We start from the raw sequence: 144179 nt of genomic DNA, 5'->3' as shown, positions 1-144179 counted from the left end.
GTAGATCAGCCGCGAAGTGTTTGTGCAAGTGTATCGCATATTATCCTGGCAGAAAGCTAAAACAGTTCAGGGAGGGAACTGCGTCTGTATAAAAAGGAGACATCACCGGTTTCGTAGAGAGGCTCGCCCATTCGTGATACGTGCTAAGGAACGGGATACGATGAGGAACCATAGTATAGAAGTGTCTGAAACGGAACCCAGCAGCAAAAAAGCACTCCAAGTTGTGCCAAAAAGGAACGTTTAGAAAGGATCGGTTAGCATTCGCTACGTAAGGCAATGGGCCCCTGGGACGTTTTCCTTCTTGAAGTAATCTCGATATCGGAAAGAGTTGCTTCCCTGGTAACAAGGAAGTTTTTAGTAGAAAGAAGAAAGCGGCCAAAGATAAACCAGGCCTCAGGAATAATAGATGTAAACTTGAGTCGGCTAGAACAACTTGGAAATTCTCAAGAAACTGCGTAATTGATGGACGGCGAATTCGGGATGAGGCTTGAGTTCCGACAAAATGCTATGTTCTGTTCAAACTCAATAGGTAACGATAGGCCGTTGCAGTCGATGCGTCACAAAAAAACACGACTAATCGGTTAGCGTTTGTGAGAGCAAGGTCGCTTATGGCTAATAACTGTTGTAATCAGGCGGCTAAGTTAAACCGTGAAAACGGGCCATATTTATGTGACGCCATGCTGTTCCTCTCATACGTTTTTAAAATGCATTGTTTAAAATACCATTAAGACACGGTCAAATCAATACGTAAGGGTTGTCACATTTTAAGATTCCACTTTTCGGGGTAAAAAAATAGTGTTGGGGAACGACACAAAATGATGTATATAGAAATGTCAAATGCTATGTATTTGTGACGAATTTTCCATGAAAGATAAATGTATCAATGTGTTTTACTTCAGCTTCAGTTGTTTCCCCTTTGTCGTTATCTTATTTCGACAATAGCACTATAGATTTTCAAACATTACTTTTATCTACTAGGCAGGTTTTCAAAACCTTTATTTAACGTGTTTTTATAAAACTGGAACTCATTTTGAATCGGAGTAAACTTCACGAGAACGAAATGTTCAAATTTGCATCGAAAGTTACTTGAAATAGAAACTCGACGTGACTCGATTCTTCCCCTATCATCGGCAGCTAACGGCCAAAGTAAGAATTTTAAGCTGCACTTACCTCTTACTTAAGGTTTTTCACTTCGATACGCTATGTATATAAGTGTTCCTAAGAGCAGACAATATCTGACGTGGTCTATGTATATATGCTAGTTTAAATAAACAAGTCGCATTTTAAAATTAAAGATAAAGTTCATAAGGGATACCTTTTATTGCTCCGAAATAAATATATATCGAAACATCTTCATATGAAGCCGCAATCCGAAGTAGTACTTTTGCCGGTTCAGCTCAATAACTCGACTTTCGCTCAAATAATATATATATACATATATATATATATATATATATATATATATATATATATACAGTGCCTCGACATGTAGAGTGAGGCTGCAGTGAAATTAATCGGTAGTTATAGTTAACTAATAGAAAAAACTGTATCTTAACGCCATCAACGTTTTGATGCTTGACGTTAAGAAAGCACTTTCGTTCACCGTATCTTTGCAACTGCGCGATAAAGTTCTTCGCTGGTTACTTGACAGCTGTACAGGACCTCCTTTGTTCGTCTGTACTTAGGCAATATTTGATATACTTAGCCATTTTGGCTTTTTACCGAAGCGAAACGGCGGCCTATTGGATTTTGAAGAAAAGGTTATACTCAGAATACCGCCAAATTGCGGACCCGGATTATTAACGAGTGGATACATATGGATAATACTTGTGAGCATTTCCCTGTTCTTGGGTTTTCTTCGGATTTATTTGCATTATTATGATCAAATAGCTGCTCGTCGTCTTACATCCAGGCAAAAAGAAGACTGCTCATTAGCTATCAGGACAAACCATTCAATATGCCTACAGGAAATGTGGATAAAACAGCTTATTACGTTTTAGTTAACCGCATTACAGCTTTAGGTTTATTAATAAAAATCTTACTGTGAGTAAAATAATTTATCCAATAGGAACTTAGAAGTAATCGATGTTAGTAAGTGTCGTAATGACGAGTTTCAATGTCAGCTATTGTTGAAATGTCTGAATAAAAGAAAAGCATAATTGCGACGAATGTAAACTGGATGTCATCTTTGGTAATCTTTTTTATACCTTTATATAACTTTTTAGTATACCCAGCGGGAAGTTTTCGACATCTGAAAGCGAAATATAGAACTATATAGGGACGTAAATGACTTCCTGGTGCTTGCCACCAACTTTGTTAAGGCCACATACAAAGTCTGTTCAACAAATAGTATTAGCCGTAAAAAGAGTAAGGATAAAGGATTTTTCTAAAGTTAAATATTTAATAAGAATATACACGGCAGCGCGAGACGCTTCTAAATCCAAACCTGCATAAGCTTCCGCGACCTGAAACACTTAGGTCGGCACTTCAGGCCGAAGACATGCGCGAACGACCAGAAAAGGATAAGGTACAGCTTGAAGACCTCACGATGGCTCATGACAATTTCGGAGCGCTAATCTACTTGTACCAAGTAATATGGTACAGTGACACCGAAAAGGATTATTAAAAAGACTCACAGGCTTATAAGACAAGCATATCGAACAACTACGGCATATGTACGTTGCCTCTCGTCAATGAAATCGGAATACATAAATATACGACTTTTCTATCCGATCGTTGTTGATGGTTATTGCCTCAGGTAGCATGGGGCTTCTTCCACTATAAAACAAAGCTTGTGTACGCATGATTTTGAACCTATGTCACTTTTCATGTCCTTAGATTTAGTGGGCGATAATTTGGTGGGGATGGATAAATCCAACCGCGATATCTATAATGATTCACGTTTTGAACAAACGGTACCGTTTCGTCCAATCAGAAAGTCTCCAGAGCTTTAAATAAACATAAGACTATACAGATAAACCAGAAGGCATCTTCGGCGTAAGGTACTGGAAGCATTCCTGTGCAGTAACTTTAGCGGTAAAAATGAGGAGTGATCCATGCAATCTTTGTTTTGGTCCTATGAAAACTAAAACGAATATTATGAATGCAAAAATCGATATGTTTACAACTGTGAATTAATATCGGCATTTTGTTAAGAAGTGTATTGTAATCTCAAACCACGTCCTTATCATTTCGAAGTGGCACGAGATAAATCGCGGATGTGCTTAAAGCAAAGATAAGTAAAAATTCTGCTGTGCTGAGATGTTTAACGCGCTGGCAAATTACAAAAAAAAAAAAAAAAAGAATATCTTCATATTTAGAAGAAAGTTAATTTTATGCAATCCGTTGTATCTAGCACCCTTTTGGACGAAGCTAAAAACAGAACCTATCAAATATATCATAAACCATCGAAGACATAGTCCGCTCAAAACCTACAAGTACCAATATCCCAGTCGATTACGTGTAGTAGCATAAAAAAAAAAACAAAATTTATTATATTATTGATTAATCTAAAATGATAGCAACTTTTAGTTTCTCGCCAGCAGTAGAATGGCAGAATAACAATCTGCCGTCAATTATCGGGACTGTCTCACGCTTAACTACGTATTAGATTTCCGCTTGTTACCGCTGGAATTTTTAGCAGAACACATCGTTACTTCTGTTTAATTAATAACACAATGCTTCTGGCTTCTTCAACTAGAAGTTTAACCGTTTGGACCACCGCGCCACCTAATCTTATCTGGCAATTGTTCAGCTACCTTAATCTCTCACTTCTATACAATTTTCCTCCATCGACACCTATTTATCTCCCTTTTGAGGTCAACGAACGTCATGTCAGGAAAGCTATAAGAAATCATTAAATGGCGACACTTATACGTGACACCATGTGCTTTTGATTGAAAAAGCCGCGTTGCGACAAATCTGTATCCCGTACGTATGATTTTTTTGTGGAACTGCCAAGGTCGATTGGGACTTCATCTTTAAATATCACCAATGTCCCATCGTCGCACGGCCAGAAATCGTTGCTTTTTTATTTGCTCTCAATAAAACAGTAAGAGTCATCCGAGTTTGTCAGACCCATCAACTACTGCTGCTTCCACTTTCGGCCTGGTGACATAATTGCCAAACGTCTAAACGTTTCGAAATGACTGACTATCAATTCTAACTGCGTCTTTTGAAGGCAATCTCCCATTTCTTTATAGACATGTTGTCGCTCTGCATTCAATTTCGATAGTTCCATCGCATCTCCCGAAACTTCCTGATACGACCCCACTATTGCGGCTAAAGGATTCATTTTTTCTTCGTTCTATGTGTTCTTTCGTTATGGGTTATTTCTCTCCCACTGTTTTCGTCTTCGGGACTATTTTGATCAATGACGGAAAAACCGGGGCAATCGCTGAAATTGTCCGGTGGCCAATCTCAAAGCAGTCGCCAGCGCTCAAAGTTTGCTGGTGTGTACCACGGAAATAACAATGACAACGCTCGGGAGGCCTTGAAAGCAAGATGAAGCAGATCTAATTTATGGGGAAACAGACCAGAGTGAGTAAGCAGGGCGCTGTAATATGTATGCAGTCGGTGATAGAGCCATGGCTAACGAAACGATTATAATTGATAATGATTTTTTGCGTTTTATGTAGGATTTTGACGGCCATCGAATAGTTCACTATTGCTGAAGTATAGACACATGATAAACTTCACGTCACGACATAGAGAATTGCAACTTCAAGCCCTTGCAGTGAAAATGGTCTAGTGATAGAGCGCTCACTACAAGTATTCATGAAAAATCTATCGACAAAGCAGAATAAATAACATAAAACACAATTAACAAGCGAGATTTAATTTAAATACTAACTAATAAAATCTAAATCAGATGTTAAATACGGAATTACATATGGCGTACTCGAAAATGCGAATGACCTTTGCAGCGGCTAGATTAGCATGAACCTGGGTGTGTCCCCAAGTTACCAACTGTACGAACAAAGTACAACTTAACGAAACCGTCCCCGTAGTGCGTGCTTACAGTTACAATATGATCTAGTCACGATAAGTTACATTTTTTCATAGGCCTAAATGAAGTGGTGCTTCCGATACAACACGAAACATATCCGATCATGACTGAATATATCTAAATGGATCTGACCATATATACATACGATCGACTAGATAAAAGTTAAGTCGTTTTTGTATAGCAATGAACTGACAAATATACCGCTCTCGGTCCAATGCTGTGTTCGGCGTGTGAGCGCTACCGCGGAAATTATGTTTAATGACCAAGCTGAACATGCACACCTTCGTATGTAAATTTCTACGTAAAGTTCCTGCACGACTACGTATCCTTCTTATTTTAACACATCAAGAGCCGATCGGATTTTCATCGATGCGAAATGCGGTCGTATAAATTCACCCTGATGGATGTAAGGTCGGGCGATAACTTCGACAAATGCGGGACCCAACGACTGGGGCTGATCGACTGACTACAGTAAGCTAACATTTGCGTCAAACGCGCTGAAGTTACATAAACATTTAGTAATACTAGCGAATGTCAGTATCCTGGTGCCTATTTTAATATGTGAATTTACGTTCACGGTATGAAAACTACTCTGTTTAATGATCAAATCGATAACCTATCTCCGAAGGTGATAATATTTACCTATACTTCTCCGACTAATCAAGTCAAAAAGCTAGTAGACAAATTACTTAACTGAAAGTACGCATCCTTATCGCTGTTGGCATTGAGCATACGATTGTCTATGATTCGATAGATGTTTAAAACAGAGCAAATTTCGGATTCGGCTAGTGTTATCGATCAGTAGTAAAAACAGCAGAGCGGTGCCAAAGTCACTTGACAACTTAGCAGTCTTTTGCATGAGCTGAAGTAGCAAAAAGGAACAAATGGTAAAGATAAAAGTAAGAAAAGAACTACAGCGGATATTCTAAAAGCTATGTCAAGAGATTTTTCGACTCATCCTGTATTGAGTTTTTCAAATCTCTCTGCCCCATTTTGCAAATAATCTGTCGAGTACACGGCTCGTGCTGCCTACAGATTCTGCCTACGTCCTGCTCGTACGCGCGCAAGGCAAAGAAAACGTTAATCGATCAAGGTCAACAACAGCCATTGTTACCAAAGCTTGTCGATAAGCAAACAGGCAAACGATTTTGACATTCATTTAGTTTATTCAGCTAACTCCTATTACATGTGTCAGTACTTACTGTCAGAATCCGCTTCAGGCGGTTCTTTGCAGCACAAAATGAACTGTATGCCTTTATAGGTTCTATTTTAAACTTAGGCTATATTAAGCATGTCTGAGTTTCGTAGACAAGCAAGTTAAAACTGCCGCATAACGGGAACGATGAACTTTTATTGCTGCAATATACACCTCCTTTGGTAAGTATAGCAAATAAGTGTGAACAAGCGTAGCAGAATCCTTTGTCTGTCACGCTGCTGTTTGAACGAGTTTATCCGACTGCCTTTAATATACATAGGAGTATCTCTCCGTGTGCAAACGTACTGGCAATTTAACTGCTCAGCGAACATTGACGGTTTTTTATGCATTGATCCTTTACCAAAACTTCGATGCATTGGTTGGTCACCAAATTTGTGATGCATGTAGATATCTTTTAGCCTGTATTCCGATACGCTTGTAATCGCTGTGGTTAAAGGTAGAATCACTTTGAGTGAGCGCGCGATAGCGATACGGCCATATGCTCGAAAGCTGTATTGATTTTTCTGGTCCATCTTCCATTTTTGAGGACATGTCATCTAATTCTATCATTATACAATCACCTTCAACTGCGGCGGCAGCACGAATAGTCCAATCAGTGCTACAACAACATCGATAGTACAGGTGGTCAGGACGAGATCAGCGCCCAGGACCGAGGAGTACCTGGTACTAGGTACAAAATATCTCGGTGCTTTAAACCGGCGCAGCCAGCCAGAGACGTGATTCAGTCTCATCTGTAATCTCGGCATGGGCGCTTCTGAGAGCTGCCTCTTTGTGCCGTCTCTCACATTCATCCATCCGTGTTAATGTTTTTATCTCTCATGAAAAAGCACTCACAACAAACAAACATCCACAGACATGAGTCAAGATGCGCAAGAAGCAGGGCACTGATCTGTAATTACAGTTGACTGCGGTAACCGGGGGTAGCGGGGAAGATTGAGTCTCGTTACTGCTGTCTCGTGAGCAACAGCAGCAGCAGTGTAACTAGAGGGACAGAAGGCTCTGACATTCAAAGCCACTTGAACCAGGATACCAACTCAGGATTCAACGTGCAAGTGAATATCTATCTAGGCGTGATAGCTTACTGGGTAATGTAATTGCCTGCTAATCCTAGGGACATGTTGTGGCGACGTCTAACAGCAATCCTGGATGTAAAACTCGAAACATAGAAGTGAATATCTACGCAGCTGAATCGACGCCCCTATAGCTATAGGCTGATTTACAAGCTTTGATTTTACATTTTACAATATTAGTGTAACATAACTCGTGTTGCAGGAAATTCGAAGTTAGGCTCATCTAAAACTCCTGTATCAACATAATGACTGAAAAGGCTGCTGACGATATGTGGAGCTATTTCAGAGTATGAGTTAAGCAGTTGGGCTTGCGTCTTCCACATGTCACTAACCCTAAATAGTATGCCCGTAAGCTCATCATGTGGCTCGTGTTCTTTATGTACCAAATTCCGGACCTTCCCCAGCCCCTTTGAGATCACCCAGAAAAACCGTAGCCGGCAGCCTATTGCAACACGAAAAATGCCGTACCTGCGTACATGGCATATCGAGTTGTAGAAACCTTTTGTCATTCCTATAATAATAACGTCGACGATAATGGCTGAAGCATCAAGTTGAGTGTTTGAATTTGAATAATTTGTAATGATTTTTGTTATTATGATTATTCTACTTCTGCATTCTTTCAGAAGATTCGGCAAGACGGTAAGCAACGGGTGGCTTCCAACGAGCACCGGCGTTGTGAACACAAATAGCGAACCTAGACATAGGTCATACTCAGAAATAGGCAAACACAATTGGATAATCGCTATAAGCTCTTTCGACAATTAAGACAAGAACGGAAAATTACAATAGGCACGATGAAGATTACGACCTTGGCTAGGCGGCAGTGTACCGTACGTGCACACGAAATACTGCCGTGCATAGGCTTGCCGCGAGCTGCATGCTTGAAACATGATGAAATGATCCAATTTTCAGTGAAGTCCCTTTGCCTTTACTGTTGTAGCATAAGCTTCATTTACTGGACGCGGCAATTATACATACTTCATCTATAGTTGTATATTTATTCCTACATACTTATCTTGAACTAACTGTTCTGAGTTGCAATGCCATTCAGCCCAACGATAATTATATTTTCGGCACATCGTAGACGGTAAACGTTCACAGCTACTGTCTCGGAGTTAACAAAGCGTTACTGCCTAGGCTAATAGATTTAGAGTTTTATTCGTATCTTTTGTTCTTAGAGAAGTTGACTTTATTTCTGGAAGACTCCTAGCTTATCCGCTACACAGATTAATTGATTTTCCCTATTACCATTATAATGATACGAGTTGCACTTTGTCGCCATTCAAATCCACGTCGAACAATCTTATTAGCCAACACGTTCCTCATGATGTCTACATTTGAGAGTATTTATTTAAGTTGAAACATGAAGTTCACCAGTCTAATGTACTTCAGAATCGGCTGAACAAGGCAGTCATTATCATGAAAAAAAATCAACTTCAAGTGAAACTTTTAAAGTAACTTTTTTCTAGGATTGCAAATTATGTGTTTTGTGCTGCCACTAGATATTGCTTCAGATCCAGAACGAGCTTCAGGTTACTGAAAATAGACAACAACCTTGCTGAAGCACAGCATATACATATGAACTGCCATTGAATTCTGGCAGATATTTAGCAGTTTTCTCTAGTTGTATATAGTCTGGCCTACTTACGCAGCATTTTCGTTGCGCTCCTTAGAGTCATCGATAGTGGAGTCCGTCGCCTCTCCGCAGCCGTCTTCACCTGTTAAACCTGTTATGACTTCCTTTGACGGGCCTATTTAAAGCGCTCGTTGCAGTCGATCGATATGTGCCACAGACCCAATGGAAAGACGATGCATTTCGTTCGAGCTTGGATTCCATTACTGGACCTGTCATAGCTTATACTAGTCTGTCCTGTAAAGGGCGACAGGCATTCCAGATTTAGCAAAGCGTTGCGGCTATTTCTCAATATTAGCATTAGACATTGTGTTGGCCTCTATTACAGCTGGAAAAATTGGAATGTGCATCGTATCTCTAGGAGAAATAGAATATGGGTCCGGGTACGCTAAGGTCGTGCCAGACCGTAACTCTCCGTAAAGAGAGAAGACGAACTGCTTGTGATTTCATAATGAAACATAGCTACTAATCGAAAGATTCACTAATAATGCGTGATACAACAAAGGAAAACGTGTAATTAGACGAATCGGTATCTGTAAAATATAGTTAGTTTAGACAAATTTACTTTCGAAGAAAAAAATGTATACACAAGTGGGGCAAAAGTACCTATTTTATACCGTTGCTTGTCTTCTACTGCCATCTGTACTACATCTTACTTTTTTTTTTCATCTTAACAGATAGAAAAATGTAGACAGACTCTCGACAAAGAAATATTTGCCCACCTTGTATATAGTATAATGAGCTGTAACTCCTGAAAAAAAAACACTAGATAACATAACATTGTCATTTGTATAACCCCAACTCACCACACAGACTTACGAAAATTCGCCGAAAAAGTGTACAGCTTGCTCGTATTACTGCACATCAATATCTATTTTTATACAAGCGGGACGAAAACGAAATAGCGACCACAAGCGTATCCTCCCACTCGCTAACGTCCATTCATAACTTCCTCTTGACGGTTACGCCACGCTAGTACCCTATATTAACCGGATCACGTACAAATGCACAACAGGCCTCGACCTTTTTTCGCACCAATCCAGTTGTTACCGTCGCTTTCGCTGTTATTTCCCGTTGACGTCAACAGTAGCCTCAACACAGGCAATCGCAACGGCACGTTATTTCTCTACCGTGACTGCCGTCGCGAACTGCATTAGTTTTGACAAACAAATACGAAGCGACGTTCTTTTCCGTCTTCTTTCGTTCATTTGTGAATGATGCGCGCCTTCTGCCTAGAATAGAACGGTCAGGAAGGTCAGAATTTCGTGCAAAATGACTATTAGCCAATCGTCAGTTCTGGTTCATTTAGCCGGTACACGGCTAGTTGCGACCGAGTTGCTGGAACAAACGCGATGGAAGCAGCCTGTGGATCCAGCCACTTGTTTCATTCACCGTGGCTAAGGGTTGGACGTACGCAAGCGAATTTAATGTGCTAGGTGCAAAGCTTGCGAAAACTGAAGTCGTTGCATGCTAACGAAACATAGTTTGCCTTTTTCACAAAGCTTCATCCTCTTCATAAAGTCGGACCCTATGTCCTATGTTGGCAAATGTTTGTCTTTGTGGTCTGCCTATGGGTGGGATGGTGGGTGGTCGACGAGGCTTGGTGCACATAGATGGGAAATGCTGCGCTGTGGGTGGCGCCATGCCCTGAAAAACGTTGTAGATTGGGTCGAACTGGACGAGAACTGACCCGACAAAGGACAGCCCAAGTGAGCGAACGAGTGATTGTAAGATCGCTATGGCAAAGTTCGATGTAGTTCACGTAGTTACGGTTTCCTTTTCTGCTGCTGTTGCTCCTGATGATGTGTGGGTATAGCAAACGAGCTTGGGAAAGTAGAAACTACTTTGTTATTATGGTCAGTGCCACTACTCGATTAGCGTAGGTTACCATTAGAGAGTCAACACGGAGCCACAGAAACCTTATATTATACATCACTGATATGTCATAGTTAGCTGAGAGAGCAGTCGCAATGACATACAGTATCGCTTATTTGTCAAGTATTTACGTTAGTAATTGTGACTACACTATGAGAAGTTTTAGAAGTGGCCTTTACCAATTGGGTAGGCGTTCAATATTGAAATTGCGTAGCGGTTGACGATTACGTCGCACATAATTCAGAATAGCTGGGTTACCAGTTTCCGAAAATGTTTACTATTATAAATGGACTAGCCACTTTTGATCTTGGCTATGTAGAGGTTGTTTGATTCATTACAGGTTTTGACATTTTTTGTAAATTTTCTAATATAAATAAAAAAATGTCTCAGTTATTTTATCGATGATTTAGCTAATTCTGATCGAACTAAAATATTATTCATATGTATAGCGTTTTATCATATATATATGTATATATGATCTATGCCCAGTACAATAAACACTGTTATAAGAAAATGTTTACCGCCTTGGGAAATTCTATTCCTAACCGGCGCCTAAGCCAAAGCATGGATCATCCAACTGTTGCAATATTTGGGTCGGCAAAGAGTCCTTCCAGGTCTCTTTCGATCGTCTTTTCTTGGCCAAATTTAATGGGGAAGTAATTGGTGTGGGACGTTTTAGACGGCAACGAAGAGACAGTACAAACTTAAAAAAGTTTCAGGACCATCATCTATATCCAATATAAGTTGACGGTGCTCGTTTGTAGGGATCTAAAGAGTTTTAAGGCTGGTGGGTTAGAGCTATTTTAGTGAGAGCTGGTATACTTCTACAATTTTTTTTTCGTTTTTATCCATCCCATTCTAAAGAAAACAGATAGATTTGCCCTGGACTGCTGGCGACGCTGCAGTCTAGAGGAAGGCTTTTCGCAGGCTGTCGACGGACGAAGCGAATCCCAAATGGCATTGTGGGCAGTGGGTAGTTTATCAATAAATCATTATCCAAAACTATGCGACAGGAGTTCAAAGCTCTTGTAGGTTAGGCTTCTGGCCTGTAACGGTTCGAGATACTTTCGAGTAGTAAAAATTAGCTGAGAGATGGGTTCGTTGACTAAGCTGCTGTTGGTCAGTATGCAGCTAACGTAGAGAAAGGCAGTCAGTCGTTGAAATTTATTCGGTAGTCAGGATGTCGACGATAGTACGTTAATCCTGTATTTGTTGTGTACGCATTCGAGAGACCCTGAAGTGTAATGGGCGAACTTCAAAGAAGATAATGATCACGAGGATTTTACACACTAGATGTACTTGAAACTTGGAAGGATTTTTCCAGAATAAAGCACTTTACTCTACAAAAATCCCTTCAACTAATAATAATGGATAATAAATAATACAAAAAAATCCAGCTAGACATTAATTTTTCAACTCACCTCGTTAAGCCTCCCAAGGAATGCCCCAATAGACCTCAACATGTTGTAATGTCTAAAAATTAAAACAATATCTTCCATTTAGGCTGGACGCTGAGCTGAGATAATCGCGAACAGGGTTCGACACACTGAACATGCCTGGAATCGAAAATTTGATAATAATATACAAAACAAATACTAAATCTACAGCATTTGTTTTATTTAATTCGTTGATCACACCCCTCTTTCAGCTACCTTTCTTTACTGTACCACCCCGCTCTCGCCGCACTTACATTCCATGCTCTTATACCCTTTTCTTTTCCTCCTATCCCGTCGTATCTTTTGCTTCGTTATCTTTCAACAACGCCCCGAAGACCTTTTCCAAAGGACTTCGTTGCTTTTTAAGATGGAGAATGCTCTGCAGTCGCATTGAATTGGACCCACTCATTGGGTATGTCCAACTCACTAGTATGAAATTATTAGAAAATAACCGATCGAATTTAATTTTCCGATTTTTCTTCATCCAGTGTTCGGTTTCTCCGTTTGCGTCTCTGCGGCCACTTCTGCGTAGGGCCCGCTTCTGCTGTAGCTATCGCTTCCTTCGTCAGCGTTGTTGTCGTCAACAACGCCGTCGTGGGCTCATTGAGGCGGTGGCGGACAGCCGAATATCGATATTGCTGAAAATGGCGCGCCATTCAACGCAATCTAGGGGCATCGGAAGTTGGGTTCCAGGTGCCTTTTTTTGGGTGGCTTACCTTCCCATTGTGTAACAGTGGCGGCGCAGCTGCACTCGAGCTGGTTAGGGCCTCGAATTTATTTCCATTTGGCCCCACTATCAACTGAAAAATCATAATCATCATCATCATGTGCATGATTTTTCGCCGCTCTCACAGTCCATATTCATGATCACGACTGATAACATCATTAGAATCACGGCTAGATTGGCTTATCAATACACGATGCGTGGCAACGACCGCTGGCACAGTTACTAGCGCGACCGTTGTCGATGTGATCATTGTTATTGCAATTCTCTACAGAACGCTATCTCTAACTGCTTGCCACGCGTTTCAAAGCGTTTGATTGTTACAGTTAAATGGGAAAAGCACAGCTGGCACAGTATGCCATCTTCAGACTTTAGTTTTCGTCCATTTTCAATGCAGCATGTGGCCTTTTAGGGTGTTGCGGTATTGTCCGATTTTGCTTACTGTGCCTGAGTCCCGTTGTAGGTGAAGCTACTAAAAGGGGAATAGAGCAAATTGGGCTTGCACGTCTACGCAGTCCAGCACAGAGCCTTCTAAGCTATTACAGTCACTACCTTCCTCGTCCCAGCCCCGTATATTTTCTCTTCATTTCTCGTAGGTACCCTAAGCGACGATGGGGCAACGGCGGCATTCAATAATGCGTGTTAGCCGGCTTCCAAACCGACGCTGCGACGGAACGGCTCAAAAAGACGGACCAAGCAGACAGTTAACAGAGGAGGACAAGAGACGACAACTGGCAGACGGTATCTCCAGGTTTGGTAGCACTCAACCTAGGGATGGCCTCTGGCTTATTCGCTTTGGCAACTGAGCGAAACCGCTGCGGGAGCACCCAAGAGAGAAGGCCATCCGGCATCACTTTGAATTTATTCGGAACAGTATCCGATGCTCTGTGATGACGAAGCGGCTTCGGTAGGGAATGAAAATGAAAAAGTCGATCGAGGCGAAGAACACTGGAGCCTTTACGTTGAAGAACACTTCTGGAAAACAGAAACAGAACAGAGTGAATGGGAAAAATGGCCGCGGTTGCTGGAAAGAAGGGCTCAGTTTTTCCATCACTGTCCACAGTTTTCATTTGTATTAGCTTCGCCTCACAGGGAAGCTTTCACGGATGAGTTGACATCATCTAGCAGCGTGTAAAAGTGCCTGACGCGTAAAAATACTGCGGTATTTCTCTTTGCTGCACTCGGTTGGCAAAACAGCGGAAGCACAGCTTGGCAATACATTTCGATCCGAAACGTACAAAAAGGCAAAAAACCAAGGATGAATAGTTCCGAAGCATGGCTAGAAGGGTGCAGAATAATGGGGGCTGAACTGAGGTTTCGTAAAATAAAAATCGCATACACGTATCATTAAAACGTATCAATTACACTCAGAACAGCTAAGGCTTTGCCCCAGACGCTTTTTTTTTTCAAGCTAGACAATAATCGAATAGTAGAATAGATACAAAAATATATTTTGCATATTTGGTTTATGCTACGGAGCGTGCTTTATGTCGTTAGCTTTTGTTTAGTTTACCGGGATTTCGCCATCGTATTGAAATACGACGTATCGAACAATGACACATTGATTACATAAGCAGTAGAGCTCGGTCGGCCCGCCAAAATTCGAAACAACAACGCTGCCACCAACAACAACATCTCAAAACTCTGTTGCTCACCAGATTGTCGTATCTATCGTCTGGTGTTTCTGCGCTTGACAGTTTCCGACTAACAATCGCTCTATTTTGAATTTTGAAAGGAACAATCAACATCTTGGCTGTTGATTAAAGTGTCGGGTCAAAAAACAAAATTTGTGCCGAGTAAATATACCCTATTTCTGTTTTTGTTTATACTTTGCTGGTATAGAGCGTTACAGGGTTGTCTGGCTGAAAAAAATGGGAATAGTTATGTATTTATACAGTTTAATGTTGTTTACTCTCTTACTGCGAAAATGTATGTAAAAAACGTTTTGTATATACATATATATAGTTTAACCTAATAATATGCTTTCTCTAATTCGGTTATACTTAGTAGTTCCATGAGTGAATAATGGTAGTGATTCTGCCGCACCGAATAGCATTCTTCTGTATTTTATTGAATCTCTTATAAAAAAAAATTCCTTTTAATATTTATTCATAATAATAATAATAATAATCGATACGTTAAAGGATAAACGAAAACAATCAGCTCCGTCAATTCCATCTCTAAGGTAATATGTGCTGGACCCCACAGCGAAACAATTGAGGTATTAGGAAAACGTTACTTCATCAAATAGCCGAAACAGACGCCACTAAAGATACACAGCGTAGACTTAATTTCAAACATTTAGCCTCTCGAAAGTATTCATACACTATATTACAATGTAGAGCAATATTAGTGACAAAAAGATGCACGGCCACAATACTCACTCAAGTGCTAAGTATATTTTTGGACGAAGCGTGTACCTTAAGCGTGCAGCAAGAGTCTGAAGCGAACTTTTCCGGTCGATAGTCTCGAAGCATGTCCTAATTGGCTTATAGCAAACCAATGTGAGCTACCTATCCATTCGCTTCCTAGTTATTGCTGATAAAATATGCTGAAATAAAGATCTATAGTCTTTGGTTAAAGGTGACTGGGACCCGACTTGTGGGAAACGCTCCCAGTATGTTATAGACAAAAACCCAAAAAAAAACGTGAAAGGGACCCCTATTCGTCGAGAAGAGAGAGTGCAGAGAGGTCTTTACGAGTAGTAATTGAATCCAATGATTGAGTGATAGATTACGCTTCTACTTATATACATATATGTCTTATCTCCGCCATACGTATATAATCGCTCGTGTAATATTAAAGACGCTTCGACAGAGCAGTGTAATGAAGTGAAAAGCACCACATGTGCTGTTTTCAAAAATAATTTCAACTAGCTCGTGTTCAAGTCATACGTTCACAATCGTATACCCAAGTCAGAGAATACTAAGAAAGACAGATTATTGATAAATTTACAATATTTCAAGAATTTTAAAATGTAGACATTATTTCGAATAATCATTTCTGTCAAATTCAAACGGCCGCCCACAAGTCCCTAAACGACAACCTAACAAACGTATATTACAAACCATCGCTTTACATTAGAGCCGTTACGAAGACAGTACAACAAATTGATCGTGCTCGTGAGATGGTAAAAACGGGCTAAAAAATCGACGGGGCCCAGAGTCCGTACATCATCTGGAGTATTATATGAACAGAGATACCCAAGGGACTGGTGGGTAATTATCGACAGCTGAGTTGCATATGAGATTGGCATCAGCGGGTCTTGAACTATAGAAGATCATGAAGCTGCAAGCGTTTCAGTAAAAACCTAATTGATGAAACAGCATAGCGATGTCTAAATTATATCTAATTGGACCTGCGACATTTTTTTTGACGTAACCTTTGGCGCGGTATTTACTTTCTAACAATAACACATTTGAATGCCTTGTAATTAAATTGAAATAAATAAGAAAAAAGTTGTGCCTCTAACAAATACAGGTTTTTAATATCGGTTAATTAGGCATCGCCATCTTGCTATACATCACAACGGTATTGTAATAATATAGTATAATGTTGGTGATCACTGTCAAGCTTACCATCTTGTATATAGTTTGCCCTTTAAAGGAAGTTAGCAATGACTTGAAAATCAACGGTTCCTGGCTTTGCCACTAAATCAAAAACTATCACTGAACGGCTGGTAACAAAATGCGTGCACATGGATTGTTTGGGACAAAAAGAATACACAAATAATCACGGAAGACCAGTAGATGAAATTTCCTGAAGTTTTCTACGAAACCTATTTGTAACTCCCAAAGTACTCGTAACATTGCTCTAACTAGACAACATCGAAGTTGTAACTTCAGGCCTTTCATTTTGAAGTAACGCAATCCGGTGAACTGGCCGAGATGTACATGTAGAGGTCATCAATTTTTCTTTTTTACTTTGTTATTGCTTAACTTTTAGTATACACAGTAAGCATATCTATATATATATATATACATGGAACGACATTTTTTATTTATCAGAGCTAGTGCTTCGTGAGGTGCGTTCTGTATTCTTAGGGCAAGGACTAGCTTTATTCTTCTAAAACCAATCGTATTCCACACCTTTAGAGGTTTGTGGGTCGCTGTCTATGAATCTCATTCTAAACCCGCAATTCTAGACATAGGCAATTTGGATGCCTTAATGACTACGTCTTCGATGCAGGTATATTATATAACTTTAATTGTGCCTAGCAGGACAGCAGATTCCTAACAAGGATAGACGTATCCTCAATTAAATGTTCATAAATAGAATGTTCTCCACTACAAAAAAGTTTATGAGTTTATAGTAGGTTTACAGTGGCTGCGTTAAGCAAATAGAATTCGATTTCCGCGAATCAAGCACAATATCCATATAAAACAAAAAAGTCCTATCAATCGCTATGCGATCAATCGTTTGCTTCTCCTTCTAGTTTCAACGTTAATTATTACTAATTGCTTTTCTCTGCAAAAAAATGATCACAATCCATTACAGGTATACGCTTGGCTTTTGGAGTTTTTCGAAGCGTAAGAGTTGCGAATGCATACTAGTCTGCTGGTATGATGGTTATTTTATGCTTATTTCTGTCACCTTCTTTTTCCAATTGATAATTAACATATAAAGTTTAATTTATCCTAGTAACATCGATATCGTTTAGACATATTATAGTTATGCTTTTCTTTCGCTTCAACCAATACTTCTAATAAACTGAAATAGTTTTTTTTTTTTATCTAATAAAATAATAAAATAACACACACATACACACACTAACAATAGACAAAAACAAATATAAAAACATTTATAGGACCAAGTGACACCATAACAGAAACTAACTGAACAAAGCTTTTAGCACAAGCTGTGACGACCTTCGCCGTAGAGCTCCGGGTACGTTCGAACATCGTGCTTCTCGTCAGAACACTGTATAAAATGGTTCGTCTGAGTATGTCTATGGAATATTAATAGGGATGATATCCCTTAGTGACACACTAATTTTTCTCTAAATTCACTAGGGATATAAAAAGATAACTTGGCCATAAAGGCTCACCACAATGACTTCGCTAGCGGGGCCTCTTCGTCCCTCAAACTCTTCGTCTCATCGGACTTGGGGGTAATCGAATGCTTTCGACATATCGATATACCAGTATCCTTCCACTCTTAGTAACATACCCACAGCCCCTGTTGCTACTGCAGTTATGACCCGCTGCTCTGTGATAGCTAGGCAACCTTTTTCCTAGACCTGGACTCAACTCCACCTATCGAACTGGTAGAGCAGTGTCCTCTTGAGGCTATCAAATAGAAACATTTCTGAAGATGCGTCTCTGGTTCGATTCGGTAGCCTCGAGACCTGTTAGGGTTTAGTAAGTATTTTGCAGGACTGGTAGCAGGTAGTGAGCTAATTTTGGCAGTAAAACATTTTAGCCATAGTACCGAACTCATCTTGCTTCTGAACCATTATTTCCACCCTGCAAGGGACAGTTCACTGGCTATAGATACATGTCTATGTAGGTATACGAGTATGCTTTGCGGATGGAGCAAATGTAGCCCTGCTCAAAGCTCTAGAGTGACATTATCTCTGATCTTTCAGTAAACCACGCCCAGTGGGTAGCACAGATGTATGCCATCGGGGGTGCATCGGTCTATCTATGTGGTTAAGACAGGCTACCGACCACCCCAAGCTGATGCGCAACCTTCCGCCAACGGATCGTGAAAACGAACTAGTAGGAAATTGCATAGTAAATATTGTTGTAAAGGATTTGAGAACATTTTGAAACTTTTGAAAAGGCTGGCAATATCCTTGACGTGCTCGCGCTTCCTAATCGAGGGGTCGCTTTTACAAACCGTGTGTAGCTGCAACGATTATTACTCTGATGCACAAATATTTCCTAACTTTAAACGTTTTCCGGGCTCAGCCAGTGTTAATAACTTCTTTCTTTCTATTGTTCGCTACCTGAACAATCTTCTCATGTATAAATTTCTCATAAGTTATCGTGAGATAGAATTATCATACAGTAAAATAAAATAAAATCAGTTATTTTCTTCTTACACAAACGATTTGTAAGCGTGGTTAAGCAGAGGATCGAAAAGCTTAAAGAGAACTCTAGTATTTATATATCGACTTAGGGTTAAGATGGAAACCGCAAAGTCAGCTCGATTTTACACAGAAGGCAGCTTTCCTGAATTGCCGCTTGTGTTCGAAACAGTAAGAAAACCACAATATAACTGATTTTCTCTATTTTTTTTCAAAGGCGAAAGAACACATTGAACTAATGCAGGGATGTATGCCAGAACAACGAAGATTTATTAATCTTCGTTGTTCTGGTTGGATTAGTTTAAACTCTACCTGCGTAAGAAAAAGGCAAGGCAAGAAGCAAATGAAGACTTATCAGTGATATCTGTAGAGAATTAGCCTAAACAAATCTTTCTCAGAGTTCTAAGAATAACTTTAGTAGAACAGATAGGTATGCTATACTGTGGCCCGTTTATGGCAAAAGATTGAATCACGCATCTTGCAGCTGGCCGCATTCGAAACACTCACAGAGGCAATAGACGATCTTTCGAGGTTTTCTAACAAAGGCGAAGCGTGATGTTGAGCCTATCATAAAGAAGTCAGCACAAAGTGAGGAAAAAACCTGGTTTATATTCTGATAATGGAACAATGTAACGATCCAACGAGAACAAGAAGTTGATATATTTATTCCATACGATAGCTGCTTCGCTATATGATACGAGATGTTATAATATCCCCTTGAACAAGTGTAGATCATGAAGTTGATCTATCAACTTCAAAGATATCTAACAAATCAACACTTTCGATTTAGACGAATAATTTCAAGTTTAACACCTTATACAGTCTTCGCTGTATTGTAGACCTGATGTAGTGTTAGGCATTACTGCATTCGTGTCCGGTGCTGTTTCCTTCGTCGAAATGGGCTGTTCTGTATTTTCACTTCAGTCTGTGGTATAGGACATACTCTCATTGTCATAATAAGGTATATTCGTTCGCACATAGTTTCAGTTACTAAAAGTTAATTGCCGCGTATCATTTTTTCATTAACATATTACCAACTAATTTAGCTAATATGCGCATGCACGTTTATACAATGGACCGCGTTAAGTAACTGTTATTACGATGAGCGCATATCACCTATTTCAAATAGTCATTTTAATCTATAGTAATTTTCCTTCTATTTTCTAATATGGCAGACAAACAAAATGCACCCACCTAGTTCACGTCTATCGGTGTATATTTTTTGCATGACGTTCAGGCTTGTCACTTATGAAACGCTACAGTATCAACTGGAACAGCAACAGCAGCAGCAAAAGCAACAACATTAACACCCCGCTACTTTACCTGATTCGCTTTCACATTAGGTTTCATTCGTCAACGCAACCTTGTCTATATTCAACCTTTTTCGTGTTAGGCGTGGAGCACACCTGACCGAATGCTGGGGCTTCAACCTTCAAGACAGAATCAGGTCCACCTTTCAATCTTGGATTACTTCTTCACGCCTACAGGCTATCGGTCTCGCTTTTCTTGTTTTGAGCTTCCGAATGGATCGAGTGCCCCACACATCTCGTCTTCTGCCTTCATTACTCCCATTGCGGGCTTTCCGTTCCCCTGAGTTGCGACGTCTCTAACTTTCTCCCCCGAATCTGGCGGACTAAGCCTCGCTTGTAATACTCTACATGTCCCCGTCTCATTCGCAGCAGCTTGTGCCAGAATTGAGCAAAAGTCGGGAGCTAAAGGAACGAACGAAAATGAAAAAGATATACTCGGGGGAGGGATTCTCATCAATGCTTTTCTCCCATTTCCTGCGAGAAACGATCCGTGTGCAGGAAAAAAGATATCGGCACCCAGAACAGCCGCGCGAGTCTGGGCAGTGACAGCCAGCGAAGGCACGACGGAGCCGAATAGAAGCAAAAGATTGCATGGTTTCCCTGAAGAAAAAAGGCCGAATCGGTTGGGACTGATCTGAGGGCGTCTGGTCGTCGCGTCACTGCCAGTTACAGCTAAGTTTTAGCGGCTGATGGCGATTTTAGCGGTAGTGGAGATGGGCTGAGAAGTGATCAGTATAAAGTAAAGAATAGGAGTACTCCTATCCTTGAAATTGGCTTTTTCTGTATTAGTCCACCATACACGTCGTCCTTGAAAAGGTCCCAAGAGAAGCCTTCGAATTGACGCATGCAGCTCGAGCAACGAATTTTTCCATTTGGTCCTCCAGCCAGCTTTGTTACCAGTGAGTTATTTGCGATAATATTCGAATGCAGCGACAGGCACCGAATACACACAATTTCAATCATGCATGAGCGCGCCTATGAGCTTAAATGTACGCGTCACTGAAAAACGCCAATGGGATTCTTTCGCTTTCCCTCTTTGAATTCATATTGCATAATGCCCAATCTCCGTCGATCGCGTCACAGTGAATGAACCGAAGTGCCGGCTTTTTCACTTCCTTTTTTTTTTTTTTTAGCTATTTCTGACTCTATTCTACATCTCAACTACGTACTGTTTTTGTAGTGCACCCATGAAATAAGTGTTATGCTATACACACAAAGATGATACAGGGTCTGTGGTACACCGACTAGATGGGCCTTCAACAGACGGGAGCACTGCTGTAGAGGGCGTTGTTGGCTCGACGCAAAACGAAATTCGCCTCGTTTCAAAAACAGGACCTACTACGCGGCAGCGTAGTAAGCATAGAATCCTTTACCTCATGCTTTTATCAACCTCGCTAAGTGTCCTGTACTACGAGAACTAAGAATAACAAAAGGATATGTGTGGCTCATTGTTTAACTAAAACCGTAAGAGCAGACTTAGAACTCGAAACATTTTCTACATTGCGTTGGAGACAAAAGCAATTTCCGATAATTTCTATTGTTTTTAGCAAAGTATAGGTGAGGGTTGCATACGTAGAATATCGCAGCCGTAAGCTAAGGCTAGAAGAAAAATGACAATTGGTTGAAGGGGTATAGGACGTTACAAAGAATGAACTAATGGCCACCTTAAAATGAAGCATAATCACAACTTACGAAGTTGTCCCTATTTAAGATCGAAATTATTAAGCTATTTTTTCTTAAGGTAACGTTGAAAATAGCCCAGTTGTGCTTTTTGTAGATAAACTGGCTATTAATCAACACGAGAATGGTATTTGAACTTATTCGAATCAACGACCCCTCGGCTTGCCACACAGACACTCAACAAACTGAGCTGCTAGCCTAATTAATTTGCTTCAATTTACGCAACTCACAAATAAATTGGGCATTGATAATTAGTCAATCAAGTTATAAACAGAAATTTATTATCTAATAGGTATTTGAACATTGAAGTATACACGTTTAATATCTTCGCATGCCTCTCAAGCAATGAGAAATCTTAAACCTACGAAGTAACTGCTTTCAGTTGCTTCTGATAATAAATAAATAAATAGCTTATTTTAGAACAGAGACAATGAACAAAACTGTATAAAATCTACGAAGTACAAGATCGAACTGGTTGTCATCAGTTCCATATTAATTAACTAATGTATTCGTCTATACAGAAAGTCATTGCATTTGAAACACTCTTGTTTTCTAATTGTTCTCACTGATTGTTTGCTTCTAACATACCGTTCTGGAGGGTAGTTCCTGCTCTGTCGATGCACCGTGATGGCGTTGTGTTATTAGTACAACTTTACCGCTGAAAGGTAAATGTTCCACGTCCAAAAAAATTCTATCGTCTTTATCGTCCGTTGTATGCATTTCGGCGAGGCCAAGATGACGCCGAAACAGCATTTTGCTTTGTACACGGCAGTGGTGCTATGGCTAAAAGCATTGTTCGAATATGATGTGGTAAGCGTAAAAGCGGCATTCAGTGCCCACGTGATGCCCTTACCTTTGACCGTCCGTTTGAGTTTGATAATAATGACACCTAGAAAAGCTTTTTCAAAGTAAACAGTTAACAAACGACTCGGGTCGAAAAGATGAGGTACAGCTATATGATTTCCGTTGACCACCACTGAGTTTACGCACTCGAAACTCGGAACATGGCTACCTCATGAACTCTCTCTGTCCAACAAACCATTACGATGCACCTCAACATTTCGCCCAGTATCGAGCATCACACGATCACAATAACCGATTTCTTGCATTCATTATCACTAATGATGAGAACCTATGTTTACGAATTAGAAATGAGAATGGGTAGCTCCGGAAGAAAAAGCAAAACTCACAATTTAACCAGATCATCATCGAAAAAAGGATTATGCTTTGCGTTTGGTGGGACTGCGGGGGCCTGGTTCACTGTAAATTGCTTTTTACGAGCCAGACGGTTGAGTAACACGTTTACCTAGCCCAATTGCAGCGAATCAATCTCGGTATTCAAAACGAAAAGTTCGACAAACAAGCTGAGGTCATTTTATTCCATGAGAATAAACGTGAGGCCATCAATACGACGGCAAACATCGATAGGGCGGCCTTCCTGCATTTCGAATCAAAGGTTTTGTTACAGCCTTCATATTCGCCAGATTTTAGGCCAACGGATTTTCGTCTTCTCCATTCATTGGCTGATCACTTTCGTAGCCTTACTCTCAGCACAGATCAACGAATTAGAATGTGAGTAGGAAACCGTTTCGAGACTAAACCCGCTACCTTCTGGCGCAACGGCATATACTATTTGGTGGAACGACGCAAAAAAGCTGTAAATAATGATATAATAATTTATTGTCGCAGGATTAAAAAATATCGGTGTAAGGCTCTTTTGAGTAAGACGACGCGGACATTTTTTCCAATCTGGTGTGTTAGTAACACAGTCAATTGGGATATTGATAATATTTAATATGCTATATATATATATATATATATATATATATATATATAACAGCTTGAAAAGAGTATATGCTTATGAAGCGCACAATGGTATTTAATGTTATGCTTTGTTGAGAACGATCGAGTTATTTGGGTCATGAACTGACCGGGTTTCATAAACTATAGTCAAGTGCTTGTCAGCCGCAGCTCACACATGTTTGCAACAGCCATATACGCTATATTGACCCAAACAAAAGCAGTTAACACCAAACATTGTATCATACATAAAAGCTAATAATTAAATAGAAATTTCTTGTATCACCTCACGTTAGCACGTGTTTTTGTTTTTTTTTTTCAGCTAAATAGAGTATTCTCTTTATTTTATAGAGTAGTCTTATTTTGATTTAGTCCTTGGCTACCAGCAGTAGTAGCTGACGTTGATTCAGTCGTGTCAGCTAAATACGGCCACCTGTATATCTATTCGGCGAATTAATTATAATCTCCGTAGTATTGAGGTTTCGCTTTTAGCATAGTTCCCAATGTTGTCTCTATCAATTTCTTGTTATCGGTATTTAAAAAGCTTCTCTGTTCCCTTTTCCCTATCGATATCGTTTCGTATTAGCCCCACGCTTCAGATCGTTCTCCAGTCGACACTGTCCCGTATTGCACCCCATCTGTACTCCCGGCTCCTTTATCATAATCCGTCACTTCGCCCCGTTTTCCTTTCACTTTAGACGCCTTTCTCCAACATGATCTTTTTCCCTTTCCGTTCAGACTACTTAAAATTGTTGTATGCCAAAGAATACTCGCATAGGTCGCGCGTAGAGATGGCAATGGCTGCAGTGCGGTCCACACGAGTCCTTGATTCCTCATTAAGAAGAGTCGTTGTTGGTTGCGACTGCGCTGTTGTCACTTGAGTAGGGAAAACTGTGCAATGTCCGTAAGCTTGTCCGAGCTGCTCCACCTTTTTACGTAATTGATATTTTTGCTGCAGATTCTCCGAAGGTCCTCCCCTCTCTCATGTTTTCACTGAAATGGATTCGAAGGCGTCGTCGTCATTTTCTCTCACAGCCTCACCATGATTCTCGAACGCTCAACTATTTGATAATGCTTGCCAATGCCACTAAACTCAGCATAGTGCTCTTCGGAAATCCAGTAATCGTGCCAAGTCACAAAATCTTAGTCCTGCTATTTAACCAGATTTGGCTGCCGACGAGGCCGAAACACCCAGTCATAATCGGTGTCGCGATGTTCCAATTGCCGTCTACACCGTGTCCGGACTACAGGAGCTGCTTTTTTGCTTTTCACGGTTGCAGTCGAAGCTGCAGCCTGGGAGAAAAGCGAACTTGTCCACGGTGTTGAACGCCGACTTCCTGCCAAACTGTTTTCCTAGTTCCCTCTCGGTTTATCTTTATTTACCTGCGTATCGCCCTCTCCTCCGGTGCGAACGGACGACAAAGACGAGGTCAACAGCCAGCGCCCATTTCTAGCTGTTATCTAACTTGCCCCTTTTGAGCCACAGCATTTACACACAATCGCTACAAAGAGACAGCGATATGGCACACAGGGTCAGCATCCTCTATAAGTTTAGTCAGCACCTCGTCCGCCAACCAATACATTGTGAGTACGCTATAATGCTCACTCCATTGGGGGGAAGGGGCTGCCTAGTCGTCGACCGAGTCCAAACGCCGTTACCGCTGTAGCTATCGAAAATGACGCAGCCATACACAGTCCTTCCACTTACAAGTTTAGATGTGCTCGACTGACTCGTCTTTTCCATCTTTTCCCCGTTTCACGATCGCTTTCCTTTTCCACCAGGAGCGAAAGGTAAATATATTTTATGACCAGCCTAACCATAGAAATCGTAGAGGCAGTATCAGCGGTGTGGAGCACCGAGGAACCCGAGGGTCTTGACCACAACTACTACTGCTGCACCGGCTTCTGTTACTCCAGCTACCTCCAACTACAACTACTCTGGAGAATGTTCACTGCCACCGGAAATCGGCTATGGCTGTGACAATATTGCAATAGTGGACGCAACCGTTACTGAAGTGGCAAAAACTACGAAAATTGCAATAGCAGCCAATAAGCGGCTCGAGGCCAGCGTATTACTCTCCCTGTCGTCAAGTTTCCAGAGTAAATTTGGTGGCTGGAATGATGGTAGAGGCGGTGATGATTGTGCCAGTTTTTGAAGGGTGGTTCTGATTTTGTCTGATGCTGGTCTTGTTAGCTGCGCGTGAATGTGTCCGGTATATAAGTGTCGTGTATGTAGGAAATGTCGGTGGCCTATACCGAGCAGGAAAATCTAGGTAATATCTTGAAAGGTACCTTCCGCTTCTTGCAATCGTCTGCAACCTCTCGAGCCCAAAAGCTGGCTGGCGCGGGCATATGGCGAATGCGAGATAGAGTTAGACCGCAATACCCCAAGCGACGTAATACCCGTAAGTTACGTAGCAGTACGTCTTTCGGAAGAGGAGGACAATCAGGGATATGGATAGCCCGAGGTTATCACTGAGTGCCTTAGTTTGCGCTTAGAAAGAGTCCGCCTTACAAACACAGATCAGACACGGGTCGTTCTAGTCAGTTTCGTAAAGGAGACAGGCTGATTAGTCGGTTGCAGTGGTCGGACCTTCCGCGATCGGGGATAGCAGACGAAACTTGCAATGCTGGTAGATTATTGGCCTCATGTTTTCCTCCTGGTTCTTAATCTGTTTTTTGTTCTTTCAGACAGTCGAGCAAGCTTCTTTCTTTTGTCTTCGCCATGAGTAGACTCTTTTGTAGTGACAGAAACAAACGATGAGGTCAGTTGGCTCCAACAAGAAAAATGTTGCAAAAATCACAATGATAAAAAAAATTCAGCGTCATTTTTGTCTCTAGACTGTCTGCCTAAGAGTTTTGCATAAAGTGGCCTATTGTGGCGTGCTACAGATAAATGGTATATGACTAACTCAGTATTTACCCAATGGTTTACATACAAATCACTTGGCCAACAAGGCAGCAATGATGAGCCGCACTGATAAAGACAAAGATTATCGCAGATGATACATATGAAGGCTTGTCATCATAACATCAACGACACAACTTAACATTTAAGTTTTATTTTATCAACGATAGGTGCCTCCCGATGCATGCCGCATATGTACTGCGTCAGATTCACCTTATCACTTCCATGATGGCGCAATAGTGTATCTATAAAGTTTAAGGGCCAGATTCGAAACTAGGCTTTGGCACACATTGCTTCCGTTCTGAGAGCAACGCTTAACGGCAATGTCGGGCATTTAGTTTAGTTGGCAATTATTGGATGTTTGGATATCCTGACTTTATTAGATTCAATCGGCTGATATTGCATGGTTTCTTGGTGTCATTAAATTTCTGGTGGAAGGACAGTTAGACGTGCCCATGAAGTGCTAGATAAAAGAAAAAAATCTAAACTTATTTGAAAAGACAGATTCGCGCGGTGGATGTCGAAGACGTTTCGGTGGATACTTCTAAGCAAACCTACGTTTCATTCTTTTCTAGATTATTAGGATACCATACTATGAATGCAGTATAAACAAAGGGCGTTCATCTTTATGCATAGCGTAGTCATACATGTAATCTATTCGGAGGAACAAACAACTTCACGAATTGTGTTTTGCTTTATGTAGTTCATATCGTATCTCCGTGACGGGCTGCGCATGATTCCTGAGCGCTATAGAACCACATGATATGTCGAACACCCTGTCGCTTTGTTTACTCTCACTAAATATATACCATGGGTCACAGAGGTATAACGCATATACGACTATTCCCTTCCGTTTTCATATAAAATTCGTTCGTAGTTACTCATTAGCGATTTAACGAGCTCAGGAGAAACCGCACGCCATAATGCAGCGCTTCGGAATTTTCGTGAGTTATGTGAAGACGATCACCAAACGAAACTGTGAGGAAATGCACCATTTTGTCTAACATTTGCCCCCTGCAAACGGCTGATGGGGGTCGGCATCGGTTGCTATTGCGCTTGCAAAGCTACTAGACTGTCACAGATCCCCACCGCATAGTGCTGTGCAGAGTGCTTCAGAGAGTTGATCTCCATCGCTACTGCTACTCAAGCATCCCCATCACTCTCTTGTTTCTTTTACTCTTATGTACTCTTTACGCTCTTTTGCGATACATGGATGCGACGCGTCTGCAAAGACTTTCGACAAATGCATCATGCAAATCCATCTGCTCCTTTCCGGGTGATTTGGCAGGCCTACTTCGATCGCACCTAAGGCTAAGGCCAAATGCCGTTGGTTTAGGTACAAGCAAACTTCGAAAGCGATGCTATGCGGCCCGATCGTTGATAGTCGCACGACTTGCGTTTCAGCACGGAGATCCTTTACAGGACGTCGTTCCGTTGACGATAGAAGAAGCAAATGTCTACAGGCGACCTGCATAGTAGCTACGGCAGTGGTAGCAAGGACAGACTTCTAGCTTTCTCCGTGTCGAAATAATCGGTGATTGTGGAGTTAAATAACGCTACATAATGACTGTAGCTAAAAGGCAGGCAGCGGTATAGGGCGATCATGAAAGGCACACCAAGCAAGGGAGTAGGTTGCTTTTGTCGGGCCCCGGATGGCTTTACAAGCCATAGGAGTGCAGGAAGGCAATCTGCACCCGGAGCATTGCAAGGTATGCAAACATAATGGCTTTTTCGTATAATCGAGGTTGTACATTTATGACACAATGTAAATAGATAAATACAAGAAAGATAAGTTACAAATTGCGTTAGGCTTGTGAACCAGCTACTTTATTCTAGATGGTGGAGTGGGCTTCAAGGTGCACATTTTTAATATACAGTTTTTATACAGTTACATAATGCTTGATCACGAACGCGACTCGCGACCTTGTGCCAAAATTATCTCACGAAAAGCCGTTGACGGAGGAAATAATGCAACATTTTGTGACGTTTGTATCCGCATAGCTGTGTGACTGTTTTTTATACCTCCATGAAAATACACAAAAAGTGGCAGCATAAACGGTTGTCGGCAGGCTATAAAGCGCAAATACTTGAATAGCTTGCGCTCTCATTCACCTTGCTTAAAATTTGAACCGCCTAAACAGATAGTTTTTTGTTGGGATCGTTGCGTCAACTGCTATTTAGTCAAAAATCAAAGAAAAAGTAAAATGTTTTCAATTATGTGTAGCACTTGTTTAATGATGATTTCATACATTCTTCGATCGGACGTGTTTAGCCGGAAGATTTCACTTATTGATAGCAGGCCTGAAGTATCCATGTTTTGCAATTCGCACGATAAAACAATAGACCCGTTTCGTCTCGATAGGGAAAAGGCGGTTAGACATAGATACGATTAATGTTCTCGTTCTAAGGGCCTTTACACCTTCCAACAACCCCATACGCTGCCTAGGATCGAGCTTCAGCGTGTGTCAGGCAGATTTACGTCTGTTCGCGTTGTTTTTTCGGACGTCATACATATGATAACTAAAATCGAAAATGGAAATTAAAAGGCAATGGAATATCCTGCCAGACGAGCCTTTTGGTCCTATTAAAATTCGCTAATTTCTTTTATAGTTCTAACAAACTTTGCGACGGTGTCATAATGTTTCCGGCATTACGCGAGAAAAATACGCAACCCTATTTATTATTATACGAACGTTTTTGTCCGCAGGAAGGCTGTTGTCAGTACATTTGCTCGTAAAACCGTAGAAGTTTTGTTTTTTACAGGTTCAGCCAAACAAAAAAATTCAATCAATAACTTCTCTGCTGCAGTTAAGCGTAAATTGTTTAACTTCATAGTAGCGATATCATATTTCTAGACGAGATACTCCTCTGCACCAGGATTGTGAATTTCCGTTTTAGAATTTCTGCTGTTGATCGCTATCGTTTATAATAGACAATATGGTAAACCTCGATTTTGATATGTGCTCAGTTTTTTCAATATACACACAAATACTTAAAGATGGGTATTTGAGCACGTATTATTCACCGGTTGGTTATAAAGTTCTTATTATTATTCCTTTCACAGTGGTAATTATTTTCCTGACATGTAAAATTAGCTAGAGATTCTTCTCAATGAAAAATGTGTCCATAACGTAATTACGTACACGCCGTCTCCACGCACTTTGCACAGAGTACAACATTATAGCCTCAGGTCATACCGAAACTGCCAATTTATCACAGTTTCACGAACTTGCATATAATTAACACATGATTATTTAACATGACGAGACTTTTATCCATTTACATTTGTATCAGTTCTCCGCGCTCAGAGCTTGAATCAACATGAGGCACGTCAATGAAGCGCTAGACTGAGCCACTGTTGCATAGGTCGCTATAAGGCATCAGACAAACGTACGAGATCACAAGGGGGTGCTGGACGCAACTTCTGCAAAAGGGAAATAGCCAGGAGAAACAGGAAAGCATTTCAGTATCACCTGATGCGTGAAGATTATACGGATTTTGGCAAAAGTCCCCTGACAGTTAAGAAAAAGTTACCTGCCCATTGTACAGTCTTTATTTAATGAATGTTTATTCGTTTAATAAACAACTAAATCTGCTCTGCATCGCAATAATTTGTATACCTTTTGCTAAATTCGAATGGATTTTCTTCATTTGTCAAGCGTCTTTTTCCACATTTTTAGGAGACTTTTGCGCTACCCTATATAATGCTTCAAGCGAGTGTGCGTTGCGTTGTGCTACATGTTGAACTACTTCTGAATAGCTATTGTGTATTTGCTCTATTGGTCGCCATTTGTATAGCGTCTAACAGTTATAAAATATTATAGGTAACCCGTACCGAGTCTATCGCAAACGTCTCGGAATTGTACATGCAGTACACTAAATGTGTAATACATACGACAAATATCAAACGCTAGCTAAAATGGCCTGAATACAGGTCGGCTTTGAGAATGAAGACATAAACAACTTCAAGGGCATACAACAATAAAAAAACGCACAAAAAAACGAATTTACCACTTTCTGACCAGCTGTTGGTTGAACGCCGCATGAGTTTTTATTTCATTTAGATAGTAAATATTCTTGTGTATAGAACCCCGTATAAACAATGCGGTGTTCGATCGGCTGGCTAGATCGGCCGCTAATCGCAGAACGGTCCGTGCCCTCGGACCCAGCAACCAGTGAATACGGTCTACAACTATGGCTAAAGCCAGCTTATTCAGCCAAGTGTTTAGAAATTCTAAAGTCAACCTTCGTCTCTATCTTTCCCTCTTAGCGACATGTTGCGGTCTAGGTTTGAATCCGAGCATAGACACATTTCGTTTCGTCCCGGGAGCCAGCCGTCCAATGAAATATCGAAACATAGAGAGGTTTACGTTCTTCTCGTCTACCCTTCTATTTATTATTATAGCACTCATGATACCTTTTTGCTGGAAGTCAGTTAATCTACTCCCAGCAAATGATTTTATTTCTAGATGGATACGCTGCCTGGAAAATTATAACTTTTAAATTTTTACTTATTCCTAAGTAATGGTGAATTGCAAATAACGAGTAGGCCAACACTAGTTTTTTAACAAAGGAAATTTATGTGAAAATGCTATTCGAAGAATTAAAATGTAGCAAAAGTACAAAGATCCACCTACACGATTTACAATTTATCCGATAGAAGAGTAGTTTTAAACGGATCGAACTGTTCATGGATAACGGGAAACACCAGTCACACCATCGAGTTCTATCAGTTAAAAATAGTACTGGAAAGTTAAAATAGAACATTTCAAAGATTTGTAGACCAAGCAAGCGGTGAGCTCACTTGAAGAACCCTCTGTAAATAGAAACGTTACATTCTAACAATATGAGGCACGCAATTCACAGTAGATAATTGTGTTAAACCAAGAAGTTACATTCATATTGAATAGCGCAATCCATCGACATAATTGCAGTTAGTACGTAACTCTTAATTCGCATGTTATCCAGAAAAAACTATAGAAGTTTACCCAGAAGTTTCAGTGTAGAGCGGCATTCGAACCAAAAAAAAAAAATTAATTAGATCATTTTTTAATGATTCAGCACAAGTGCCAATTTCTTGAATTAACTACAAAAATTTGTTGTAGTACCTTTTCAGGAAAGCTCCAACGGTACGAAGTATCTGCACACTCAGAACTAATGCCAATATACTCCTTCCTTTAACGATAAAGATTGAAGAAAGAGCTGCAATTGCCCCGGTATTAAATGAAAAATTTGTCAATAAATAATTTACTGTTATCAGCGGTTCAGAACTGAGGAGAAGAATTGGGAAGGACGGCAATAATTTTAAACATCTATGGAGAGCGTACAACTCGTTTTGCAGTTATTCATTATATGTAAATAAAACTTGACGTTATAGGTACTCAAATTGTGTGTAGGTTTAGTATGTATATATATATACGTTATATACTACAAGAAGGTCTATTTGCACTCTTGACTAACGCGTCACGAGTGAACCCATCGAGGAAAACCGCTTTTGTTCGCCCTGAATCTGTCAGTACTACAGGCTACCTATCGAATGACGCGGTTAAGTTTCCTTCTATATACAAAATAATTAAGCCTTTTGCAGATGTGAACCACAAAAAGTTCTCCTGTTTTTTTCATGCTTATATCTAGGACAACCTAGATATAAACAGTGAATTTTTAGGGGCCTGGGCGGCACTTGTGTCTAGCAGTACAATTGCAGAAATGTCGCTCGTCTTCGATACGCTATATTCTAAATCCGATTAGAAATGTTCTAACAATGTTGGCACATCTACCACTGCCAAATCTTTCAAATCATCGACTTTATAAACGACCTTAACGTCGACCTGCCACAATTTATATAATCTGAGACATGCAACCTTAAAGCTACCTAACTGTAAAAACGGCCAATATGTTTCGGCCGACTGAACATTCTATGTGGTAGCATGTGTTTCCAATGTAATGGCCATGCCCGGAATTTCATGTACTATCACATCGGCTTAGAGCTGGCAGCATCTGAAGGAGTTCGCCGCTGCGACGAGCGTATTCGGTAAACGTTCGATGGCACCATCATTTTCAAGTTCTAGGACCTCTGTAGCAGGCAAATATCATCCGTCTCATCGGCCATTGCTTCAACCTTGATACACTGTGACTCACAAATTTATAGAAACGTATTTTTTCTACAGCATCATAGCAAACGCATAATATGGAGCCAGATAACAAACCTTCAACCAGAGCGCTCACGGATATGAACAGAGAGAAGTCTGGATCTCGCTATCTGGCAGCATCGTAGCAAAATCCAGCGAGAAACAAAGGGCGCAATGCGTTCTTGTGGCAATATGTTCAAGTCCGTCTCGATATGCCGCTAAGCGGGGGCGGGGCAAAACAGCCTTTGCGCCGTTCCTTTTAGACCCCGGGTTTTTCAGGTTGGAATCGCATTTATGCCAAGTCCCACAATAGAATTCGTTCTACAGCTTCCGTTACGACATTTACACACAGTAACAGAACGAACGCGTATGAATCCTGACACCCGAGGTTCAGAAGAGACCTATGGAGAAAGAAACGGTCGAAATAGGAAGATGTAACCCTATAAGAGGGTGACCCGACTACATCGTTGCTTCATTCTACATAGGTCGCTATGAAGGTTCTAGGTTCAACGTTGTCTGGTAGCATTCACACATATGCGGCGTTCCATTGTGTCAAAGGGTGCATACGTAGATGTATGACTAACATGGTATCTTTCGGGTCCGTCTTGGAAGGTATGGATGCTGCATTAGTACACTTGCTGAACTGTACGCCACACTGTAGAGGGTGTTGCGCATGGCTAAGCTCGTTCGCGCGAAGGTCCCAGCCAAGCGTGGGAAAAGTGGAAAAGAAGGTTATGGTCAGAGAGAGAGAGAGAGAGAGAGAACGAGAAAGATGCAGGAAAGTTTTAGCTGGAGGACAGCTGGATCCTTAGAAGGTGAGACAGGTAAAGATGGGCAAGAACAACAGCAAAGTGCACACGGTATAGTTGTGGGTTTTTCTAGTGCGTTTCACTAAACAGAACCCTAGATGCAAGCCTTAGCTAAGGTCCTGCCGGTCTTCCTGTGTACACCGGAAACAGCTCTTTCTCTCTCTCTACTTTTTTTTTATTTTAGTGCCTAAGTCCTTCGCGAGAACCGCAGCGCGGGCTTTGATAGTAGTCTTCAGATGGAGGCAGTCTGGCTCAGTCTGTCGTGTCGGCGAACTCGTTGCCAGCCACGGACCGTAAATATCTACGCGGTACGCTCCAAGCATCAGCCAGTGAAAACAAGTGTCGACAGCGAGCGGCGCTTCGAGCTGGTTAAGTTCGTGAGAGCAAGCACAGGTTCCTAAACTAAGGTATTGCACAGGCGATGTTAGTTGGACATACGTGCGCCCAGGTGGATGTGTTTGGTTGTTTAGATGGACCCAGCACATACTACATAGCAGATAGAAGAAACAATAAAAAAGTAAGACGACGACGTTCTATTACTATGACTGACTTCCGTACGGAAGCGGCCATATTGACTGGCGCGGGCGGCTACGGTATGCGGGTAACTCGTGCGTGCTTGCTTGCTTTTTTACGTGGACGCCGGTAGGCAACCACGTTCAATGTCTGACGTTCGGATGTTTCTCTTCGGTGTTCCCGTACCATTAGTGGCGTCAGTCAGGGAAACGCAGAGACTTCACGTATCTACCACCACAGTTATTGCTTCGACCGCTGCCTACGAGTGGCAGCGGAACAAACAGAACCATTCAATATGGAGAACGTCTACAATTCCCGAGGTAGGGGAAAGCGTCTGGGAACTGGAAATAGGAGCGATTGTACAATATAAGTGAATACAACGAAGTGCACTGTATGAGGGTAACAATAATAACATTAGCACAGGAAAAGGATGGGTGGAGCTAAGCGAAAGGCAGAAAAGGCATACTGCATAGAGTTGCAGCAGTTGAAGATGATAATAGTGACAGCATTGTGGAGGCTGGTGGCCGGCAACACATTGGGAACTGGGACATTATCGTATCTTCTATTATAACAATTTAGAGACTCAATGTATCTTTATAGCATAGTAAAAGCTATAATTATAAAATCGAGTTTTTTTTTGTTATATTTGCTAGACAAACACGATGTGCTTTTACGGGAAAATGCAAGAACATAAAATTAGTTCGTTGTAAGGACGTAGCTTCCATCTTGGAGGATTATCATATGCACGAGATTTCGTTATTAGGCGTACAATTTGTTTGCCAAAAAGAAAATATAAAACCGTTTCTTTTGGATCGTCCTTTTATTTTTTCGATAAAAATGTTGTAACACTTTTTTGCTAAGTACATATTTTCAGGGCTTGTATGTATTTTGTTAGTATAATCCCAGTTTTACCTATATTCGCTAAGATCGTACCGTTAGCTTTTCGATGCTCGATGAGAGCTGCCCGGATAATAGAAATGTACTTGTCGAATTATCTACCATTGTTGCCTATTTTAAATGTAGTCGTCTTTTTTAGAAAAAAAAAATGTATTTAATCATTTTACCTATAAGTCATAATTTATATTATTAATGACTGGATGGTTGTTAGGTATTCTCATAGATCTGCTAGAAAAATCTCAGATGAGTCCAGCAATATTCACTCTGATTAAATTCCTAACGGGGGCAAGCCCCTGTCCTATAACTGGAAGTAGGCGGTCTGTAGATTTGTTTACATAAGTCAAATATCTAGTGGTGCAAAATTTAAAAAAATGATAACGATGACGAAATATCGTTTGCTGTACGCATCCTCTTCCTTAACTTAGTTTGTTGAATTTACAGTTTATTTACAATGAGCAATGTTTTCCTTGGTTCCCCTCGTGTAGCCAGAGCCTGTTCTACCATACTATAGGTCTACGTGCTCTCGTGGTATTCCGGGAGAGCGATGTAAATTACGACCTTCGTATTTTTCTCTATTTTCATGCAAGAGCTGGAATTTTTCGGCACCCCTACCCGTACAGCCCCAACCCTAGCAGTTTAATATAGGAATCGATCTGAGAATGAATCTGAAATTTTACTACTTGGGAATCGCGTTTCTCGACTATACCATCCCCCTCCGCCTCTTTCTCCCCTGTTTTATGTCGTGCATTTTCACTTAAAAAAATAAATAACATCGATCCCATTTTACATCGTACGCCCACAGCGCCTACAATAAAGGGCTTCAACCTAGTTTACGACGACAATCCAAAGAGGGGACGGGAGATTGGCAGAAGATTCTTACGCTGAGAAAGTGGTCCTGCCTTCAGAAGTAATATGTAATGGCGCGCACTATGATCTATGTCTTCTAGAAAAATGGGTGAAAAATTAGCGCGTTCGCAGTTCGGATGTTATTGACTGATTATTTATTAGCACTCGTTCCGTCTTATTTTAAATTAACAGAAGTCTATTGGTTTACCCTTTACGCTGAACCGCGTATAGGACAAGGTTCAGGGCATCTTTGAATTTTGTAGAAAAATGTTCGGATGCTTCTTCCTTATTATCAGTTCATGACTGTCAACTTATTAGTGGTCTAGAAATAATGGTAAATTTCCGTGTCTCCATTAAATCAACTTGATTGAGACTGAGATCTGATGACATCGCGATTTTAATGGATCATGATGGTGACTGTATAGGGTCCACCTGAAGACTAAATGTCTGGTTTACCCATTGGCGATGTAACGTTGCGGAGCAGATGACGTAAGCCTATTGTTGAAATCGATGTAAGTCTCATCTCATCATGCATTCTCATATATATATATATCACATTGATGACCAAGTTCAAGCGTTTGTTCAGAACCCTAGGCGGTACTTTTATCTCCGTGGTGAAAAGTTATTGCCTTCTACTACGTAACCAGGTTAGGTTACGGGTCGTTTATTTCAGAGTTAAACACCAAAATTTTGGAACAGGCGGAAGATACAAGCCACCAAAACATTGGTTAACGCACGAACGAAAGAACGGCTCTTACGATGCTGGAGTCGTCTTGAAGCACGCACTACTGATCGATTTATGTGTACTGAGTTCCAAACTTTTTTTCCAATTTTTGCTACGATCAGCTCATTCAACAACGATACTCCGAAAATAGTTGCTGGAAGGACATGTGAGAAGTGAAATTCACACTTTTATTTTATGAACACATGGCAACTGCGAAGCCATATTTTCTAAAATATCCAACGTCAACTTTCTCATCAAGGGATCAAGCAATCTATTATATTTCGAACAGTACATTTCAATAGGGTCAGCTTTTGCAGCAGATGAGATGTTCTCCGGGCGTACCCATTTGCAACTTCATTCTACTGTATGCAAACCAGTGTAAAGACCCGACTGAAACCGGCGTGGAAACGAATACCCAACCTAACTCACTCCCTATTAATTTTTAATTCTCCGTGTCTATAAGTATGCCTGTCGCTACGTTTAATAAGAATAAGTTCAAGTTCAAGGGTAAGGCAATATAAACGTTATTTCTCTATGTACCCCAGCTTCTTGCCATTAACAATTCGATTGCACAAGGATATTAGCGATAGGGGCTCTAGCAGTGGAATAAACTACTATTACCAGCTACCGAAACGAGATATGTTATTGCAGGTTAATATGTTGGTGGGCCGCGACAGGGGTCGACAGCTCGGTAGCAGTGGAACCGTTTTGTTTCGTCTGTAGACGAACGCGATGCAGTTTATTACCTTCGTCAATTGGTTGAAATGTCTATCGCGTCAGGCAACACCAGAGCAAAAAGGAAACACTGAAAAAGAGAAAAATCGGGCTAATTAGGGAAAGTGAAGAACATCGTGTGTACAGGTATTAGACAACAGTTAAAACACCTGGCCAGCGATAACATGGTAATGAGTATCTGGAGAAAAGTACACCTAGCAACGGAAACCGAGGCCCTATAAAAGCAATAGCAGTCGTGGCAAGTGATGATGGCGCTTTGGCAGTTATTAGAGCAAAGCTCAAGCAGCCTATTGAGAATACTCAGGTTTTTTTTTATATCATTTATGCGCTGTTCGATTGGGATGGCTCGCCTAAATAGGACTGATACTCGGAACTTATCCGCGAGAAAACTTCTTCGTATGAGCAGAGAGGGGTCGCCTTCCTAGAGGCAAATCGCCCTGGTTTCTTCGAGATACTACTAGAATTGGAAATTAATGAATTCAGGTTGTCCTGTTTAAGCAATGATTAATTGTTCTTAGACGAAGCGGGTCTATTTTATCTATTGGTAACCGTTGTACTCTATTACTATTACATGATCGAATAAAAATGATGTCTGTTTATAATAATGTACCTGGACGCAAAGTGTTGCCAACTCCTTTTATACTTCAAATAGGTACACAAATATTGACCGTTTCTCTAGCTAGATGTATACATATACAAGGTCATATGAATGCCGCGTAAGGTTGGTATTGATGTCCTTGTAAAGATTTGACAGTTTTAGCTAGGGTCATTTGAAAATGTCTGTCTATTAAAATAGCTAGGTATTTTAGCTTGAGATATAAAAAAACCTTCTTCAAAAAGCCAAAATAACTATTGGCAAACCAGCAAAAAAGCGGTATAATTAGGGGGTGACTATCGCTAGTTCAAACTTTAAACTCTGTTAAATGGTTTATAGATCTTTTGGAAGAATTCAAAGTAAGTTGAGCAAGACTTACTTCGGAGGAAGGGCAAGTTCTCGGTTCAAGGAAGGATACCGGAGAGGCGATTTCACGATCTTATTCACACAGTAAAAAAAAAAAAAAAGTCGGCGACGTTAAAAAAGTTCGTCCACCACACAAGTCATTCGCAGTTAAATCAAATGCTAGTAAATCTTCTCTGGATAAGCCACAACTGCAACACAGACGATGTTAGAGCAGTCTTTAGTTTCTTCGACACATCAAGCCTATTTTTTGAACGAACGAGAACGTAGTATTAATTTCTAAGTTATTCCATTAGGTAAGTATCGTCTCGACTAAATTTAACTTCACTGGTTTCACCATTGGCATTATTCGGCTGAGTTCAAACGGCCATTGGCGAGCTATCACTCGTTATGAGTTAGGCTTCAAAGCCTTTAGTCCTTGAACGGATCGATCTTTTTCGTCCACTTTGCCTGGTGTGCAGTGCCTACGATGAAAGGCAATGTAAGTTCGGGCTGATGCGAAGAAACCAGTCAAGGAGATATATGTCTCTCCTATGGAGGGCATATCCAAAGTTTGAACGGTTCATTCGAGCTTGATGATGGACAATCGCTAAAAGGATCCATCACTGATTTATCTTCCTCTGTTTTTTTTTTTCTTTCGCGCCCTGATATCAGTGACGAGCAGTAGATTCCACCATAATGCCTGCTTGCTTCGGAAAGCACTTAACGAGACAGCAAGCTTTTACCTAAAACAGCGTCTGTATGGAAAAAGTTAGAATTACTGATTGTCAGTTAAGTTTACCTGGTCTATTTAATTACTTGTGTCGACACGAATTATTGCCGTGAATTGAGAAGTATTATGGTTCTTAATAACGATTTTTATAGTTACTAGAGTTTTTACTAGAGTTATCTTGTAGCAGTTAAACCGACCGTATCATCTCGCTACAAGGAACTAGACTAACATTTCTTTTCATCTATCGCTTAGATTAAATTAATCTAATGTATTAATTCGATATAAGATGTATAGGAAAAAAAATAGTATATTTTCGTTATGTCGGCGTGGAAACAACGTACTATAGGGTGACATTCGTCACCCCACGTGAACAGATGCAGTGAAGGGGCAACCAAAGTTCTATACAATTTTATATAAAAAAAAAAAAAAAAAGTTCATCTACTGGGGCTTATAGGATTATATGCGACAAAGTGATATAAGTTCCTGTTTTTTTTTTAATCAAAAGGAAGATCGATTTAAAATGTTTAGATTTACAAATTTTAAAATGCTAGGCTATAGGGCAACTAGGTTTTTTCATTTCATTGAACCTTTGTTAAGCGGTAAATTAGTAAAGTTTCTACTCTATCTGTCCCTGGGCTACATTTTTGATAACAAAGTAAAGGCAAGCTACGTTATCTTAAGTAGAACTACATGATTTCTATGTAGGCCAGAATGAAGTGAAAGTACGTGGGTTATCGCATATATGAAAAATAGTCGCCATTGCTAATTTTTATGGAGAAGGCGAGTGAAACGTGCATATCTTATTTTTGCGCTTGCTGAGGCATATTCTGTTCTAGTGCGTATGCATCCACATGTGTCTAATGTAGCATATTGTAGACTTCAGTACGGTCAAGTCCGCTTTGAAGAATGCGTCCCTTACTTCATTGAAAAAAGCATATATCTTAGGCCATTTCAAACCCCATCATACATTGCGCAAAACCAGTTCATGTAATGGACGAACCATGATCACAGTTCTCTCCCGAAAAACAAATGGAAAAAAAATGGAAAAAAAAAAAACATTCTTTCTCTTGAATGACACGTTTGTTTGCACTAAGCCAGTAGTCGTATGTGTATATTAAGACATATATTAGGATATATGTGTAGTTTAAACAGTGTCACCATTGTCGTCAAACCGTATAAGCTAATGAGTCAACTTGCTCAAATGTTTTCCCATTGCCGTTCTGTTTGCTTCATTCTTTATCGTACGAGCTATGGCCACCGCGGTTGCTAAATCAGTTAGGTGGACTTCCCTCATCGCGGCCGAGTCGTTGTACAGCGAATTTGAAATGGGTCGAGTGACATCAAGTAATAGTGCTATTACAGCTGCTGCCCTCTGATATTCTCCCGTGAAGCTCTTGTCTGCAGCCCACGTGCCTTGTCTTTTCGCCTGCGTAAGTGCGAGCCTCGACTGCTCTCCTGATGTGTCGCCCTATACGGGTTATAAACACCAAACAAATGGTCGTATTTTTTCCCATCATTCTTCTCTCTTTTCCTGGCTTTGTGAACTCCACGACGTCTTACGGGACCGCGACTGGAAATATCGGCACCGTCTTCGCAGACGATGCATTGAAGCAGACGGCGCAGCATGGCGAACGTCGCCGGCAAACCACACCGAGCGAGTTCGCTATACACAAAGTGAACGCACACTTCAGCTGACCGACCTGGCAAAAATAGATGTTTGTTTGGCATTAGCGCTAGAATAGACGTTGATGACGATGAGAGATCTTTTGCATTGTATCTGCCTTAATTAAGCACTGCTACTTCAAACTTTCGAACATCATAAAACGAAGCGTTTACGTTCAGCCAACTTTGAAGCCAACATTTTAACTCGTGTTCGTTTCGTCATTAGCTACAGACGCACTAACTATCATTTAACAATGTAAAGTGGTCAGATTGACGAAACGAGATGTGAAGTAAGGGCAATACGTTGCACAGGCTCTACCGGGATATCGCTGCATCTGACAAGAAATTCGAGAATGATGTGTTTACTTTCGGTAAGGCGTGATGCCACGTCGCGAGGCAGTTCCGTCGCGAAAGGCTTCCGGTCGTGTTATATATTGTTATATAATATTTATATAGAATAGGTGGAACGTTCTAGAAAGCTGTATTCATGCTAGTGATTGTGATGTGCGGATCCACTAGGCTAGATAGGTCCAAGAGACAACAAGTTCGAATGAAACATACACCGACTATATAAATATAGGACAAAAAAATAATTGACTTTGTCTGTGATACGTAAACTGGTTCACCCACGGAGGTCGTTGGCATCATCGACTCGTTCGGGGCGCAGGCTCGTCGCAGATTTCTAATTGAAATCGCGTAGAAAGTGAGTAAGAAAAGAGAACGGGTTGTCGTTTTCAGAGCTATTGCTTAGGTTCGTGTTATTTGAAATAATAAAGGTAAGATCCGTTTTGCGTTTGGAAAGATCCAATATATTTTCTGGCTTAGTTAGTATATGACGCTGTTACCCGATTCCGTCAGTTAGTGATGCGACTTGTCAGAAGTCTCAGCTGAGGTGATTAGGTGAGACAACTGAAATTGACGGTAGATAATGGACCTCAGTTGTTTATAGTGAATGCAAAATAACAGCGTAGAAACAAATCCGATACAAATGCAAGTGTAGCATACGATTTAGTATATAGAGTAGTACCTATATGCTTTGCTCGCACATTTGGATTTAATTTTTTTGTGGTTATTATTGAAAACAAAGCAAATACGCTAGTTTATCGGTCAAATCGGTAACTGATAAAAGTTAAACTAGAGGGAAGAAGGTTATATTTTTTTTTATTCAAAGAACAATTAAATCTAAATATTTCTCTTGACAATACATGGATCAGAAGTGAAGTTGTTGACGGATAGCTCTGTTGCAGCCTGTAAAGCAAAGAATATATTAAACGATCTCTCCGGGTCGGCTTCTTGTTAGCGTATAGGGCAGACAATAAGTTGAGTGACCATGTGGCGCATATAAGAATGATGAAAACAAAACGTTTCGATCGATACCAGAGTAGTCGTTTTCTTGTTGCGTTATTTGAGAACTCTGAAGAGCTCTTCGTTTGCCTCACGAAGTGCATCACTTTTAATCTTCACTTGTTGTTAAATATTACTAATTGTAGTGGATATATATATATATATATGCATATATGGCGATGAAACTTAACGGCAGCGCAAGCACCACCTTAGTGCATCTTAGTGGATGTACTCCAAAATACGTTAGCAATGGTTGAGAGCTTGACATCTACGAGGTAGGCATTAAAACGTGGCAAGATTAAAAAGTGAATCAATGGGATCAAATGTTAATTGAATCAAAGGAAAAGGACGACACGAAACTAGTATGGGTAATGCAATAATAATGTGAATGACTGTGTAGGAAGAACTGCTCTTTTTTTACGTATACGGTATGTTGTCAAATACAATTCTGGCAACATTCTTCTCATCATGAACGCGCACTAGAAGGCTGACGATGTCTGCATTTTTTTTTTTAAATCTGGTACTCTTTAACAATCTGAATATACTCGATATTTTTTACACTATCGTTTCCCCTGAAATATCACCACAGACAGTCCCACTGTTATGAGCAGACAGCGATTGATTGGTTGGTACCACAGCTTTGGACGGCGGGATATTTGCTTCTTCTAATTAGAAAGCAACTCGTCATCTTAGCAGTCATAAGCGACCATGCTCGTGACAAGCGGGATTTCGAACCGTACGCGTACCAGAAAAACAGATCTTTCACAAATTTCTAGATACTCCTCCTTTATGAGATTCTCTTTTTCATCCACTGCACTGAACTAGCAATAAATAAGAATATCTGTCTATGTATGATTCTACGGGAAGCACATAAGGGACGAGGAATGTCGCTGACGACGTCTGCCTCGGAGTCAGCGTTGGTTGGGCCAGATCACAACAGCGATAAAGCGGATGCTTTGAGCGATGCTTCCGATTTGAAAACAACTCCGCCGGAGAAAATGACACCCGAGGGGTCACCCGAAACGGACCAGTTGACGCTTACTTTCAATGAAGCAGCTGATCTGCCCAAGACGATGCTCTTATTTCAGCCGGACGCGTACCTCGCGTTGTTTCCTTACTGCCAAGCTATTCTCAGCTCAAACAAAGTTCTGGTGAGAAGCAGGTTTAGTACAATCTATTGACTGGGAGTTTAGTCTGTACAATAAGGCAATGTATTTGTTCATTTAGACCAGCAAAATACCACAGTCGCGGAATGATTCCGAATTTGTATCATTAAATGTCCAATGGGTAAGTCCTTCGTACGTCCTAAAATTGAGTTTACTGTCTGAGATGCAGACTCATCCGAAGGGTATTATTGTTATTCTATTACATTTGTCCCTTTTGGTTTAATCATATTGCGTTCTAGGACAAAGACGACAAAATAGAGTCGATTGGAATGTGCGTGTCCGCTATGATCGTTGCGGAGCTTGATGCAATTGCCGCCTCGCCTGGTCAGGAGTACCGCCGACAAACTGCGAAAGCCACTCTTCAGCTGGTCTCCTCGGCAGCGCAGAAAAAAAATCCGTATCTGATTCGTGAGAGTTGCGCCTACGTCAAGGATCTTCGTCATCCTATGGGGACAAGTCTTAAAAATGAACGTATTTATGAAATAGCACAAGTTCTAGAATCCCGTGGTAAGTTAGACGGTTAAGATGTTCGAAATATTAGAATTAATGCATATATTAAATTATTAAAAGAATATGAGTGAGATAATTTAGGCTTAACTGAATCTCGGGGTACGTGCTTGGTCTAAACAAATGTGTAAATGTGTCAAGTTCTGTGTCTGGTGCCACTGAATTAATCAAGCTGCTACCATATTCCCAGCACGAATCTAACCATGGGCTTGTCTGCACCAAATCTAGGTTTCGAATCTAACTCGTCACATAAGTTCCTAAGTTTAGTCGTTAACAACTTGATTACCGCACCATCTCACGTGGACGGGTTATTGTCGATCTGTGAGAACCTGTTACACTACGAGATCTAATATGTGCGTGAGTGTTTATCAATAGAATTTTCTCTAATTTAGAATTAATTAAGTGCGCAAAGGCTCGTTGTGTGACTGAGAATTTTCAAAGAGCAAAAAAAATAGTTGAAAGTGATTTGCGAGTATAAAGGACGACGACACGTAAAAAAAGGAAACGTTTGACACATGTCAAACATGCTTAATTAATTAGGTGTGTGTAACTGAATTCTACCCAAGTATATATTTTATAATAAATTCTAGGTTTCAAATAATACAACGCCAAAATATTACAGGGGTCATTTTTTCAATTATATTCAATTATAACACACCCTTTTTGAACTTCCGCCCATTTTTCTTTGTTTTATTTGTATTTTGTTTTTGATAATTTTTTACCTTTCTAGGTCACATATTTATACACGCACGTGCCAAATTTGTTTTATTTGCCTACTTTTATACCACAACGCAAATAATTAGTTGGATTTGCTAATGGTTCTTGGTATCACTGTTATGCCTTGCAGGCTCAAAATTACTTGTCGTCACAAACGAGGTCTATCTTCAGTCAAAGTTATCCATGATAAAGCTTCCATGGGTTAATATAATAGATTTCCTCACGCAATATTACTGGCTCACGCCTACCGTGAACGAACATATCATCGAGAATCTGCACACGATCGGAGAAGAGGCCATGCTTCGGTCAGTACGAACAGTCTTTAAAAGCTAAAAGTAAATAGTCACTATGTAGACAATGTCAAATATTCCATCACCGACGGGCCGCATGATACACGTCAGTCTCGACACTATCCACACTAGAAATTTTTCTACAACAAAAAGACCTATTTTTTGACCCATATTAGTACATTTATTTACAAGACTAATTATTGTGTAGGTCTATTGAAAGGAAGATTAGAATCGATTTTGTAACATGAAGAACACTGGCAATGATGCACTTCATGACGTACCTGTGCTTATCAACCACCATGAGGACAGGGTACTCGCGACGCGTACATGAATGTGGTCGAATAATATTTACAGCCATTTTAAATGTGCCCTGGGTCGCGCAATTGTAAAAGGACTTCCGTTTGCAACTCTCATTTCAATATATTGTTGCCGCTTATATTGGAGACACAGGTTTGCCGAAACGATTGTCACATCTATCGTTTGGAAGGGAAGCATCGCGCTTATGGCGCCTTTGCCGATGAACATACGGCTCAGTATGTTTCCCCCAAAGCCACTAGACGGGGTCCTGCATGACATCGGTCTGCACCGAAAAAATTTACAGGATAGAAACGCAGTATTTGGTAAGAACACCCATTTGCCTAATACGATGTGTTTTTCATTAGCGCCTTGGGTTAGGTTTCACAGGTTCCACTATTGTTTTCATTAACTTCCTCCCATATGCAAGTAGTGCCGTTCCCTCAGATAAGCTGTGTGAAATGTTCATTTTTAACGTATTCGATGTTATTTACTAAAATCTGCACAGAACTATCTCAGCCTATAGACGAATATCATCAAAAACAAGCTCCTGAAGAGAATGAATCTGAGTAGATCGCTCAATAACAACATGTGGAAAGTAACATTAGCATCGTAACCTAACCCAATTCTTCAACTAAAAGGCCAATTTGCAAGACTCAAAATTGCACGAAATTTTACTTTATTTCGATATAATTTCGAGCCCAAAATTGATACGAGTTTCTGCTTCACGTTTGTTCTGCCTGTTTTAACGTTTTTTTTACAGCTGAAATAATCAATTTCCAACAGGTCGATAAGACAAAAGTTCTGCTAAATGTGTTCCACGCAACACCTACAAGTCTCGAACGCACTATAAATTTTTTGGCTTTTCTTAAAGAGGCCATCTCTCTCTGCCAGCCTATTGCAAACATGTTCGTTAATATGACCAGCCGCGTCTATCTGTTAGACATCGTCAGCGGTGCCCTTTACGATCTCGTATCTCCCAACCCCGCAAAGTCTTCGCTCGCAACAGTGTCTTCCGAATCAACGTTCCGCGACTCCACGTCCGCGCATTCAGCTGAATCCCATTCAAGATCGGGCTTGTCTCAGGAATTGTCAGATTTGCAAAGCAAACCTTCAGAGTGATGTACGATGTCGCCGTCTTCAATGTGGGTTTCACCTGGCGACGTACATGTATTGGCCGGTAGATAGTGCTACTGCCCGATGCCTTTCATTCTTTATGTCATTCTCGAAAAGTGCTGACAAATTGGAAACAGCAGAATCGGTGACGACTTCAATACGTATGATCATTTTAGTGGCAAAAAAATAGGATAAAATGGAGGTAAATGTTTGACAAAAAGAGTCGCCTATGCAGCGTTGAGGGTTGTTGAATAGGTAATAGTTTCTCGGTAAATACATACTGTATACCGGCATAAGCGTTGATTACTAGGTGGCACTCTCAGATTTCTTTGAGTGAACAAAGAAAGATAATCTATTTATATACAAAGTGGTAAATTTCTCACACAATGGCAATATATCTAAGTGGTTCATTGAAATATCATTTCTTATTAAGACATTTTTTCATTCTTTCGGCCCGGTTGAACGAATCCGAAAATCCTCTAAAGTAACTTGGTTCGCTTCCGTCACAGTGCTAGAATCCATTAGACGTGTACGTTCCAGACAGTACGAACACGTCCATATATATATATATATATATACACATACAAACATATAAGAAAACAGAGAAAGAACACCGATTTATGCATTGGTACTTTATTGCTTAAGAGTAAAAATGGCATTATAAGAGTAACATCTGTTCGATTACACTCAATAAAATTATCATCTGTAGACACAGGGCTATACCCTAGTGCTATAACGAAGCTTACAGACATATATGTATCCAAATAAAATCTATTTTCTAGTTGGATCTGTAAGGCAGCTAATGCGAGCAGGTAGAGCGACCAAAAAGATTAGTTGTTTAACCTAACCTCTTAAAGGACTTTTTGTATGCAAAAGTTACCTTATATATACCTCTCATGATGATTTTATGATTCTCTTGTGAACTGCGCCTGTGAACACGCTGCCTATGTAAATTATAAATAAAATTTGTTATTAAACGGGAAAATTTTATATTAGTAAAGAGTGAATTGTATTTGATCAATGAACGATATCATGATTTGATTACCGGTGCTTTGCTTGCTGAACCTAGTCAGTTTCGCCTTTTGTCCTTCGCATTTATCTAGTACTGACATAATAAATTGCGAGAGATACAATGTGATTTCGAGGATAAACCAAAACAATGCCCTCAGACGACGCCGTTAGCTTACTTTCCCGATAGAACTTAAACTACGGAAGATAGTTACGGAGGATCAAAAGTGATTCGTCTGGTCGAATCATTCAGATAAGGCCAATATGTAGTACGATTTTATCGGTAGAATTAAATGAAACCCTACTTCCAGTTACCGTCAAACGTTTATTTGGTCAGGGACCCTGTCATAATGTGTTGGACTGCTCGACCTGTCGTTTTTATCGATTGCGAGAAAAACGCCAAATAGGCGAATTAGCGTGGCGTTTTATTTAATGTGTTGTTATTGAACATTTATTTTTGTCCTTTTGCTGCTTGCGTAATAAGGAATAAGTTGATGCTGTAAATTCTATAAGGCTGTCCTAACTATGGGCCGTTACGTCAATCACAATTGCGTTCTTTTTGTTATTATTACTATTTCATTAATAGGTGCCGCTTGTTACATTACAAAGCGTTTATTATTTGTCGTAGGAGAAAACGAATGTGGTCGTTTACGTGAATCGATCGCACGATGACCCACTTTATTTCTCTGGGCCTTTGGTATTAGGCAAACGATATGGCTCTTCTATGAAATTTGCTGCGTTGAATACTCAGCATAGTATATATGCACCATTTACTAGACATACTTGCCACACAGCGAGATGTAAGTAGCTCTGTTTGTTTCGATAAGTAATCCTGCGGGCTGGCGCCGTTTTACGCAATAATCAAAAGTAACAATCTTTTTTCTGCTTGTTCCTTAACGACAACTAATGATATGATTTGTTTAACAGAATAACCAATGCTATGAGATTTTGAAGCCTACAACGCTGCTGCCACCTTTGCCAAATACAGTTATGGAAAAATTATATATTATGTAGTGTTAGAACTATATACTACCTGTTAATTACTACGGGCCGTCAGATCCAAGGTGCCAAAAGGCCATTAACGAACTTTGTCGCACCTTACCGATGCAGTCATATGTGCTACTTTGGTTTTAGCTAATCTGAAATCCTATCTAGATCGACGATACTGATACGCGGTTTTATTGCAGTCTGCTGCAGACCTCTGTTCAAAAATTTAGCCAAATTGTATGCAAAGTGTTCGCACGACTATCTATAATTCGACGCAACTGCGACTTGACCACCACCTTTATTTCATCGACGTCTCCCTATCAGTCTTTTTCGTCGCCGTTGGACATTCTCACGGCTATCTGGCTCCCAGTATGAAGCGGACTGTGTCCGCGCTGGGACCGAACCCAGATTACCATAAGTCGTTTCAGTTGACCACACGAACACGTTGCATTTACGCCATCACGCTATGACTGGGCTGTATTGTCGAAGCTACCAGGCGTATCCGACGAACGTAGAGGAAATCAAATTTGTTGACGAGCGTCAACGATTTAATTGTCACACGCTTGACGCTTTTAAAGGCCGCGAACTAATCAGGATCTGAGGCTGTTGATTGGTGCAATAAAAACAAACGGTGCATTGTACTGAATGGTCCCTTTGGAGAGGAGGCCGCAAATGCCAAGCGAATTTGTCTACATTATTAGCTGACAAGGGCCGCTTGTTTCTGGTTTACTTCGTTTACGAGGACATATTCATGGCCTGCTGTGTAATGACGTACACAGTAACAGCTACCAGTGGCCTATTGAAATCAGGAATGCAGACCACATTCTAATGGAGCCTATTTCACTTGATCGATGGAACCGCACTTAGTTTTCTGCGTATCAGAAGCATAACCTTCAGATTACAGGTGCCAGCAAATTATGCAAAAAAATTATAGCCATTTGCAATCGATCGGTAGTGAACAGAGGGGTTTCGAAAAATAGGTTTTTTTTTTGCGTTCTGTGGGGGATTCTGTGTACACTGAGGACGACGACTACTGTCGACTGCACGCGCCAATAAAAGAAACTATAACCCGTTTAACACTCATTGCCTAGGGAGGTTATTAGGAGCTTCTGGCTCCGTTCATTGGCATCTCTACAGAGGGTATGGCATTCAATTCTACGGCACAACTACAGCTTGTAAGAAAGGCGACGACATATTGCGGTTAACCCCAATGTTTATTTCCAGACTTACCCTGACCGTAAAGTGGTATTAAACTGTGATTTCGTCAAGGTAACTCGCGTTTCTTAGTTGCTTGAGATATGAGAACGCCCATTTTATAGCTTAAATACTGATATAGCTAATAATATGATGCGATACTGAATATAAGAGTTTCTTTTGAACGGCATCATAATCTCGTAATGACGCATATACGCAAGACAGGTCAGCAACTACTTTTCTCGAAACGATGCTAACTTATAGTAATATTTGTATATATATATATATGACATAAGGATGATGGTACTTGCTATCACTATCGACAATTTGTACCAAACTGTCGATAGCCAGAATCAGCCAGCGGTCATTGCCAGCCGAAGTGGGACACGTAAACTAATATAGATCAACTATCGGCATCCAATGTTCGGCTTTTTTAACTTTTGACTTACCATCATCATCATCATCACCGTCATAAATTATTTTCAAAATGATATTTATGTATATGTTGCGGAAAATAATGTTGTGACAAGCGAAGCTCATTTGAATGAAGCTACATAGTAAAGGGGCATCAGTTGTAACACAGTAAGGTCCTTTACTCGGTTCCACCACTTTTGCGTCAGCTATCATGGGAAATTTTCCTATAGGCATTAGTCTGCTCTTTGGGGCATTGTAAAGCAGCTTCGACTGGCTGATGCATCTCTCCTGCTACCTAGGAAATGTAGTCGACCCATTTCTACCTTCTCTACAAGCGTCGCGTAGATTTAATAGACCGTGTTCGCAATATATGTCGATTAGAAATCTTATGCAATGATCTATCTGACTTTATGTTCGAGAGCTAGCTCAACAACAGCCGTCTGAACATCAGAACTACGAGACTACAAAGACACGAAATTTTCTGGTGAGACCGCTTTTCAAGAGAGCGTTTCTCTACGAACGCCAACTCACAAAACGAATTTTAATTGAAGACATCTTCTATTGAAAAAAACATGTTCCTTTGTAAACACTTGTTCCAAAAACTGTGCAATACATTCTTGCGAAGAAAGCTGCTGAAGACTGCTAAGATTATGAAAGAGAAACGCTTCTCTCGCTCGTATCGATATTCCTGCTGAAGTTCTAATTACTCAAAATGAAAATAGTAATCCGTTAAAGTCGCCGGCGGTTCGGGACGGCATTAGGTATAAACGCGGTAACTTGCTGTACCATTCAACTATTTACGATACAAAGGAGAAAGGCTCGCCTGTTGAACACGTTGATAAAAGCTGACTTTTTAGCCACGTAACTTAAATTTTTAATTAAAAATAGTTAGAGAAATATTATATATGTATGTGATGTTGATTTATCTAATAATACCTGTGGATATTCTTCAGCTTCATCTGATCAGCTGATTTGAACTACCGATTAAACGAGTATAACAAAATGTTCATAATATTCGTCCAGATGAAAGATATCAACTGCCACTTGTCGCCTATACTAAAGCTACGGTTCCTGTTAGCCAAACCCTTTACGAACGAAAGCTAGATCTGCTCGTGTAGCAGAAAGTACTTCTAAACAGTTATAGACGAGGTGGCAACATCGGCCAATTGAACTTACAACTTAATACACTGATCTCCGCTAAACTTTCGTACCAAACAACAATTAAGCTGTTTATGGCGCATAAAAATACCCAGACACGAAAAGAAGATCGATGTGCCATAAATGATACAATCAACATCGCTTAGCTGCTGTTCTGATCGAACTAAAAAGCACTGCAGCCAAATTCAAATATATACCCCCAAAGATTCGTATACTATAGCGCGAATAAGGAGTAATCACGCGACTGGTGGCCTTGGCTCTCTGACGGTTTCCGCTTTCGCCGCGCTAGATAATGATACCCTATGCCCTCCCACCACTTTCGAACTTCACCGATAATAAGTATAATCATTATGTCATATCTAAATCGTTTAGCAAACTTCCAACTACCGAAGGCTGAAGCTCGAAGGCAATAGTAAAAGTACTCTCAGCAGGGGGCATAACACGCGAGCCTCTGTAAAGCATTGGTCTATATTTCATTGCGATTGAGATCCATTCATGTGATGTACTGTGATTTCTAAACGAGCTTACAAAAAGTCTACATCATAGAATAACACCTGCAGTGTTATTCTATCAGCAACCGACCGTCGTTGAATTGTATGCCCATCGTCCGTAAGCTTCCCCTTCGTGGCTGCTTTCCGGCGATATGTTTGATTGATTTTAGCTATATCTGCAAACAAAGTGAAATAATAGTACAAGTTAATGTGATTCGGTCACAAATACATAATGATAAAGTTTAGTTGTAGTTTGTTTCGTTAACACTTACAAGTTAATTACTGCAAACAAGCGTCCCTTTTGTCGGTGGACGTATCTAAACGCGTCGACAACTGCTCATCGTCCCAATCAGCGAGACGATCACAACTTAGTTTTAGAAATTACTTTTCTGAAAGGACAACGTACCTTTTTTATACTGATTACAGCGGTATATGGTCGTTAGCCATGGGCAGCTAAAGCACTGCGGAAAAATCGGCTAGGTATAAAACAGCCGTATGTACGTCGACAAGTCTGGCATATTATTTAATTTAATAATAACATGACGCACATATAAAAGACCGAGATATTCGTGTTCTCGGATGTTATACCGTCTACCATAGCACCGCAGTGACGTTATACCTTATACGCCTAACGAAAATTTAAAACTGAAAAAAGCAAACAAATGTCGCCAACGGGCCATTTCTGGGCCCGTTGGAGTGATGGAGTAATAATAGTAGTAATATCAGTAACTAAATGTTTAAGACAACGATGCAAGTCAAATCGCAGACTTATATATATAAACACGTACCCTTTGTCTTGGACTAAAAATATTTAATTGTTTGGAATCTAATTTACTGACTACTGCTAAAGGACACCGGGCCAAAGCCCCACGGCACCGTGCATCAAGTGATTCTAGGATAGAAGCGTTGCCTCTGTAAACGAGATTTGCCTACTAAAATCTATGAAAGTCATCATTGATAGTTTACTTAGGCAGAGGTCCTTAATAGTATTACAAACAAAGCCGCGTAATCGTTGGAGTAGGAGGGATGCAAGCCAGGGATTCTATCATGCCGAGCTAGATTTTGCTTCGGAATTCCATGACTGCTACGACCCGTAGCAGACGCCATTCATCTCTCACCATCTCAAAGTATAGCACTGTGACCGCAATTCACTTTCGGACATCGTTTAAAAACTAGGCGGAACTACCCACAAGGGTCCGCAAACATCTCTAAAAAAACAAACATATATATCAACGAATTGTTGCATTAGTTTAAAATACCGGAGCGGTGACAACCCTCACAATACAAGATAAATTAAGAAAGGTAAATCTTTTTTCACCAATAATGCCTTTTGCTTTCTTTCTTTCAATTGTAGCAGAGTGTTTACCTGCTAGCGTATTTAATTATACTGAGATATTCACGAAATTAAATAGCAACGTTATGACAATTAAGATAGGAGAACGAGTCGAGCCGGATAGTGTTCAATATGCTTTCTGTTATGAGCCCCGACATAACGTGTCACATTGAATTCTATCGACCTGAAGTTTACTCATAAACAATAAGAAACAAACTCGACATGACGGCCGTTAAACTGTAACGTTCTTTTCAAGAAAGAACCTAATTAGGATTATCTTAGTTTACACGGAAAGAAACTTGGAGACAACAAGAAAGCTAACTATACTTCGTAAACGAATCGCATCACGCATAAAAGACCTAGAGCTACAAACATCTAACGTATTTCAAAAGCGTCAATAAATTATCTCAAAGCATATTTCATCCTTTTTCCAAAAAATATAAACGTTTTTTTTTGAGGGCAATTGACAGCGTTAAACAACACTCGCTGTGTTACGACATGTTAGGCCAGCCAAAAGTACGACGACCAATTACAATTACGCATAGAGCATAATGATTAAAAAGTATTCTCATTAAAATTACGCCTGAGTGCTGTTCGTTGTGTGAAACACTTGTTAGGCCCGGGGGTTGCTGGCCTTCCCTGTGGCCAACGAACAGTTTGTGTTTCCTTTGGAAAAATCGTACTAGTAGTTTATTACTGTTCCTATATCCTACGGAGAGAAAACCACTGTTGGCTTTTCTAGATCTATCCGTTGTACATATAGTCAACTTGTATCTTAGATATCTGCATTTGCTATCTTCAACTTGTACAACACTGGAAATTGTTATAGCAGCTCTAATGCGTGCTAATAATTCATAGCACCAGAGTTATGTACTACTGATTAATCAATCCAGTCATCGCAATAGTGGACACGTACTTCCTATCACCTACCACCACGTTGCGTCTGATGGAAGATAGATAGACAATATTGAGAATCGGAGCTCAATCTTGAACGGTCAACCGGTGCTCCCTTCCATAATTGATCAGCTATATAATGTTAGCAATTCGTCCTCCTTTCTTTGTCAGCTACTATTCTTGCGACGTCAATAGCAAACGTCCTACCTTACCAGCACAGTAGGCACCAAGCCAAAGCGTTTTTCGATTGGAAGTGCGTCCATCAGTCAGCTAGTGCTTCTGCTTTGTGTTCCAGGACCACGCTTGTTACTTCTACCAGTCACTCTCTAGGCATTTCAACGTCTCTCTATCATTTGCCGAATACACTCTTCGTGCCTGAAACAGCTCGCAGCGACGCCTGTGCGCGTATGCGGCACAAGCAAAAAGACGCCTGAAACCCCCAGCGAGAGTAGCAGCAGGATAGCATTCTTCCTAGTTCGTCCTCGTGTGGTTAGGGGTGCTCGAACCTAACAAAAACCAAAAAAAGCCAAAGAAATCCGGACGTTCCCAGCTTTCGCTTCCTGTCGCAGTTTAGCTTTCTATCACAGACATAGCATGGACAAAATCATTTTTAAGCAAACACACGGATATATTGAAAGGCCGGCTATTTCTATACGGTCTTAGCTCTAGAAACTCATAGCTCTTCTTTTGGATTCTATGAAAAATACATGGTAATAGCGTGGAGTGTTTCGATTGGGCTAAGTCTGTCCAGTCGAGATAGAAAGGGGAAATATATAAAATGACGAGTTGGTTCACACTGCGGTAACAGTTACCACCATCGATTCGAGCTGCCGCTGTCATACCACTATTTCCCTCTGGGGGGTGAAAGAGTAGAGGAACCAGGGCGACAGTATTGCGTGACAGTCACTACCCAGACGAATTCTGCACGCGGCCGAGGAACGATAAAGGACGAAGATAGTTTTTCCGTTGCTATTTGATGTTACCACGTCTCATCGGCTTTTTGTAATGTTAATTTGGTGAAAGGAAAATAGCTCGTTTAATCGAACCCAATACGAAAAAGCTCACCGTGATCATCAAGCTTATAACGCAGTAAAACTGTTCGATGTTGAACGATGGCGTAGCATTTTTGCCAATTCGGGTTGAGAACATCTGTTACGGGTCAAGGGTAATGGAGAAAGTATTTCGTAATAGAGAATATTATCAAGTACTGTCTATTCCAAATTTGTCTATCATCATGAACTCCTAGTGTTTGTTTCGAAAGAAGGATGCAGCGTACCGAAGAAGAATGGATAGATGTGCGCTTTTGCTATTTCTAGACTTTGTTTTCAGTCTCTCTGGAAACGATCGAGTTATCTGCTGTTAACCCTTAAGTAAGTTAAATTGACAAATCCTCAAGGACAAGGCCTAATCGATCGATCGATCAGAACGAAATCGCGACTCATGGAAATTGGTGCTCCCTATCGATCACTTGGTCGAATAAGGCATGCTATGGGAGCGACAATTAAAGAAGAACCTTTCGAAATCTGTGTGCATATATGGATGTGCTCTTGCGGGGGGGACCGCTGCAGCAAGGCAATGCGTTACTGATTGTTGAATTTCGGCCGTCTCGACGGAGCTTATTTCTCCAAATCTGTAGAATAAATACCACTTATCCTATATTCGAGAATAATGGGTAATTTTAAACATCCTTTTCATACACACCTACATACAATCATATATTGCGGCAAGATTCTATAGTTTGAAGTCTATGTTGTAACGTCGTTATAGCACTGTTCCGCCCTAGTACGTCAATGTTGTAGCATTGGCCGTAGCTACTTCTTCTTGTTTTTATTGTTAATAATAGTATTTTTTTTGCTTTTTCCAGCACGAAACGAACGAAGTGTACCTGTCTCTGTCCGATTCGTACTATTGTTATCATGTTTATAACTTAAACATCGAGTTGCCGTTTAAAGTTAGGCTAACTAATGCGGCACGACAACACTTTCTCATTGTTAGCATTCTCTCGTAGCGCTATAACTAAAAAAGCTCAGCGATAAATGGGCATCTCAAGAGGATGCCGTTTTGTTTACGTTTTTGTGAGAATTAAAAGTTCTAAAAGCGTATATTGTATGACTCAAGTTAGCGGTTTGATGGTAAATTCCAGTTGGTGCAGGCTTTACCATGACAATATGTACGAGCTGCCACCCAATCGATATACTACGACACGATATGCAATAATTTATATTATCAACAAATTTACAAGTTAAACATTATATTCATTTGCACACGCCCAGCCGGAGTTGAACTCTTTGTTTCAAGTATACGACGCCATTGCTTCCTCTAACCAGTCGGCGAATCGCCTACGACGAAAAGCGGTGGATAATTTTTAATCGATGCTTGGAGACTGTCAAATTATGAAAACGAATTGATTTAGGTATCTGCCCGGCTCAGTTAAAACCTAAACGGGACTTTCATTTGTTTGATCGTATGAATCGCCGAGAAGTCGATGCTACATTCAGAAACGTATATGCTTTTCTGGATTCTGAAGTGTACCTACAGAATGTATCTGGAATATTTATGTTCCCACAGTAGAGGTGGACGGTTTAATTTCGTTATTAATTTCCTTCAGAAAACCTCGTTTTCCTAGTCTAAAATTTCTCAGTGCTGATGGCCCGCGGACACTTTTGCTCTCTCTGTTTTTGGCCATCGACTTTTGTTCGGTGGTTAGTTCATTCTTGAATTCGGACAATACAAACACTATAGCAAAACAAAAAAATACATAGTTTTTCCCGACCTACACATGTGTCTACGCCATCTTGGTTTGATCCCTTATGCCTAGACCCCTAGCGAGAACCCACACAGAGCAGCGCCCCTATGAAAAAATCGGCATCATTGCTGACTATAGTCGCAGCAAACGATGCGATGATAAAGGCTACAAAACAGTCTTCTTATAGTACGAGCCCGTCTGTCGGCCTATGTGGCTGTATTGATTGACCTGAAACTCAGTCAGACGACTAAACGGGCACGGCATGGATGCTGGTCCTTCGTGAAGAACAAAGTTCTTCAATCATAACAGTCAGCCAAACGGCTATGCATAATAAAGCGAAATCGCCGGTGAAAGACAAAAGGCCATCGGGTAAAATTTGGCCTGAGTTGAGTTGATTTTTCGCCATCGATAGTAGCAACTATGTTTTTTCGTTAGTTCCTACATGTATCACTATAAAGTCGTTGCTCAGTTCAATATCTAACCAGATTCGCAACCGTCACAGTCTACCAGAGATACTCTACCTTTAAAGAGCGAACGAATCCAAATCAGAAGTGCCGGTCGGAGGGAGGCGACTGGCGTGCGGAAACGCGTGCATTTTTTCATCCGAAGTCCATAATTAAGTAAAGTAATAATGAACATGAAATATGTCCAATTCTCGTGCTAACAAATACTTCTTCTCGCGTTTCGAATTTGCGTTCTGCCTCCGCAATCAGTGATCTTCTTTGCAATTCAAAATTAGTCCATGAGATCTCGACACTGCAGGGAGAATTGGAAAAACGTTAGGTATAAACAGCTAAAGGATGCGTACATGGAGGGAGTGAAGGGGGATAGCGAAAACTTTCCTCTAAAGATTATTTTCGCGTGAAATCTGTTTGAAGACTGAACACTGAAAACAGGAAGCGTAAAAATTGTTTATCTAACAAAATAATAACACATTTCTATGAAATGATGCGGTGGTGACGTGACTAGCTACTAAATTTAGGGGCAAACGAGGTGGTTTAGGTTCGAATCCAGGCGTACACATACGGTTTGTTTCGTACTGAAAGAGATCGACATCTGTATGAGGCAACGCTTCATGGAGGCAACGCGTTCGTAAAAAACGTGTTCTTTACTCTAACTAGGCATATTTTCATCCTTATTTCTAAAAAACAAATCCCACAATAGCGAACTAATAGTCGTACCCTTTGAGATGGGTCGGCGGCTATCGCAGCTCTCAACTCGTCGTTACTCACCGTCGAAAGGGTCTTCCACGAATCTCCTTTTCGAGTTTACAACAATCTTCCCGAATTTTTCCAGTATCTTATTATTTCTAGTATTATATGGCAAGTTCTTTCTACCGCCATCGTCTACGGATAGAATAAGCTTAATTTTCGTACTTCTCATGGCTCATGGTAACTCGCCTGCTAAGAGCTCAAATCACGATAAACACCTCCGATTTCAAAGAGTTCAAGTGCATCTGAAATAAATAAAGGTCATGCTTTTTACTGTATTCATTTTACTTGAGTATAGCCAACTGTGCAATAGTCGATACCTCTTAATACAGGCTATAATGTAAGTTCATTAGATATACACTCAAATTACAATCATTTATTGGCCAGCTGTTCTAGGCCGACTGTTTTTATAGCTTATTTATATTATTTCTATGTAGCTTTTTCGCAAGCATCGAAGCATGACCGAAAAATGACCGCGTAAATGATACCCGTTCATTTCCGTTAGCAAGTACCTTCGCTTAACAAGTTATCGTTCTTAATCGTTGCAATACCAAACACACGGTGAGTTCATTAACTTAAGTATAGGTTGACATTACGTCAATATTTGTGAAAAGTAATCACTGTTATTCAGAGAACTTTGTACAATTGATGATTTTTTTTTTTGGCGTTTCGTTTAGAACTGTTCTCTTCACCAAATGCTAATTCTCAATTTTTGGGGCGCCAGCTTGGTTAGTTTGAAATTGGCAGGCTAGTGAGTAAATGGCTAGTTTAACTTACAAATTTAAATTCTGGGATTGGGATAATTGTATTCTCATTCAACTTTAAAGGAGATATAGGGTTGGGCATGTGCGAGAAGCTGTATTTTATAGATTACGACCAAGTGACGGGCACATACAGCGTTTAGTATTGATGTAGAGTGAACTTGGACTTTACTTGAGAGCCATTATGTTTTCCGTTCAATCCACAAGCTCTAATAAAACAAAAAAATTAGTTACAATTTGCATAATAACATAATAATTTGCCGAATAACTGCATTTAAGAGAATTAAAAGAGCAATTAAAGCACCCAGCTGAGCTGAATCTCTCAGGAATGAAAGAATTACGTTTTAAAAAATCTACTTGACCTGCGCAGTGAACATACTAACATGCTTCCATTATTCCATTCCATATTCTTACTTACCCTATAAAATAGGTCAGTATTTCTAATTTCCAAAGCATCAAAAAGAACAATTATTACTAATTCCCTTCTACTCAACAACGTACTATTGTCTCCCAAATCATCTTCCCAAAATCACGCCTTTTTTTTCCTTATAATACTATAAAAATGCCCCCGCAAGCGCCTTCACCTCTTTCGTCGAGGAAGCGGCACAGCCGGGGAAACGACAAAGGCAGACACTTAAAATAAAGCAGAAACACACGATGTGGCTAGCAGCCGGTTTGAAGAAACGTTGGCAAACAGGCCCATTCCTCCCCCTTGGCTCTGTCTTGTCGGCTGGGCAGCAACACTTTAGTGGTAACGGTGACAAAGCCAATAGCAGGCATACCTTTACGATTTCTGCGCGCGTGCCCCTTACGCGCATGCACAAGTCAACATGCGCTCGCCACGCACATTGCCAACTGGAGCTTGGCAACAACGGCGACAGCGGTATAGAAATAGAGGTACTTATCCTAGCAGCATGGGTTGGGATTCTAGCTTTTTTATCGATAGTTTTCGATGTTAAAAAATTAATATTAGATTATTTAAAACATATCCATTTGACGTCTAGTAGAAAAATATTATCTGAAGCGAGACCTTCTTGATCTTCTTTCGAGCGTTTCATACAAAACACGACGGTCATTTCCATATTCCAGACGCTCATTTATGCACAGCTTGAACCAGTTGTTCGATGCCGCTTATAGATAGCTTCAAGTGACGACTTCAAAGGTGATACCCAATTTCTTATCGTCTTTATAGGCTTACTGTATTGCTGGGTAGTACGGGTCGGAAAACCACTCGCCGTTACATCTTCGACTTGCGCTTTAAATGCCATCCTTTGAAATGAGCTAGTTATATTGTAATAACAATAATCTTTTAATTAGATGCACCGCAACGCTTGCAAAATAAAGAAAAAAAAAAAATGTTTACGAAATATAGGAATCTGTCGATGAGTTGGCTTTCATTCTAATTTAATATAATGAATCTATAGAACAATTATTGAGCCGTTAACTACTATGCGTATAATCAGCATGAACGCAATAAACGGACACAGTGATTGACGGCCACGGATAATCATTTGTTTAAGGCTCGTTCGTCGGACTAGCAACAGTCCTTCTTCGAACTGTTCTATCAAGCGGAATAACGTTTCCTATGGGTCCGCCACGGCTCGCAGAAGCTCTTTTTACCCAATCATGGCGATCGATCCGAGGATAATTTCCGGAAGAATATCAGTTTCTCCGTTATGTCGTTCTAGCCCATGCAAGCTATCAACCACTTTATCATTCAATGCTTAGTAATCATCATAATACTAAAACAGCTCCATACAGCAACTCCGTCTTTGATTTTTTTTCTGCAAAATGACACGAATGGCTGAAAAACGTCATTTTCAAGAATGGAAGTAGCTACGTTGTACGATGAAGTGAAAATCGAACTTCACGAGCATATTTTATAAAGTACTTCGTTATTGCTTCAAATATTGATACGAGGTCTTATCATGGATTGCAACAAGTCAAAAAAATGAGAGAAAATTCAGCGATACGTCGTTTTATCCACTGGTAATATGATTCGATGCAAACTGGTAGCATTTGACCCTTTTCGTTAACGAAATACTTTATTATACCGCTATTTATATAAATGGGTAAGGTGTTTTCCGCCTCTCGGTGAAGGCATCTATGCGCACATATTCCATTACAGTGAGCGCATATTTCTTCGTGTATATATAGGAGTATGAGTCAATATGTTAGAAGTTGTTCTACGTTACACAATCATTGACGTCTTGATCTCTGTGTGTAGACCATTTACGGTACTATAAACGTCGGGCGCAATGCTGTATTTCTATGCGATATCCGTATTCGCTGTGGTAAGACGTTTCCCCGGTATTCGCTACGGTAGTGCTTCGGTGATTTCATCCCGTTCTCGACTCTGTTGGAGTCATGTTGTATTTCGTTCGAGAAATCCCTTTTTTAGCCTTTCAGTGAAGCGTATTGCTACGGGTCCTTACGTTGTCCTTTTACGTATTATAATCATCTGATTAGATAATAGATCTTGCTTTATGGAAAAGAGAATCGTACACGTGTATAGATCTCTAAGCGTATAGTCCTGTTCTATTTGAATGTGCACAAAAAAGACTGATTTGCTGAGCTGTTACTCTGGCGGAGTTCGTAAGTGGCCTTCGCAGGTAGATCCCTGTTAACGGTAGTATTTCTGTTGTACTTTTCAATAACGCTGTTGTGTGTCCCAGGTTTGCTACCGTAGTTTTTCATACGCACGTATTTTTATAGTTTTAGGACACCGAATAATGCTAGCCTATACGCGATAAAACATTGTCTTGAATGCGATTCAAATATGGGTTTGTATTGCCATATTTTTTTTTATACCGGCTATTAGAAAAGTCCCTCCATGCTCTTTTTTTAGCAGACATGCAATCGTCACCGGCGGTTTATGTTTTGGGATACCCACATGCTAGCGCATCGGATTGATTTGTTTCGTTTCGTGTAACTCTAATTTGTCTTATGAGCATTATTCATTATAGGGAAGTCGCACGTGTTTCTTGGTTTGTTGTCTTGTGGATCAATCCATATCGGAACCTATCTATAAGCACTGATCAACCCGTTCATGTAGTTCCATCTCTAGACATCGTGAGGGGTTTTCGTTTACCTAAATTTCAAATCTACGTAAATCAACATCGTATATCAACAGTATGGATATCTATTATAGCGAACTGTGTCCCAATGTATATGAGCAATGTGTGTCAGTCATTGCAGAGCACGAAAAGAGGAGATTTTAATCGAGATTCATTTACATTTAATGAGGCATGAGCATCTAAAGTTGTTGTAAAATATATATTTCGAAGCACTTCTAGCGGAAGCAGATTCTGCTTGTTGCAAGGAATGGCCAGGGTTCCCCTTTCCAGTGATGTTAAGCCAAATCAGAAGCCGACAGAGCCCTGTTCAGACATATCAACGTGGAACCCAATCTAACCTATCGCATAATAAATATTAACTTTTTAAGAAATTTGAAGTTAATTATTGTAAAATATTGTTCTTTGATATATTTACATACTAAATAACTGTATAATACGTATATTGATCGTTTCGTCCGAAAACAGAACCAGCCAATTTGGCTGTACGAATACGTTTGCCTCTAACTCTATCCCTAATCGACTCGTTATCTTCACATTTTATTGGTAAAAGGTTAAGTACCTTGTCAATAATATGGTCTTTAATTGCGGTTTGTTTACATACACGTTAGATACAGTAGTAAACTATAGTCAGTACTCTATTAATTTTACCTTAAAAAAAAACCTATCTAACGTCGGGTCGATGGCATGATAGTAACAGGGAGTTCCTATGGCAGCCTTATACATGTGCCTGGCAAATACCTGATATTAATTGACTATAGTAAGCTTCTTTCCACTGAGCGCGGTTTGACGAGTGCAACTTTGACGATGAAAACTACACCTTGAGAAATTTTCTTCGTAACTTTCTTTCTTCATAGAGAGGAAAAGGGCTAATTCATTTCGTAGGTATACATGTTACTGTGGGATTTTTACCCACTAACTTCTGGACTTGAGTTTAGAACTCATTTTATTAACTTCCTATGTAACCGCGATGATATAGGTTCGATTAGTGCAGCGCCCGTCAGTTATTACTGCCCAAGTGAATGGTCTTATATGAAATCTTTTATTAAAACCGGGCATCATCTCTTATGTTAAATAATTTCCAATAGGTAAATTCTCTTCTGTTTTATTTCCGAAGTTCAGGACACAGTTGCGCCAGCGATCACTTTACAACAATTCGTTTTGCATTCATTCTCATATTTAAGGTATAGGATTTTACCTATTACAGTTGATTAAGAAGATTATCTTAACGAACGCAATGTAGACGTCTACGTTGAATACCTTTCCGGCAGGTATTATTCGCTGAAGCTTCAGAATACGTCTTGGCTTGTCAGAGTTCTTAGTCTGAGATCAATGATCTTAGAGAACCTAGCTAAGTGGGCCCGGTCTTCTGAAAAACTGAACACACACCAACTAAATTACCCCAATGACGTCGACAGGGAAGAAGCTTTAATGGTAGCAAGCAGAAGAGCAAACATCAACGTGAGCCCTGCATGTAGCAAATGCCCACTAAGCAAATCGTGCTAAGTTTCTATTGGCTATTGGACGTATAAAGCTAACGAACTTATCTTGTCAATGCACTTCAATAGAAGTCACATTTGTTGGGGTCGTTGGATTGTGTGGGCATCAGACAAGTCTGTCTAATGTTACAAGCTATAATGTTCAGAATCAGTGATGAATATCATTTTACAAATTCATAAATTAGATAATTTTAACTCATTTCCAGTTCTGATTCATGTGTGTATATAATAGATGGTGCGGTAATTTACAGAAATACCATGTAGACGGCAGCCCCCCCTCAATGCTTCCATTCGGAAACTTGGCCATGACAGTCCGATTAGCTGTGCCGTGAACTTTTGATCTATTTTTAAACTTCCCAAACAATGAATATTGTTATACGTATCTGTTTCTTGACGTGTATATCTTATACGAACATGTTGTTAATCTTCATCAAAGGTAGATCAGCATTATTGTATTGTGTAATTGATCGTTGGAAGGCTCACATATACATAGGGTATATTGAAATAATGAAACGGATGACCTTAGTCTCGCAAAGGTCTATTGTATCTAGATTCCTACTTCGTGATATAAGCAAGTTGTTAGCATACACGTTTGTCCAGCCAGGCAATACGTAGCTTCTTTTTTTGCAGCATCACCATCAAAAGAAAATGTAGGCGAAGGGTAATAAACACCTCTGATTCTAATTCCAGCAATCAATCTCTAATTGCCATATTTCCTCTTCATCGAGGGTGACTATCTTTAATATTCCATAGCAATCACTCGTAATTACATTGCTACCAACGGCGTGGACAGCGCTGGGAAATGTTATGGAAGTCTTTACAACTTCAGAAAATAAAGCGACGGCCACTAATGGCCTTAAATGTTTTGTGCCGTGTACTGTGTATGTATCACCACAAAATAATAAAGAAGCAATGACGGACTTGCCAAAGAGATCATACTAAAAAAGAGCAGACATCTGCGTCATAGAATAACCATGTCAGTTGATAGATAATGAAAAACTCTGCAAAGACCGTAGCATGATTAATCAAGACTGGGCTGGTACGAGAAAATTTAAGAAAAATCGTGTAGATAAGTTGTCAGGGCCGACCAAAGGCATTAGGTTAGGTCTTGTCATTCGCGCATGTCTACAGCCTTCTCTTACAAAGATACCCAGCTTCACTTGCCTCGCTTTAGCTGACCGGTGATGTTGTGGCGTAGCTAAAATTGTAGCTGCAATTTCAATCATTACAGCGTCTCCACAATAGGGTCTTCTTGCCCATATGAGCGTATTTACCTTACTTTTACTAGTCTCGTTTTGTCACGGAAATTTTCAACAGACCTCTTAATAATAACTTGCCCTAGTAATAGTTGTTACATAATAGTTCTTATTTGTTCGGTGCACACTTAACGACAGCGGTAATGATTGATACGCCTTATACTGGTATCATACGCGCATAATCCTACTCAAGACTCTATTCATCCTTGCAGTTACATCACATGTCGACACCAACTGCCGAACCTGTTATTACCGCTTTTCGATATTTCGGGAGAAACAGTTATTATCCACTTATTCTATACTAAATAATTCAGTATCTAAGCGTATTGTTTGTCATGTGGACAATTTTACGCTTTGTAACAAATTATAATAAGAAGGAATTATCTTGCGTTTGTTGTGTTCGGCACGTTTCAGGCCAGCATACTTTTCATTTTGTTAGTTACTCTGAGTAAGGGTGTGTGCTTGGCCTGCTCGCGGTGAAGCCAGCGAAGCAATAAGAGCTGTACTGGACTGAGTACCTTCTTAGCGAGCCTATTTTCTAAACAGGGTAATGAGTAATGAAAAACAACAAACTTGTTGCTGAAGTGGACGAATGCTACTCAACTTTTTAGAACATAACGGACCAACGACCAACCTAGAAGAAAAATAAAATGTACACACGTTTGTTACGGAACGCTGCAGAGAACTGGTTTCGTCTAGGACCCTCTACGTGTCTCACATATTTTTTAGTCAGCGATAACCCATATACTGCGGCTGCTGGAGTATTATCGCCTGAGAGGTGACAATTTTCGTGCATCGTTCCACGACTAACTACAATCGAAATCGTCGTGCAGTGTCATATCATACACTAGACTAACTACATTCCGTTTCGAAACATACAGAAGCTGCGCTTATAGAAGGACTATGTCGGTTTGCGACATTTATAAAGAAGAAACAAATCTGGACTGCCCTTTAGACCGTAGGATAATGTTAATTTACGTAGAACAGTAGCAGTAACTGACAGAGGATGAGCAACATAGGAAAAAATGTAAATGGACATAAAGGATACGATGGCAGGAAGTGAAACATGGTAAGAGGCACACTAATAAAAAGAGTATGCGAGAAAGAGAGAAATGTAGGAAAAAGGATAAGGAAAGATAGATAACAGTAAAGAGCACAATGATGGTATAAAAAATAGGGATAACGCCAGATATTGACAAGGGTAGGGTAAAAAATCTAAACCCTTCTTATTCCATCGTAATACTGCGCAATTTAATTTTCAAGCTTTTTTTTTTTTGTTATTATTCTCATGTGAACACGTTCTTAAAATTACCGAGGATTTATCCTCATTACAAGTCTAACCGGAGTGGCTCTTACTGAATGTATATAGAATTTCTCTGGGCGAAAATTAATTTTTCAGTAGATTAGTAATATCTCGTTTTCCATTCATTTCTTCTTTGCCTGATTATTGATATCTGATAGTTATTTTTGCCAATTCCGAGATTTGAACCAAGGCGATAGCATACTTTTCAGTTAGCGTTACATGGGCAATGCATTCCAGAAGGTACGTATTGGCCGCCACTTTTGATCACGTCGCCCACTAACTAACTATCTGATCTGTTAACCTGGTCCGAGCGTCATAGGGATGCAGCTATTCAAACGACACAGCCGTTAACATTTGAAAACCCGATACAATGCCTTCATTTACGGAACAATAGGTATCAGTATTGTTCAGTGCTTACTAATCGATCAGGCAGCAGAGGTTCGTGCTGCTTAACATCATAGCTAGAACAGTTTATATTTGTAAATTACAAATATACGATGCCTTGAGGAGGAGCAAGCTAGGAGGATGAACTTTGCTATCCTCTGATGAACACGATCACACGTCTCAACAAAGATGTAGCGCGATAGAAAATTCCGACACCGGAAAGAATCGATGAGAAGTTACTGTGCAAAACCAAATGTCTTGTACACGAGGCATTGTTCGAATAGTTACATTGGACCCATCGGGCAAAGAACCCAACGCGCTCAAAAGTAGTAAGTTCTGCCGCAAACGATTTTCCAGTTAGACGGTCAACGTTATAAGATGGCAACAAATAATGATATTAACGAAACTGATGAATAAGCGATCTGTACAAGTAAAGATGGGGTGCACTAGAACACTCTATCATTACCTGCTTGTAATGATAAATTATTTCAGCCACTGTTAAAGATATTCCTACGGTATGCTTTATTGTGACTGTTGTGATTAACTTTAAATCGCATCAACGGCAAAAATATACGAACAATGTGTGATTTATACAATATATAATTGGATTAGGAATGGGATACAATATATAATTGAATTAGGACGTGATTGTCCGCTGCGTTTAGCTGATATAAACGGTACAAGCTGGATTGATCTCACTCATATATTAATCAAGTTTCATGTCTTCTGTCTGTTACGCATTGCTTCAGACGGCTGGCTCCTTGCAGCATGGAACAGGTGTCTACATCTGGTTCGAGACCCGTTACATAGCAAATCGTCTTCCACGTCCGCAGGCTTAGTGGGCAAACACGCTATCATCGCAGCATCACGAAGACGTTCAATCAATGATAACTCCGACGAACCAACCGGCCCGTATGCATCGTTCATACATTTAACAGTTGTAGTTCATCAATGTCCTAGTTCCCATTTTTTTTTAGTCCTCCAACAGGGTTTTATTCCAGCGCATACGCGATGGCAGACTTCGCCCTTAGTCGGCATGATGCTACCTGAGTGACAGCTAGATAAGCCCCGTTCAAGTCATAGCATGCTTCATAATATAAACAAAGTATGCAGATGTACAAACGTTAAGTCAACAGCTGTAGACTCGTGGCAAACGTGGCCTCGAAAGCTCGGGATCTCTGTAAGCCGTGCAGTACAAAAAACGTGACATATGTGGGTGAAAAAAAGCTACAAATAAATGCTCTGCCGCCCGAAAGTACGCGAAAAGAAGAGGGATGACGGCAAAAATTTATTTCGCGTAGACGTTAACAGTGAGCAGTTCGCCTTAAACTTTACCGCGTTACTCAGCATTTCTTCAAAACGCCAGAAATGTTTCGTTTTAGTAGAACTGGCTGTGTGGATGTTTTCACGAGCGTCTGTTGGGAAGTTGAACCCAACGTCGGTTTCTAGCTCCGCCTACTGCAGACGACGATCACTTGGTACTGGTTATAGTGAAGTCCGATTAAAGCTGATGGGCTTTTCATATCTTTGATGGACTTTTTTGCTACGGGTTCCTTTTATGTCGCAGACTTCTCCCCAAGGCAAGGGGGCCAAAAAATAAATAATTTAGTGTTTTTTTCCCCAGTTGGAATAGTTTCCCTGAAAATTGCACTCGGTACACGACATACACCGACTGCAACGTGGAGGTGTATCAGTCATTTGTCAGCAAAGTGAAACCAGAGTCGGAGGTCGTAAAACTTGCCTCTTTGCGGTGCCTGACCCCTCTTCGATTTCGCAACTTTAACGCTGGTTCGAGTAACCCTTTCACATGGAATTTGTTTTTCACGTCGCTGATATCTGTTAGGGGGATAGCATAGCATTTGCCTCCAAACTCCCCAAAGAATTTCCTACCTATTCCTATATGAGCTGACTTGAATTCACAGCTCGCGCAAAATTCTCATTGCGACCATTGATAACCTTATGATTTTCTGATCTCCAAGAGAACTATAATACCGACATTACATGGATTTCGTACGTTTTTTGAACAATGTGAGCCAGACCAAGGCTTTCCTTTCATGTGTTATTAAATGCTCGTATTTAAATGTGAACGTGGGTCACAGTGGAAGACGAGAATATATTTGCGAAACAAGAACATATACTCGGATCACGTTCTTTTTTAGGGATAGTGGCAAGATATTGTACTCGAAGGTATCTATACACACTCACAGTAAACAAATGTTGGACCGAGAGCTATTAGACCATAATCATTCATTTATCGCACAATGTAACTGCTGAGCCTTAATAAATAGGTCGCACACCTTTAGTCTCAGTATATCTTATTTTAACAGCATGAAACTATACCGTCAGCAATTATGACGAGACACGCAAAGCCCCGTGGGTTTGACAATAGCATTCGTTTCGGCGATATGGAAATTCAAAAATATGGCTTTTACACAGTACCGAAAATACACGTCCGCTTACCGTCGATTCTTCCAGGCATATAGCATGATATAATGACCCCACCCAATAACATATGACCACGAAGATGCTACACTCTAACAGGCTGTTAAAGTCAGTGCAATACACATTTTAAAAAGCCAGGCAGAAAGCTGTAATGCGAAGGCTTTTTAAATTTGCGAATTTTCGGGCTGACGAAGATGAGACTTTTGCCGGGACGTCTAGTTAGGTTTTCAGCAACCTTAAAAACAACGAGAAACTTGGAAATCCAGTGAAACAATAGATCACCACTGGCTTCGATGGCACAAACTTGTGGCCATAAAAGTTAGGTGAAAGTCTCGAATGATTCGAAATGTTCCATGGGTTTAGTTTACTTTATCAACATCTGCTTCTAGCAAACGTTGGTCATTGTTTGTAATTACTAACGAAAGCGCAATAACTGCTTTTATACGTTTAGTCCAGTCTAGTGAGAAGATGTAAAAAACCGAAAATAACGATAGCATTGCGAAAAATACGACATGTTAAAAAAATTGCATTGCAAAATCTCGCCATAAGCCTGGATTTCTGCAAACTCGAAAGCTGTCCTTGTTCCTATATTATTTTCACCAAATCCATTTCTCTAATAAACTACGGTGTCGACGCCATCAGCACTTATCTACATTTTTTGTGAACCACCTATACAAGTCCTAGATAGGACGATACAATAGCTGTGCAGCAAAATATATATAATTAGAAAGAAAATTGCCAAATTTCCTAGTGAAAAGAAAGCGTCATCACAATTTTGAATTCTACGAATGATATATACCATCTCGCCAGAAGGTAGCGCCTTTCGTTTTGGAAAAGAGTTGCTGATCCGTGTCAAAGGTAAGGCCTTAAAGATGATCGCCCATCGTCGTCGAAAATCGAAATTCGTTGGCGTAAGATCCGGAGAACATGCAACAGGACCTCCGACTCAAAGTTCAAGGAGGCAACTCTGACGATATTTGCCGCGTGTAAGCTCACATGGTTATAGAACAAGCCAATGACCTGACCCTATTTGTTGGGTTATTTCTTTTGAATAATCTGGTTGAGTCGATGCAATTGGGCCAAGTAAACGTGCTGATCAACTGTCTAGGTTATAAAAAGCAATTTCCACTAAATCTGGTTTCAGCAATCTTATAAATCTGATCTGGTTGAATCCTAAACCTTAGCTTTTCTCCTGGAGTCACCAGCATCTGGTTTATGTTGACATACAGGCATTACCTATCCCCAATGATAATGTATGCAAAAACTGCGGCAGTATGATGCCCAATATTGAGCGAGATATTCAGACGCTGCATTAAGCTGTAATCTTCCTTCTGCCTTCAAATAATCCTCATCAAACTCAGACGATAGGCCAGACCGGGGGCATCCTCTAGGATATACACAATACCGTTATGGTGCAGGAACAGAAAATGCGCCTTCAAACGGTCTATCCGACGTGAAGAATAAGTGAAAGTAAGACCCGAAAGCTTTTAAAAAGCTCGAGCAAATATATACATACATATAATAAAGATATGGGTCATGCTTGCTGTGAAAAATATCGTTCTGTCGAGGCTACTTCCGAGGCAGACAATGTATTCTACTTAGCCTTGTTCGTCAGTTCTTCGCTAATCTCAGTGTGTATGTACTATACCCCTTAAAACAACTGAGGTGTTGCGGATTCACTGTACATGTGACACGGACACCATAGCCACTACTCTACTGAGTGAGGCCTCTGAGACCTCCATTTTCTCTGCTTATCCATTCTTGTTGCTTCAAGAGATCTTGCTTATCTCTAAGGTTATATGTAGTCCAATCATATCGGCACGGTGTACCTGTACAGTTTGATTGTACTAGCCACTGTGCGTCTGAGACCAAACATGTACACCGTGTCCAGTTCTGAACGGGCATGGGGCGTTGATGTCAAGACGATGTTTTTCGCCTTAATTTTGCTTATCTGGCTCGGCAGGTACGAAAAACGCGGAAAAAACATCGAAAGCAATCCAGTATACCGAGTGCCCCGTGCTTATCCTTACCTTCGCAGACGCATCGGCGACAGCCGACACCGTCGCAGAATGAAAATACGTGCTGCTAGCAACGCCAGAGAAACATGAAACGGCTTCTGGATAGTTAATCCCCCAAAGAGGGACAAGGATAAGGAAACAATTCGGAAATACGTGGCACACAATACGCCACAGACAAGATCAAAACGTGGTATTAAGACATCCACGTTTCTTGCTGCTCCCGGCCTGTACGAAACACCAAGGGACTGCCGTACTATAAGCGTTTGTTTTGCTTCCATCACCTGTTTGTTTATCTGTTCGGTTGAGGGTTAGCTTGTACTAACGTTCACACAGCTTCGAATCGCCGCCAGCGCCACTAGTAGGCTGTCATTGCGACGATCCTAGTATCGCACGTGACAAGCCGCTTGCAGGGGAGTTTTTCTGGTGCTTGGCAAGAGAGCACAGCTCCGCTAGAACAAGTTTGTTCGATAGCCTTTGATATTCGCTTGACGACCAATGCAGAAGCAGACTATGATAAAGTCAGGCATCGCTTATATTGCTTTTTCGCGCCGAAATCTTGCTGTTGCTGCTTGTTTTTGCCGCGGCCATCTCGCTTCGGTTTGCCCCTCTTTCGCCACGTACATTTTCTCTTTTTAAGTAAATAAGGTACTGCCATAGCCAGCAGTAATTGCAGGAACCGGGGCTGCGGCAGAAATGGCAGTTGTAGCATTAACATCAATAAGATCTATCGTTACAGTCACGATAAATCAAGAAGTCTAAAATAGACCGGGACGCTGGGTAATAATCACGTCCTTTGGCGAACGCGCAATGCCGATGCGACTGCCCTTGGAGAGAGGAAAACGAAAAAAATACGTTTGAAGTTGCCTATAGATGACCGCAAAGTGGGTTTCCGGTAATGTGTTGAAGTTGTGGACAGTAGTCGAGGATACAGCTACAAGACACGTTTGTTATTGGTGTCTGGGATCCGGTAGCAGTGAGGTATTCGAACCCCCGAGCGCAAAAATGGTGTTTGCTAATACTCTTTGTGTTGGTCGATGTGGACGAAAATTTCGGATAACTTTAGGGCCTAAATACAGCTCGGATAAACGAACCTTTCTCTCACAGTTTTTTTTTCCAGCAGACGGTCAACCAGGAATGGGGTCGTCGTGTGACACGAACTGTGATGAAACTGAGTATGAATAAACTATGCTGGCTGGCCTTAGTAAGGGCTCTTCATATATGTGTGACACTATACATTTGTCAAAGCTAAATGAAACTTAGATTTCAGTCTTTGTTTATGTTACTCCATTGAGATAAATGTGCAAAGCAATTCTCCTGAGCCTCCTCTACGATGTAGTAAGCAGATTTATTGTGCACAGAGCAGATGGATGCGTGCATAAGTCAGTTAGTGTTTTAAGCACATTGAGCTGACCTGAACCTAGCTGAGATTTTGCAAGGGTTCATATAATTGTATCGTCTACGTATATTTCGGTGTTTGCCTCTACTTACTTCATTTACAATAGACGAGTACGTCGAGTGGGAGAGGGACCCGCACCGCACAACTGTTGTATCTTAAGTTAATTTCTCATAAAATTCGAAAAATGAGAAAATCCTAACCGGTACTTATTTGCTTCCAGCTAGAACTGCGCACAAGGTACAAATCGGAATAAAGTTGATGTTTTCGATAAAATTACTATCAGTTTTTTTTTAAATACCTCAAGTACGTGTTGACTAGAGCAGAAATACACGTAAATTTGAAAACTATAAAAGGCATAATGATTACGTTTTCTTCCTTTCTTCGGGCTCTTTGAGGCAATCATCAATTTAACGCTCGTCCGCTGCTCAGGACAAAACCTGCGATAGTTCCACCTTACAAAAAGAAATCGAATGATTTCTGCTTCGGCCAAAAAAGCCGACTTTGCGAGAAAATCGCAAATTTCAGTGCTTCAGCTGCAACGTTATTCATCTCAAAATTAAAGTAACAGGAGTCCACTACCAATCATTTAACCGAAACGAATATTTTCTTCCAGTTGAGCTTTTGTTAAAGGTTAGCCAGCCATGTTAAGATAACCCTTTCTTCGAAATCATTTCCCATAATAAATATCCTATTATTTTAATTTCAACTTTGAAATCGACGTTTGTACATCGACATTCGATTACCTGATAAAATAGGTCTCGTCAGAACTCGGCAGCGTGTGATTGTACGAGTTTTTAATGGGTTCAGCTGCTGTGCTCATGTGTGATCGATGTACCAACCAGGCCTGTAACGTTTCAACAGGTTCTACTTGGTAAAACCCAATTTTCGTCGGTTTCGGCCAGTGTCGCTACCTACCTGTTTTATTTTTGCTACTCCAAACGACTCGCTACGGCTTTAGCGTCGTTAAGGAACATAATCGCAACCACTTATACCGTAACTGGTATCAATACGCGTGGCCGCAAGTTTCGAAGTAATCCAAAAGTACCTGTCACGATTGCTTTGAAAAAGCCATAGCTCCATCAGAAAGCACTATTCTCACGCCTGTTAAACCCCAAGTCGAAATATGAATCCTCAGGCCTCTAGGAAACCACCGGAGTCAAAATGGCGTGATGCCTTGCATGTTGCGCAAAGACAAAAGGGTAAGGTAATTTCGAACTTGAGTTGCTTGTTACTTATGTGGACTATCAGCACAACTGTAATCGTATTATTAGAATCGTTAAGATAATAGCCCTAGAAATGCTAGAGCGAAATATATACGCAACGTGAACGCGAAACTTTCGCGCTAGACAGAAATATATATACATATATATATATATATATATATATATAGACTAGCGCTATAGTTTGCGAGATTCAGCCGGTTTCGTTCACGAACGGTAAGTAGTAGATAAGGCGAAATAAGTGCCGGTCCAAGTTAGTTTCATATGTATGGATGTTTCTTGTACGATTTTAACATGTACAATAGTAAGTATAATTTGCAATTAATATAAGATCGTTCATTTGCGGCATTTAATTCAAGTTATCCCGCTACAAGATAGTGACACAGGTGCAGACAAGACCGTTGAAGAAAAGGGGCAGTGAATACCTTTGAGTTTAAGGACTAGGTGCAGTCAATTATTTTTCGAAATTACGATTCTTCTGAAGCTAAATATTTACGATATCATCGTGCATTGTACTGTTAAAAAAACGACACCTCTCGGGTTTTATCTTAGATCATTTTGTGGAAAGGTTTAAAATAACTGAGTCTAGACGCGTGGCATTACGCCTCGGGTATTTGGCATGGAAGAAGTCGTTTATGCATTATTTAAGGGTAGGTTTGCGAATCCGGACGCTTCATTGCTCTCGATTGCAACGATTGTTTGGGTCTGTCGTATTGTATTACATGAGACGACGCTGTGCGGAGTCGTCGGGTGCCAGTTTGTTTATTCAATCTGAACGCGTAGAGACTTGGCAAGGTAATTAGTATTTTTTTTTGTAAAAGTATCATCCCCAACCAATTTACCTTGAAGTCGTTTATAAATGGGTTATTCCAAGGACATATTTATCTACGGAACTTGCAGAACTTGTCAATAAACTGAAAATGATAAATACACTGAAGGCCCTTTCATCTTGAAGCCTGTCTAGAAAGCAATACCGAAGCGATCTTTCACATCTTCCTGACCTGGAGATGATTATTAGCAATAGCAAAAAAAACCCGAATCACCCTATTTAACGATTCGCTAGAAGTATGTGAGAATGTCACAATTAAAAAGTTTCAAACTCAGAGAACTGTTCCCCTCAATTCTAAATGCTTAATTAATCGCCTTTAAGCAAACACAGCGTACATATTACCTGAAAATTTCCATCCCTGGCCTGTCTAATTGGGTCATAGCGTCACTAACAAAGAATAAGGTCGTAACGATACAAAGCAAAAATATTAGATGGCGTCTGGCTTCTATCCGGTCTTTGGGGCATCTTGAACTTACACTCAAGTAATACTTCTATCGGTTCTCTTCTACTCGCTGGGGTTTAACATCTGTCGTTCACTATGTCCACGACGGCTACAGACCGTGTGGGAAGATCTGAGCCGTCTTCGAACATACAGGTCGGAAAAAGAAGAAATCACCTACATTGGCCACACCTGGCTCGTCTAGTGGTCGGAACGACGTCGAGTTAAGATCAATCTTTTATCCACAAGGCAGTAATAGCAGCTAAACGCATCGAAAAAAAGACAGGTTATATAGTGCTGCAGTGCAGGTGAGAATCAGGCTGTCGCTAGACTGGAATTAGTGTTAGACAAGAAGCAAGAAAGGTCGACAACGGTGCAGGAGCACAGTAAACTGAAAAACATCGACCTGCAATGGGGCAGTAGAGGTCACTGAGGCCTGCCAGCGTCATCAAGGGTCCCTTTTCAGGAAATGTTCCGGGTTGTTCTTGACAATGTGCACGTAACAAGGGCCGGTGGAGCTGCGCTAAATTCTCATTGAAATTAGTAAAGTAGAAGTTTCCTTATGTGGACGAGCGTACGTGAAAACATATCTGTAGGTATTGTGTATCACAAGCGCAGATGATTTGAGGTATACGAAGTCAGCTCGTTACGAAGGCAAAGGGTAGAAGACTATTTGGCTCTGGATGACACGTATATTGTTCTTTGTTTGTGTAGTGTTATCGATATTATAGACTTGGTAAGCGATGTTATTCCGAATCGGTGAAAAGCATCGGCCAGATCAGTATTTTGTATCTCTAACAAATATTTGTATTGTACAATGCATAGAATAGTCTATTGGAGTATCTGATAAAATGGTAACTAAGGTTAGCATCTAGCAAACAATGTAAATATTGTAGGGTTACAGTCTCAATTTTTACGCTAGGACTATCATGAATGCGAAGCTATGAGCAGATCTAACAGCATTATGTAGAAATGAATTGAAATGAACTATCGGGCATCTATAAAGCTGTGATCATAATATAGATAAGTGAGGGGGCCAGTCTTTGCCCTTTAGATGAGGCCGCTAACTCGGCCTAAACTTTATGTATGATTTGATTCTACACCGGAACAGACCTGTTTATAGATTATCTTGTTTTCAAAGTGATCGGACTGATCAATCATGGCAAGGCCAGCCCAGGGAGTCCTAGGTAGACAATTAGTGGTAAAGACACTATGATTAGGACTCTAGCCCAATTCTGCCTTAACGATGCGACCAGCCGAGATCTAATCGCATGTAACATGTGTAATTCATATAAGTGATGCGCTATCGTGCCACATAAGATTGATGTATCAACACTTCATCAGACCAACGTTTGTGTCACTGGCGCTTATGCCACACGTAATTCGGGTTGACGTCAAGCGACCAACGGCAAAGTTGTAATCTGTTTAGTAATAGATCTGGTTTGGATTCGAAATCCGGCGCGGAGACAGCGCGTATCGTCCAGGAAAAGAAAGTAACCGTTTGGAAAAATTCGTAACTAAAGCTGAACTTGGGACATTTTACTGATTAGTTAATGTTCTGGCTATTAGACTCTGAGCGCCGTAATATCGTTTTCATCTCCTGTATCGTCCTGGTGTTTTTCTTTACTCAACCATATCAACGTTTGCTTATCGAGTTAACTTGTGTTAGATTATTCTAGATAATAATAATCATGCGTTCTATAGTGTCGTGATTTTTTTTATATTATTCTGAATCCCTTTGGTTAGATGTGACAGAGTGTACTGGATATTAGGCTCAGAATAGCGACGGAACTATCTAAAGTCAGAAGTATTTCTGCACGTGCGAGTTCCAGCAAATAAGCTTGATTTTTTTTATTGCTGGAGACACAGGCGGTTCTCGTATTTGGTTTCACGTCGTTGATATATCTCGCGACCCACCTGCGTCCGAATATATTGTCTGTTATATATCGTAAGTGTACTTAACGTCAGATGGAATATAGTTATCCCTAACAAGCACAAAAATGTAACAAATCATTCGACAATGAAGGGCGCAGTTGCGCCGCTGATACCAAGGGATGCTGGAAAAAATTAACTAACAAGCAATTGTGGATACTAACATTATGAAGCGGACGCACTCGTGCATGCAACACGATGGATATCCAGTTTTCAAAAAGGGCGGGCAACAGCCCTCTCGAACGATCGCTAGTCCACTTCGCTCTATCAACTGGATATTCGTTTCCTTATTCTAGGCTGTTATTGCCCCAGCACCGGCAACATCCCGTTTCGTTGAGGAGAAAAACAATTATTGACATGTCAGTCAAAGCTGACGTACCTTGAGTCACTATTACGCCACACCGCGGAATAGGACTAAATAACACGACATCCCTTTAGCTTCATCGGCTCGTGTTGGGCCTTTCGCAGGCTGCTGCATAATGACGTCTTGTCGAATGTCGTCCTTTCCGCTCCAGTAGTACGTCTCTTTATTTTCTTCACTCTCGTGGTTTGTGTGCGCTTACGTAAATGCATCGTGAACGGTCTTGGACTGGTGGTATTTCTGCGTGGTAATATCTGGACTCAAGCTAGCTCTGCTGTGATTTGCTCTGTTTTGTCCTGTCACTTTTCGGGAGACGAAAATAGGTTGGCGAAGAGCTAACGAGTTCCACATATTTGTCATCAGTGCAGGCCAATACGAGACAAGGCAACACAATTCACAACGACCAAAAACAACAATGAAAATTACTACTAACTAGTACATCGTTTTGATGGGTATGATGACAATGACGGACGCAACGACCCCTTTACTGGACTTAGGGGTCATAATAGGAAATAATGGGCTGGGAAGGGTTGGATTAGAAAAATGCGTAGGAATTATAGAGAATTAGAGGAAATCGACGTTTCAGGCGGTGAAAATAGTAGATGCCAGGCTGACATCGGGTTAGACGGTCGTGTGGCTTACTGACAAGAATGAGCAGACACTCATTAGCTGAATGACTACAGCCGGTAATACGTGTACATACTAAATTTCACTTAGAAATAGGTAATATGTCGTATAATCCATTTCGTATGCCTTCTTACACTAGGTACTGACCTTGAGTATCTGACTAAATGCATACAGAAACATATACGACAGGTAATAGGCCAAGGATATTGATATGAACGCTCAAAAAAGATATAGAAAAAAAACAAGACAAAAAACGGGTCGGCGAGTGCCAATGATGCGAACAGTGCCACACTGTCTAACAACTGTATTGCCATAGACTGCTTTTAACGAGGCCTACAGAGTATGGAAAGGAACTGTCGAAATTTTTTACATATCGTTTGCTTTAACCAGTAGATGGGAATCTGTAATTGAATTAGAGAATAAAGGTTAGGCTCTATCGTATCCACTTTCTTGTAATAAACGAATTTAGAAAATAGAAAATTTTCTTCGTTAGATAAGCGACAGCAGGCAGAGTTAAAGTCTAAGCTTCGTAGTAAAGATTGCTTGACATTAAACGGACCCGTTCCGTACATTTGTTGTAATGGTCTCTACGGGGACCGCCGTGACCACCATTGTTTCACAGTGAAACTGGTTATGAAGAATAATCAATAAAAACAACCAAAAAGCCGGTTTACGCCCCTGTGTAGCTACCACTTTAAATCATGTTTGTATAATACATCTTTAAACAATGTATATATATTTATAGAACAATTGCTTAGAGATATTTTTATAGATATATATATATATATTTATATATATAGATATTTATAGGGATAGTTTCGCAAGACGACTGAACACTTAATGAAATAGAGTTGCTTTCTTTTGGCTGTCAGCCTGCATGTAAAACAAAGCACCTCACCATTTCAACATTTTTAATAGAGTTTGACTTAATGTCGTCTCGTGCCTTTGCTTGCGGTTTTTTTCTTGTACTTTGTTGCTTCACATTTTTGTTACTTCTTGTGCCTATATTATAAGGCCAGACGAGATAACGACAAAATGAAACATACAGCGGAATCGCTACGCAAGTGCCGGGTACTTAGTATATATATATATATATATTTCCTATTTGGTTAGGTCAGTTGTTATTCAAGTTTGTCAATTGCAATAACAGGTATACCCTTATAAAAACAGATTTTTAATGAGATTCATCTTCAATGCTACAATTTACACCGTTTTTCTTCTATTGGAACTTTCGACGTATTTTTGAGTAATTCGACGATTGCTTGCAGTGATCAGTAACGATACTGCGCCACTACAAGTATAAGCTTCAACAGTGGAACGTGTTTCAAATCTCACAAACCGAAACGAAAGCTTAGCTCGACCAAACTGATATAATTGATTTAAAAGCTTGTTTCCAAACATCTGCTATTTAATGTTCTATTGCTAGCTATGCCGTTTCAATCCCCGCATAATTAGAGACCTGCATTTTAAACCATTTAGGTAACAGAATATATATCCTCGACATCAAAGACATCTTACATATCAGCCTGAAACAAAAGCACCCAGGTAATTCCTGTTCGATTAAACGTTTTAGTTATAATATGTGTGTCAAACTGATCAGGCTTTCTGCTCTCAGCCGCAATCAGTAGCACAAAGCGGACCATAGACATAACCCAGCCAGCAATAAGCTCGATGGGGACGCTTGGCCACGTATATCCAACCTAGTAGCCTTTTGAGCTGCTGAATAGAAGCTGCTTGTGGCGAACAACTACCGAGACCGCTGCCCACCTCAACCAGCCATATGTTCGCTTTTAAATTCCCATCTTCCCTTTCTTCGTAATACATAGAGTAGTAGCATCGCTACCCCTCCTAAACTGGCCCTTCCGAGCACCTAGGAGAACTTAGCGGGGTTCTCTTTTTCAAAGAGAGACGAAAACAGCCGGCGACAGAGACAGACAACAACCAGTGCCATGGTGAGGTACAGCAATCAGCGCCAAAGACAATGGACAATCGGAGCTTTGCGCTGGCCTTCCATCTGACGGCATAGTGGGCAGACACTTATAATAAAGAGAATGAGAAGGAGAATCAGCGCTGGCCCGTACACCGGAGGAAGTCAGGGTTGCGTTCCGACGCGAGGCGGAAGGAGTCAGACAGTTCGAGCGTCACGTACCAAATTGACTGGAGAACCCTTGATATAGTCGGAGAGGAACGGTACGTGGCTGCTGTCGACCTGCTTCGGCGACAATGGCTGAAAGGGGTGCACTCAGATACTGGAGTTGGATCCGTTAAATACCTGGGGGAGCTTACGGCTCCTAGACCCAAATAACCTATTACTGATCCAGACCGGCAGTCAACAGGCAGTAGCTATCACTTAGTTTCTAGCTACTATATTTTAGTGTACCCCTACCTGAAGGCTCTTGATGCTCCTGCCGTTGAGTCGTTGCTGGCTTGCTTGTTAATTTTTTGCTAAATCGTCCAGGGAAGAGGACAAAAGTGGCGGGCCGGAACCAGAAGCAATGTAACGTCATCCCGACGCTCCAATGTCGTTCAGACGTCCAGCGGTCAGTACAACAGTCGGGGTGCAACAAATGCCACTCGACTTCTTCGATGCTGCTGATCGTACGGTTACACATCGACACTGTTTTCTTCGATATCCCGTAAGCGTTTGTCCTTTCTGGTTGGAATGTATACTAGTGGTCTGACTGACTCTAAGATCCTAGCTGCTATTCCGTGAATGCTGAGATGGTAGTTTAAAAGAGTGAAGTGGCAGTAAAGCGCAGAATTCGGTGCCGGAGCAAACGAGTACAGTTTCATCCTAATTAAGAGTTTCGAAGGGCACACAACTTGGGGCACTGAAGGATAGGATGTGTTTTCTACAAGTTTAACATTCGATCCTTTTTTAAACATTTCCGTAACGATCATAAAACTATGTTGATTCCAGATTTGATGTGTTATGTCGACAATGTTTATAGCTATTGGCTCAATAAACAAATAGCTTACGACACATATTGCCTTCATTGTATATTGAAACAATCCAAAGTTGCGCATAATAATCTGCCATTAAATAGCTATGAATGTCATGAAGACATCTCCCTGATTATTCAGTGATTCCACTTCCTCGTTTTGCGAATCTCTTGGCTAGCCAAATTTTCGATACCAAAACCCATTAGCGGTCCTCGTACATGCGCCACACTCGAAAACGCGTATGTCAAAATCAAAGTCCACAGAATTTTAAAATATTTAGTAGTGTCGAAATTCCGAGTCGCCGAAGCGACGAATTTCGTTGCGAACCTCGACGAAGGATATTTACCGAAGTTCATCTTCTGTTATCTTCTCTTCTCTACATTTACTATTCGCATATATTTTCTACCTCTATCGTGTTGCCTAAATCAAATCTCCGCTTCATCGCTATTTCTTGTAGTACTTTCTCAATCCCCTTAGTTCCTGTCAATGCATTCTATTTTTCTTTAGTTACTTAAGAATATCGGTGGCAGACCATTACGATCGCTATTGCCCCTGCGAGCGCCACAAGCGTTAAACTCAGCGGAGTCGTCCATTCGCGAGGCTGGCAGTACAATGATTGGATTGGTTAGGCAATTTACAGGCGGTCGAAAGCAACCTCTCTACCAATACTTTCTGCGTGGCCTACACCTCCTCGAATCAAGGCGTTCATTGTAAAAGACAATGACGACATGGCAGAGTCGGCACTGGCCCTCGTCTTCTAGACTAGGGCATATATATGACATTAGCCATTTCTAAATTTGTTCAACCACAAAATGTTGGCGCCTTTTTTTGCCAAGCGTTCCCCATCTACCCCGAAGATTCCGTCTCTTTTGTTTCGCTGTTAAGTGATTCCTAACTCACTTTGAAGTTTGACGTCTGCCATCTTTGCCGACGCGAATATACGGAGAACACGAAGAGGCGCTGCCTCATGACAAGCGTCTGGCGCTCTTCGACGACAGGTAACCTGGAGCGAAAGCCCCTTTGCCGCGCTCGTATGGCCTATGTCCCTATATGCGTCTATCCACATAGGCTTACCCCTCAATATCGCAGCAAAGTGGATGGTTAATTACAAAGCGTTTCAAGGGGAAGAAAGCTGTGGCGGTTAAACGCGGGTCTAAGCACAGGAAACATTCAAGCCTATAGAGAGTAGACAAATAGATGTCGCCGATGCTCTTACTGTAGATATTACAAGGACCAAGTGTAATTGTTCTTTGAACTCGTGGATGCCTCTGTTCACAAACTGAGTCAAACTGAACATCGGAGTGGGTACGGCATAGGAGACGACCAGAAGGCAGTAACGAGTTTCGTTTAACTTTAGGCCATCTTCAGGCTGAGCTACCTTGAGGCCAGGCCAACAAGGTCTTGTTCGAGCCCAGAAAAGGGAGCACGAATTTGTGATATACAGGTCTCTAGCAGAGGACGGTGTAGAGAACAATGCACCAAAATCAACGTACTGTTAGATGAGGGAAAGGATAAAGCGTTGTTGGCGACAATACTTTAATCTCAGTTAGAATAACGCTTCATTGCTAAAGCTATGTCTAGCCCCAAATGTACGGAGTAAAGGAATGCTTCTTCTCTCGACACGTACCTAGGCGCAAGATAAACAATAGAACACGTTTTACTTAAGATAACGGTAATTGATAGTCGTTTTCCCTCGTGAGACACCTGTAATAAAATGTTTGGGGCAAGTTTCACCCACTCTTTTACGAGTTACGTAGTTTCCTTTACATCTGTTTGTTTTTACAGAATACGAAAATAACAAATCAAAATAATCCTGCCTTTAAACAAACAAAACATCTCCATATCTGCATATTCCGTCTTTCTTTCTATAGTTTTGGCAGGTAGAAGGTTATACAGCTACGATAGTTGAGGTAATTACTTTACGTAAACTATTCCGCGCCATTTTCGTCAACGACTGAATCGCTGCCAAACGACTACACGTATTTCTGATGCTGGCTGAGCGGCGACTGTTGGTTACTGCCTTTGATGTTGTGCACCGAATTGACGGACATATTGTAACACATTTGTTGCCTATAGTAGATTGGCTAATAGACAATAGTCTATGGAACGGATTTTTTGTGGTTTGCATTTGTACTACAGCATTCAATAGGACCAACGTACTCCTGACTACGACGGCGATTTATGGCAATATCTCGTAGTGATCGCAATCCTGGCAAGCGTCCGCCGTAGAAACTGCCTACGGAGGAGCTATTTTAAAGATGTTTATCCTTTAACCCCAGTAGCGTGTGCCGACACTAGTCTATACAACCAAATAAGGGTCCTGTATGTCGAGCATAGGTAATAAGGGTCTCATTCTATAAGTAAAAAAAGAAAAAAGGAACAGTAAACGGCAGAGGAGTCAAGGGAAGAATCAATTAAGGACTATTTCGCGTTTCTGGTCGACTTGTAGTGTGAACAGATAAATCAGATATATTGGTATCGGGTGTACGACATAAATTAGGACAAAACTTAAATCACGTATCTGCATCTAACTGAACAGAAATATTTATGCGATCCTTTTTTGCTGTGCCGACAAAAACACCTTCACGCATGCGTTTATTAAATCTGCTCGCTATTCCTTTCGGAACCGATAAATCGGGACTTCAACTGCTTGCAAGTTATTTTAAGGATTTGCCACGCTAAATTCGCGAATTTGGCGGTAATCACTAATGGCGCGATTGATCAGTAGGATATCTACACTCGTTGAAGTTTAACTTCAACACACGTTACACATGTATTTCACTCTAGGCTGCAAAATGCCCAATTTTCGGCCAAGGTTCAAGTTATCAAAAATGTCGTTTCGAACTTCAGTGGATGTTTCGAACTTTACGTCCGCTACTGCCATCCAACATTGCCCCAGACGGCTGGCTACTTGCACGAAGCAAACTGTGTCCACGCCGGGTTCCGATGTTGGACCACCATTTGTTCTCAAGTTCAATAGGTAGACACGTTACCAGCATGCGATAACGATGATAGTTTTGAGCGTCAGCGTGCTTTTGTTTCGGTTAAACGTTTTACCGAAAGACCCATAGTGTTCTATCCCACGCAGTAGTTTTGGCAGATTTATTCGGCACACGACTATATTTCTTTTATGACGGCTTCATTTTTACGGAGCATGTGCGACTAGGTGATGCTAGTTCATGTTTCTTAGAAAAAAGCTTCGGGTAATGGCGAGAACAACGGCTTTTCTCTAACCGAGCTTTGCGTCTAAATTGCGTGTATAAATATTCTTCCAAGAAGAAACGAAAATGGCCGAATGGTTCGTGGCTAAAGTTGTGTCAGTAAATACCGCAACGAGAACATCCATCTATTTTTTCGTCTTTAAAAAGTATTTGTGTGATTCAAATGATACGAAGAGTAGACTCAGATTTTTCGACACGTGACTCGAAACGAGTTTTCCGAAAAAAAAAAAAAAAAACCTAAGCTACCGATCGATGAATCAGCGTTGTTAAATACGCGTTTTGAAGTTTTTCTATGAGCGTTTACCTCTTTAGGCTATTTGTTGTCAAGGGTTTTCCATCTTGGCATATGGAAAGCTTTTTCGGACTCGTGAGATGCCCCACGAAGACCGCCGACCGGGTAGACTGTTGATGTTAAGCAGTTAAAATAGTCGATGGTTTCTGTAGAAGTTTGCCCAGTACCAAGATATTGGCCTAATTTTCGCTTACATTCTGAAAAAGGATCTCCTGTTTCCACCCAGATAGGTCTGAAGTTTTATTTTAAGAAAGACTGGCAAGATGGTACTAGAACAAAGATATCCGACAAAGCGCATGCTTCCTACGACGACGTGCTCCCCGAAGGTTGTCCAGATTTAAACAGTGTATCCCGTATGTGGGTAAGATCAGCATGTGTTCGGAGTATATCGTGATTTTAATTACTAATGAGCTATTAAAACAGGCAAATGCGTTCGACAGATGACGCTGTTTAATTCGTGGCTTTATAAATGTAGATATTTTCAAGTAGAGCCTCCCTTTGCGCATTGTCGTGGGCACCCTGTATCCCGACGATTTCTAGAAAATAGCTCTCTAGATGATGTTCCACGTGCATTTGAACGATGCACGTGGTACGTGGTTGATTTAATATTTCAATGGTATTATACTAGTAAATTCATTCAAGTCGTTGTAGGAGTCGATAATTTTAATGTTTTTGTACCTGGTGAGGTTAGCTTAAGGAAGCTTTTGATACTTGACAGCTTGACAGTTTTATTGGCTATCAAGGGCCACTGAATACGAGTTACCTTAAGGTAACTTATTGTTAAAGTATGATTTAAATCGAATTTGAAACAACATCTTGTGACAATATTTGTACATCATCTTTAGACCTATGAAATAATATCATTAGCAGAACAAATTGAGCTCTGTGTATATTATTTTTTAAGTAGCGTTCGCTTAGTTTTCTTTTGATAATTTATATTCTGCTACAAAACGCAGCTGTTACTGACTGTCAAGTTTTTCCGAATTTTCAACCTTGGCGTCGTTCAGTCGCGTTAGTAACACTGGCGAATCCTTTTTTCCTATAGTAACATTAGGTTGTCCTTTGGCTGCGATACTCGTATTTAAATCCTTGCACTTTTTTTTTTGCTACGGAAGCGTGTCAGCATGATAATTCCCTTTTATATAGTTGGTACTGACGCATAACTGCCACTGAAGTCTACCTTTGCCCCGTCTGACTAGCAAAAAAAGGCCAAGACGTGGCGCATTCAAGCGGCATAATGACAATCCGATCATTGCTCAGACCCGAGTAGGTGCCAAATGGATAAACTCGTTGTTGCCGATTTAACTCAGTTCACCGTTGGAAGTTTCAACTGATTTTATCAGTGTTGTAACGGAAAGCTGGCTCCTATATATATATACGTATGGTAATACTGATTCGAGCACAACTATCCGAGCTTTCAGATAAGAATTTACAGTTATCGGACGTACCTCAACTGTACAATAGGTTGTTTGCTTTTGATACCCCCAACTTTAATGATCACGACGCACGTATGCGGACGTATGAAGTGATTTAAAATTTTAATTACATTCGGACAAGGGGAATGGGAGGATTGCGCAGGTCTCGCTATACAGATTAACAAATATCTCGTTGCGCTACCGTACTTTTTTAGTTTGAAAACGGGTAGCCTAACAAATATTGGTAACAGCAGATGAGAAGATGGTGTCTGCATTCCGAGTCTCGTATCGCGTTGATCGGCCTATGTGTGACGCTTTAATGCAAAGGAGACGCGGCTCAGAACATTTTAGAGGAAGACGATTAATCAATGCCATGTTTGTTTTCGACTTACAGGTAGACGTACAGCGAGACTCGTTGTCACAGGATTGTTCATAAAAGTTCGACAAAAACCGTTCGATCCCTTCATATTGGCGGTGCTACTAACTGCGTTTCGTGCGGACTTGGTTCTTTACTTTGTTTTTATGGGATATGGCGACTCAGTAAAAGAATTAATGAAAGGAGGTTTAAACAAATAAATATAATATAAACTAAGCATATACAAAAAAAAAAAGTCTAAATATTTTATCAGTGACCAATCATTACGATGCGAAACGTCACTTGCAATGTAACACTTTTTTTTTCTGTCTGCGTGCAGTCGTGGGCCGGGACAAGGAACAGCCTCTAAAGTTTGTCCGTACTACGATCGAAGGTTTTAGGGGTCGACGGTGATCCAACGCAGTTACCGCAAGAGAACTCTTCGACAGCGAGCATCGACGGCTATACAATAGCGTATCTTGTCGGGAATCATACTTCGACCCAAGTTGCACCGAGGTGACTAGAAGACTTCCTTCAGCGCCCCATTCTGAGTCGACAAAAGAAAGGCGCAAGTCTTTAACAATCTATCTTTCTGAATAATATACCTTCAGTACCAATTTACTGGAATGAATCTAAAACAACTTTCCGTAATGGGCTAAGTTGTTGGCCCTTGCCTGATGGTTATCCAAAGAGAACACTGTGGAACGAATTGTATAATCTATAATAAACCAACCACTGCGTCTTATGTAATTATAGTTCTCTGAAGGGAAGCAGTGCTTTTTTCACGTTATATAGTCATGTTACCTGGAGGCAATATGAGTGTATTTGTAAGCGTATTACAGGTTTAGGGAAACGAGAACGGACAAAATCATTATATTACAGATATAGATGGCTAGCTGAGTATGTTCCGTTAGTGTTCACTATTTACGACGTACGCATCGTAAACTTACGTGTGGAACAAATATCATATAAAATAGACGAATAAAGTGTAGTAAAAATGATCTATGAACAAGTAATGTTAGATTGTTGCTTGTCTAAAATTCAATTTGTCTCTAGCAGTTTTACGTAGAATAACATAATTATAGCCCCTTTATGAACATAAATAGATATGTATTTTGCAAATAAATATCTCATACAGGAGAAATAGGAAAAGTTATACCCGGTTATTTTTTGTTATTTCTAGATCGTCGATATTTCCAGATACGGACCCCATGGCCGTAAGCACTCCCTTCACTTTCTATAGGTAGGCAACGGTCATCGACGCGAATCATCGCTTATAACCAAAGCTTCAATTTTTTCTCTCACCCTTTGTTTCGGCCGTTCCGTGCATACACATAGCGTTCTATATATCGGCTGCTTTTACGCTGGATGTACTGGCCTCGAAGAACGACATTGATGATCAATAAAGGCGCGAGACCCTTTCATCGAAAGAGGGAACCAAGCCGTAAATACCCTAAATATGGTCTATACACCGCCTACACGATATATAAGCTGCCTCATACGGGTGTTCAGTATGAGCTCGACGTAAAGGGTACAGGGAGGCCAAGTTTGCGCTATACGATGCTATTGGTGTTGAACGTTCGAACCCAGTGTAGCTCATTCTCCTGTGTGAGCGTCAACAATAAAAACGCTCCACGGACCATTAAGCATTCCCGTAGGCCATCGTCATTTCGCCTGAGAAAAGAAAAACGTTCCGTAATAACTTGTTTGTTTTGACCGCCATTCGCATACGCGAAGAATGTGAGAAGAAATTTGGCGCAAACGTAAAAACTATCCCCACGAGATAATACGCTGGTAGCGCATTTGCCTATTAAATTTAGGGCCATTGTGATGTGGGATTCAAGTTCGAAACTAGGTGTAGATCCTTTTCGTTTCATGTCGCTTGTGGAGACCGGCTGTCTGAGGTCGCACCTGGCTAGAATAGTAGCGAACATTAGCTATGAAGGCTTGCATCGTTGGCATACGGCCAGTACTTATCGGGTTCTGTTGCGATCCTTACAACAGATCATAGTGCCATCGACGACTGTCACATCGGTAGTTAAACAAATGGATTGTTATTATTATTATACAAGCTTTCTAGTCGAATGCTACCAAATTTGAGTTTGAGGGAAGTAAAACGGTTTGTTCAGTGTTTACCATTGTTAAGAAGAGTGAAGATGTGTGTGAAGTCTTGAATATGACAGCATCGTTTAAGCTATATTGAAAATATGGGCGTAAGTTATTGAACAGCTTGAGAGAATGGCGGATTAGTGTAGAGCTATCATAAATATATATAGATTAAAATTATAGGTATCTGCCTAATATAGAATTTGTGAAGACTAATTTTCGTTCGTAAGAATTTGTTCGTTACTAATGATCTCAGCAAGGCTATGTTATACATGACTAAATTAGGGTGTAGTTAAAAATGATGAATAAATTAACAGACAAGGGATTCATTATCATTATTTTTTTTTTTTTTTTATATACTTCGTTTCTTTTTGGTTGATGTCGCTCTTGTTATCTAAGGCAAACGTGGATTTATCTGCGGGTGTTCGCCTTAAAAACACAAACTTCACAAGCCCATCACTTCTATAACTGTGGTGCACTTTCCGACTGGTTGTTTTTCGGATTAGCTTATTGTAACAGGACAAATTTTATAGGTCGACACGCCAGATAGTGCGAAGCACATAATTTCTTTTGAATTAAACCGCCAATGAGCCGAAGGTGACATCTAACATCGCCCCAACAAAAGCTTACGAAAATACAGGCCCAGCTAGTGCGTGAGACGAAGCGTTCTAAGAGAAAAATCCGAATGCTCCAAATACATACGGTTAACGTAATCCGAAGCATTGGCAACTTAGCATTAAGACCAAGAAATCGCTATATATATTCTCTACGAGATATTCGTCCACAGTTTGCCGCGTTTTGACGCGTCCTAAATACTTCCTTCGTTGCATTTGAGTTGTTTCTAGCCTCTTTTGGCTAAGACAAGCGCTGAACGTATTTTTCCTAATATTATCGGAAATGGTATATTTGGTTTTGTGTGAAAAAATTGGTAAAACCGATTGTTGCTCAATGATTGGACCGCCTGCATAAATCAGTTGCCGATCGCTGCTTTATTTGTGTAGACAATAGACAGAATTATTAATAGTACCATGATTGTTTTATAGATATGCCATCTTACGACAACTTGTGACATATCTCCTACTAAATAAGCAGATTTGCTCGTAAGTATCTATTTCATTCTTGTTCCAAGCGTGTTACCGTGCAAGCTTCGAGCTGTCGCAACAGAAGAGAGACTAGTCTTGATGACGGCGGGTGGAAGCGTGTCCGTTTATAAAACTTGTGACACATATGAAAGCCACGCAATACTCAATGGCAACAGCTCCAGCTTACATAAAATTCAAATCTCTCAATTTCACAACTGCCACAATCAATTTTGATTTTCAATGTCACCTTATAAGCCACAACTTGTTTACTACAATAAATAGAGCTCTGGCTGAAACTAACTCCCGAATAGCATCATTTCGAAAGACGCCTTCAGTAAAAAGGATTTTCCAAAAAAAGTCCAGGCTAACGAGTTGCGCCCTAAAGGTCTACGACCGCAATCATGTAAGGGTCGTGCAAAATCGACTGAAATCTCAAATAGGTATCGCTCCGGCCAGTGTGGACTGGGTCACATGGCCGTCAGCAATACTAGAGGCAACCATACGTTTATAAGAACGGGGAAGGAGCTACGGGGTAAAAGTAAACATGGCAAGACGTCAGCGAGCGGTCGAAATCTATAAGGCGATGTCCGAAAAACAGGTCCTTCCACCGTCGTTTACGCGATGCTCTCACTTGTTTTTATCTCTTCCTTCTCTACCTGTCCTAGTCTTTAGCCCTTGTCGAATCCTTTGGCTCCATCTTAACGACGGACACTTTTAAGGCCGACCTTTTCCTTAGCTTGATCTGATCCCCCTTGAGGTCATCGTAAAAAAGTTTTACCGCCATCCAAAAACGAGGCCTTCGCACGCTCAAACAGGGGAGCGCGAAGGAAAAAATCCTACAGAGTCTGGCAGCGACCATCGCCGCTTCGATGCCAGACTCGAATGTACCATAGGCGCTGGTATTGCTGATAGCCAGGACAAAAGACAAAGCAAGGCCAGACTACTGTAGAATGTTGATAATAATAGTAATAACCTGAGTTTGCGTCAGCGCTAACGACAACAACCTACCTGCAAGTGCTGACCGGCGCCGGTGCAGGTAAAGCTTGCTAAACTCATTAATAACTACTACAGTGGTGGTGAAGTCAAATGGGAATTAAGCTCTAAACGTTTCTAAAGTCAGTTCTAAAACGTCACCCCTTTGGTAGAAAATCGAATCGATATTCGGAACGGGATGGGTAATAGTTTTATTTATCTGCCGCCTGTGAAATCTGCCGATTTTTTTTTTAAATTTTATAGTCCATACAGCATAAAAAGCATAAGAAAAAATAGCTTAGCAAGAATGAAAAATACTATTCGAGGGTAGGACACCCATATATAGCAGCCACATCATATGAACCCGGAAGACATCTTTGCGCAGTTGGAATTGAATATGGTGACGACCATTCTCCATATTATCGATATGTTATCCTACTTATCAATGACTATGCGGAGCAAAGCTGCGGTATAAAGTGGAATATGTCAATGTTCTTTAAAAAAAAAAAGGTGCAGTTTATTCATAGTTAGGTAATGCCTGATAAACCATTAATATTATAATACCTTCGTTCATTCTCAATCCAAGTTAATTCTACTATCGATTTTATGTACGATTTTCTCAGTTCGTCCACTTTCTTGTGTGAAGCTTGTGAGTGATTCAGTTTAGCGTGCCTTCCCTTTACAATACGACGTTGTCTTTCACCCTGTAAACCATCGATCTGCCTTTGCACGACGCACGCGGATTTCGCTCAAAGCCCTCTCTTATTCATCGCAGTTCATAACACAGTCGGCGATCCGTCATTCAACTAATCCATAACAGAGGCGACCTCTTCCAATAGTCAATATACTCACAAAAGCTGTGCCAATCGCTACGTACCTGCGACGCAATGAGGCGTAAAATCTCGTCTACTTTATAATCCGAGTTCATACGTCCGTCTCGATGTTGCAATGACCAATTCCCTTCTCGTTCCGAAGAGTTTTTTACCTGCTTTCTACCCGACTAAGTCAGTCAAAATGGCGACTGACTTGTGGTGGTTATCCATCGGAAGTGAAGTTTATAGAATAGTAAAGATCCAATGAACGAGTGCCAAAGTTCCACGCCCACAGAGGCTTTAGCCTCCGTACAGAAAAACGATGGGAAAATAGGAAAAAAGGGTCATGGTAAAAGTTGCGACCCGTACTTTGGTAGCACCGGTCGCCACAAGCGACCGTCCAAGGGGTTATCATGACAAGTATCTCCGTAGCTGGTGTTCGTACGAGTAAAACTTTGAAACGAAACGATGTTAGATATTGATAGCCACGCGCAACACACACGCGAAACCACGGGGGCTCAGAAACCTACAAGCATGCTTGTATGTGTACTTATCTACTTTTTTGGTAGAAAAGAGAGCTTCTTAGCATGTGTGCTGCGGTTTTCAATCGTCGCATGCTTTAAAATCGATCCCCTGACAGCTACGTGCCGGTTCCTTATAAGTAATAGATATTCGATTCATAGACTCTATATTGGGTTTTCTTAAATGTACATACGGTGTCCAGTAAAACACAAGCATTTTCCAGAGACATTTCATTTTAATCAGTGATTTTTCAACCTGCGCGAATCGTCAAAGCCAAATCTTGGTTGCGACTCTTAGTTAGAGACCAACTCTTGGGATATGCCCTCAAAATTCTCTTTGTACCCAGTGTAGTTAATACCGAAACTTATGCGCAGTATCTAGTTGAAGTTTTGCAGTTTACAGTACAACGCCTCCGTCCCCTCTGAAAGCACAGGCTGTGCTTGCAGCTTTGTCAAGAGGACCCAGGTTGCTTTCAGGCTTTGGCCGAGGTACAAGGCCCAAGTTCTACCCCTTAACCTCCGTTTCTAAGATGATTTGCAGAAAAACGTATACGTCATAAAAACAATAATGCTTTGCACAGCTCGAGACCTGTTTGATTGCTACTGTAGGACTTGAAGCACACATGCGACTAACGCACAACGGCTGCTCTTCCGATCAGCTCTTCAGTCCTCGTAAATCACTTTTTGGTTGTGTTTGCGTTAAGGGATACGATACTATACGCAGTGCCTTTTTTGCCACAACGTGGGCAGAGGGGGGCTCACTACAATGCAGCACCCTTCAACAAGACTACAGTGCAGAAACTTTACAGTGGAAGCCCACGCAAAAAACGTCGCCACTCTACATAGGGACTACAACAAACTCTCCAAATGGGCCGTCGTTTTGACACGGTACAAAGCGGCACTATTTCATAAATGTTTACACACTGGTACATTTCCAACCCAATGGAGATCATACCCCTTTAGTGATTCTTAAAGAAAGAGGCGACCCTACCGCGCCGTTTTCATGGTAGAGAATGGTTAAGGAAAACGTTTGTTATAAGCTGCTCCTCGGCTTGCTGACTAAGAGACTGAACAGCTAACAGAAAGAACGTTGCATAGAAACGGCGTGCAGGATCCCCATGGCCGCCGTCAACAGAGACGTGGTCATGCCGCACACGCAATCCGCTACACGCGCCGTTCATCGATTTTAAGCCAGCTTTCATGTCGACGTCCAGGGACAAGGTTATCCTCACGCTGGTCAAAATGGGTATCCCTGTAAACCCGTTCAACCTTCTCGCAAGGTTTCCAGCATTTCTTTTAAACTGGTCGTTAAGTGGTGGTTAATAAAGTCGAAATGCTGAAAAGGATCTAAAGGAGAATTAACAACGCTTTGCTTTGGATGCTCCCATGACTGACAAAGCTGATCAACACTATTTAACCAAATCATCCCCGGGTGGAATTACGTAACTTGTGATCTTGGTATGGACGCAATTTTAAATGCGACCATAGCTGAGGAGGGGGTTAGAGCAGATAGAAAATATCAACTTCAAAGGCTGGGTACTGTCACTGCGGTAAGGTTTGTGCAGGTGCATATTGATACTATTCGAAGGAAACACAACAATCTGGTCGAACTAATCGCCGAATGTAGAATTATCAGGCGGACAATGGCGCTCGTTTCTATAAAGACAAACATCTTTGATTTTAAGGCCTGAGCTTTGACATGCCGTCAGTATGGTGCACCAAATACTTTTTGCTCAATGTCTCAACAAAAAGATGATCGCTACTTGCACGACAACTTGAGAGTTTAACTTTTCAGAAACAAAAAGTAGATCTCATACCGGTAGATGATAGGAACTGTGAAAGTTAAAATGATAACTCGTGTAAAGTCGATATTCATTGTTGGGGACCCGCATTGAGTAAGGTATACATTAAGAGAACAGAAATTAGTGAAAACGCCTGGCGTCAGCTTATAACCCTCGCTTCATCCCAACGAACCATTCAAGCACTTGCCGGGGACCGGCAGGGAAATTGAAAACCAGTTCCCGTGATAAAGGAGCTATTTAGCACAACTTCATTCTATTGCGAGTACTTTATGACACGCAAACATAGAGAAGCTAAAAAGCCTTTAAAGTAAGCAGATTGCTATAGTATGACTTGGGCATAATCCACAAGTCTGTGCTATACACCTTAGTGTAAAGTATCATATCTTCAGTAAGAGAAATATTTATACGTGAGCACAACTTAACTCTTTAAGAGTTACAAACAACATAATTGTAAACACTCATTAGTATCTTATAATGAGGCCACCTCGGAGAATCGAGTTACTGATGTGGGAGACAGCTAGTACTAAAGTGACTGCCCTATCAGACTTGTATTTTTCTAAATACAAGTAAACCTTATATATATACACCACGAAGTACATCACGCAATTTTCACAGTAACTATTCTCGTTCAAAGATCAATTAATCTTTCATTTTTCAAGTTTATAAGTTTATTTATAACTTGACCTATGCTAAGGCCATCGATCGACAACCAACAGAGCCGTTTCACTATTACTTGTTAATTCTGTCTTGTCCTAGCAAATTACACCTGAGTCACCCCTCAAGATTAATTCGGTGGGTTAGTTTTTAGCAGTGAAACTGCTTTATCTTCATGCTTTATAAGCATTTCTGTATCTAGTTTGTTTCGCAACTTCACCTTATCTTGTTCAATAACTATGAATTTGCATTGGAGTCACTAATTAGCTATGAATGCGATGCAGAATTCGCGTCGTCGAAGAAAAAACTTCCAATCGGAACCGCCTATTACCTCCTTAGTAAAGTTACTTAAAACGTAGGTTGCATTAATGAAGGGTTCAGTCTTGTCATTGAAAGATGCTTCTGCCCTACCTTAGAGGTTCAGTTAAGCAAAACCCGACAGACGACGGTATAAAGCGAAAAAAATAGCGTCGAAAATCGGTGAGCGGGTTATCGATGCACGACATATTGTTTTCCTTCGAGGGATTAGGCGAGCTTCCCTATGCCATTCTTAAGTCTAGGCATTACGGCAGATGGCGATATGCTAGCAATCTGAAAAATCGGTAAGAAAAATTTGTTGCCGTTTGAGTTAAGTGATAAAATCAGCCGCAGAAAGTTGTTGCCAGATGTAAGATGTTATTAACTGTTTTCGAAGGAACTGTCTATCTATTGTCTAAAAGACAGAATCGTCGAAGTTGTGATTTCCTTAATAACCGCATCGGGAAAACTTCGAAGGCTGGAAGATGGACACAAAAAGGTTTTTTAAAACTATATTCATTTTACGTTTGCAACGTTTGAAGCAAAGACTAAAACAAAATAAAATTATCAACGAAAATAGGTAGATAAACGAAAACATTAGTAGCGCACACTGGTCCAACATTATTATTACTGCCCTCCAGTCGGCGTCTTTAGTCCTACTATGTTTTGTTATCTTCACGTCCTATGCGAAATTCTAGCAAAGAGCACGTATTTTGTAACACATCATTCCGTTGGAATTTTTTGTTGAATTTGGATTCTGACCTCCACCAGACCTGACGGTACGTGGCCAGCTTTACGGTCTTCCGTAAAATGCTGTATTTATGGAAGGAGAAACCTGTTCGATATGCTTTCAGCCGATAAGAGTCCCTATGGCTCTCTTGGCTGAACATATTCACAAAGGTATGCGTATACAAACAATTCGTCTCATAGATGGACGAATCTACATTGCCGAAGGAATAATACCAAACTCAAAATCCGCAAAAATACCGGGTATACAACGTCGTATACTCACTCGCCAAACGCAAATACTGAGATGATCTTTGGTATAGAATATGCGGCATTTTTGCCGAACGGCGAAGATTTGTTTCAAAAGGTAACATTTTAACATGCTTGATTGCCATCCATCCTTGATGTCCACAATACATTCGAGGAAAAGTTGTGCTTAATTTCTGAAAAATATCCTATTTGTAAATGGCCGCCTGGGCAACCCAAGTCAACTGGATCCGGTTCATCCACCTGACAAAAACAATACCTAAATTTCAGTTACGAGTTCTGAACGAATGTTCTTGACATAATCTCTCTGATGGAGAAATGTCTGCACGTTATTTAACTCGGATCAACACGTAGATTCTGATATATATATATATATATATATATATATATATATATATATATATATATATATATATATATATATATACTAGTTGACGCGTTTGAAATTATAAGCGGGTTCTGAGTTATTGAAGTTAATGGAAGTGGACAATATATTCTAGATATGATTGCTGTCATGGAACTAACGCTTCAGTCAAAGCCTCATGCCGATCAATGCAGCGTACACAAACTGGAGCTTTAGGAAAACCAGTGAACTGCGCACGATCATAATTCAAAAAAAAAAATTTTAATAAAACTTTCTGCATTTTAACACACCGTACTTAATAAGTAACAGAGCTGATAGACAGCGAAGAAACAAGTGTACTTGTCTTAGCCCCAACGAGTTTTAGAAATTTATATTTAGTTGTTTAAGCAACTGTCTAATGGCAGTGTTTAACGCTTATATGTTTAATTAATAGTTTTAGATAACCCGTTTAATTATATTGCAGAGATGTGAACGTTTTTTTAAATTCGGAGAGTTCAACTAATTGGAGCATTGCCTGTGATGAAGCCTGTGAATATCGGAAGGTTATATACTTTAGGCATACTTCTATATTAGTCTATTTCTGTTTTTTAAATACCTGAATATATTTACTTTAGTAAATGGGTTTCTGAGTAGTTTAAACGTTGCAGTTAAGTTTTTCTCCCGATAGTTCCCCGGAACAACTGTTTGGCTTAATAAAAGTATTAAATTATTTTCATTTATATTGTCTCTACCTATATAGGAGATGAACGTAACGATTTTTTGAAAATTTTCTGTAATACGCTGCTTCACATCATTTATAAATTTTAGTTTCACATATTATATTTTTTTCTGTTAAGGTATAGAAATCTAAGGCTATACCGTTCAATACGACTTTTAATTGACATGGTTTGACACAATGCTTGACGAACAGACATTAATTTTTAAAGTTTATTTTTCTTTAAACAAATTTAAGACTTTTAAAGGCTTGTTTCTAAGAACCTACGTAAACAAACACGAATACTTCGATCAATTTTTCTTGTGTGCCGGGAGCGTCATTCCTAGCGGTCGTGCTTGTCTAAGAAAATCAACACCCACACCGCTTTGGCTATAGCCTTGATTCGAGAGCTAAACCACTAAATATTTTTCCATATATATATATATCTCTTGTAATTTCTATGTAACTTGTTATCGGTAACCATGCATCAAGCGATATTGGTAGGTACGAATTCGTTTAAGTGTCGCTTAAATGTGCTATATACCGAAAAATATCAGACCTATAGCAGGCCAGAGGCCAAAAAAATGAAAAAAAAAAAACTTGAAACAGTTAAGAACAGCGGAAGGCTGGCTGACAGAGCGACTGATCGTGAATCCAATTGCGCCGGACGATCTAATGCTTATGAGGACGGCTGTTAATTTTTGTATTAAAAACCTGCATGTATCTAAAATTGCTTTTTAATTTTTCGAATCATTTTTGAGCTTAGAACCTTAATAGATCTTTAGGTTGCTATATGCAGGCCCATTCGTTGATTTTTGCACAAAAAGAAAGCTTTTTAGCTTTGGTAGAGGGTCATCCAGTGCAAAAGAAGCGCCTAATAGTAGATCTTCGTTCAGTAACGGCATACCGCTTCCCGTCATGGTGTATCTCAAATGTAGCTGGCTTTCTTCGCCACTAGCAGTAGAAGAAAACCTGCTGCGACAGATAGCCCGCCTAACTTCGTTCGAATTCTTCATGTTCTAACTCATTTGTAGGCCATTCGAAACATTCGTATCACATTGATTTGGAAAAGATTCTATAAAAAAAAAAAAATATATATATATATATATAGAAATTATTATGTTTGAACTACAAAACTTATGGAGAGTTTAACATATATTTAATAATTTCATAACATGAGAATTAGACATAGGAATAATACTGAAAAATTTATTTTAAAATGTTTTTTAAGAAGGATTCAAGTAGATAAAAATTTTGACACGCAATGACGTTTCCGTTCAGATACGAGAAAAAGATGTCAAATGCTATTATAATTAAAATTCTGTGATAAACACAATTCGACAACTTTCTTGAGCTTAAACTTAGGAGTTTTATTGAATAGGGTGAACTTTGACATTGGAACAAACGAAGTGATCTCGTGAACACGAGTGAAGTCGTGTTTAAAAGAAATTCAGTGACACCAGTAGGTGCAAACTTTAGGCTTATATTGTTTCATCCGGAGAATTCACCGCTCTCATTACCTTATTGTTTGCTATTGCTTAGTTGAATAATATTATGAATTTTAGATTAATATCTAAAAAAAAAGGTAGATTGTAGAAGAATTTTCTAAATTAAGGCAACACTTATGTCGCTAACTTGTATGTTACATGTGAATAAAAATGAATATTTAGCAGGCATTTTTACATGCGCCTACAGGCACGTACCTCTCGCTACCCAACAAATTTCTACTTTTTACTCTAATAAGAACCATCGTTCTTTAAATATTACGGATGCTTGCCACGATAAGCCCCCCCCCCCCCCCCCCCCCAGGAATATATCTCGATTTATCCCGAACACCCTGTAGCAAAGGTTACCTGTTTTCGATGCGTTTGGCCTCAAGAACTCTACGTATCGTGGCGCTCCCACGTCCTGAAAGCCCACCGAAACGCTAATTGAGACCCGTTCTTTTTCACTTACCACTCAGACGAGGGTAGCACTTTGCCCATATCCGGAGAAAGAAGTGTTCGTATGATGCTATTCAGCGTATTAATATCGTGGGCTAAACATACCAATACAGGTAGACTCAAAGACATCCGCGTGCATGCAATACCCTTCACAGAAGAAGCACTTTACTCATTGGCAAGCAAGAGCTGCGGTATTAAGGTGTCTCAGTAGTTGAGGGCTTTCATTTATGGAGGACGGATCTAACTATTAACAACGGGACAAACATTAAGTAAAGGTATGAAAGGACGACGGATTTGTACACTCATATTTGAGCCTAGTGATCCAGGAGTGGTCTACGCAGGATAGGAGGTAAAAGTAGAGATTAATTTAGCTGACTTGGTTGAGTAATTGTTGATAACGGAATGAAGAAGCATATAGATAAACGTTCTAAATAGCCCTAGCCAACGGAAACGTTTAGTGGTCATCTCTGTTTAATAGATCAAACTACTGGTGCGTATTATGATAAGGAAAAACAGCTGTGGTCAGTCGTGATTTTGTAGGTTAATCAATCGTGTTGAAGGACATTGTCTTGCCCTAATCCGTAGTAATCGTTCATCTGAGATTATACTCAAGAGAACGCATTGTCATGAATCTGCTAATAATTCCCGATCCTTATATATAACAAATACTACCATTGCGGTCAAGCTGAAGCTCGGTGTTCTGTAGGTCCTAACCTCTCGCCAATGTTACTAAAATGAAATAAGCAATGCCTTCTCGGAGTTGCATCACACCGTTGTCCCAAAGCTAATTATCTGAGAACATTATATTAAGTTGTACAGCATCGGTTTATTTGGAAGTACAGATCTTTTAAAAAGCACAGCAGTAGCCTTAGACAGGATCTCTGAGAAGTTGCTTCACTCAGATAGAACCCAAACGGGCGGTTGAACTACTGAATGCCCAATGTTTGTCAAACACAAGGTTTACTCAGTTGTTCGCCGAGCGAAATATAATGGGCAGGTGTCGTATATGGACCACTGCTGGAATAAGGTCCGATGTTGTCAAATGGCCTAAAGCAGCACATGGATACGGCTAAAGGCGTAAAGATGAATTTTGACTACCTGCTCGTTACGTTAGAGGGTCTGGCTTTGAGGAGTTTTTTTTTTATACCCAAAGAAAAGTTCGGCTTTTTTTTCAAAAAAGAAAAAAATAGCTAACTGGAAGTAATTCGAACGATAATTGTCAGACAACATTTTGCGACAGTAATCTTATTATATGGAAGGTAAGCAGGCTTAAAGCGCGCCAAAGTTTCATCGTTAGTCATATCGTGGATCAAACAAAGTACAAGTAAAAGCTAACCATCTCAGCGGATTGCACCATCACTTACTGTATAAATCTGAAATAGCTTAAAAAGTAAGTAGATAAATGCTTTGGCCGGCAACAATGGCAACGGCTCGTTCCCTAGCTCATTTCCCCTAGGAATGAATCCAACATCTTATCTATATATCCCATACGATGTTATTTCATTTTCAAAACCACTGTAGCTGCATTGGGAGAGTCAGTAATTTACTAATTGTCTATATTTCACATAACGTTATAATAGCATTGTATAAACATTAACGCTTCGAACAATACTTGACCACAGCTTCAAACCGTCACGTCAAGATGGATTCGCGTCAAATAAAGCACACAGAACTGAAACCCGGCAAGACTGTCCATATACCGCACTGACTCGTACTACTGGCCTCAAATTAGTAAAGAGTTAACTACAGGACTGATAACGCCGGCATCGACACAACAACGATATTCCCAAACTCGTATTCAGCTCCGGCGTCAGGTACAAATGAGTTTCATTGGACAAAATGACGTGATACTAAGCAGCAGTGTCATACAAGTGCCTTAGCCATACGTCCACATGCTTTGCGTATACATGGACCCGTACTATATTATGGATAGTTGAATCGAATGGATTCACTCCCTTAAGCCCATTCAAGTTGGGCTGAATCGCATCTAGTCTCTACGAGGTCGCTCACGTAGGGCTCTGCGTATATCGTACACCGACCTCTCTCTAACCCTAACGATCAGGCAGACTATATCCAAGTACAGGCGAAAGTGTTCAAGCTAAACCGACAAAACCAAGCGGAGCTACTCTCACCGGCTCAGATACAGACCGAGAAGGATTGGCGTAACAGACGTCACAGCATTAAACTCCCCCAAAAGAACACATTTATGATCCACAATACAGACGTAGTTTAGTATATACACAAACGCATCTGCCTATTGTATCGACTAAATCTGTGTGCTCATTCTGACTCCTATGTACCAGTATCTATGGTATGATGTTGTTCACTGGCTAACGTTTATCAGCTAGCGCTTATATCGTAAACAATACTTTACGGCCCTATGGTTTGGGATAAAGCAATGCTCGTGCACGCAAATCAACAATCCGGACTCACGCAGTTCTGCTGACCGAAACTATGGCCAACAAATGTGGTAGATTAAACCTGAGCGTCCCTTCGTATCTCCAGTGAGCTTTCGCTTCTGCTCTGTTCTGTGGTACATTGGATATTTTGAGCTGTAGTTATAGGAAAGCATGACATAATACTCACCATATTCACGTATGTGATTGTATTCCCTTCGAAAACGGATGAAAAGATGCCTATGACTGTTCCCTTTTCTAGGTCTCCAAACGGATGGTGTGTCTTCAAAGCTCATTTTTAGCACTCTGATCTGTGGGCTCTCAATTTAGAACATACAGATTTCTCATGCGGCTTCACCAGATGGCGGTACGTGCTGAAGACCAGGTCTAAAATCCGATAGGCACAAGTTACTCTAAAGTCTTGGGGCCATTTGTATTCCGTATCAGTCTTGGCCACCCTTCTCTTCTCTATTTAGAAATCTAAATATGAAGTTTATTTAGCATATTCTATCTCTCGAGGAAATGAAGATGTAAAAGTCGATTGCACGCTTGTAATTAAGATTTCTTTAGTCCTAAGGAGTATGTTTCTAGACGAAGGATAGACCGCTGTGATTCATACTTCATGTCATCACGTGCATACGTGGAGTAGCAGAGCGGAAACTCGTAGTCACGGGGGAGAAACAAAGGCAAGAGGGAACCTAGCGATGGTAATCATTACAGCGGAGGGTAAACATTCGACCACTGAGACAGAATAGCGGAGAACTACCTTCGCTATTGCTACTTGTAGAAACAGCATAGCGTAGGTACGAGTTACGGTGCCCCGTCATAGTGCAGTAATAACATAGTTGTATGGAAAATCCGAGGTAATCTAAGTTCGATGCCAGGCATAAACGGGGTTACAACAGGCCATTGAAAAAATCTGCCGGAATTAGTGATGAAGAGGGAAGATGCATGTGGTTTGGCATGACAATTTCACAGTCTTTAGCTATCTGTCAAAAATGGAGGTAACTTACATAAGAAATTTTAACGTATCCGCCGTATCGACCGAAGCTTACATCTCACATTATCAGCTGTTTCGGTCTCCGCGGAGCTCCCTTATTTTTAATAAAAGGATAAAATTTTTCGCCTAGAAATCACAGAAATTCCACAGTAATTGCATTATGGTGTTATTAGGAAGGTCATAAAAATCGTGCATGTTTAGTCAAGTAATATTATTTCTAATATAAGAAAAAAAAACTTTAATTCTGGTCTTAAAACAATTAAATATATTCTTACCGAAATGGAAACCGATGGTTAATATATATATATATATATATATATATATATATATATATATATATATATACATATATTCTTTTTATAACTCTTAGTGTTGTTAATGGTGAAATTCACAAAAATGTTTTTGCACAATATTGAACAACATCCTAATGATTTTAAATAAAGAGGATTTGTAATTAAATGTTAATATATAAATAACCGAAGGAAAACACTTTGCAGTGGAAAACTGTTTGCCATCCCTTTATTAATGCTAGTACAGGAGTGCTATTCCAACATGTTGTTTATTTTGAGCTGTATGGCTCACATAAGAGTTTTAACTAACTGATAAAATGAAACTGAAAATACGCCTAATTTTATTATAATTTCATAATTACAATAACATTCAAAAGCTAACTAATATCAATCATCGTTAACAACCAATGTTTACTTTAAATCCTTTAGAAAACAGCCTCAAATAATAGATGTTTTTTCGCTGGCCTTAACCTGAAAATTGCTATGTTAATCGATCCTGGTTTCAATTATAGATCTTATTAATTAGGTAATAAAAACGGTTGATAAGATAACTGTTGCTACTAATGATAATATACCATAGCATATGCGATTGGGTCATGAATCTAAAGGACATTTTATCTACTTACAATGACAATTATAAATACATATGGGGTAGGATGAAAACTTTGGATCAGAAGTTGATAGTCAGTAGGATATATTAGCTAGAAGGTTGAATAGGCCGATCTTGCCTTGACGGCAGCGATCCACCGACTCTCCTAAGACTTATTTAAATTTTTTGTCCTTTCTAATTGATTTAGATTATCAATGAAATATGTTATTATGGTTAATTGGGGTCATAAGACGAATGTATTTCTACTAGCCCTTTAACATCACCGTTTCCTGCAATCAATTATTTAAACTATATTCGTCATGCTCGTATAGCAGATTATTAGTAGCTTCAGGCCATAAAACTGCCGGCAGAGAAGCAGCCTATCGCCATTATTGCCCAGAAGGTAACCGAAGGAATTCCATCAACAGCTCTCGTCTTGCTGTTACAATAGGATATAGCAATTTTGCATTTCATTCCGTAGCTTTCTATTTGTTCCTCGTAAGTTCGTCCTATCTCGAGAGTTTCCACGAAAGCACTTCAGTTGTTCAACTGAAGTTTGTCAATCTGTTGCGTAGCTGATGCATGAGTTGTATTGGATAAAAGGGTAAGTTCAGGACATTCCTCGTAAGCCTTTCCTTCACTGAAAAAGCTCGACACAGAGATACGCCTCATTTAATCCTGTAATTGAAGCTCACTGAGGATAAGGTTAGCCTACAGGTGATGAGCTAAGTGTATGCTACAGATAAGTGCTGCGGGTCGGAAGCTTTGAAATTTGTCAAACGAACGTTTTGGTCTTGGATATACAACATCTATAACACTTTCGACCTATCACTATGCTACTGCTGCTAAAAGATAGAAGGCTGATAGAAGAAGCGAAGGTTATGCAGGTAAACGGGAAATCCAGGCGATGTGTTAACGAACCGCGTGCGGGAAAATGCTCTACCGCAGCAATGAACCAGTCCTAATCAAATCGTTCCTTTTCTGAGTACCTGGGAAAAGATTCGTTTGAAAGAAAGACCCATATGAATAGGCTCAGTAGACAGTTCTGGAAGCTGTTTGATCACACGTTAACACATCATCGCAACGGTTAGCTTTTAAACGGAACTTTTTTATAGTGACCTACGACAAATTCTTTCCAATAAATTGTACACTTGAACAAAGTGTTTCTTTTTAACTATTCATTAACACTTTTGTCTCGAAGCGAACATAAATTTATCATCAAGCTAATCACCTGATAATTGAGTTTTACTTGCGACAAACATATCACTTTAGCCAAAGAAGGACGTTACATCAGCAATCATCTAAGTAAAAATGAACCGTACCTGCCTGATATCGGGTGCGAAGACTTAAACAAGCGAATCCTTCATTTGACACAGATACCTGTCGAATCAAACGTGCCCCATCTCCCACTCGTATTCAAAGCAACGTACAGCTCCATCTTCGAAATTTTAGGTAACACTGCAATATTATTCGAATTATTTGATTCCTGCCAAAGACCAATGAAAAAATATGACACATTTTGTGTAAATAAAAATTTATTACCATTACTTTTCCGTTTATCACGATGCTTCATTGTAGTTTCCTTAGTTTCGTCGGTCAAACCTAGCAAACCATAGTCCACTGGTCTGTTAATTACTCAGTTTTAGTAGTAGTCAATTTTCTCCTCTCAACTCTACATCCGCACTTAGCAACGGATTTAGGGTGGAGAACTTATGTATACATGTATAGATACGTTTCGTTTACATGTGGTTGTATTAAAAAGAGTTTAATCATACCTACCTTCATTTAGCCATGGAACGTTATCCATCTATAACTGGAAGCATTAAGTTACAGTTATTAAAAACAAAAAAATGGGCTCACATAACGCAAATGTCATTGCCAATGTCATGCCTACCATGACTGCCAGCTAATTAGTGTCCTGGCCTAGGTGCTGAATATTACACTCGTTAAATAAATGGCTGCCGTGTAACGTACAGCTGTGAAGGAGCCTTAAGATAGCTTAAACTGCAGTCAAATCTAAGACAGGCTTGGGACGCAAGACGGTTACTTTTATCCTTCTTTTTTTTACCCCATCCAGCATACTAACTGGTACTAACAGCCGTTCTGGGCGACGGCATTGTCCGCCTGGGATAATGTACAGGTCTACCGTGACCTTGGAACTTTTCAAAGACCTTCGTTATCCCATACCCTTGTCCGCCCCTTTACAAAGCTTTTCCTAGTTAGTATAGCGACCACGCTACTAGTACCAGATTTCGTATTCTAGCCGGCCCATTTCTGCCGCTCAATTTCCGGTAAGGACAAAGTTTCCCAACGATTCGACGAGTCAACGAATTTACTGTACTGAAGACATCAGGCAGTACGAGACGGGGAGGAAGGTAAAACTGACTTCTGGCCGAAGCTGTTCATATTAGCTATTTTCAAGTAATGCAAATGTAGAGCGCACCGAGCTTTTTACTTCCTATTTGAAAAATTCATTCTAACTATTATGTATACACGATGACTGTAGCCCGCCAAATTGGCCAGGGATATTTAAACGTTTTCTTTTGATGCGATTTTTTTAGCCTGTGCTTATTTTATATATAATCTTGGAACGGTAAAAATGCTATATTAAACCAAGTAAATAATATAACGGAAACACAGGTTACTACTTTGGGCCAAAATTCTAAGCTCGATACACTTGTTTGTTCAACTTTTATTTTTTTTCACTTTGTATACAAAAATAGCGTACTAGAAACTTTTTGCGGTTGCCAAAATCAATACTCCGTTTATAACTTACGGCGAGACTTTTATCAGTACGCGGTCAGTGAACTGCTGATTAAGTGTACCTGAAATATTATATTTCTGTGTATAATAGCAACTATAAAGCATGACTGGCTTTTCGTCAGAGTAGGGTACTAATAATGCCAGGGCATTGATTGTCGACATGATAGGAGGGAATTAACCCTCATGAAGGTATTTTCCAAGTAGATAGTTTGCCCAACTGCTCAACGTAGCTTGAATCCAGTAGCAACATTTCTAAGACAGTTGTTCTATGATCTGCTCCTAACAAACATACCTGATGAAATCGCCAAGATACACAACGGGCAGGCCAAGCCTCGCCGTTGTGCAGTGGTAACGCGATTGCCTAAAGTTAAGAACACGTTCTGTTCTTAGCCTGACACCGGGCGTAAACATATAACTTATTTCATGCTTAATTTCAAGGCAGTACTGGGCGTAAAAATCAAATTATTTTGAATGGCCACGTGTTGAGCCCCCAAAATAATTGTACTATGCCAACGTAAGTCCTGACCGAGTACCCAATGGAGCATTTCGTGCTCGGCTAGTACTAACTACAAACCAGAATGTGATCGGCTAAAAAAGACACTCCATCTGAGGAACTTACTGAAGGTATATAATCTATTGGCCTGCACTCTCATACGCCTTGCGAATCTCGGTGTCAGCAGCGGCGACTTCATCATCCAATGCGCTCACGGTAACGTTTTTATTCATAGGGACGTGCCCACTGCTGCTTTTGGATACCTAGAGGCTCTTCTTGCTAGTTTCATAGAGGAGATTTAATAGAGTGAATTTGATATCCACAACAACCAAAAAATGCATTCAAATCGAAACTTTGTTTACAAGCGGGTCGTTCATGTAGCGCCCGAAAATGCGCTCGACCTATCTATCTTCAAGTCCATCAACTGCTTGCAAAGTGCTTGAAGACTGTGTAGGAAGCGTTATTAGCATAGATGAGATCGCCCACGCGTACAGGATTGCGTAATTTTTTAGCGCCTAGGTAATTTTTGCAAAACTGCATTTAATTTAATGCTAGGGAACATAAAGTTAGTTATGTTAACGGATTCGAATTTAGACGTTTTGTTAGAAAGCCATGACTTTGTTCAGCCTAGTGAAGATTCGGTGTATGAGGTAATCGCCAATCGGCTTAGTGGAAATCGGAACATCAGAACGGGATACAGAAAACCTCTAAATAGGGATACGATTTCCGACTGTAGAAGAAAGTACTGTGGCATGCATGCAGAAGGCGCTTGGCGAAGTGAAGCACCTGTGAGCATAAAATGGTGCCGACTGAAATCTGGAGCAAAACAAGAAGCTACACACTCGTTTACTGTAACCTTTGACGGGAATAGATACAAGAACTCACAGGTTCCCAATCGAATGGAAACCGTAATGCTAACATGCAATGTCCTCAGCGAACCACAACATATTCTCGCTTGTGGAAATAGGATGAATACACGAGCTTTCGTTACATCGCCATGACATTATAGCTAGTGGCCACATGCTGTACTATAAGCATAAGATTAAACTCTAAAATGCAGCGCCTGAGTGGAACAGGCCACTGGCCTTGGTTTGTTACAACCGGAACGAATCTCTTCTTGCTAGGTTCATAAACAAGTTCTTGGTATGCATGCACTTCATCGGCCACTTTGTGCTCCGTAGATATACGCATTGACTACTACGACGGGCAATTTCAACGGCAGGTAACCTCAACGCCCGTTAATCGACAGCAAACTCGTGGAAAGGCGGCTTCATCGACCCGACAATAGGACATAGGGACAAACTAGTAAACCCACCTAATGAGAAATACGTTTCGCGCAAGAATCGTTTTCGGGCCCCTTTTATTCTATTAAAAAAGACATTTCCTTTCTTCTTTTAATATCCTCCAACCGAAAACAACTTCGGGTGTCGCATGCTCGCTCGACATCCACCAACAACAACAACGGAATCTAGTAATAGGATTTCCCTAAAGGGAAATGCTGCGTAAGGACCTTCATCCAGAACTGATTTTTTGAGTGAGAACTGAGAAGAAGGGTGGAACGTTTCGTCGTATGCATTTTCAGAAAAGCCATTGCATAGAAATGATACCTTCGGATACAGATGTCTGCGCTGTGCCATGAACAGGTGGCTTTCCGCCACAATTCCGAAATTTCCAGATGCGACGCAGTATCAGAGAGCGTTTCTTCCATTAGATTAGATCCAACCAGTTATACGGTTGTTATTTCAAGCATTTATTGGAGAAAATAATACCTACAGAGGGCATACGACGCCTTAATCTTACTTAGGCGAAATATTCAGCGACGTCGCAGGTATAGGGCTTGTTCTCTCTAGTAATTAGCATTGACAGAAGTGAGTATTTTGGGTCAAGATCTCATTGCTTTGAAGCTTAAAGGGTAGAAGATAAAAAAGTTCGTCATAAAGAAGCGCAATGGTACGAAGTAGTAGTCATTGGCCAGATGGTTGATTTGTCAGACCGCAAAGAAATCACCTGCGATTATCAGAGACAGAAACAACTTATTAGATTCTGTGCTTTTGGAATAGAATGTGTAATTGATGCATCTGCTTATAGATTTATACTGTTGACGATAAGTGAGCGTCTAAGGGTGAATGGTCACTAGAATCAACTTCGAAGTTCGATTTCAAAACCCGTTCTTTTTTTGCCATAAAATTCGTGCTTTTCCTCTTAAGCAAAAATTTTTTTTCCACTATGATGACCTACTTCTTCCATTTCGACACATTCACTAAATGCAATTTGTACACTTTACTTGACAATAAAAACATTTAAACTTCTCAACAAACATTTTTTTTTCTAAACAAAATTTCTAACATAATCACATTATAGATCATCAAAGACTGTTTCTTTATTTTACTGACGGTTGATGCTTTTGTGACGTCGGTCACAGTCAAATCGTCAAAATTAGATAACTGCGAAACATTAGCTTTTTTAGGCCACGACGCATCCATAATGGCTTCCTGGTATCTATAATGAGTCAAGGCATAGTTTTCAGCACACCGTAACGAGCTATAAACTTTTTTTACTTGTTGGGTTCGCAGGAAGTTCTTATCTGGACTCTTGGCTTGATGACCTACATACTGGCGACTCACTGCATGTTATTCGAGATCTATTTTCTACCTTATGCAATGTTTGTATCGCATTCCCGGTCGGGGTTACGGATAAAAAAAGCTGATTTTTTTAGGTCATAGGACTACGTCACAGGCTAATGCACACTGTCTTAAATGACTGTACATGACTTTTCCAGCCAATTAAATTTCAAGAATTTGATGCTTGCCCTGGTACACAGGACCAATCTTGCTTCGCGGGACCAAAATAATGCTCCTGACTTTTTTTAACGAAATAAGTGAGCTTTCATCCGCCGGCACCACTGTCAACGACGTAGACGTTATTGCAAGTCAACTTGGTCCTGGCTGGCTCAGAAAATCAGATATTTTTTCCTAGAAGAAGTGTACCAGTATTTATTCTGATTAGTTCTACTTCGTTCGTCTGGAAGGGGTAAATACTCGGTGGGTCGTATGTTCTTTATCCAACGAAGTTTTGTTCTCGAGACGCCTGGCTCGATCCAGGACGAAACGGACAGCGTGCCTTTTGGTTTCAAATATAGATGATTTCGGATCTATACCACCTGATTTAGTATTCGTTAGTTTTGTTGGCGAATACGTTACCGCTGAACCACTGTCTGATAGACCTATTTACATTTCTGATGTCTTTACATGTGGCATTTTCGGCGTAACGGAAGTTGCTGTATGTAAAGTGACAGGACTCCCATTGGGACGGACAACATACATTTTATTCGAACCCGCAGCGCTTCTCGTTTAAATACTCATCAATATCGTCTGATCTGTACTATTAATCAACAAGTGGAATGGTATCAAGGGGGTAACACAATAATCTAGAGCTGTGACGCTCTATAGCCTTTCGAAAAAGCTATCATTACATGTACCACGTGCATCGATGCACAGGCGTGCTGTTCCCCCCTTAATTCTACTTTGATGTGACGGTAGGACATAAAGCAAACCGTTAGTCTATTCTATTATTAGAATTTTTTTTATGGAACGGTCAGCTATTCAGACCTTCGAGAAAACTCTGCATAGAATTCCGTATAGTCGTCTCCAAGAAACGAAAGGATTATAGCCACTAACATCGAGATCACAAGACGAAGACAAAATTGGCGACGGGAAATCTTCGTAAGTTAGCTAGAGCGTACGCTGTGTTCATTGATATCTTTGTAAAAACCAAGCTCAGAGCCATTAGACGACAATTTTGTATCGAGTGCGTTATAAATTCAATAGACGTAACAGAGCATAGAACGTGGCTACCAAATGGTTGGTATTTCTAATCAGGTGAAGTTTCCTATGGGGCACGTCGGCATATAGTGACATGTTTATTAGAATGTCTTATTAGTTTTTTTGCTGAAAAACTACTTGATGAATAAGTCTCATTCGAAGAGGTGACAACCGGATGAGCAGTGTCTCAATAGCAAAATAATGCCTCAATCAAGATACCATGGGGCAAGTGTTTGTTGGATGGAAAAGCCCACCTTTACTTCGCTGATTAACCTAAATGATTGAAGAATCAACTGATTAAAATCATATTAGAAATGTTTAATAGAATGGTAACAGTATACGAAGACTGTCTCGTACTCCACGCCGCTTCCTACAGCCAAGTCGTGTCTAATCAATGTATCCGCCGAATGATTTAACTTTGAAAAATGTCATTTTTTTTTTGTGATTCTTCTGTGAGCTTTCGACGCCAAAAAAGTAACCCGTACTATCCGACTCTTCGGTTAAATAAAATGGGCAAATGGGGCTCGTAGAATTGTCGCTCCGACACATAATATGCCGCGGTATACCGACGTGTTACGTATTCCGAAGAATAATTTTCCTTGTTGAAACGATTCATCTGCTCTTAGATATGGTGTACTTTTCACTAGAAAAAAGTTACGGATAAAGCCGAAATGTTTCGCAGCGCTCTCAACGTGCTGTAAAATAAAGTTGCCTTCAATTGCTTTAAGCGTTTTTCTTTGTTTATTTGTTTCCGAATTTATAGATTACGTTTATTCCGATTGTTGTATGTATATGCCATGTGTAATTCTGCACAGGATGGATGCGCCGTGCTACTCGTACACTAAAATCTACCACGAAGGCAAACAGAGGAGGAATCTATTTCAGCTCGTCATTTTTTTTATTTGCTTTTCTTTAGCAAAGCTTCTTCTTGACCAGGTAAATGCCGCTGGCTCGTGACCCACTAACACTACGTAGCTATATAATAATAATATCTAGCTTTTGGGTAAAGCTACGCAACAAATTAGAAAATTCCCGTTGAGTTGAGACGTTAACTCCATGGAGTCGTCAATGTCTAGCGTATATTTAAGGCATGGTTGTTTTTTCCATCTTCAATGGAACGTATAGGCCCATTTGATCAGTCCCGGGTCTTTCTGGTTCCAGCTAGCGTGGTTCAACGTAAACGTCTTAAGGCTATCCAAAAGACTGGCGGAACCTAACGGTGATGTGTAAAGCTTCGATGGGCATAATATAGAAGCAGAGTAAACAGCAGCGAAAGAGAAAGGTTAGCTAAATGACATTTATTTGAATCGCTTCTATCTCTAGAATTTAGGCAACACCGCTACTTTTCAAATATAGCTACCAACGCCATTATTTACAGATAATAAAACCAAGTGAAGGAGCTGTGCTCCATTCAGTATAGACATCGTCTAATGGCTATACGACTAATAAAATAATAACTCCCAAATGGATGTAACAAATAGTGCATGTCGACGAGGGAAAGCGACAAATCAAATAACTCGATCAGTCGACGAGACTGAACTTGGAGAAGTTAGAAGTTACGGCTACATTAAACTGATGTTCGAAAAATTAACACTAGTTACTACTACTAGTTTTTGTTGGACCTGTTAACACGCCAACGTGGTCGATGCAAATATTCGTCTGCTGATGAGTTCATATAAATATATATACATATGATAATGTTATATTTGTGCTGTGGGCCCGAAGGGTCAAGTAGTTTTTTCCATTCCGAAAGATTGCTACCGCATGCTAGCGATCATAGCAGATTTCGGCAAAGAAGCGAGGCTTCGGGATGTCGAATACGTAGATGTCCTGATTAAAAGCATCGAAAAGACCTAAATTAGCACCTTCTACTCGAATAATAATAGCGTTTTACTAGTTGCATTGCTGTAGCCCATTTTGTATGATGGCGCCACAGCTTGGCCTTTCTTCCCTCGCTTATTTCACTCATCGAGCTGCATTTCCTGTAGGCTGCAATAGTTCCGCCTAACCAGCGCGGCTTCACCAGCGCTAATATCGACAACAGCTGTGCTGAAAAGTTCAGCCGACGATTCGGTCAGGTATCGAGTAGCAGTTAGTCGGCTCAGTGATTGCTGCCTTTGTTTCGCTCTTCCCTAAAAAGTTGAACTTAATCAAATACACCCTCTTTCTCTCTAGAGGGAGGCTATATTCAAAGCAGACGACGTCCTATGCGCTACCACCCCACCATCAGTGGAAGCCCAGCTATACAGTTCTTCCGCAAAGTTGTTGCCAGGCTGTTCTGTTTGTTTGTATCCATAGCGAGTCGCGCAGGATTTGCTCAAGGCAGCGCATCTTAACGCAACCGAACGTAACTAATGAGTTCCGCTTCTAGGCCACTCTAGAGAAATTCTGAAACGCTCCATAAAGTTGACTGGAGCAAGTTTGTAAAATGCTCTTAAAAAGAGAAAGTAATTTGAAGGAAAAGAGATTAACACACGATGTGGGCTAGCCACCACCAATGATAATAGTAATAAAAGTAGCGCGCTGCAGAATTTTCTTTTTGTGTAGCAATTAGCGAAAAAAACATGAGGATAAGTAAGTCTTTCTGAGAGGCGAACAGCTTTGCGGTCGGATGCTGCAAAGAATACAAAAGGGGTAATCTAAAAGTTCTGGCGGTAACTTGTAACTAGTTACAAGCCAGAAAATGATTTATAAAACAGAAAGAGAGAAATGTGGGTGAAGAGAAAATGAAGATGATGCCTTGACTTGAATTGGCTAGTTGCAAAAAATGTGGCAAAAACATCCGAAGAATCTGCGGACATAATAGGGGGACGAAAGGGTCAATGGTTGAAAATGTCATAGAATTAGCATAGTTCGGTTCTTGACTGTGTATTGACTGACGGTTCATGACATACTGGAGCAGTTAATGGCTATCTTAGAAGAACTGAAACTTGGCTTGTGTAGGGCATTCGGAAAGTAAAGGAAGTAATTATGGTGTATTGCGGCTTATACAGACGTTGTTGTTTCACTATGGAAGGTTTCCAAAACATATAATTTTGTCGAACTTAATTTCTATATATATATATATATATATATGTATATAAGGTATTCCACAGAATGCATAGATAATAATTGTAATAATCGTAATTATTATTTTTATTTACGTTGAATGAATATTTACATTACAATAGATCCTGCGGAAGAAGTCACGAGAGGAAAACCTATATAAAATATCTAACTGTTACTGGTATTACGAACTATATCAGTTCTAGTCAATACACGGCTAAGCCAGTGATTTAATAGACGTTATGGCAAGTTCCTGCTCAACTCCGGCTTTTCCGGTGTGGATTTTACCTTTGAGCTTTCCCCATAAGAACATACCCATTAACGTTAGCTTCAGGAAACGGGCAAGATATTCTAGAAAACTTTTTCGTTAACACTCGTTCAAACAATTCGTCTGCTTGGATAATAATGAACTAATTTTTTGTTCAAATGCCGCACTACACTTCAACTTCTCAAACTTGCATAGTGCTTCTGGGTAACTGCAATTATGTCGATAACTTTAATGTAACTTCTTAGTTAACAATAATCTTTCTCAAATCCCATGCATCCTTTTCACACAGTTCGAAATTGCTTTTTTTCGTTTTATTTGACGGACTTTATTAGAAAATTTGACGGACACTTGCCAATTGATGCCAATTTTACGACTTGATCGTATTACGAATTTTTAAGATGTTCCGTTATAACCTTTTCCTGGATGGTAAAAGTACTATGGCTGTAGTCCGCTAATGTTATCCCTAAGCAATTCGATTCGTTTCAAGCATCTCTCATCCGATTCATTGTAAGTCGCATAATGGATCTGCCCAAAAGCTGCTTTCGTTATCGTTTTTGTCCTTCTGCCATAGTTTTAGACTCGCAATAAAATTCTAAAATAAATAAGCTAACCTCAGTCTATTCATGATTCCCTGTTAACTACCCTCAGACAATTAGAAAGCTGTGTCTTACATACGTAGCAGATCTACGTCTAAAAAACTTGTCCTGTAGGCTTTCGAAAAATTAGGGTACAGCATTTTTGAACTGGTTCTTGAGGCGAGACGCGTCTTTTTGGAACAAAGTCACAGAACCTGAAGGTAGCCAGAAGCCGTGGATCAGGTAAAATAGTGAGTGCACCAAAGATTTCAGTGGCAGCCAATATAAAATGATGTCCCGGGTTGCTTTCGCAATGCTGCTTTGCTAAAGGGATAACGTCGTCTCCGGCTAGAAGGAGTCTGCGCTGTCGCTTTCTCCCACTATGAAGGAAGTCCATATGCTATGTATGCCCCTGTGATAGCTTAGCGGCTAAGGTATTTGCCGCTAGTCTTGCGGATACGTTGTGGTGTAGGGTCGAGTCCTTGACATAGACACACTGTGTTTCATGCTGGGAGGCAGTCTGTGATGGGATGAAACGCCTAACAGAAATACGGGACGTACAACTTCAAACGTAGAAGTTTGCTAGGCCCAAGAAATCAATACTGGATAACGTCTTTGCTAGTAATTGCGTCAAATAGTTAATTAATACTTTTGTGCCCTAATGGACTCACAATATTCTAGTATTCAGCTGCGTTGTTCCATTTCGTGTCATTCTGTGACAATCTAATCTAATAATGCAAACTATAATTGAGCCCGTAACAACGACGAACCAGGTTATCTGACGCACTTTATTCTGTTCTTCTTATACCTATTCTCCAACTTGACACATTTCACATCGGGGGCAAATGATTTTCTATTAATGTATTGTGGCTTCTTATAAATCCAACTCTCGAGTCATAAGAGCGACGCTAATTGAAGGCTATTCTTTTCTATCGTTGAGTCACTGTGGCGATGCAAGAAGAATCGTAGTCGTCCAGTAAGATACATACTTTCGACTACAAACTTACCTGGATAGTATTCCATGAACCCAGATTCTTCTATCGTACGTGACATAGCTATGCTTCGATAGGCAGCACGTGTTTGACTCTTAAACGAAGAAATACCGTACATTCATTTTGAATAACTATAGGTACTTTCAGCTAAACATTCGGCTGCCTCTGCTGTAGTTCTACTCACGAGAAGACGACACATTTAAAGAAGCAAAATACTCTGCGATTCCTGTGTTACGCATAGTGTCGAATGGAATAGCTGTAGAGTGCATTGTGACATCCAAAAACCCTTGCAATTTAAACTATAAAAAGGAGAGGTATTTTAGCTTTTGAAGATAATAAATTGAAACATTGAGCCACCATCATGTACGCTTCGCGATTTCAGGCACGTAGATGTAATGTTGTTGTAAGGGGCAGCTGTGTAACCCTTTCGCGGCACTGACCACGAGAAAGTTTGCACAAGTGACGCTTGCGTCGGAAGTCAATAGGGTTACTTCATCGTTGACTAAGTCTTGTCTCCGAATGGTACTAACATGTGTGAGTATATCAACCTATAGAACCAGTATAGCATTGATAATGGCAAAAACTAACGTTCATACGGTTGATTTCAATAAAGTTACTAGTCACTAAAAATAAGCAGACGAATTCGACGCTGTAAATTGAAGAGGGGAAGGGGGATTAGCGAAAATTCAGCTGATTTTCAATCCATGTCCCGTTTATTTGACAGAAGCAAATGCATTTTCATTTATGTTGCAGGCGCTACACCTATAATGTTGACACTTGTGGCCTATGCAGACATATGCACATGTGTGCATTCTATTCAGGTAATCTAATAATACGTAAAATATTTATTCGGTCGTTTACTATCGAGCGATGCATAGACTTTTCAACAGCACATAATCAGTCAGCGAAGGGAACTAGTTTAGTTGATACTTTCCCATACCTTTGGCAATAAATCCATGTATACATATTGTGTGTGCCGATTTGTTTCCGATGGGGTCGTTTGATATGTTGTGGATATTCTGTTTTAATCGCCATTTGCCTTATCTTTTTTTTGCGAGTCTGGGCTAGACACAGGTCCAATGCGCTTGAATGTGCAGGGCAGCAGTACGCTATCTCACAATCGATCCCGATTTGATCCAACCGAATGATGTCCATCAATCAACGTGCTTATCATAAGTATTTCGTGACGAGCGGCTTTAGTAATCGCTTTAACAGGCCATCACAAGGTTAACATCGGGACTTGTTACTGTTCGATGTACGCGTAAGCACCGTGTCCTAAAGAATTTATTTCCTATTGTATTGTATGATTAGAATGCTTCCATTTTTTTGTCGGGCCAAAGTAACGACGAGTAACATAGTAAGAGAATAACATATGTATATATATATATATATAAAAGAACCTAAATTTAATTAAGGAACTTTAATTAAATCGGTATGGTCTGCAGGGATTTGTAAGCCATAGACGTGGAAGGACATTAAAACGGACACCCTAGATCCAGAGGTGGGACATTAATAATGTCCCATACCACTAGCATTGTAAACACCTATAAATAAGGATCGGTACTTGAACGAGAGTTTAGATATTAGTCTTTTGTAATTGCAGGGTGTCGTTTGGATCGAGTCTGTGCAATAAATTGCAAGAGTACTCCGTTATACTACAAGTATCCTATAATACAGCAGCCTATACTATTGAAATATACAGGATATTTGAAATTCGAGGGCAGTCTCCGAAGAGAAGTGATAGAGCTCAGTAATTTTCTCTAGAGAAGAATAGGCTGTCGATATTTGTTTCATGCTACTAAAGTTGGCACTTATCAAAAAATGACAGAACGACCACTGTGGTAAACATATCACTGTGATTGAGGTGCACCTATAACTGCGGGGGGGCGGGGGGGGGTCCTTTTGGGTATAGAAGAAAACTTCCAATATTCATTTCTGGTTCATTGATTAAAATCAACTAGTGATAAATAATGAGTAGGTGATGCTAGTGAGAATAATGCTTTGCCTACTGAGCTCCACTAGGTGTTCTGAAGTTAGCCTTGCACTTGCTAACAGTCTGTAAACCGTGTAGGTACATCGCTAATCAGAAAATCTTCTGTGCCCTCCGTTTGCTCAAAGCGTCACTTTCGTTTCGTCCAACCAACAAAAAAACAAAATGGCAGCACGTGAACACCATTAACGAATCATTTATAACTAAACACGCCGCGCAGATGTCCCCACACAGACGCGTCCTAACACAGTATTAAAAAGCGTTACATTTGCCTGCTTCCCTTTAAAAATAGTGACGTTTATCGGCTCATAGCTTTGAATTGCCGAGGATTGCTAGGCGTTGCCTTTATGCAAACTACAATCTAATGCATGGCATTGAACAGAGTAGACGCAGGAAGACCGTTAGCTAATCGTTCAGCCTAGCGTGACGATGGACGTTAGAGGCGCAGAAACATTATGCATTGTTATGACGTAGGCAGCCGGACAAAGGTTCTCGACGCGACCGTCTACAGACCTTCTATAGGTTGCTGACTACATGGCATTGTTAATGTAAATAACCAAAAAACCGTTCCCAGAATTCTCGTCATAAACACCGTCAACTACGAGAGAGCTCTAATGTAATACGTGACGTGTAACATCAGGTTTATTATTAGAACTATTCGTTGCTTATTATTCATTTGGTTGATTTTCGGCAATTAAATATGACTGGCTATGCATATTAAGGATTTTACGAAGAGAGATGTGGGTATAGTTGAAAGTTGCATTTATAATAATTCCTATGCATTGTATTTAAATTCTTTTTTAAACAGCAAGCCTTGCTCAATGAACGCGCACGCGCTTTACTGCGGGTTCCTTGTTGAGACTTCGATGATGACACTTATATAATAAAAATTACCTATAATATATAGTGGGTAACTGTATACACATACGTACCTTTCCTTCGTGTGCTTCACAAAAAAGGACGTGTTTTTCATCTTTATTTTTGAAAGAAAATACAGTGCGCCTGCCGTAGCATTTCCGCAGATTTTCACTTCATAACGTGTGCGTCCATATGGAATAAGATCAACTACCTTTGAAAATTCCACGATTAGGCTAACCCTTCTAAGCCTTTCCGTATACGAGCGTTGTGGCATGGGAGCTCTAGTTACTCTAAGTTTCTGCGAATGAAGTAATTTTTTTCTAGATGAACGACAACGTGCCGTTCTAATAGTTGATTAATACGTGATGTACTGTAGAATGAGCAGCATTTGGAAGCGTATCTAATCTCGTTCATCTTGAGCATGATATTTCTTTTCTCATTTTATATATAGTAAATTAAGTTCAATTTAAAGGCTTCTTCCTACAATATTGTTCGATTTCTTACAACAATATTTCATGGTAGATTCGTAAATCGTCGGACGGTTGTGCTATTATATGGTAATGCATTATTTAGTTAGGTGTTTTTGTTAATTTACTAATATTCTCCCTTCACCTAATAGGTGTAGTCCCTATTATTTCTTTGGTTGCTATTTATTTAGTTAGTTATAAAAATCATGCTCCCATCGGCTCATTCTCACTATCATTATATATACTCTTTTAATAGTTTAGTTACACTACTATGCCCTACGATCCTACAAAACGAAGCAGGTATGATAGACAAACAACAACAGAAGATCTAGTAGTGAGTGACACTCAGCATACGACGAGAGATCCGCGAAGGGCCGATATCGGCAATGTATACTAGCCAGATGGACGTTGTGCGTAACAGTTTTCTTACGGTGACTACGAATGTTATTACGATACTTGGCCTTGCCAAAGAAACTTCTTCCCTAAACCAGCGCGAATTTCTCGTATCGTCCGGAACAGCTAAATGTTTCTAGTTCTAGTTTTCCCCACGCTTTTACTCAGGCGTTGCTCGTCCTTTTTCCCCGGTACTAAGTCGAAGAGTCAACAGTGACTACCTCTCCCAGTATTAGGGCCTCGCTGGAGCAGTAACATCAGCTATAAAACGGGCGCATATGCCCCGTAAAATCTCCATAGTACTGTCTTTCCTCATTGACCTCGTTTCATTACTCTGACCTGACCGACTTAAACGAAAATACTGCTTTCCGTGTCTCGTTGGCCATTTTTCCCTGCGCGGCGTGCAGTTCGCCTCCAAAGGGCACAAGCTGCAGTTGAAGGCAAGTGCCTCATGATGCCTGATTAACTTTGGACATAAACTACGCTCCTGAATCCTGGTCAGCGCCTCATTTCTATTCCATCCAGCTCCAAAATTCTGTATTACAATGTGCGACCGAAAAACAATTCGACTAAAAAGCCGGTACGACGCCAGGGAGCTGTCGTTGATAACGAAAAACTGGTAGAAGCACTGTCGCATTCAATACGGCTTTCGGCGGCTAGCGAATGTATCCGAAAACGAGGTCTTCTATCGTTTTGGGTCCTCGAAAAAGTATTGGCTGTTTCTAGGACAAAGTGGGAGCAAATAGTTGTTATATTTCAATATAATATCATTAACTCTTGCTTAGTTCAATGAGCTTCCACCATTTTTCTAGTAACACCATAATTCCACAACTGTATAACCCCTGTGATTTCAGGACCGGACATTGTGACGGAAAACTTTTGTATCCCTCCATTGCACCTAAATTAACACCAATAAAAGAGTTTTGTACTAGCCGAAACAGATGATAGCTTGATGGTGCAAGATCCGGGCTGTAATGCGAACACATTAAAATTTCCTACCTAAGTCCTCTCAGTTTTTGCAGGGTAGCTAATGATGTGTGTTATTCAACACTGTCGTAGAGGAAGACGACATCTTTCCCGTTCACTAGCTTTGGTCGACGTTTTTCAATGGCTTCTTCTTAAATCACTAGTTGTTAAGAATAAGGGTCCGAATTGATCGTTTCCCCAGGCGACAGCAACTCATAATTCATCATACGTTTCCATTCCTACTGAACACGTAGCACCACTTTCTCTGGCGTCAATCTGGACATTGCCAAATACTATGAGGCACATCTCTTTTTAATCGCGCATTAATGGCGGTACAATTCACTCATCACCTACGATCAGCCGCCTTAGAGATGGTTCCCTTTGTTGCAATTCTCTGTAGAGTTTCGCAGATCCAAACATCTATCTATCTATCTTTTCTTGTGTCCAGCTTTTTACAAACAGTTCGCACTTTGTTCCTACAAAAGAAAGCACTTTGTTCCTTGACGAGATGTAGCATGGCTACCAATGTGTAGGATTTACTTAATTAAACTTTGTAAGAATCTCATCCGTCTCTTTTTAATACGTGAGCTACTACAACAGATATCCTTCATATAGAAATTTCCACAACAAAAACGATAGAACCGTCTTTGGGCTGTTGCTTCCAATAACCCATTTCGACCATAAACAGCTGCACAGTTTTTTTATGAGCTGGGGCAAAAATAAATAAAATTGTAAAATGTAGCGAAATATCATTTTTTTCAATTAGATTTCGATCATTTACCTTCGCTGGTAGTCATCAAAAACTTCATAAATAAATAGAAGTTTTACCCCCCAATGTTAGATTAAGCATAAAGAACCATTTTAAACACTATGGAATATACGAGCCTTGTTGAGTTTATAAAACTAATTCGAAAGATTTGCCAGATGTCCTAGAGATAATATTAGGAGGCAACGAGCAGCATGATATCTATAATAATTTTCCCCCACATGTGGAGCGCCCACAAGTATTGTTAGACTCATGGGAATCTGGTTTCCTGCAAAATCTATGGCGAAATCCATGCATAGTAGGCGATTGACATGACATGTCAACTTGGCTAGTTCATTCCTTTCCACTCGTTGTTCCATATTGCACCCGAAGCAAGAAAATCCACTAATTTTTGCTTTCAGTTCCTAAGATTGTCCTTGAAGGCTCCCGTTTTCTGGAAGCTCAAAAGGACGACGTATGTTCTCAGGTAGTAGCGACGAATCGGCTAGGAGGCACGTGAGGCGATACTGGATCACTATGTTTAGTCCTCGGTGCAGAAAAAAATCTTTGACACAATTTAATTGTTCAAGGTTCCCGACTTCCCCGAATCACGCGTATGCCATACGCTGCGATCTGAGCTACCTGGTCGACTAAGCTGAGCGAGACAAGACGATTTAATTGCCCATGCCACCAACACACCTTCTTGTGTTTTTTGGTGATGCGAACACTTAACATTTCACCGTTTGCCGATAAGGGCAACCCCCAAGTACGAAAATCGGTTCACGTAGGCAAAAGGTAATCTGGCATGATACAATGTGTCAGTTGCCACTGTTTGCTTTCGGGCTTGTCTTGGTCGGGTTTAGCGTTCTAGGAATTTTAGCAAATCTATGACTGCCAAGTCTTCAGCTTTAAATGACACGACTTACTTATATCGGGCACGATATGTTACCTTAAAACGATCCACTTTGAAATACGGTAGGTACTTCTTCGCCCGGCCAGTATGAGAGATGAAGGCAAAGAGGTTGAGAAATAGTGTAAGATTCAAAAACAGTCTTTGCAGCTTTCTCTCGAAGCAGCGCCTCACCACGTGCCGACAGCCCGCGTTTATAGGCACGAACAAAGACGGTAAGATAACTAGCATGGCAAATGGGTATGTTCGATTCGTACGATTATGAACCATTTGATGACAAAGAACAAAAAGTGAAAATGAAGGAAGGTCAAAAGGAAAAATTTGCTAGCACTCAGGAAGTGATGTTCAAAATATATGATAATTAATGGTACATTTGCTACGTATTGAAAGTATGTTATAGCTTTTTTTTATTAGGGAATAAATATGTGCTGTTAAGCATGGGCACGCTTATAACGCTTAGCTTTCGTTTCTGAAAACGTTTCGTTTTATGTGTTCGTTCATTATGCATTTTGATAGGCCCGGAAGCCTTCGTGTGTATAATCAACTACGTATATTTTCGACCGACGATATTGGATAAGCATCGTCATGTTTACCTACGATGTTACAGTCTAAAAACGTATTCCCTATCCTACGTACGATTAGGGCAATTTTCAATACATTTTCTTCACATAGAACATACGTGCTATTTGAGACTGAAATGGTTTCAGAAGGCCACATGCATGTCTATGAGATTCACACTCTCGCTTTATTCTGCCCACGTTGATCCCACAGTGATTCCGCCTCATTGCTAAATATTATATCATAATCATTGGGGCTACCGGATTTATCAAACTCGCTGTATTTATGTCACGCTAACAATCAGTTACAATAACTATACGAACTTTACGACACCGGTCGGTGTCCCAACGCGTACCTAAAGTTATGATATCTACGCAGAACCGCGCATGGTCTCCCGTCAACCCCTCCAACGTGTGTGTAATGATCACAACCTATAGGCCTATAGGATTCGATACGAATGGTTAGTTTGAGCTGCCTCTCTTTATGTTCGTACCGTTTGTCTTAACGTTTTGGCTTTGAGTGACGTTAATAACTTATAGACGATGCGTCTCGTCTGGCCTGCGCTGTGCGATACCGATAAAAGCTTCGAGTGCGTTAAGCCTTCTCCGACGCCAAATGAGCGCCCGGAGCTTCAATCAAAAGAATGAAGTCATATGCAGCCATTAGAGTAACGGTTACTTTCACCGTTATCGTGACAGAAACAGCAACAATTGATTGCGAAATAGCGGTATGGTAGGGTCCAGTTACCAAGATACACAGGTGCGGTCCGCTGAAGGCGTAAAAAAATTCCACTTAGATGTTTCGCTGACAACGTTTACATTTGAATTAGTTACTTTGTTAGCAGACCTCGTTGAAGAAGCAAATATTCTAATAAATTCATTATTACTGCGCTTTATCGCTGCTGCGAACGATCCCTGTGATCGTCGTCTCCCCTAAACTCTCACTGCTCTCTAAGAGCTATCTGACTTTGAAGGTGAGATAACGCGAGGCATAAATATACCTGAATCTATGGAGATACACAACGATCTTATCGTTTACGCGCCACATACGTATATCTAAATATAGTTGTTAGCGATGAAAATAATTGCACGTAATAGTTTAGCGTCACCATTTGATCAATCCGGTACTAAACAATTTTCCTTTGGATACTAGCACTTGTTCATAGCACTACTGGTATATCTTGGAAGTTGTTTACCTCATTATATCAATCTAACTTTGTGACCGCTGGAATGACCTCTGTACAGCCCCCACCTCGAATGCCATATAATACTCGAATTTAATTTAAAATAATTACCGCATATCAAATGGCTCATGGATTAGCCAATTCAAATATCTACTCGTAGTTTTTATTAATTAGAAGCTTGCTGAAGTTTTTTTTCTGTCGCTACCCGACAACTCTAATCCTATGTTCAGCATGTCCTCTCTCTGCATACGGTAGACGAGTATCCACCGTATGCAGAGAGAGATTTTGTTCAGGACCAGAAGGGATAAAAACTCTACGGCAGTGGCAGATCAATGTTATCTGCGTCGTGCTGAAATCGGCCCCTGAACACTATATTTACAGACATATGCCGTTCGGGACGGCATCCTATGACGTATACAGCTATGAATATGGTTTTATACCTTCTTTTTTTTATACTTTTTAGTGGTTTTAGAAACACCGATTAGAGTTGTTTTCATAACGAAATACGACTAATACCGCTATCCTACCCCAGAAGACTGAGGACAATAAATTGTATGCATTAACTTTAAAATTCAGGTGAAGGCCTAATTTGCGAAATCCAAATAAACCAAGAGGTCCTCCCCGAATTAAACGACGGACATGCGCCGCCCCCCTTCGCATTCAACGGAGAAACCGTTTAGCCGTTATTTTGGTGGAATGAACGCGCGACAGTGTCTATCCAGTTGCTATGTTATCGATTTAGGTCATCCTAATTGTGTCAACAGGCTGCGTCCTTCTAGTTAGACGTGTCGGCGTCCTGGATCGTTTTCTTCTTCTTCTACTCGTCTTCCTTCTTCTTCGTCCTGTTTACTACATCTGTTCTTTTTGTGTGCATGTCCTCGCCTTCACGGATACCGACAACAATCGCTCTCACTGTTGCATACTGGAGTCATCCGATGAGCGTCAAAGGCTTTGTAAGTGACGTCGAGGGCTGGCCACTGAACGACGTTCGGTGCATGCCATATCGTCAAGCCAATCTCCGTCACATGCCACACATATGGAGTTTTTAGCTTTGCAGGAAACCTCCGTTTTCAGTCAGGTCTCGTACAGAGCCATAATAAACTGTTGAGCCACGTGTTCAACAAAAAAGACAATCAGGCGATTGGTTTACCCTGTTGGGCACTCTTGTAATAGGATGGTCCGATCCTGCTGTCATGTTTTCATAGTCGATTGTTCTATCGTGGCCAACACCACGTGAGCGCGCGCAAAGCATATTGGACTCCGTTACTATCACTACCAGCCACTTTCTTGTTCCTATGGCTTCCTCTGCTTCGGACAAGATTTCTGCTAGTCTATTCCATATGCGCTGCTTTCGCGCTGTCTCTGCCACTTACGACAGACGTTCGGTAAGAGCTCTTTTGTAAGTTTCCTGTTAAGACTCGATTCGTTGTATCGCCTAAATATCGGGCGCCTAAATTATAAATAAAATAAATAACCTCTCAATTAAAACGTATTAAAAACAAAATGGGTTTCAGGTTTTATGTCCGATAAATAGCACCATTTTGTATTTGGGACCTGTTGCAAACTGTCTACTCTCATCCTTGCGTCAATTTTCTCCAGAGCAGTGCGTCGTAACCTGTTATACTTGCGTTCTGCGCCTATAAAGTTGCGCTATCCACCTGAGCTTTTTGAGCACTCTCCTTTGAGCTCGTTAAGCTCTAAGAAATCACTATGGACCATGTTTCATCGGAGAGAGTCAAGCATCGACTTGTGGGCCACTCAAGCAGTCATGGCGAGGTCCTTCGTTCCATGGGTTACCTTTTTTACTATGGTGAGAAGCGATAAATTTTTTTAAGGTAGGCAGAGTTCATTCAATGTGTCTATTCAATTGCGCTGACCACTTGTTACTCCAGAGAATTGAAGGTGCGGAGTTCAAGCAGTAAAGCAACAGCAGAAAACTGTAGCTTTAAGCTATGGATTACCGAATATAGCGTAATGCATAATGATAGCCAAATCAACAGTAAAAGATGCCTGCCGTTGCTGGGTGAAGATCCAAGGAAAAGGCCAACGAGCCGAGAAAACGCTTACTGCTAGATGGCAGATCACCCACCGAAGGGAACGTACCATTAAATTTGTCATATGTATTTCGAAATCCCTGACATTGATATCAGCATTGTTACAATTACAGTATTTTTATGGCCTACTTTGTCCGCAAGCCTGTCGAATATGCATTTCATCCCAAATATTATTTGTTTCTCCCATTGCTACAGGTCAGTCTACGGGACCCTTCCAAAGTGACTCCCCACGAAAAGTCCCTATCGAAAAAAGAGGCAAGGGGCAACTCGATGCTTCTTCAGCTGAAGCATGCAGTAGCTTCATTACAAAGCTGAGTGAACGGATTACACTGCGTCGACGTTGGTCGTCCACTAGAGGACGTCAGCACATTATACGTATTTCTATACATATATACAACTGAACACGTATTTATTTTCCCATGCAATTCCCATTGCATAGCAAAATAAATATGCATGTGAGATGTTATAATAGTAAAGCGCCGGTTTACCCGAGTCGGATGGCCGGCGTAGCGCGAACAGATGCGCTAAAACCAGGATCTGCAGAGCAATTAGAAAGCGACCATACCGGTGGACGCCTGCTGAGGCTTTCGCGAGCTCGCGCCGTCGTCATTATCACATGTGCTGAGGTAAATAGCGTGTGTGTGCAACGGAATCAAGCGCAAATTAGTTTTTAATGTATTAAGATAAATCTGTCTATTTGCTAGAACGGCTAATGATTCCAGTGTTGACACGAACTGGCATAGCATAACGCCTAAGTGATTATATCGTGCAGGTAGATGTCCATAGAGATCGTCGCCGAGGGAAGATCATAGATTTAGTGGACATTCCTTCCTGAGTAAATGTCCTGCGAAGACAGGTACGTTTTACTGTTGGCGTGCACTTCAATCATCTAGGCTAGCAATGGTAAACGGTATATAAGTTTGGCAAAAGTGTCTCGAAACTTTCTAATAAATGTAAATATAAAGACTGTCGAGAAGGCTTTGTCGTATCCCTTTATGGCTTACGTCGACAAAGAGCTTCCGTCATAATTTGGTTGTTGTAGATTGTCATGTATACAAACGGAATTCTCCTATGCAACGGCTGCTCAAATATATAGAGTAATAGATTTTACAGTAGACGAACCTTTCGCTGACCAAATATGTTCGCATTCGTGGTCATTTATATTCATAGTACCTCAGAGTTTGAGCAAAGCTACAGATGGCGCGTCACTTACCAGCCAATTCTGTCAGCGTTCAACTTACAACCAAGAGAAGCCAGTAGATGCTATACATTAATGAAACTTATCCTTTTGCTACATCCACACGGCACGGAATACGAGTATGCGTATGGGTCTTCAAGTATGTTATATTCTGTTAAAAAAAATTCATTATAAAAAATATTTTTACCGTAGTTCTAATTGGTAAGGTGCGCTCACGTCTAACTGGGTGCACAATGAACGCATTGGAGAACCACGCATCGCTTCGCAGTCTTCTATATTTCTTCGATGAATCCACACTACATAATGAGATGCTCTTATACCCTGATATTAGATGAATGGCAAACAACGCTAACCAAAAAATAATCTGTCGCTTCTTTTTTCGAAAACAATAAAGGATATTAAAATGATTTCCAGCCGTAGACCTACTATCAAACGATCGAACGAAGAAAAGATTGAAAGCTGAATGTATCCGACCGATCCCATCACCTTTGCAGGTTACTCCGACATTCTTCCATAGAGATCACTACCTAACTACAGGCTGAGTGGCGTACCCTCTCTTGTTCCATTACCGTTGATAGTCTTAGTAAATTAGTGTGACGATGAACGGGATAAGATCTTTACCTAATAAATGAATGAACTTAATAAAAGGAAAAATTAAAATCAAAAGCTCACCCTTCCGTCGAGTTCTGAATACGCTTCTTTATTAGTCATGCCCATATTTAGAAAAATTGAATGCTATCACCGGTGATTATGCCAGAATAAAAGAAGCCCAAATTTGCCCTGAATCGATAAATATTAGCTGGGCGGTATAATATAAAACTAGCCTCTTTAAATATCTTTAGCAAGCAGTTCAGGAGTTGAATTACACTTGGGCGCACACATTTTCTATAAGCAAAAACAAAAAGAAAAACTCATGCCGGATTCCCAAAAATACGAATACCCTAATTTTTAAATAGAGTTTTGCTCGTTGGAGGCTACTCAACAGCAAATCATATTAATCGTCTTATTATTTAGATGCTATGTAAAACTGATGAACCACGGTAATAAGAAAGAATAGGGAACCTTGTTTCCTCGTTTTTAGAGATCTTTTATTAAAGGTAAATTAATAATTGTCGATACAATTGCGGCTGTGTACAAAGAGTTAGAATACTGTTCGGGCATTAGGCCGGCGGTCCTTACATTTGGCACAACGCTATGTGCCAATTCTGTGAGATAGCAAAATGGTAATGCGGCTATTATGAAAGGTAGGAACACTCAGAAAGGTGGGATTGACGCACGTGTGGTTCGTTCCGCACTGAGAGGAACCGGTGAACGTTTAGGATGGCAACGCTAACATAGTAAAATTAAAGTCAGTAAAGTTAGAAATAAAACTTGGTACGCTTGTTGATCCGAAGAAAGTGCTTGTCATTGCTGTCTAAAGTACGCCCCTTACGTATTTCGACGTACTCTCTATACTTTTTTTCTACATTTCGAAAGCAAATCGACGACGCTTGCGATATTCGGTGTTAGGCAGAAATCTGTGTCGATTACACGTTCAGATTCGTGTTGAAGGGCTCGGCGGACGTGGCCCTATCTATTGTTACATGTAAAATCTCATCTAAAGATCTTACTCTGAAACCACCGCTTTTCTAGACTATTATATTGCGCCACTTGCGCAGATCCTTGTAGATCATAGCGATAATGGGAACGTCTGCTGCCTACAAGGCTATCAGAAACAAATGCATCCATGTCATGGTAGACGTTCGGAAAAAATCTTCCCGATAGCATCTGAATCTGATATTAAGTTATCTGGTAATCTGGTTCGGATGCCCAAATAGTACATTGCAACGGGCGGGTAGCCTTAGCGGATGCCACGATTGCATTAACGGGTTACTGTATATTTAAGCTTAGTCCCGGTCAGGAAATCGCCCGTACAACCAGAACACCTGTCTAACCTGAGATCTTCTAAAACCAGCTAATCAAAAAAAACTTCTTTCTTCTTATTGTCATCATTGAATCAATATGCATTCATGCATAAACGCCAGACGATTTCGAATTACGGTCGCATAAATGGCTTTATTATCGATCCCTTTCAGTCAACTGAAGTAAAATGATTCCTGTTGATTATCAATGAAAACCTAATAAACTGAGCCTGACTATAATAAATTCAAAATATGACCCACTCACCATGCGCAGAAAGTGTCCGCTTGTGGAGTTCCAACAGGGCTTAATGACCCAGCCGCTAGGACTGGGATACCAGGGAGAAATTACGAAAGCCTTTAGCTTTAGTCAACCCATATGGGCCAACCGTTGAGTTCACTCGCCAGTGTATAGGGTTTATCAACTTTGGAGTACTCAGGAGCGTCATCCCAGCTAAAGGCTTTCGGAAGTAGGCGGTGACACTTCTGCCCGGCATTGTCACTCGGCCCACTGTTAATGTTCCATATGTGGATAGTTACTGGGAAACGCAACGAATTTTCATTTTCAACTCCCTGTTCTGCTTTTATCTTGATAGGGGATAGTCGAAATCATAACATAATTGATGGATTTGATAATTGAGACATCCTAAAGATGAGTACATCTTTTTATGTTCACCATATCGCAGTTTTGAGAGCAGAAACAGACTATGCATTATTAGACGGACAAAGGATAAAGGACATACATTACAGAACATCGTTTTGCTTTCAAGTAGAAGCTTAGCAGGCATTTAAACGCATTGTCATAGTGCTAGACATAGCCTTCATCAGCCCTTTGAAAATCTTTTAATCAAATTTTGTGGCTAAAAAATTTTTTCTGTGTAGACAAATCGGATCACATATGTAGGCTGAGGTACCTTCAAGTTATTCTCCGTGCTTGTGCCTACCTAAGGACTGGCTCGGTGTTGATTAGCAGTGTGGAAATAATGTTTTAGAAGTTCACGCAGTTTTTTTTATCAGTTATTTTAGCTGAATTTATGATCAGCGGTAGATCCAGAACGGGCGCTGAAGCTAATTGAATAGGGCAAAGAATGCTGCAAAATCAGACGAGATAGGACAATATTGGATTTATTTAGAAAAGTCCTGGATTTGTTAAGGCGTCACTGTTTTCTTGCTATGAACTTTTGTACACATTAAACGCCAATGATCCATTGTGAATGAGCCAGTAAAATTACAAGCAGTGTTCATTGTTCTTGTACATATACGATAAAATGCAACAGGAGTCATTACTATGTACTCGTATTCACAAAGTCGGCCATTTTTTTAATCTATCGGAGGTTATTCCGAATCATTGTAGAATGAACATAAATGGAATAGCTACATTTATTTCCAGCTACCTCTGAATAACAGACTAGTATATATATAATTAGGTGCTACTCTGTTACATATATATATTTCAACTCCTCACGTGTGTTGTCAGAATAAACCTCGAACTAATATTGCGGAAGTTGAGGCTCTCCGATGTCGATCACGATACCGTAAACTGCGCAGAAGCCTATTCTTGAAACGGCACTAAGCAACCCCTTATCCTACACTCCGGGGTTCTACAAGGTCGTGCCTTAAAAGTGCCCTTTGTTAACCTTCCACAACGGGGTAGTACCTAAGCTATTTGTAAATCACTGAGCGATTTAAGTGCACAGGTTCCTACGTATCAGCTATTGGTTGTTGAATGAAAATTACGAGCACAGTAACTAACCGAGTTTTTTCGAGTTTACTCTTTGCTATAAGAAAATGAAGTTCATATAACTTTGCTCTTCATTTAATCATACTTGTCGTATTATATACGTTTATATTCTGTATTACAATATTATATGTTTATTTTATATATATTTTTATTATTTATGAATATATGTCTTAATTTTCGAAGTGTAAAAAGAGTAAAATTATTTACTCGTGTTTGAAAAATCAATATTTATGTGTGGCGCATAAGTATCCGTATCTACCGTATATCTACCAGCATACTACTCCTAGGGATTTTTTAGACAACACGTAAAAGCGGATAATCATATTTTCTGCCCACAAGTCTAACACGCTCGCGGATATAACTCGAAAAGGACAGAATCTAGAGCATTTACTAGCTAGAATTAGCAATAAGGGCGCACGATTCCACTGGATTCCCATATGTAATCGAATTTTTCTCTGTGGGTAGTTAGTTGGCTATTAAGCAATTGTTTCTCTATTTAAATCAAAACAAAAATACCTGTTTTTTTTTTGCTGCAGTAGTAGTACTGGTGCATGCGATTTCTTGGGCTTTGTTTTCAATTATTTTATTTTAGATTTAATTTTATCGTAGAAATTCGAATGTGGCGCCACCTTTTTTTTACACCACGAACATTGATATTGATACTGTGCAGAACAGCAACAAAATATTATCGATTTCGTGTGAAACCACGGTTGTGGTTCATTATATGGCGACGTTTCGTACAGATTATCGGATAGATGAGGGTAGGTAAACGCGAAAGCCTATCGTCGCTTATGGGTTTCTTCGGTTAGAAACAACTGCTACCTGATTTACGCTCTGAGTATGGTGTTATCGAATTTTTACAGAAGGTTAGGTATCCCCGGTAGATCCTTATGCGATAATGCCGTGGTAACGTGTCTGCCTACGAAACTCGAGGACGGTCCAAGTTAAAAACCGTACATATATAAACATACGATTCTTTAGATCTGACTGCGATTTACAATAAAATCAGATCTTCGTGAGGAGGTTTCTGCTATGCTTCTTTAGTTCATCTAAAGTGACCAATGTTTTAAAGCATGAAGCCTAAAATCAAGATACTCTAAAACAAATCAGTGCAACTATTACGTTATTTAAAATTCAAGGCTTCTTTTTATCTTCTATAATAGCGATATGAAACAGTTCATACAAAAATGATTTTCACTTATTTTCATGTATCGTCCAGTGTCGTCCTTATCATTTCTAACATGACGATGTACAAGAGGATAGAAAGTGTAGATCCCGTTTACAAGCATCGGGTTTGTCGCTTGTACATACTTCCATTAATAGCATTAGTTTTGGCTCAGAGTCTTTCAGTCATACTGTCTACTAATTCGAGCCTTTTATTATCACTGACCTTAAATTGCACTTTTCCGACTTCAGACAAAATTTTCTCTAGTCCAATGCAAAGTTGAAAAGATTATGTCCCCCAGTGTCTTTTTTCGTTTGAGCTTCATCCAGTCTGTGACGTTCTTCAAGGCAAGGGAATACCTTTTTAAAAGCGGCTCGGCCAAGAAGGACCTGTATTAGGCGACGAGTAACTTTGATGAAGTTCTACTGGTCTCGAGCTTTAATTTCCGGTATCAATTTCCTAGTCTACCTAGATTTGTTATACTTTTCTGTATCTATTGCAACGCCTCGGTGCTTGTAATGCCTCTTAACATGGACTTCGTCATTACGGAAGCCGTGAGATGCTATGGCTTACTCTTACAGTATTTTCGGTTTATAGTGAATCTAACATAATAAGGTCACAACTATAAAGCATTAAAATCAATATCGAACCACAAATGTGTATAATGCAAACATAGGCGAAAGCTTAGGCAGATGCGAACATACGCGTATTTTCATTAATGAACATGGATGAAAATCAAATGATCGACGCACGCAGTAAAAGTCTGTAGTCCTGCATGTGTGAGGAAGCGTCCATCCGCGAAAGGCTTCAGCCAAGCGTAATTTTTCGAAATAAATCCCGTGTTTCATTATATACATAGCTTCAATATTTTACAAGCGTTTGGAGCGAGTTCTTATCCTAAGTTTGTAAACGAGAGATTCTTTATTTAATACATATTCGTTTTCAAAAAACAGTATGCAGAAGTCATACTATATTTTATGCCATATTTCGTGCATGTATCTTACTTTGCTTTTGGGTTTACTAGGCAACACCTGTGATGGAGAGCACCGGAGTCCTGTTCTTTGATATGCAGATACACTGAAGTGGAGAAATTGTTCGATGGGTACAGCTCTATACATAGCAGGCTGCAGGCAGGTCCTAAACCTAAATAATGTTAAATAAATAATAAATAATGAGCTGCGAATGCTTGTAAATAATTTAACCGCAATTTAATTTTTAGCGTCAGTTGCCGAGCTAGGTTAAATTTGACAGTTGAAACTAGCCACATCGTAATGTCTCAAGAAATGAAAACATCAGCGGAGTCATTTGGGAATTGACTTTGATTATAAACCCTAAAAAAAGTATTAATAAAGTGCTATAAAAGCTCAGTTAGCTTTTATATTATAGCAATTTCATTTTAAAGAGCAAGTGTTATGCTGTACAGGGTGTTTAAAGGGCAACTTTGCGGAAGGCTAACAAAATTCTTTCTCGTATATCTTTTTATCTTCGATATTCTTCCGCCAATTTTAATATACACCTAATGATCGAAATGTGTATCTTCCAAAAGAGCATTAGAGGAAAAGAAGTGGTTTTCCAAAAGAAGAAGACACTTCAATAGAAAAATACTAGTAGTATCCATAAATTTCTATTTAACCGTTAAGTCCTGTACATTCACATCGACGAATGGTGCTTGTCACTCCGCTCCTCAGCAATGAAGCCGCCTGGAGCCACCCCTTTCGATGGTACACTCTATAGATATTAACCTTAATTCTCAATAAATTCTGTCCGTTCAGATTTATTGAGCTGCACCGATGCTACACCTCAGTGCTAGGACACATATAATAAATATAAATAGTCTAATCTCAACCGGACCACTTCCGCAATACCTCCTTAACGCTTAACATAACGCCATTTTACCTATCCGGCTCCACTTAATCCTAGCGCTCAAAGGAGATCGGGTAATATACCTTTTTCTTCGCTCAGTTCGGATAAATTAGGCGATCCTGAGCTGCTCTTCGCTCACGAAGACACAGAAATCCAGCTGACAGTCTTCTATTAGATAATATTGGTCAATTGGGTGATTCTTATCAACTGCCTAGTCAAAGGCGGGCCGATGCATAATTATTTCAACGTAATTCCTCAACCCTCTGAACGCACTGTGCATTTATATGTTAAAAGGCGTTTCCTATACGCGAATTTTCTGGTAAGCAAAAACACGAGCCAAAGTAAAATTCTAGACATTAAAGATACGAATTAATCTAAATAGGGTTAGGTTTATGAGCTTCATTATAAGAGAGATAACACACATATGTTTGCTTCGAGAAGAAAATGTGTTTTTAAGAGGAGGCGACGGTATGAGATATGCTATGCCTGTTGTCCTACCACATTGTTATTGTATCGATGGCCCGAAAAATTTCTTAGGTCTGTTAGAGATCAAACGATGATTTCGTTTGTTGATTTCATAAATTCAGTGGTCGCGGGTGGCTTACATTCAACTGCAGGGAATACGCAGAAAATGATTGCATTAAAGTAACCAATATAGGCCCTTCTTAAGAGAAGTCTAGTTTATTTTTACTATGCGCTTGAGGACAAAAAGATACCCTATTGCATTTCCGATTGAAGCTATCGTTTTTCCGCTTGGTGCCATGATGTGATCTAATATTGACGCTTTTACTAAAAGGCACGCGGTTTTTCAAGCCAGTTTCAGCTGGGTCGGCCTTTGACCTTTCTTTCGACCGATTTTACTTTATTTCTACCATCGTTGCTTTCTTCCATCCTTTTTTCGTTGAAATTTTATATGGCTTTCCGCCACTTCTCGAGATAAATTCGAAGCCTGAACAGCCTTCGCTAGATCCCGTTTCTTAGCTTATCGCGTTCGGACAGTCTCAAGAGAGGAATACGTTCATTAGCTGTCTTATTCGATATCAGGGGATTTCTGCCTGCATAAAGCTCGAACTACAAAACTACTCTGCATCTCACGTTTGTGCACTGCGGTTTATCTTGCTATCAGTACCTACGAGACGCGAAATCTAATACTAAGCAGATGTTACCGCGTCTGCAGCAGATATGCAAACCCCTAGTGTACACAATGCGTACAGGACCATACAGGGCTTCGCACAGGTTGGTCCTATTCGGCATTGAAGCCTCCGCTGATGGTGGAAAACACGGACGCCAGGTACGGGAAATTCAGAAGAATTTCCAACACCCGAAAGATGGCCTCTGCGTCTCTAGAATGTTCTTTTTAGACCCAAGGAAAACCTTTTATAAATTCGTAGATTAGTGGAGGCACGTGCTGGACCTACTCAAGTCTCAATAATTGTGTTCCTGAAAGATCTTCATTTATGTTTTAAATTATGATGTGTATTGTAATGCCCTGTCAAACAACAGTGGCGCTTACGGGATGTATACATGCGAAAACGGCTACATGATGTCAATGTTTACCTAATTATAAACATATTTAAGCTTGTTTAAGCTTGCGTTCTTGCAAATTTTGCAAGTTTAAGCCAAAAAGCAAAACATTTGGGATAAGTTACAGTCAAGCCGTACGTTCTTGCTAAGCCGTTTCTAAGTTTCGTATATAATCGTTCGGTGGCAGTGGTAGCTGTCTTGTTAATTAGAAAACCAAAAACATACTTGCTCTAACACTATTGCTAAGGTGATACGGTGCAATTTACTGTTCAGTCCTTCCAGTTGTGACCACGTTCCCTTCACTACCATTAAGAAGACATCGAACTAATTGATATTAGTCGTAACATACATACAAAAGTTGTATAAACTTTACCGTCTAACGAAGTATATAATATCTTTGACACCTACTATTGTTTGACTACTGTTATATTGCTACAAAGTTACATTATCTTCACACAGGCAAAACTCAATTACTCATAGAATGTATCGCTGTACATTATCTTTACCTATGTAAATATATCCACACATAGTTAATAAATTGTACATACATTTAGGCTATTTACCCCCATTTTTGATATATATCCATTTATATGCATTCCTCCATCATCTTTTCCTGAAGTTGCGCGTATTTTGTTTGACTTCTGTTTTTTATTTCCTGAAGTTTCTGAAATATATTTGTGAAGCATAGGCCATTCACCATTTGCCATCCGTATTCGCCGAGGCAGATCACAACCTATCAAGCACATATCTTTGAGGGGACGTCTTCGCGCTCTACTGGTTATTCGGTTTCGTTCTCCTTAAGGTATGTTGTTTTTCCGAACGTCTTCGCGGCTATAACGACCGGTTGCCCCTGTAACCGTACTACATTTACCTCCAGCTCAACTGTGCGTTCTGTCGATCCGACGAGGTACCGAACAAATACTAGGATGCAACTCCGGTGATTCATTCTGTTATCGATATAGAGGTATACTGCTAGATATTCCACATATATGACCAGGTAGATCTGCTATGGGGCACATGTTTCGAAGCAGTTATTCCTTAAGCAAAAGAGGGCGGCTAAATGCGGCCGAATAGAAGGCTTCCGTTGCTTGGCCTACACGGTATAAAACCGTTCCGAGCTTTCGTATGCGCACATAGACAATTCTCCACGCGCATAATCTCTGGCTTAGGCGCCGTGGCACAGGCAGACTACTGGTGGTCTAACGGAGCATGCAGCTTACAGTGCAGAATATCTTTTTGATGCACGAGCCTTTTGATGTTTCAGGCTACATAGGACAAGGAGGGAGGTGCACTAGGCCGGTAAAAGCAGTTTTGTGAGTCATTGATTTACAGATAAGTGACGAACCTAAGCAATTTCATCATGCCATAACATCGCCATATTTTTGTAAATATTTGTAGAACAATTGAGAAGTCGACGTTAGTCCTAGCTGATTGGCTCTTCCCATCTTACTTGCTTAATAAGCTCTCGATATATTTTTAATATTTGGTCTTCGCTCGCTGGTGGTTATTGATCCGAGGCGTTGCGCGCTTCGCAAGGGTATTCCGCAGGGCAGGGCAGGGCAGGGCATGTTGCAAACTACGTAGAGCAGAGATATTGCGTTAAGTAATGCTCGCGTCAGTCGTTATCTTCAATTCAATATCTTAGCCAATCGTGAAAAAATAAAAGGCTTTAGCCTATCAATATATTACGACTGACGCTTTTTTACTACTGCATACATTTTTTTTTATGGAGTTTGCTTGTGTACCTGTAATAGAATATTTATCCATAAAACAACGGTAAAGGATAATCATAAATTGCGAGGTTTCCAAAAGGCAACGTAGTTCTGGCTGCTATTAAAAAAGTGACAAGTCCTCAAAAGGGTCAGTTCTCTCAAAAGTCGTTCTTATAGCTAAATGGATATATATATGTCGAGTAATGTGAGTGGCTGATCATGGGTGATGAGAAATAGACTACATACGACAGTAATGTGCAAATAAAATAAAAGAAATGTGCTTCACTACATTTTAATAGAGGGATGCAAAATTCAGTTATGAATATTTCTACTTATTTTTTTTTCTTCTTAGAATTTTTTTAAATTTTACAAATCTTACAATTATGAGGTTATGATGTTACCAGAAAACGGCAGAAGCTCATTAATGAAAATGAGACGTACTCGACTTAGTTTTTATTTTTATTAAAAAATTTTAAAATAAAAAATATCTACTCTAAATGCACATGCCCGTCTCATTATACTCACGGGGCTGCACATGATTGATGTTCACACACGAGTTATTAATTTACTAATCTTCTCGGCGGCAATAGCTGCATAACTCCTAGAAACCACATACTAACTAATGCTTCGGATATTCGACCGCATTTGTAAATACGAACGACGTTTAGAGCGATGGGCAGCGTGTAGGATGTTGTAAACCTTGTTAACGCCTTCTAGTAGCTAAGGCTTAAAGCCCACTTCGGCTTTTAGTGTATTCATCATTCTCGTTAAATGTTATTACATATAGGTGTAGAAAACAATCTGATAAGTATCCCAGAGTTTGATTAAAGTATAAACGCAAAAGGTCGCCAGGAGCTTGTCCGTTCACAAGGGTAGGCCTTAACGTTATTGCTGGTAGCGATAATAGAGGCCCGCTCAATCACAGTGCTGATGATGCAGAGGTTTACGGAAAGGGACGCTTAACAGAGAATGCCCAGAGCTTGTGCAAAGAGATATGACAAAAGGAAACAGGGCCCATACTGCCCTAGCGGACAAAAAAGAAGAGTACACTGCAGAGCTACTAGATTCAGACAATGAAAACCACAGGCACAGAAGAATGCTTCAGGACCGTACGAAAACGCAGCGGAAATGAGAAGTTTGAAATCGTTGAAGGGCCGCAAGGATGGCACACAACCAGGAAAACAATCACGAAATAAGAAGCGTATTGATCAAGGAAACAGAGCCGCGCAGATAGGAATGGGCTGCCTGGACGCTGCCATACTACAAAAGCGTTAGCTCGGATGCGGCTGAAACGTAAATTCTCCTATCTAAAATCTATTGTCTCACAACATTATTATCGTTTTGTTTCTATTATTCGCCAGAACGTCAGAGTGGCGAATTATAAATAGATGCTGAGGTTTACATTAGTGAAATATCGTAATGGCTATTAAAACTTTTTATTAAAGCTCTATCAAAAATTTCTGAGAGACCAGTAGAAGATCATTGGACCCAGATTTGCACGCGTAACATAAATTTTCTTTATTTCAACATTACAATTTACGTGCGAGTTACTGAAATAATAAGGGTTAGAAAAAAGAATGGCCTTCAACCACGTTTCATTTTAAAAGCTTTCGGCTGTATTCCGCTTTACCATTGCAATTGTAATTTGTAAGACCTACCGGAATGGCGAATTGGTAGATTCGTTGTCAGGGGACAAGTTAATCATAAGTAGAGAGAATTCAGGAAACATTCGCCAAGGTATTGAATTGTTTTTTTCTAACATTAATAAATAATGTAGGGGAGATAATATACAAGAGCTTTCTTTACACGTCCATGCCGTGCACGTACTTTCGTTCATCACCGTTGTTTAGAATTGTTTAGCTCATCATTTTTTGACATTCTCTCGACGATTTCACTCTTCTTTGCATGACTTTTTAGGATCAATTATTGCATATTGTCATTTATTACCTAGTGACAGTCTCTGTATTAATCAGACTGTCCCTTACATTGAGCACTGATCAGACCAGGTGCTGATCGAAGCTCCGTCCAGAGGTCGTCCGATCGGAGATGTATATACAAATTTGATCAAACAAAAAACTGATGAGCACGCGGCTTTCCTGAGGCGACCTGGACTCTACTCCCCTACCATATGCAACAGATTACTTGACTGAAGAGATGCGAAAAAATATGTTTGTAACACAGTTGAGTTTCTATTTTCTTCTGCGCTGCATGGCAATTAGGCTCAACCGTGTTCGTACTGGCTCGAGCCTATGAAAGCTTATCATATACAAAATATTAAGTACAAATTACTTTAAGCCACTTAACAGTGGATCGCAGATAAACATTAGTAAATTTTGTTAATCTGAGGCATAACTGTGCATCGCCATACACGTGGAATATTCTTACGTTGCAAAGGCAGCGGTCCCTGCGGAGATTCAAAGGTCAGAAAATCTTTCCTATTCTCCATTTCACGGATAGATTTTGCAAGTAGATGTTCTATCTAATCTACTTAAAAGAAATACTCATTTCTTTCGTTACGGCAGCGTCTCATTAGGACGCTCATGATGCATAATGAAGTCCATTGTAACAATAACAAGTATAAAACTATATTCCGTTTATGTATATAGAGATCCATACTCAAGAGCGGTGTGAGACACCAATCTATAATGTGTTGGTGTCGTGGGTTTGTGTATACGCTGGCTGATTAGGCACCATAAAGGCCACGTAATATGTTAGCCGGAAAGTTGGTTTCTGCGGTACGGACAAGTAAATGTGAGTCGCAGAGCGTTTCAGTTGTAGCCCTACAGGCACCCCAATATAATGGCAGTATTCTGATGGACAAGGAAAAGCCTTGACCAAGCATATGTATGTATGGGCTGTAGTAAGTAAGCTTCTTACTAAAAAAGATTGTCGGAAAGTACTGCGTTTTTTTTAACAATTGTAAAGCTAACATTTTTCTAATAATATCTTTCAGCTTTTTTTCTTTTCCTGCAAGCCTATTTCTGTTCCACCCTATATATGAGGCTAACTTTTAGAGATAAAAAAGTTGACCGGCATTGGTCGCGAAAAGGCACAATCTTTTACTCTGTTTACTGGAAAGAAGTTCGTTTTGCTTTATGTAGACTTTTTATATTTTGCTGTAGCTTGCATTGGTGATTTTTTTGTTTGAGGAACAAATGGCACCCAAATTTGAGGGAACATGTAAAAGGAAATAAATAAGATGTTGTTAACAAATAAAAGTTAATGATTTGTACAGAAGATTCTACAATAAAAGTAGCATACGGTAATCTTCACGAGACCCGAATACTCTACATCTGAGCCATTATCATTAACTCAAGCTGCACACTTCGTTACCATATCATATCGTTATATATATGAATTATATTTTTTGTTTCGTTAATCTTTGATAAAATGTGTACGTGGCATAACTGAAATATATAATTATATCGATCTTATAGCTTAGGTCAATATGACGATGTTAGCTTTATTATAACTTTAAGAAGCATGTCGAGATTTTTGCATTACAACGCATAATTTTGCTTTGTTGTTATCGACTGCGCGCTCTGTGTATGTAAGGTGTTTTTTTTAGATGTATATCATTGAGAATTATGTTTCACAGAGCACTGCCGCCGCTAATAGAGTAAGTGATCAGTAAAAGTTTAAAATAGCCCGCGAAAAGCTGTGTGCTTTGCCAGTGATGAGCGCCACCTAACGTTTCGCAATAGTAATAAAATGAACTCGAGCTGGACACGCCACAGGACAAACGTACCTATTGTTTTTAATCGGCCACTTTGCCTTCCCTACCCGGCCAAGGCCTGATGGCGATGCATTTGATTGATCCTTTCTGCCCTTATAATCCCAAACGCAACTGACAGTACTGCCTAGCCTTATCGCAGAATATTATATCATATGATTCGTTGTTTTTGTTTAGTGTATTGCCGAATCCCATGTACATGACGTTGTGTTCAAGACGGGGGGTTAGATTTATTCTACCGCGTCTGGTGCCACATCTGAGAGCGACATATGAATTCATTAATATTCGTGATACGCGCTTTATTTGTCTGGTTTTAAGTGGTTGCCAGAGCTCAGAACAGAATGTAAACATAACGAGACAATAATACGAGACGATAATGAGACATTTTTTAAAATGAGATTGAAACTTTCAGTAACATTCTGGCATTTCCGCTAAAGAAGAACAACGAAATAAATATTAAAAACCAATGCAAATAGCTGGATCTTTTTGTGTAATGCACTGACTTAAAGCAAGTTCTGGGGTGGCCATAATTCCAAGATACCCGTCAGCGCTTGTCAGGGTGGCACTGACGTATTGTCTAAAACATGTAAGGAAACGACGATGAAAGTAAGTTCTGCGCCTTCAGGGATACTTTGATTTTCGGCTGTCTGGAGTGCCCTACAACTGCCGGCTAAAGCCTTTCTTTAGTAAAAAAAATCGTGAGAGCTTTCATATATATTTCCCAAGCTTTTTCTCATTTTGTCCTTAATGCAGAAAAACTTTCTTTTAATTAATTAACGTAACCGTCTAGATGCGAACGCAAAATTAGCGTATAATACGTCACCATCCAGCTCAGCCTTAGCTACGACCCGGAACGGCGTAAGAATACCGCACCAAAAAAAGGACAAATTCAGTTATATGTAAGCATCTGAATAGAGTTAATGAGTAAGCGTATGATAAACACGTCTGAGTTTGAAATTGAACTGCCGCTGTAAATAATCAAAGTTATTCTTTTCTGCTGCTATTTGTCCTTCATTTTTCGATCTCAGTACATTACAGATTTTCTATTGTACATATAGTCGCTGTTTTCCTGTTAATATATTCCGTAATCGCTGCGCTCAAAATTCATTTAGCTCTCGAACGGTTGTGCATCGATGCAGGTATAGTTATACGACACAAATATTATATATTATCAAAAAAAAAAAACACATCAGAATATATATCACAATGACACTGGTAACCGCTATCCACAGCGTATCACATTGACGGTAGACAGCTATTTACCTACATTTTCCAATAAACAAATAGAAAGAGCAATTTGGCTGGTGCAAGCAATATTAAGTTATCGCCTGTTCTTTTCACTCCAGGTTCTAGCTCGTATCCTTTTTTTTTGTAACCTGCTATCGTTCCAAGTACCAGTGACCACGTGCTGAGTCGACAGTTTCCCTACGGGTGGACTTTTTGCCGTATTGCCAACCGTCGTTGCGGAACTCAAATAGGTTGGGTGCTACTGAGAAAGGTACTTCCGCGCCGCTATCAACTTCACAAAGACGCCGTTGTCAATTGAAGACTCCGTCCCTCCTTCAGTTAAGCAGTGCCAGTACGGTTGAAGAGGTGAGATAGATAGCAGGTCACAGGAAATGGCTTTGAGATAAACAATTTCGCTCGGAACACTAGAAGCTTTCAATAGAGTCTTCGGAATGGAGTAGCAGCCATCTCGCACGAATAGGTGTATATGCTTTACAAGTCGTACTAAAGTTTGTGGCCGTCTTCGATACAATATGGAGTAAAATGTGCCCGTTCGCCAGTAGATGAAATATCTGAATTGACTAAACAGCGTCGAAGATTGGACCTTAATCACCACGGTTGTATCTGTGAAGCACTATGGCAAAACACAGGTTATTTATGAATAAGGTAGATTTTTTTATTGTAAATCGCCGGGCTGAGATGTGTTTGTTTCAATGTTCTGTTTTTTTTTTTTTATGTCATCCAGCTCATATAGAAGTTGGATGTGAAGTACAGTTCTGTTATGTCGCTAAAGCGATGCACTCAAATTGCTCTATAACGATTATCTGTACGGAAATGTTCTAGTAGTATTAGGAGTTATGGTCACAACTGTGGACTAGAATTGGCTAATGTATATGGTAAGTAGAAAGCTAGAACTTCATCGAAAAAACAAAAAACCAAGTTGAAGAATTAACATGCGGCAATAGTGTTAAAATAACGCAACCAAGCAATGCATAATCATCAGTCATTGTACCTGTAGCACGACTGGATGACAATCTATTACGTTTCACATTATGGCATAGTATAATTCAATACAAAAACCTATTTTGGAGAGTCAGAATGTTTTTCTCGGCAGAGCCATTACAAAGCGCAAAGGACAACTCCTTTAAATAGGGAAATCAGATTTTTTTATTTTGATTACGAAGTATATATATATATATATATACTTCGTAAGAGCCAAGCATTAGCTATTCGTAGTTTTGTTGTATATAAAAATGACCGGCACCTATCTCAACCGGCTTTAGAATTATTTTCCGCGGAAACTGGGCGCAGTTCACACTTACCGTATGGTGCGAAAGTACTACTGAAACACAAAGCACTACTTTTTTTCTAACTGTATTATATGTGAGCAAACAGCTTACAACGCAAACGAATTGTAAGCCAGCGGTGATCGCTGACTACTTAAAATCACGGGCTAGGCTTAAGTCAGTTACCTGCGCCTGCTTCTCGCAATAGCAGCTCTGTCAGGTTCGTAAGGAAATCGCGAACTCTTCTCTTTTTTTTTGTAATGCATAAAGGAACTTTCCGAAAAAAAAAAAAAAAGTTGAATTGTTTTATATATTATATGTCTATTTTCATAATAGTGCATTGGTAGCGCATTTGTCCGTGAAACTTGGAAACACCAGGTGAACTTCGAAATCGGATATTAAGTCTGAATTATCCATAGATTAGTGTACTCGCTATCTTGCTTATCTCGCTTGAATTATAAAATGATTATTTTTTTTTGTTTTATGATGGTTGTGTACGAAAGACCTTAGTAAGTGTCGTAGTCTTGTTCTTGTAAAAGCACGATTGTTGGAAGCTGGTATAGGTCCATGCCTTGTAGGATCGAGTGGTCTTTGTCGACAATATAAATGCGTGTTACTTTTATGAAATGTGTTATTAAGTGCAAGTAAAAGAGTACGCGTGCTACCCTCGGTGTAAATTGCAGTAGATATTTCTATTTTCCTTCTTTAGTAAGATCGTTTAGAATATGCGAAGAGAGTTAAGGTCGATAGGTGACCGTCAATAAAGAATCCTCATTCATTGTGCCCAGCCAATCGCAGCAAATATAACGCTACTTAAAAAAGGTACTACCAATTTAGTAACTGTAGTAAATTAATATATTTTGCTTAAAAACACCCGTTTTTGGTTTGAATTTACCTGCGCGATATTTTCGGCTCTAGAATTAGCGACTGACGTAAAATGACTAACGCCATAAGACGCGTTAGTGGTGAGCCTATAATACAATAGGCTGTTCTTTAATTTTCATTTTATTCATTACTTTACATAGTTTAATTGTATCGTTCGACATTTAATTTGTATGGATGTCTTGTCATCAAACGAGGACGCGTGAGTATTCGCAGTTATTACGAGTCAAACCGGTTAAAATCTTATGCAATAGTCGTTCCATCACAAAAGAATCAACTTTCAATGAAGCATTTGAAGTCGGGCTACTTGTCATTAGCAAGCCTCAGTCATCCGTTATTTGTGGCACTGAAAAAAGTCTGCTCTTCCTAAGAGGAGACAGAAAACTCGACGAAGTATTATCCTCATAATTTGAGCGAAAATGAACTACTATGCAGTATTTTTACACTGGACGCATCCGCACCAAGATTAAAAACTTCTCCCTTCGACCAAAACCGACGGTGTTCGTTATTGCTGATCTTCATACGCCTTCCGAAAAATACGACGGCGATACCTATGAGGAAAAGCTGAAAGTTCACAGTAGAATTTGGATTTTGACAAAGAGCCAGAAAATGTATCAAAATGGCTTAAAAAGCCCTATTTGGTACACGCAAAAAAATGCGTATTTTTTTTGATCAGTCGAGGATCAATTATGAATTGAATGATTCGGGTATGTTCCACCGGTTAATCTCTTTGAGGCTTTCTGCGCCTTGTGTATATAAAGGAAACATCGAACGCGTATGCATCATAAAAATAACTGAGCAAATTATAAATTGCAAGCATACATGCGTAGAGTTCAGCATGCTCGATTTATTACCAAACGACAGTATGCTAACAAATAAATACGAATCTGCGTGCAAACATTTTCGATGCAGATGATAACACGGTTCAATCATAACTTGGGTAGAGGATCTTTAGTGTACCCCACATCGAATACAGAGACCCTACCCGCCGAAGGGGTGGCTTCGTCCATTTATAGTGAGCTTAATGGATAAATATTGTACGGCAACTCTTAAAGGTTCACATATGGAAACTAAAGAGCTTACGTATAAGCCGTCCGTAAGATACGATTTAAATATGCTCAGCTCTTCGTCTTTCCAGTGACCTGTTTTCTGATATGTTGTTATAGCGGTGGCATCGTTAATGAGCGCACTAGCACCATCCCTGATAGCAAATGCTAGTCGTTGATCAGGAGGAAACCTTTGAATAGTATAACATTGAAGATATATAAAATATTAGTGCCGTTAAAGCTTCAAATGTTTTCGAGGTAACCGTAAACAAACTAAAAGACTCCTCTATCGTAGATTTTGTGACGAGTACTTGGCATACAGAGATGTTCGCAACCTACTATCGTCTTGTAGTAACATCGATTAACAGCTTTCGTGTTTCCGTGAAAAGGGACGCGTCGCAAAATAACACGTTATGTACGTATTTTTGTTTCTGTTTCTTACGTTTGTTTGTATGCATGTTTGCGCGTTACTTGATTAAGACCTGAAAAGTCAAACATCTGCTAGACGACAGCGAGTTAAGGTGCTATTATTTATATATTAGTCTTTTTACTTATGAAAACTGTATTAACTGTTCTAAAAAGATATACAAACGTATCGAGGGTTCATCGAACAATAAACTAATTGCTATTTTAACATACCTCAAATTACGGCGGCGTGTGCTACGATCGTAACGTGTGAAGATCGTAGAATTCGTGAGTCTGATCCCTGCGACTTCATTTTTTTAATGCGTCATATATAATGCTTGTCAAACTGATTCTTTAGATAAACCGAAGATAGATGTAAGCGAAACGTGTGTGTGCGCGTTTACTCAGCTGCTGAAGATTTTAGAAGTGTTTTTCAGGGCCGATAGCGGCGTGTTAGCTGGATTTGGACCGCACCTCTCATTTGCACCATGAATAACTTGCACTTCGCGCATCTGCTGAAAACCTTAACTGTCGCCTAGATAATGACGGTATGCTAACGAACGCTCTAACCCTTCGTAGACAGTCACACAA

At 40.2% G+C, this 144179-nt stretch overlaps 1 protein-coding gene and 2 long non-coding RNA genes across 8 annotated transcripts; 1 reads left to right on the top strand and 2 right to left on the bottom strand.

The window, feature by feature from the left end:
- Window positions 1–36016: 36016 nt before the first annotated feature.
- Window positions 36017–40500, bottom strand: LOC147755772 (uncharacterized). Its single transcript, XR_015326166.1, has 3 exons — window positions 38318–40500; window positions 37355–37413; window positions 36017–36762 (listed from the first exon to the last, which is right to left on the bottom strand). It is a non-coding gene; the product is annotated as an uncharacterized LOC147755772 (long non-coding RNA).
- A 224-nt stretch (window positions 40501–40724) lies between these two features.
- LOC111250156 (uncharacterized) lies at window positions 40725–68124 on the top strand. Of its 6 annotated transcripts, none has more exons than XM_086986789.1 (7): window positions 40739–41046; window positions 41310–41379; window positions 42884–43170; window positions 43425–43692; window positions 44540–44714; window positions 45150–45319; window positions 45757–47109. In XM_086986789.1, the coding sequence occupies exons 3-7, from the start codon at window positions 42904–42906 to the stop codon at window positions 46113–46115; spliced, it is 1239 nt and encodes a 412-aa protein (XP_086842915.1). In that variant the 5' UTR covers window positions 40739–41046; window positions 41310–41379; window positions 42884–42903; the 3' UTR covers window positions 46116–47109. The 6 variants fall into 6 exon arrangements, with proteins under 6 accessions (XP_086842917.1, XP_086842916.1, XP_086842915.1 ...); XM_022804938.2 differs by having other exon boundaries at window positions 40741–41046; window positions 41310–41378; window positions 42887–43170; XM_086986791.1 differs by lacking the exons at window positions 45150–45319; window positions 45757–47109 and adding an exon at window positions 66572–68124 and having other exon boundaries at window positions 40725–41046; window positions 41310–41378; window positions 42887–43170.
- On the bottom strand, window positions 46420–100502 carry LOC147755771 (uncharacterized). Its single transcript, XR_015326167.1, has 4 exons — window positions 100139–100502; window positions 57516–57790; window positions 56856–57090; window positions 46420–51537 (listed from the first exon to the last, which is right to left on the bottom strand). It is a non-coding gene; the product is annotated as an uncharacterized LOC147755771 (long non-coding RNA).
- Between the last annotated feature and the right edge of the window lie 43677 nt (window positions 100503–144179).

The sequence above is a fragment of the Varroa destructor genome, unplaced genomic scaffold, assembly GCF_002443255.2.
Source record: "Varroa destructor unplaced genomic scaffold, Vdes_3.0 BEIS01000004.1, whole genome shotgun sequence".
In the NCBI taxonomy this organism is placed as follows: Eukaryota; Metazoa; Arthropoda; class Arachnida; order Mesostigmata; family Varroidae; genus Varroa; species Varroa destructor.
The sequence above is the reverse complement of the archived record's forward strand: the minus strand, read 5'-3'. Positions and strand labels throughout refer to the sequence as shown.

What these genes read in the sequence shown, in the direction of transcription:
- LOC111250156 (XM_086986789.1), top strand. Translation starts at nt 42,904, where the DNA reads ATGTCGCTGACGACGTCTGCCTCGGAGTCAGCGTTGGTTGGGCCAGAT. An exon ending in GGAGAAGAGGCCATGCTTCG is followed by an intron (nt 44,715 to 45,149) that starts GTCAGTACGAAC and finishes TTGGAGACACAG; the next exon opens with GTTTGCCGAAACGATTGTCA. An exon ending in GGATAGAAACGCAGTATTTG is followed by an intron (nt 45,320 to 45,756) that starts GTAAGAACACCC and finishes TTTTTTTTACAG; the next exon opens with CTGAAATAATCAATTTCCAA.